The 121,896-nt window shown below is 41.5% G+C and overlaps 2 protein-coding genes and 1 long non-coding RNA gene across 3 annotated transcripts; 2 read left to right on the top strand and 1 right to left on the bottom strand.

Annotated features, from left to right (window-relative positions):
• Positions 1-395: 395 nt before the first annotated feature.
• On the top strand, positions 396-60,078 carry LOC139467660 (protein CLEC16A-like). The gene is made up of 23 exons (XM_071249179.1): positions 396-597; positions 4,729-4,857; positions 6,536-6,669; positions 7,495-7,562; positions 8,926-9,006; positions 10,570-10,675; positions 10,833-10,956; positions 11,071-11,260; positions 11,556-11,606; positions 13,260-13,370; positions 13,902-14,091; positions 16,108-16,267; positions 20,841-20,941; positions 21,439-21,491; positions 22,056-22,125; positions 23,254-23,408; positions 24,275-24,325; positions 27,024-27,152; positions 46,118-46,238; positions 49,273-49,315; positions 49,898-50,009; positions 51,084-51,363; positions 52,282-60,078. The coding sequence occupies exons 1-23, from the start codon at positions 521-523 to the stop codon at positions 53,394-53,396; spliced, it is 3,651 nt and encodes a 1,216-aa protein (XP_071105280.1). The 5' UTR covers positions 396-520; the 3' UTR covers positions 53,397-60,078.
• An 11,519-nt stretch (positions 60,079-71,597) lies between these two features.
• On the top strand, positions 71,598-74,141 carry LOC139468908 (uncharacterized). Its single transcript, XR_011653701.1, has 3 exons — positions 71,598-71,752; positions 72,109-72,344; positions 73,451-74,141. It is a non-coding gene; the product is annotated as an uncharacterized lncRNA (long non-coding RNA).
• A 19,817-nt stretch (positions 74,142-93,958) lies between these two features.
• LOC139467623 (suppressor of cytokine signaling 2-like) lies at positions 93,959-95,748 on the bottom strand. Its single transcript, XM_071249151.1, has one exon. It carries the CDS (start codon positions 95,566-95,568, stop codon positions 94,795-94,797), a length of 774 nt encoding a protein of 257 aa, XP_071105252.1. The 5' UTR covers positions 95,569-95,748; the 3' UTR covers positions 93,959-94,794.
• Positions 95,749-121,896: the final 26,148 nt, after the last annotated feature.

The following is a 121,896-nucleotide window of genomic DNA, read 5'->3' as shown; positions in this document are numbered from 1 at the left end:
GATTATTTTAGCTATACATCTGCATCAAGTCATGCAAAAGTGATAGAAAGAAAAAAAGACTCGACATGTCCAATAGTTTTATAACACTATCTTTACAATTAGCCATTTCAGCTTGCCCTAAAAGGACCATTGTGTATTATACACCGCGATAATTAATGCCCTCACATTGGATGATCTAACAATCGAATATGATAAATCCTAACAAGTTTTAGATAATATAGGTGGCTATTATTGTTATTATTATTTTATTTAACCTATTGTTATTAAACGTGTGCAACTATTTCCTCTACTACCTCCACCATGTAAGACTGTTTTACGGTTACGTATATTTATAACAGTAAATAAAAAAGTACGGTCCAAGGGGAGTAACTCTAATTACACAGAGGGCGCCTGTATCCAAGATGGCGACATCACTTGGAAAACAACGTCGTCACAGGATGTTGAACATTTATGATCGTCTACACAATTTTGAACTTGTTTGTTGTTGAATTACTTAAGTAATCGACCTCAATCACTCAGAATGTTTAACAAACCGAAGAGCTGGCTTACACAGGCCATTTGGAAACCGAAAAATCTTCATTCTTTAGATCATCTCAAGTGAGTGGCTTTGCTTTTCCTGTCACAGCAACTGAAGATTGTAAATATATATGTATATATAGTCAGATGACCTAGACATGTGTCCGTTGCTCACTCTTACTGTTATTCAGGCAAGATTGTTTTTTGCAGAGTTTGGATAGATACATATATTGATAATTGTTTTTTTAGTTATCTGTCTCATCTGCTTTTACAGTCATACAGATCTATCTGTTGTCAATTTACTCATTGGTCTTTTGTGTTTCATAGCCGTGACAGTGGGTTACCGATTTAAACCTAAGACTTAACGTTAGCATTTAACTTGAATAATACACTTTCTTGCTAGTTTGGGTGCATTCTATGATTATGGAATGACAATACATGGTTAGAACTTAACACTACACCGCTAGCCTGGGGCTAGTCAAATTCCTGCGGGCGAATACAAATTTCCAATTTTCCCCTTTATTTTAATATTACAAGGGCATGTTATCTTTTCCCGGGCTAGTAAAGCTTTTGAGTTCAGTTTTCACCGTTCAATCTCAGCAATAGTTCACTGTGGTAAACATGGTAAAGTATACTTGGTTGTCAGAGGATGAAGCATATGGCAGGGCACACCTTCAGCTAGACACCTGAGAACTATGACAAAGTCCCAACACATCAGAAATTATAATGCAAACATGCACTTATGTTGTTTGTCATGTTTTACCTCAAATGCAAAAAGCAAAGGGAAAGTCAAAATAGGGATGCTAGTGACACTGTAAGAGTGTAAGGGAGAACCATTGATAATGATTGGAAAAAACTATCTGCAGTCACTACAATCATGCCAACAGGGACGTTTTTTTGTGAAAGGTACAACTGGGACTGTTTTCATCAGTGATCTAACCTTCCCTATGTTGTATAAATTTACTTTTAATATCATGTTTACAATTTTCTGTGTACAGTAACTGTATCAGTCATTTCATTGTTATCCATCATAATGGCTTCCTGAAAGATGTGGAAATATGGTATTTTTTGTCGATAAGTACGATCCTAATTTGGTCCTTGTTTACAGAATGCTAATTAGAGAGTCTAGACATAACACTGACACCCATTGATCCATTAATTAGGTCATTGTGCATGTTGTTCAGGCTGTACTTACCACACGCTAACCAAGCTTATGTAGCTGTGTATTTAATACGTTGCTGGTCAGTGCTTCAGATTGGTTCACTTTCGAGTACATTGACTGATTGTCATCCAAAATGTCCTGAAAGAAAAAAGATAAAGATTTAGAATGATGTCCTGTCAAAAGTGGATAATCTTGTGACCTTGTCCTTTTGCCAGTCTCCATCTTATCATGCTTATGCCAATGGCAATAACAATAAGGATGCTGCATTTATTATCTCTTATCATGTTTAGCATGTTTAGAGTATTGATCCCAGTGTATGGTAATGTGACAACTACACCTACTAGTCCTTATAACATGTATAATGATAACTTATAGCAAAACTCTTAAAAATGGCAAATTTCTTGTCCTCCTTAGGATACCTCAACTTTTTGGTAGTTTGGCAAGAACTATAGGACTAGGGCCAATATCTAACGCTGCATCACCCCATCAAACCAGAAACTATCAAAGTTGTAGTTTTGAAGCAAATAAGTATACAACATGTACAAGTTACAGTGTTTCAGAGCAGTTCATTTTTATGGATCTTGACAGATTGTTATCCAAATGTCCTGAAGATTTCTTTCAAAGTGAGAATTTTCTTAATGATACAGAGGAATGTTCTTTTTTCAAAGTTAAAATTGATACAGAAGAATGTCCTGTCAAAAAGTGATAACGTTATGACAATGTCCTTATCATGCCGATGCCATGTGCCACGGGCAAAATCCCTGAAGTTCTCATATCCTACATCTTCTATACTGTGTATATGGAATTACAATCTATAAATGGGAACTTGGGGACTCAGGATCCGAGCACTTGACCTGCATGACCTGATACTTGAAACGGACATTGCTACATGAGGCCTGCGATAGAATGTCATGTAAGGACTTTGCCTTCATGGTGGTTGAATATCATGTCACACTGAATCATGTGGTCTAATGATACCCTAAGCTGTGAGAAGTGTGACCCAGATTATGGGGTTCACATGTCTGAAGTGTCTCCACATAGGGAGGCCTTGCTCCATAATCAATTATGTTTCAAACAAGTGCAAATTACTAACGCCATGCATTTTGCTTAACATGGTAGAATATTCCTATGGTTGGTTGGTTGGTTGGTTGGTTGGTTTTGTTGTTTTACACTGCACTCAGCAATATTCCAGCTATATGACGGCGGTCTGTAAATAATCGAGACCGGACAATCCAGTGATTAATATCATGAGCATCGATCCACGCAATTGGGATCGATGACATGCATCAACCATGTCAGCGAGCCTGACCAACCGATCCAGTTATTCGCCTTTTACGACAAGCATAGTCGCCTTTTACAGCAAGCATTGGTTGCTGAATACCTATTCTACCCCAGAATCTTCACGGGTAGAATATTCCTATGGAGTGGCATCTGGATATTTACCAGTATAACCATGATGACACAGTTTGATGTTAAGACTGAAAGTCAAAGATCCTTGACACAACCCTAATTTTTAAAATTTAAGTTTTAGTGATCCCTAATTTCAATTGCTGTAGCAGGGAGCCTCAGGGATCATGGGACCTTTTTTTATTTAAGTAATGGCTGCTGGTTCAGTCATGAGCCGTTGATTTCATACCCTGTTGTTATCTAGGGTTTTAAACTAAGTGCCTGTGGTGGCAAATTGGGAATATGCATTTTGTTCAGCCCAAAATTACATTCAGAGGTATTTCAATTGCTTGAGAAGCATTCCTTGGAAGTTTACAAATGACAAAGTAGACACAATTTATGCATAACATGTTCTTTGATATACTATATATATTGTGCCTACATTGTCAGAGGTATTTCAATAATGTCAAAATATGTCGCATAAGCATAGTTGTGACATATTATATATAAAAACAAATATATTGAGACCTAAATAGGAATATTTACTTTTTTTATCAACATTTTCTGCAGACTCGGGGCTAAATATCAGTCTCTGAAAATGCCTAGTTAACTCCTGGAATGTGGCCACATGGTGAGCCGGGTTAGAATAGGTCTTCAGTAACACATGCTTACCGTATGAGGCGACTATGCTTGTCGTAAGAGGCGATTGACAGGATCGAGTGGTAGAGGCTCGCTGAATCCCAATTGCGGAGATCAATGGTCATGATGTCAATCACTGGATTGCCTGGTCCAGACTTGATTTACAGACTACCATCATAAAGCTGGAATATTGCTGAGTGTGGTGTTGAACAACAAACAAACAAAACACAGCTGTGGACTTGGCCCTTGCTTTCTGAAGTTTTTTTAGGAATAAATTTAATACACTTCTATTAAGAAGTGTTGCCCTACAAAGCCATTTGATGTAACTGGTATGCAATTATATATATTGTAAACTGTGGCACATTCAACATCAACATCCAGAATCAGTCTATCTTGAATATTCTGCCCAGAGACTAAAGGTCAGTGGTTTGATTCCCAGGCCGCCTATTAAAACAAGACTGTCAGTTCAGGTCAGAGTCAATATACTTTGTCCAAGTGGGATATGCATGTCAAACTGTGGCATGGTATCTCAATGGCTTTAGTCCGTACTGTAACTATTACAAGCAGCCACACATGCATGACATGCATGCATGTCAATATACCATTGCAATAATCTTTGAACATGACAACTTTAAACCCCTTTTCATTTCACCTGTTTTGAATTTAGCAAGTACCACAATACATTGCTCTTTTAGCTTTTGGCGCATCTCTGAAACTATTGGCTCTGTGAAGTTGTATCCTGTGCATGGATGATGATCCCAGTGATGGTGGGATGTCATTGCTTCCCAACATACCCAATTTTGACATAGCTGAATAGCATAGTGTGTTACAGATCCTCATGGGTTCATTTGTCACTAAACTGGTTTAGTTTTGTATATTTTTCAGTGGTTTGTTTTCAGGCCATATTTGATAGTTTATCATGCTTGTTGAGAACAGTTTCATGTTACAATTATTGAGAATGAAATCAGACTTGCCCAGCTTGGAGATGTGTCTTGTGTAACATGCTGTGCCTTGTCTTCCCACAGGTTCCTGTACACAGTGCTGTGTAAGAACCAGGCGATCACCGACTACAATCGAGGGCTCCTTATCGAGACTCTTCGCTCCATATCCGAGATCCTCATCTGGGGGGACCAGAATGACAGCTGTGTCTTTGAGTAAGAAATCAATACTGCAATTACATAAGTTGAAACTCATTTCTTGCATGTTCCAAGCCCTACTGTGTCTCATCAACTTCTACTTGACTAAAGACACCTAGAGCCAGTGCAGACAATCTTCCTGAACCTACAGCTCTGCTGTGATAACTTCCTAGTGATCAGAAAAAATATAACTGTAATTGCTGAGTAATTGTTGTCAATGCAATATGCTGACTCAGCTTCTGCCATACAGAATGCATTGCTGATCTAGCACTTCTGTTTGTGCAGCATACCCAGTTTGGGCATTCAAAAAGATGTTCCAATTTTACAAATTACAGTTTTCAAAATTAACGTGATTAACTTACTAGATTTGCAAATGATCTTTTTACATTTTTTAACAAAATTCTGCCTGCAGAACTGAAATAGCTGAAACTGAAATAGTGGATAAAAGCCAAAGGTTTCACCAGTTTTATAATCGTGTCAATTTGAACAAAATTATTGGTCATGTTAGAATGGGTAGGGTCATAAAACATCATGGAAATGGTTTGTGGCAAATTTACAGCAGACATTTAACTGTTTGAAGTGAGTATGCCATGTGATTGAATTGTGTGTGTCATATGTGAAGTATGTCCTGTGTTTGTAGTGAGTATGTCCTGTTTTTGAGGGGAGTATGTCCTGTGTTCGAGGTATGTCATGCATTTGAAGTGAATATGTCCTGTGTTTGTAGTGAGTATGTCCTGTGTTCGAGGTATGTCAAGCATTTGAAGTGAATGTGTCTTGTGTTTGAAATGAGTATGTCATATGTTTGAAGTATGTCCTGTGTTTGAAGGAGTATGTCCTGTGTTTCGAAGTATGTCATGCATTTGAATTGAGCGTTTCATGTGTTCAAAGCATTTCATGTGTTTGAAGTATGTATGTCCTCTGTTTGAAGTGATTATGTTATATGTATGAAGTATGTTATATGTTTGAAGTATCTCCTGTGTTTGTAATATGTCCTGTGTTTGAAGTGAGTATGATATATGTTTGTAGTGAGTATGTCCTGTGTTTGAAGTATGTTATCTGTTTGAAGTGAGTATGTTCTGTGTTTGAAGTGAGTATGTCATATGTTTGAAGTGAGTATGTCATGTTTGAAGTGAGTATGTCCTTTGTTGGAAGTATGTCATGTTTGAAGTGAGTATATCCTTTGTTTGAAGTGAGTATGTCCTTTTTTTTGAAGTATGTTGTCTTTGAAGTGAGTATGTCCTGTGTTTGAAGTGAGTATGTCATATGTTTGAAGTGAGTATGTCATGTTTGAAGTGAGTATGTCCTTTGTTGGAAGTATGTCATGCTTGAAGTATGTCCTGTGTTTGAAGTGAGTATGTCCTTTGTTTGAAGTGAGTATGTCATGTGTTTGAAGTGAGTATATCCTTTGTTTGAAGTATGCCATGTTTGAAATTAGTATGTCATGTGTTTGAAGTGAGTATGTCATGTGTTTGAAGTGAGTATATCCTTTGTTTGAAGTGAGTATGTCCTTTTTTTTGAAGTCAGTATGTTGTGTTTGAAGTAAGTATGTCCTGTGTTTGAAGTGAGTATGTCCTGTGTTTGAAGTGAGTATGTCCTGTGTTTGAAGTGAATATGTCATATGTTTGAAGTCAGTATGTCATTTTGACCTTTTAGATTTGACCTCAAAAGTTCACTTCCTGGATACTTTGTGTTTCAGCTTCTTTCTGGAGAAGAACATGTTGTCCTTCTTCCTGCGCTACCTGCAGCAGAAGGGTGGCCGCTACATCTGTGTGCAGCTGCTGCAGACACTCAACATCCTGTTCGAGAACATCAGCAACGAGACATCTCTATGTGAGTGGGAACCCTGTGACACAGAGTGACAGTCACTGACACTCACTCATGCAGTGTGGGGGGGGGGGTGATAATGGCTGATGAGTACTGATAGTTTGTTTGTTTGTTTGTTGTTTAATGCCGTACTCAGCAATATTCAAGCTTCATGATGGCGGTCTGTAAAAAATCAAGTCTGGACCAGACAATCCAGTGATTGACATCATGAGCATCGATCCATGCAATTGGGATACCATGACATGCATCAACCAAGTCAGCGAACCTGACTACCAATCCCGTTAATTGCCTCTTACGACAAGCATAGTCACCTTTTACATTAAGAATGGGTTGCTGAAGACCTATTCTAGTTTTCTACCCCAGATCTTCACGGTTTGAGTATTGATGGAACTTTGATTGGTGACTATGTGGAATGGTTGGATTTAGCTGTGACCTGCCTCATTTTGCCTGACGCATCCTGCTACTATATCAGGCATTGGTGTGTCTTGTCAAGGCATCAGTGTTCCTCTGTGTTAATTCCTTGTATTGTTGTGAATCTTTAGTAATCAGTTGTTTTGTCAATTCATGTAAAACTATTTTGTAGACAAAATAATAATTTCAAAGCACAATGAGGTGACAGAATTTGAAAACTTTGCCTCTTATCCAAACGTCAAATCGATATCCAAAGATCACCAATGTGAAGCTGGTCTAACCTCAGCCTCTGTCATACATGACACACAGCAGGTCCTGCAACCAGGAGGATGTACACAGACATACATGTTGGCGTTTCACTGTAAATGTACTGCTACCTGTGTTGATGTGTGATGATTGTATGTCATCTCTCACTCCTAGATTACCTGTTGTCCAACAACCACATCAACTCCATCATCGTCCACAAGTTCGACTTCTCTGATGAAGAGGTAAGTGTTCACAAAATAACAAGAGATAATGCATTGTTCTCATTTGTTTCTGTTATCACCCAGAGACCCCTCTGTAGTCAGCCCAGGGAACGGAACGCTGGGAATTCGATCCCGGGTAGCGTCATAACTTGCTGACTCATGTTTATGTAAGAGAGATCAACTTTGTTGTCTGCCCCGAAGAGTAGAACGTCGGGGGTTCGATCCCGGTAGCGTCATACCAAAACACCTAAAAGATGGTACTTCTTGTTACCGTTACCCTGTTTGGGGTTCAGTATTGATGGGATAAAATAAGTACTTGGCAGCTTGGAGTCTGTATACTGTCTCTGAGTTGGGTATTCATGTTGAAGATAAAACGAATTGCAGTGGACTAGCACTGTAAACATGATAAATTCGGCATAAGCAGATACACACATATGCACATAACTAGGAAAGTGCGACCCGTGAAGATCCGGGATAGAATAGGTCTTCAGCAACCCATGCTTGCCATAAAAGGCGACTATGCTTGTCGTAAAAGACGACTAACGGAATCGGGTGGTCAGACTCGCCGACTTGGTTGATGCATGTCATTGATCCCAATTGCGCGGATCGATGCTCATTATAATAATGACTGGATTGTCTGGTCCAGATTCGATTATTTACAGACCGCCGTCATATAGCTGGAATATTGCTGAGTGCGGCGTAAAACAACAAACCAACCAACTAGGAAAGTGCAATAATCTGGAATGCAGTGTTAACCCAATTTCGCCTCACCTTACCTTAAATATATTTATTGTTTAACTTGGAGTATGTTAACCTAGCATGTGCAATGAACAGCAGGTGAAAATACAGTCATGAGAAGAGGATACTGTCTTTCCTCTCGAGAATGTTCGAGTGAGTGAGTGAGTTGTGTTTAACGCCTCTTTTAACAGTATTCCAGTTATATCACGGTGTGTCAGCTTAATCAGGAAAGCCCGAAGTGATGCAGGTCTCAGACGTTTACCACTTTGGTGAAACCCCAATGCATGGGTATGGTGCTGACAAACCTAGAAACATAATCGGGGCGAAGCGGGATTCGAACCCACAATCATAGGTTTCTGGCGTGCCCAAGGGACGCAACTCTGCACAGCTAATCGCAGCGCCTTAGACGACTGGGCCACCATTGCCCCCGAGAATGTCTGAGGTGTAATAGAACCACATTACACAATGCTTGTTACAGTTCACCATGGACCATTTAAACATTGAGTGTAGAGAAATGATACAGCATGTATACTGTGGTTTGATGCTGCCACTGTGTTACTGGTTTGCCTGCACCAGGCCCAGACTGACATTTAACAGACACTGGTGACTGTCTCCCACTGTTAAATGTTGTTCCTTGTTTGTGCAGGTGATGGCCTACTATATCTCCTTCCTCAAGACCCTGTCGCTCAAACTCAACAGGCACACTATCCACTTCTTCTACAACGAAGTAAGTTGAAGTTTTGTAATCAAATTTTGTTCATTTTGTCATTTTTAAAAGCAAACAGCGAAAACCATTCCATGTAGTGTTAAAACTTGTTATTAAGACTACCTAATTAAGCTCCCGGAACTGCAGATAAACTTTATCCTTTATTACGTCATGATGTTTGATTTAGGCATTATATATTTGTTATTTGTGCAAATAGTTGTCTCCTGATTTAATGCATTTATATTTTGTCTCATCTTTCAGTGGACTGCTTGGGTTTCATGTTATTTTGGGGGCAGTGAGGTGGCCTAGTGGTTCATGCATTCGCTCGTCATGATGAAGACCCGGGTTTGATTCCCCACTTGGGTACAATGTGTGAAACCCATCTCTGGTGTCCCCCGCCGTGACATTGCTGGAATATTGCTAAAAGCAGCATAAACCATAGTCACTCAGTTGGGTTGGTCTGTCTGTTTAAGATCAAGGGATGTTTTGAATGGGAGTGTACCTACCCAATGTGTAGAAGTAGTGTCAAGATGCCCAAGTAACATTACTTGAATGGTGTCTGTAATCTGTATAACATCCAGTTTCCCTTTTTGTCGCAGCATGTGGTGTAGCTGTGTGTTGAAGGTGCTCACATGTTCTCTGTTTTTCGTACAAGATGGTGTTGAAGGGGCTCACATGTTCCCTGTTTGTCGATGAAGCCCATTTCTGGTGTCCCCCGCTGTGATATTGCTGGAATATTGCAAAAAGCGGCGTAAAACCATACTCACTCACTCACCCTGTTTGTCGCAGCAGGTGGTGTAGCTGTGTGTTGAAGGTACTCACATGTTCTCTGTATGTCTCAGCAGGTGGTGCAGCTGTGTGTTGAGGGTACTCACATGTGCTCTGTTTGTAGCAGCAGGTGGTGCAGCTGTGTGTTGATGGTGCTCACATGTCCTCTGTTTGTAGCAGCAGGTGGTGTAGCTGTGTGTTGAAGGTACTCACATGTTCTCTGTATGTCGCAGCAGGTGGTGCAGCTGTGTGTTGAGGGTACTCACATGTTCTCTGTTTGTCGCAGCAGGTGGTGCAGCTGTGTGTTGAAGGTACTCACATGTTCTCTGTTTGTAGCAGCAGGTGGTGTAGCTGTGTGTTGAAGGTACTCACATGTTCTCTGTTTGTCGCAGCAGGTGGTGCAGCTGTGTGTTGAAGGTACTCACATGTTCTCTGTTTGTCGCAGCAGGTGGTGCAGCTGTGTGTTGAAGGTACTCACATGTTCTCTGTTTGTAGCAGCAGGTGGTGCAGCTGTGTGTTGAAGGTACTCACATGTTCTCTGTTTGTAGCAGCAGGTGGTGCAGCTGTGTGTTGAAGGTACTCACATGTTCTCTGTTTGTAGCAGCAGGTGGTGCAGCTGTGTGTTGAAGGTACTCACATGTTCTCTGTTTGTAGCAGCAGGTGGTGTAGCGGTGTGTTGAAGGTACTCGCATGTTCTCTGTATGTCGCAGCAGGTGGTGCAGCTGTGTGTTGAAGGTACTCACATGTTCTCTGTTTGTCGCAGCAGGTGGTGCAGCTGTGTGTTGAGGGTACTCACATGTTCCCTGTTTGTTCCAGCACACAAATGACTTTGCCTTGTACACAGAAGCAATAAAGTTCTTTAACCACTCGGAGACCATGGTCAGGATAGCAGTGCGAACCATCACGCTCAATGTCTTCAGAGGTAGGCAGGGTTAACACTACTACTCAAAAAACACTTACCAGTATCATCATTTTGTTGTGATGAGCATGTATTTTCAAATGTTCAAGTTCTTTCTTCATCAGTGGCCATGAGGCCAGTATATTTTAGAATTAAAGAGTCTTTGTTTAATCCTTTGTAGTTGATGATAAGGCCATGCTGCGATATATCCGAGATCGGACAGCTGCACCGTACTTCTCCAACTTAGTGTGGTTCATTGGTCAGCATATACTTGACCTTGACCTATGTGTGAGAAATGACTCGGAGTGAGTACACTATTTCATCTTATTTCTTTCTCGTGAAATAAATGTGTTGCTGACATTATCCAACTGGTGGTCTTAAACCTAAAACATTTAATAAACATGGTTGATGTTATGCAGTCACCGAAGTCGTGACCGCCTGTCTGATCTGGTGGCTGAACATCTGGACCACCTCCATTACCTCAACGACATCCTCTGCATCAACATCGATGCCCTGAACGAGGTCCTGACTGACCAGCTCCTCAACCGACTCCTCATCCCGCTCTATGTCTACTCCCTGACCAAGAGGAAGAAGTATGCAGATGTACAGGTGAGACAGGGGTAGAAACTAACTTATTTAGTCCACTAGTCCTTATAATGATAACATGTAGCAAAATGGCAAATGGCAAATTTCTACTAGTCCTTATGATACCTTAACTATTAGGCAGTTTGACAAGGACTATATTACGATTGCCAATTTCTAACGCTATGAGAGAGTCCAGCCTCCTCATCATAGGAACGTGTTTGTTAAAGAGTACAGAGAAATATCAAACGATTCTGCATACTGCATGTGATGGTACATGGATGTGACATTATTATTGATAATCATCCCCGTATTTTTTCAGACGGATAAGAAGCATGTGAGCTCGGTTGTCTCCCTTTTCCTACTGTCACAGGTGAGTTCCATGTTGCTGGAACAGTTGATCAAGCCTTTTATACTACATTATGTCAGCTTATGTCATCTTTAGTTAACATTGAAAACATTTGGAGGAATGCAGGTCATTTTCCAGAGTGCTGTCTCGGACATGTGAATAGGTCTCGCTGACCCGTGAAGATCCGGGGTAGGATAGGTATTCAGCAACCCATGCTTGCCTAAAAGGCGACTATGCTTGTCGTAAGGGGCGACTGACGGGATCGTTAGGTCAGGCCTGCTGACTTGGTTGATGCATGTCATCATATCCCAATTGCGTGGATCGATGCTCATGATATTAATCACTTCCTTGTCTGGTCCAGACTCGATTATTTACAGACCGCCGTCATATAGCTGAAATATTGCTGAGTGCGGCGTTAAACAACAAACCAACCAACCAACTAAATTAGTTGAACAAGTAACTTTTGAAATGGTTGAGAGATGCATATTTCAGTATGTGCTTACTTGGCAGTGTATGGTTTTTATGAAACATCCAGATTGTGTTCATTAGACAATGAAATGTAAAACATCACATTCCTCCTGGCTGACTGTGTGTATCGTGCTGGACAGGAGTCGGTTTGATGTTGATAGGTAGTTACGTAACACATAGATCAATGTGGAGATTTTGCAATCTAAAGTTGAAATAGTGTGAATGATCTTTTGTGCCAGATAATTACAAACCTCAATGCAAGCTGTCAATAAGGCTCTGGTGTGGCATGTGTAGCTGGTATGGCCTGACATATTTGGATTTCAATCCCCTGATAGACAGTGAAGACAGTGAAGATTAATCTGGAACCCCAACCTTTCACTAAATTACTGCTGGGAATACAAGTATGCTAAGTGAAATTTCTCTGTATCTAGGATTTGTAAATTACATCTTCCCGAGGCAAGAGCGTTAACTGACTTTAAAAGTCCAGTTTCCACCCTTGCCGAACTAGGCTGGAATTCCTGGGTTCGATCGTAGCGCCACCACTGGCTATTAGGAGTTATGTCCATTCTATTCCTCTCCCATATGGACCAATCAGATTCCACCTCTCGTATCACATGCATTTGCTTCGAACAAAATGGTGGCGCCCAGTCAAGACGATCTGATCGACCATCAAGATCTATTTTGTGATAAACGGTTCTTACGTCGCGTAGTACATCAAAGACGTGAGCACCTTGATTGAAAACATGAAAAGATTTGCAAAATATCTGTTGACGAGTTTGCAAGCGCATGCTTTTCAAAACCTACTATCGACCAAACTCTGCATGACAGTTTACAAACTGGATTTCGATTTCGGTTCGTGATTTTGATTGGACTATGTATAGACTTGTTAGTCCAGCCATAACTCCATAATCCCAGCCTAGTTCGGAAAGGGTGGAAACTGGATTTTCATAGTCAGTTAACTCCCTTGCCTCTGGAAGATGGTAAATTACTGCTGGGAATACAAGTATGCAAAGTGACATCTATGTATCTAGGATTTGTAAATCCTAGATCAAACAAAGAATTTACTTCAACTTGTTTTTGTGTTTATGGAGGTATAAATGTAAAGATGGGTATGCACACAAGACTCTATGTTCACAATGGAAGTTCCGGGAGTGTGTTGAGATGCTGTAAGAGGTGTCTGGTCTGAAGATGATGTTGTTGGTGTTCCAGGTGTTTCTCATCATCCAGTCGCCACCCCTGGTGCAGCAGCTGGCCGAGGTCATCTTCCAGGGGGACATCAGCCTCACTCGTACCGGCAGCCAGCACGACTCCCCTAAACTGGTACGTTACTGTGTTCGTGAACGCCAGAAGCATGGGAGGTAGCATAGCTCACAATATCAATCACTGGTTTGTCTGATCCATACTCGATTATTACAGGCTGCCATCACATGATTCAGCGATAGAAACTAACAGTTTTAGTCCACTAGTCCTGATAATGATTATGTGCAGCAAAACCCTTAAAAATGACTAAATTCAACTTGACCTTACGAGACCTGAACTATTTGGCAGTTTGGCAAGGATGATAGGACAAATGCCAATTTCTATTACTGATGATTGGAATGTTGGTGAGTGTGGCATAAACTAACAAACAAACAAACAAACAGGCAAACACCTGCTTGCTCATGTTGCTTATTTGACTATAAACAGAATCAAAAAGACTTCAGTCGATATTATGTACCAATATTAGAAAAAACTGGCATGGTAGATGGAATGTTTGTTTGTTTGCCAGTATACGGATTATTACCCAACACTATTATTTAGCATTACACAAGAGATAATAGATATTCAATGAAGAGGATTTCGGACTTTCAGAGGATCCGCGAGTTCCGAGCACCGGCAGAATCATTGGAGAAGACCTTGGAGAACAATCGCCCAAAGATCCGGTACGGCCAGGCAGCGGGTGATGAGAGCCATGGACCATCTACTACTGAAGGGAACTCCACCTTCTATCTACAGCGGGACGAGGCAGCTGTAGCTGATGGTGTGTCCACACCCTCCACAGGTAGAATAACATTAGCAGCATTGCTGGCCACGCCTTTTATTGAACACATGCATATGTATCTACCAATGTACCTATGTATCTATCAAGTAAGGGGACATAGAAATATGTATGTCACAAAGTCGTATTGCATCAAGCATGTATTGCATGCGTGTACATTGTAAATTTGTATTCTTATCCCATCTCACACTTTTCACATTTCTTCCTTCTTGTTTCGATCCCACGTGCAAACGTGTTTGAACAAAGTTTCCACCATCTAAAAAACAGTTCACCCGAACAAGTACCAGCATCACCATGGTTACCACCCAAACAAATGGGTGTCACACTATAACCCTGTGCATAGCGACCTTCACGTTGCAGTCATGTGATTGCCTCTGTGCCACATCATTCTCTTTATCACCACATGTGACGTGTACAGAGATTTGAGAGAATCTAGTTTTTTGTTTTTTTTGCGGGATTCCCTTCAACATCATCTAGATTACATACATGATCTGAGGGATAATGGACAAGGACAGTTCTGTTCTCCTGGTATGTCGGAAATGTTGCTGTATTCCATCCACCAGGAGCACCTCCATTTTCTTCGGTTTGCTCCCATGCTCCCGTTTGGAATTTCTTTGGCCCTGTGGCTCTTTACCCTCATTACCAAGCCCATCACAGAGTTCCTGCACATCCGAGGGACTGTGTTTGAGTCCTATATAGACGACTGCATTCAGGCAAATGAAGACCCAGACCGAAACGTCCTCCAGCACCATCTCGAGGTTAAGCAAAGCCTTCTTAATCAACTCGGGTAACTCATCAACATAGCCAAGTCCAAGACGACTCTCACTCAACGACTCCAGTTCATCGGGGCACTCTTCAATACCCTCCTCAGGAAGATGTTCTTTGTTCCGGACCGTTGGCTGAAGATATCACATCTCCTGACATGGCACTCAGACAGCCTGCTACGTCAACAGCTCCTCAGTCTTCTGACATCATCTCAAGCCCCACACTATGACGGTTCAAGTTCAACTTCGGCAACTTCAGTGCTTTGTCACACCACACATCCAGAACGACGATTGTCAGGTCCTGATCCAACTGCGCCAGGGGCTCTTTGCGGCTGTTCATCCCAACCCTACATATCTCTGTCGATGCATCGACCGTGGGTTTAGGGAGCACACTTAGATGATCTACAGGTGGCAGGGTGTTGGTCTGTCGGAGACAAATGACACCATATCAACAATCTTGAGTTCCTTTCAACAACCTTTGTGTGTAGCATCCATGGGATAAATGCGTAGTGTGTGATAGGATTAATTATAAGTGCTATATGCCCTCCCGACCATCCCCACTTCATAGACCCTCTTGCCTGTAAGCTCTGCAGAATAGAATGATGTGGCAGAGGCAATCACATGATCATATCGTGTAGGTCACTATGCAGGGATTATAGTATATGACCAATTTGTTTGGGTGGTATTTATGGTGATGCTGGGATGTGTTCAGGTGAATTGTTTTATTGAAGCTGGAAACTTTGTTCCCCACCGGATTGAAAGAAAAAGGAAGAAATGCTAAGTGTGAGTTAGGATAAGTATTATTTATGTACAATTTATTGTAAAATTTACAGGCAAAAACAATATGTCACAATTATCATTCCTTCATTACATACAATTAACATTTTGGGGGTAGACAAAAGTATGGAACAGGTGGGGTAAATAGTAAAATTTGTGGTGAAGTGAGTTTGTTATCAAGTCAGGTATGTCTTTCATGATCATGAAACCCTGTGGGGATTCCGGGTTGGAATTTCAGACGTATCACTGCAGAATTGGTCCCCAGCAACTTGGTTCATAGTATGTCCTCATACCCCAACCGCATGGATTTTTTCTCACAATTTTGATGACTGGATTGTCTAGTCCAGACATGAGTATTTACAAACAACTTTTAGGTAGTTGCAATCTTGCCGAGTGTGGTGTTAAACAATAATGAAACAAACATGATCATGAGTACTATATCAAGTATGACACTGTTGTTGACCATCTGTAATTGTAGAGGGAGCTCTGAGCCCGAGCAGTGAGATCTACTCTGGGGACACCGACATCTCTAGCCCAAACCAGAACTCCACTGACGAGGAGAAGCTTGTGCAGAGGATGGGGATAGTCTCAGGCAGCATTTCCGAGAGGCAGCAGGCAGCCTTCACACTCGAGAACAGGTGCTCTCTTCTGTCTGTAACATCACTGTAGTGTGTTCCTGTATTGTGTGTGTAGGACAGAATACATCCCCAGTGTCCCATCACTGTAGTATGTTCCTGTATTGTGTGTGTAGGACAGAATACGTCCCCAGTGTCCCATCACTGTAGTATGTTCCTGTTTTATGTGTGTATGAACAGAATAGGTTCCCAGTGTCCCATCACTGTAGTATGTTCTTGTTTTATGTGTGTATGAACAGAATAGGTTCCCAGTGTCCCATCACTGTAGTATGTTCTTGTTTTATGTGTGTATGAACAGAATAGGTTCCCAGTGTCCCATCACTGTAGTATGTTCTTGTTTTATGTGTGTATGAACAGAATACGTCCCCAGTGTCCCATCACTGTAGTATGTTCCTGTTTTATGTGTGTATGAACAGAATAGGTTCCCAGTGTCCCATCACTGTAGTATGTTCCTGTTTTATGTATGTATGAACAGAATAGGTTCCCAGTGTCCCATCACTGTAGTATGTTCCTGTTTTATGTGTGTATGAACAGAATAGGTTCCCAGTGTCCCATCACTGTAGTATGTTCTTGTTTTATGTGTGTATGAACAGAATAGGTTCCCAGTGTCCCACCACTGTAGTATGTTCCTGTTTTATGTATGTATGAACAGAATAGGTTCCCAGTGTTCTATCACTGTAGTATGTTCCTGTATTGTGTGTGAAAGAACAGAATAGGTTCCCAGTGTCCCATCACTGTAGTATGTTCCTGTATTGTGTGTGTAGGACAGAATACGTCCCCAGTGTCCCATCACTGTAGTATGTTCCTGTATTGTGTGTGTAGGACAGAATACGTCCCCAGTGTCCCATCACTGTAGTATGTTCTTGTTTTATGTGTGTATGAACAGAATAGGTTCCCAGTGTCCCATCACTGTAGTATGTTCCTGTTTTATGTGTGTATGAACAGAATAGGTTCCCAGTGTCCCATCACTGTAGTATGTTCCTGTTTTATGTATGTATGAACAGAATAGGTTCCCAGTGTCCCATCACTGTAGTATGTTCCTGTATTGTGTGTGTAGGACAGAATACGTCCCCAGTGTCCCATCACTGTAGTATGTTCTTGTTTTATGTGTGTATGAACAGAATAGGTTCCCAGTGTCCCATCACTGTAGTATGTTCCTTTTTTATGTGTGTATGAACAGAATAGGTTCCCAGTGTCCCATCACTGTAGTATGTTCCTGTTTTATGTGTGTATGAACAGAATAGGTTCCCAGTGTCCCATCACTGTAGTATGTTCCTGTTTTATGTATGTATGAACAGAATAGGTTCCCAGTGTCCCATCACTGTAGTATGTTCCTGTATTGTGTGTGTAGGACAGAATACGTCCCCAGTGTCCCATCACTGTAGTATGTGCCTGTATTGTGTGTGAAAGAACAGAATACGTCCCCAGTGTCCCATCACTGTAGTATGTTCCTGTATTGTGTGTGTAGGACAGAATACGTCCCCAGTGTCCCATCACTGTAGTATGTTCCTGTATTGTGTGTGTAGGACAGAATACGTCCCCAGTGTCCCATCACTGTAGTATGTTCCTGTTTTATGTGTGTATGAACAGAATAGGTTCCCAGTGTCCCATCACTGTAGTATGTTCCTGTTTTATGTGTGTATGAACAGAATAGGTTCCCAGTGTCCCATCACTGTAGTATGTTCCTGTTTTATGTGTGTATGAACAGAATAGGTTCCCAGTGTCCCATCACTAGATGATGTGCCTGTATTGTGTGTGAAAGAACAGAATACGTCCCCAGTGTCCCATCACTGTAGTATGTTCCTGTATTGTGTGTGTAGGACAGAATACGTCCCCAGTGTCCCATCACTGTAGTATGTTCTTGTTTTATGTGTGTATGAACAGAATAGGTTCCCAGTGTCCCATCACTGTAGTATGTTCCTGTATTGTGTGTGTAGGACAGAATACGTCCCCAGTGTCCCATCACTGTAGTATGTTCCTGTATTGTGTGTGTAGGACAGAATACGTCCCCAGTGTCCCATCACTGTAGTATGTTCCTGTTTTATGTGTGTATGAACAGAATAGGTTCCCAGTGTCCCATCACTAGATGATGTGCCTGTATTGTGTGTGTAGGACAGAATAGGTCCCCAGTGTCCCATCACTGTAGTATGTTCTTGTTTTATGTGTGTATGAACAGAATAGGTTCCCAGTGTCCCATCACTGTAGTATGTTCCTGTTTTATGTGTGTATGAACAGAATAGGTTCCCAGTGTCCCATCACTAGATGATGTGCCTGTATTGTGTGTGAAAGAACAGAATACGTCCCCAGTGTCCCATCACTGTAGTATGTTCCTGTATTGTGTGTGTAGGACAGAATAGGTTCCCAGTGTCCCATCACTGTAGTATGTTCTTGTTTTATGTGTGTATGAACAGAATAGGTTCCCAGTGTCCCATCACTGTAGTATGTTCCTGTTTTATGTGTGTATGAACAGAATAGGTTCCCAGTGTCCCATCACTAGATGATGTGCCTGTATTGTGTGTGAAAGAACAGAATACGTCCCCAGTGTCCCATCACTGTAGTATGTTCCTGTATTGTGTGTGTAGGACAGAATACGTCCCCAGTGTCCCATCACTGTAGTATGTTCCTGTTTTATGTGTGTATGAACAGAATAGGTTCCCAGTGTCCCATCACTAGATGATGTGCCTGTATTGTGTGTGTAGGACAGAATAGGTCCCCAGTGTCCCATCACTGTAGTATGTTCTTGTTTTATGTGTGTATGAACTGAATAGGTTCCCAGTGTCCCATCACTAGATGATGTGCCTGTTTTATGTGTGTATGAACAGAATAGGTTCCCAGTGTCCCATCACTAGATGATGTGCCTGTATTGTGTGTGTAGGACAGAATACGTCCCCAGTGTCCCATCACTATAGTGTGTTCCTGTTTTATGTGTGTATGAACAGAATAGGTTCCCAGTGTCCCATCACTGTAGTATGTTCTTGTTTTATGTGTGTATGAACAGAATACGTCCCCAGTGTCCCATCACTGTAGTATGTTCTTGTTTTATGTGTGTATGAACAGAATAGGTTCCCAGTGTCCCATCACTGTAGTATGTTCTTGTTTTATGTGTGTATGAACAGAATAGGTTCCCAGTGTCCCATCACTGTAGTATGTTCTTGTTTTATGTGTGTATGAACAGAATAGGTTCCCAGTGTCCCATCACTGTAGTATGTTCCTGTTTTATGTGTGTATGAACAGAATAGGTTCCCAGTGTCCCATCACTAGATGATGTGCCTGTATTGTGTGTGAAAGAACAGAATACGTCCCCAGTGTCCCATCACTGTAGTATGTTCTTGTTTTATGTGTGTATGAACAGAATAGGTTCCCAGTGTCCCATCACTGTAGTATGTTCCTGTTTTATGTGTGTATGAACAGAATAGGTTCCCAGTGTCCCATCACTGTAGTATGTTCCTGTTTTATGTGTGTATGAACAGAATAGGTTCCCAGTGTCCCATCACTGTAGTATGTTCCTGTTTTATGTGTGTATGAACAGAATAGGTTCCCAGTGTCCCATCACTGTAGTATGTTCCTGTTTTATGTGTGTATGAACAGAATAGGTTCCCAGTGTCCCATCACTGTAGTATGTTCTTGTTTTATGTGTGTATGAACAGAATAGGTTCCCAGTGTCCCACCACTGTAGTATGTTCTTGTTTTATGTGTGTATGAACAGAATAGGTCCCCAGTGTTCTATCACTGTAGTATGTTCCTGTATTGTGTGTGAAAGAACAGATTAGGTCCCCAGTGTCCCATCACTGTAGTATGTTGCCATTTCATGACCCTAGGAACAGAATAGGTTGTTGTGTTGTCATATTGTCACCTATTTAAAACAACAACAGACAATTTTAGGATTTTTATCAATTTTTGAATGGACTCTGTTCTGTTCTCATATAAAATTTGACTAATTTGAAATGCAGGCCACTTGTTTGCCTGGGTTAGTCTTGAATATTCAAATATCATCATGATGTAACTGGAAGTCTGGTATAATGGTGACTTGACTATGTTGACATAACACAACATACTTTCTGTTGTGCTTGTAGGACACATGAACTTCTGTCATAAGGGGCTGTTTCACTGGCAGTGTTCAATTGTGACAGTGAACATGATGGATTTGCTTATTACTCTTGAGTCTCTAGGCACACATTGTTAATGCTGTACCATGTGTGCAGGGGCAGTCGGGTAGCCTAGTGGTTAAAGCGTCCACTCGTCACGCCAAAGACCCGGGTTCGATTCCCAAGCATTGGTACAATGTCTGTGCTTGTGATTAGCTGGCATTGTGTATGCTATGTCTTGCCTTATCCATGTGATTTGAACAGTCAACCACTGGCTGTGATGACTTCATATAGTATTACGTAATACACTTTATGGGGCGATGGGGTAGCCTAGTGGTTAAAGCGTTCGCTTGTCATACCAAAGACCTGGGTTTGATTCCCGACATTGGTACAATGTGTGAAGCCCATTTCTGGGTTCCCCAGCAGTGATATTGCTGGAATAGTGCTTAAAGCGACATAAAACCATACTCACTCACTCACTCTTTGTGCAGGCCATACTTGGAGTCGGTGTTCAATGCCCTGGAGTGTACAGAGAATGACTACGCTGCCCTGTTTGCCCTGTGTCTGCTGTTTGCCATGGGCAAGAATGATGGTGAGTTCTGCAGGTTCTGTACCAGAGGCGTGGCGGTCGGGTGGTCTAGTGGTTAAAGCGTTCGCTCGTCACGCCGAAGACCCGGGTTCGATTCCCGACATGGGTACAATGTGTGAAGCCCATATCTGGTGTCCCCCACAGTGATATTGCTGGAATATTGCTAAAAGCGGCGTAAAACCATACTCTTTCACTCACTCACTGTACCAGAGGCTCGGATCCTGTAGCAGGACAGACACCTTGTTGAAAGATACACCCCTTTAGAGGATTAGAAGAGATACTAGTACTCTAGCCCTGAAACTACTGAAAATATAGTCTTGTTTTCTCTGTAATCTAGTTTTGTTACATGCATAAACTTCCACTCAAAATGAGCTGGAGACTTGAGGGAGTTAAATCATGTTTTCTATCTGTTGTAATGTTTTAACTACGTTAATCATGTAAAATCCTGTATGACGTGTGTTTTCCTGCATCTGTATGACAAGTATGTGTATGTGTTGAAGGTATCTCCCAACAGCTACTGGATAGTGTTCTGATGCCCACAGAGAGGTCTGAGGTGGGTACTCCACATGTTGTTGTATGTAAATGCTCTGTTACTTGTTTTTTACAACACAACAACTCAGTGTCAGTATTTCCAGACATATGTGTTGTACGAATGTTGAGAAATCATGATGAATGTTAGAACTACTTCAGGGTGATTCACAGACCCATGAAAATCTGGGGTAGAGTAGGTCTTCAGCAACCCATGCTTGCCGTAATAGGCGACTATGCTTGTCGTAAGAGGTGACTAACGTGATCGGGTGGTCAGGCTCACTGATGTGGTTGATGCATGTCATCGTATCCCAATTGCGTGGATCAATGCTCATGATGTCAATCAGTGGATTGTCTGGTCCAAACTCGATTATTTACAGACCGCCATCATATAGCTGGAATAGTGCAGCGTTAAACAACAAACAAACAAACACAATGCATCACCAGGACCTGTTCCACAAAGTGATCACAGCACTTAGACTGTCACAAGTCAATGGTCAATGTAAAGTATAGGTGTTACAATGTAGCAGGGCCTGGGCTTCCACCATGCTGCAGTATATAAAGTTATTGCATTGCGATGATGTTACAGGCAAAGGACCACTACAACATCGCCCTGGTGGAAAGGCTCATCAGGATCATCACGCTGGCCTGTCAAGCAAGTGAGTGCTTTCTGCACTAGAATCTCAGTTTATTTAATTGAAATAGATTATTGTGGGTGTTGGATTTAAGGATATAGGTTTTTTTGAAAAATTTACCATCTGCCATGAACAAAAAAAGATATGATTAATAGCTATATCAAACTCATGCTATGGTTTACGGGTTGACTGTGTATTTTTTTCGGTTCATTGAGGTATGAATCGAAAAAATGATATGCAAACTGTATGAATCCGCGTAGTGGATTCTTACAAAAGTTTGCACATCGGTTTATGTTCGGAAGAAGGCAGCTGTTAAAAATGACATGGTCAGGTACCACCAGATTCAAACATTAGTTCCATAAGAACAGGAAGACACAGTTGGAAAAATGCTAGTTAGAAATGAAACCCAAAGACATGAATTTGTGGAACCAAGGTGAGCGGGGGAAAAACCAGGCGAGCGAGCCTGCACATTTGCTGTTTCATTCCTCGTCAGCCTTCATCTCCAAGAGTTCTTTTGACAATGAATATGCATGAATTTTAATGTCCTGTGCATGACGATACATGTGAGCAGAAAGGGAATTGCCCCGACTGTGAAGGTGTGATTCCCCGACATTCAGTAGTAAGAAAAGTAGTCTGCCCTGGTGAGCGTGGCTCACTTTTTTACATTCATTGGGAAATGAATGCAATAACACGTGACCTATTCAGCTTTATCAGAATGCAGGAATTTCAATGAACACAACGAAAATTTAATTATAATGTATTGAATGGTTTGGATTTTAAGGGGAGGTAACTCTTGTGATCATAGTAGCCAATGGATCATTCATTTGCAAAGGTGTCATGTTAATAAAATGATGCAGATATGAAAGCAAATGCATCCGTTACGAAGTATAAACTATGTGCAGTATTCAGATTTACTTCTCAATAATCACAGACACATCTTATTACAATTATGATTGTGACCCCTGGTCTGTCGGCGCCCTTCCTCTACCAACCAAATGGCAAACATCTACTACCTGCATCACTTCAGGCCTTTCCCACAATAACCAGACATGCAGTGATGTAACTGAAATAGTGTTCAAAGAACCATTAAACCCAATTATTTCTGGTTTTCCTTCATTGTTCTTCATTGTTTCCTGAACTTGTATGTTGCAGGCAGCAAGGTTCGACTGGCCACACTGCAGCTGAGCATCAAGTTTCTGAGGCAACTGGTGATACAGGAGGGCAAGTCCTTCCTACAGGACCGCCACCTGGCCTGTATAGAGAACGCCAGGGAGTGCAGCACTCAGATGCTGAGGAACTTCTATAAGGTACTTACAGAATAACGTATACCCGTGAAGATCTGTGTTAGAATAGGTCTTCAGCAACCAATGCTTGCCGTAAAAAGCAACTATGCTTGTCGTAAGAGGCGACTAACGGGATCAGGTGGTCAGGCTCGCTGACTTTGTTGATGCAGCCTTAAACAACAAACAAACAAACACACAAAACAGAATAACATATGGGCTTTGAGTTGTGTATAGTTTGTTCTTTCTTTTCAGTTTTTGTTTGTTTTCACTTTATCTATTTTTTGGGAAGTTATTTATTATATTACCCATGGTCTCTTTCCTGAGGAAGTGTAGAAAAATGTTTCCTGATCTCAAGTTGCAATATCAGCTCACTAGTCTATTCTTGGAAGGACTTCACGTAAGATCATTTGTGACATCATGAACAATGGATGTCGTCAGCTTCTAATTTTTGTGACATTTCGTACATATGACATCACTTTGCCATGGGACTCCTCACAAACACTGAAAAAGTGGACCAATCGGAATGAACTTGCCAATCAGAATGAAGCAAATATTATGGGGCTTAGTGAAAATTACTGAATAATGTCAGCTGTATATCCTGATGGAATTATGAGACAGTGTTTTCTAGTCAGAAGAACTCGGAGAGTAACCACCTATTCTTGTTATTGCTACAACTACCGCATGTATTAAATGTTCTGTGTTTATGATAAAAACTAAGGATGATTCTCGCCTACTATTGTTATCAGGGTTATCTGCTGATTAAAATTAAGACTTGATCAGCAAGGACATGAAAATGTCTGAAAACTATTTTCTTACTGTGATTTCTTGGAATTTATTCCTGTATCTTAAAGACTACAGTTGTTTATTATTATTTTTTGTTATTGTTACAGAGTGAAGAAATTTTCTTGGACATGTTTGAAGATGAATACCGGGACATGATGGTAAATGTGAAACATTTTATGTGTTGTCAAAAGGACAATACATTGGATCAGTGTGTCTGACTATACATACACTATAGTATGATGGTAAATGTGAAACATTTTATGTGTTGTCAATAGGACAATACATTGGATCAGTGTTTCTGTCTATACATACACTATAGTATGATGGTAAATGTGAAACATTTTATGTGTTGTCAAAAGGACAATAAGTAAGGGTGAAATGATACACCGATGTTCCGATGCATCGCGATACTTGACCCACGATACGATATACGATACACGTGGCCCCATTTATCGATACGCCACGATACGGAACGCAAATCTCAAGTAAAGCGTTTCCTCGCTATTGTGCCTTTCAATAAACCGCTAACTTGGTTATAGCGCGCGGTAATGCATGGCTCCCCAAAACGTACTTACATTTTTAATAAGCTCAGGTTTTACACCGACATGTTTTTCCCTATCTCAAAAAACATTATCAGCTGATCCCCGCAAGCACATAACACCGGAAATACCTGTCAGCAAATCCAAACTGAAGTACGCAATTAAATACCATTACTATACTATCTTGTTATTAAAACGTGTTCATTATATATCTGGACTTGTGTTTGTAATATATTTTATTAATTTTATTCAAAATTTCATTTAATATTGTTTTCATTAAGTTATGTGAAATCGTGTGTGAAGAGATACTGCAACCACGGTCAGATTACCGCTTTTGACGTATTGAAACGAACTTTAGTTGCTAGAGAATGGATACATATATTAAAATTGCCATACTTTGACTCCTTAAAAGTGACTATGTGTGTGGCAATTTGGCGAATATATGTCAACATAACGTTTTCGCAATCGAAATACATGTAGCACGGGAAGTCCCTAGGGTGAGTGATCAAATTGTACCATACGTAAAAATATCCTGCAACAGCAATCACCAGTACCAAAATGCTACACTTGTGGTTCTTATAATTTGAAATATATATATACATATAGTAAAAGCTGCAACTAAGGTAACACGATATTGGAATATATTATTCCTGATAAAATTCTTTGAAGTTGTATCACCGGTGGAGTACATTAATTATTTTCTGGTGTTTGAACTTTGAATTGTTACTAAGGAAAGTTAGAGAAAGTTCCAACTTCAGTAGTCTTGTTATCATAAAATAATTTTGACTGTTCCAAAATCATGAAAGGTTCAATCTTGACATGCTTTAAGTCTTGTTTTATTTATCATTGCGTATCGAGATACGTATCGTATCGTGACCAGAATATCGAGATGCGTATCGTATCGTGACCTTCCTGTATCGTTGCAGCCCTAACAATAAGTGGGATCAGTGTTTCTGTCTATACATACACTATAGTATGATGGTAAATGTGAAACATTTTATGTGTTGTCAAAAGGACAATAAGTGGGATCAGTGTTTCTGTCTATACATACACTATAGTATGATGGTAAATGTGAAACATTTTATGTGTTGTCAATAGTACAATACGTTGGATCAGTGTTTCTGTCTATACATACACTATAGTATGTATGGTAAATGCGAACCATGTTATGTGTTGTCTATAGGACAATACGTTGGATCAGTGTTTCTGTCTATACATACACTACAGTATGATGGTAAATGCGAACCATGTTATGTGTTGTCAATAGGACAATATGTTGGATCAGTGTTTCTGTCTATACATACCACCATAGTTCATCTTATTTCAAGCTGCAAGCTCCTGCATAGATTCCGTGTCAGAATATAGGTCTGCGTAGTCTTGTTGTAAGAGGCGTCTAAATGTTTGAGGGTCAGACAGAGGGTCAGTGACAAGGTTGAATGCTTGTCATTGTTCCCCAAATGTGTGGTTGGTTGCTCATAATATCAATCACTGGTTACTCTGGCCCAGACTTGAAGCTTCCTATCACTACATGTTACCTGACAACCAACATCACATACAGATGCACATGCATATTGAAGACAATCATTGTTTCATCACATGTGAAAGATGTGAAAGATTATCACAACTCATCATAAAATCTAGCTAACTGATTGGTCAGTCGTCTGAAGAAACCCATACAACTCAGTTACCCAACTAGGATAGATATCATGATGTCAAAACTTTGAATGAGAACTCGCTTACTCATGTTACTTGCCAGGTTACTTGCCAGGTTACTTGCCAGGTTACTATTGATTCTTCAAACTTTGCAGGCCACATTTCCTAAACTATTTTGTGTCTGAAAAAAACCTCTTTGCACTTGTTGGTGCTTGCAGTGATGTGTTTGTTACATATCATATGTCATTAGACCGAGCACAGTATTTACAAGCTGAACATGTGCATACCACTCGCAACCCTCATTCAACTTGTAAGATGATGATCCGGGGTAGAATAGGTCTTCAGCAACCCATGCTTGCCATAAAATGCGACTATGCTTGTCGTAAGAGGCGACAAACAGGATCGGGTGGTCAGGCTTCGCTGACTTGGTTGATGCATGTCATCGTATCCCAATTGCATGGGTTGATGCTCATGATATCAATCACTGGATTGTCTGGTCCAGACTTGATTATTTACAGACCGCCGTCATATAGCTAGAATATTGCTGAGTGCAGCGTTAAACAACAAACAAACAATTGTAAGATGATGTATCTTGCTAATGATGCATGTGACATGTGGCATTGTTTCTTGACCCTAACTGTTGAACCATCTTCTTAACCTGTAGAACCGCCCCTTGAATGTGGAGTACCTGATGATGGACGCCTCCATTCTCCTGCCCCCTCTCGGCACGCCGCTCACTGGCATCGACTTTGACAAGAGGCTCCCGTGTGGGGAGGTGGAGAGGGCTAGAAGAGTAAGTAAACATTTTGGAACAACCAAAGTAACAATCAGGGAGATTGATCTTAGTGCTAAGGTGATCGTAACTCCCATACTTTAACATAAACTTACGACAGTCTTAGTGCTAGGTGATCGTAACTCCCATACCTTAACATAAACTTACAACAGTCTTAGTGCTAAGGTGATCGTAACTCCCATACTTTAACATAAACTTACGACAGTCTTAGTGCTAAGGTGATCGTAACTCCCATACCTTAACATAAACTTACAACAGTCTTAGTGCTAAGGTGATCGTAACTCCCATACTTTAACATAAACTTACGACAGTCTTAGTGCTAAGCTTGTTTTGTACAATGGCTACAGATGTTATAATTGTTTTATTTATGTCTGCGCTTTGTGAATAGCTGGCATAGTGTATTCTATGTTGGGTGTCTTGCCTTGTCCATATGATCTGAACAGTCAGCCACTGGCTGTGATGACTCTATAATACACATTATGGGGCGGTGGGGTAGCCTAGTGGTTAAAGCGTTCGCTTGTCATGCCGAAGGCCCTAGTTCGATTCCCCACATGGTTACAATGTGTGAAGCCCATTTCTGGTATTCCCCATCGTGATATTGCTGGAATATTGCTAAAAGCAGTGTAAATCTATACTCACCCACTTCACCACTCTACACATAACTGTAGTAAATGCATATGCATTGTGGCACCAATAGTTTCTATATTACATCAACAATAATCAATAATAACATCAAAATAGCCTCTCTATTACATCAACAATAGCCTCTATATTGCATCAGTTGTAATCTCTATATTGCATCATCAATAGTCTCTCTTTTACATCAGTTGTAATTTCCATATTACATCAACAATAGTCTCAATATTGCAACAACAATAATCTCTGTTACATCAACAATAGTCTCAATATGGCAACAATATTCTCAATATTGCAACAACAATAGTCTCTATGTTACATCAACAATAATCTCAATATTGCAACAACAATAGTCTCTATGTTACAGCAACAATAGTCTCTATGTTACATCAACAATAGTCTCAATATTGCAACAAACATACATCAACAATAGTCTCTATATTACAACAACAATAGCCTCTATGTTAGATCAACAATAGTCTGACGCAACCTGATTACCTTCTTGCCTTTATTCTGTTTGACTTTCCAGTAAAGTATGTAGTGCAGCCAGTTTATCTATTGTGCAGCAATCAGGTGTTAGGTGGACAAGGTGCAGGAGAAAAAAGGAGAGTACATCTCACTCTCTGCGTCATAGCTACCTTGCACACAGATGTATGAAAGATTAATGGAACATGGCAACTGTCTCCATCTGTATTATGCTGCCGACTTGCGTGACTGAGCGAGTGATACCGTATATCGCAGTTTATGAAGCAACCCTGCCTTACCACCTTGTAAAAGCCTTGAAAATTTCGTCAAATTTTGATTCCCTGTCTATAATCTGATAATGCGATCCGGAAAGAAGAACATCACCTGTGCATACGCAATCCCTACATTTTCAATAAAAAATGTGTTTGTCTTTGGCTGTTTTTTTTATATGATGCTTGGTCACGTATAAGGAACAGGTGATAGGGCCTAACAAACTTGGTCATTTCAAATTGAAATTTGAGGTAAAACATAACTGGATTTACCATTTAGTTGTAGCTCTTTGGTGCAGGTGATCTCAATTGCTGGATATTTTTAACATATGGAACACTTTGACTCATCAGTGTTGAGGCTCCCGCGCCCACGATCGTGAAAAGTTTATGTTGACATATAATAGCGAAACTACAACAAATATCGCTTTTAACAAGTCAAAATATGGCATTTATGATATATGTATCCTTTCTCTGTCCACTAAAATTCGTTTCAAGGCTTCTATAGCGGTAATCTGACCGTGATTGCTGCAAATAACAGTAAGCTGTGCGATCTACCGATCACTTCACACATCATTTCGCCAAAGTTAATGTAAACAATATTGAATGAAATTTTGAATGAACTTAATAAAATAGTTACAAACATAAGTCCAGATATACAGAGAACGCTTTTTATACATGATTAATTTGTGTACTTCACTATGGATTTTTTGACATGGTATTTCTGGTGTTACATGCTCACGGTAATGTCTTTGTTTTGGACAAATGTTGGAGGGAAAATACCCATCAGAACTCTTCTACCCTGTATATAGGGCGACCCCCTTGAAACCCCACTAATTCTAGGTATGAAAAACTTGCCTTATACTGAATGATATACGGTATGTGAGTTCTGTGCACATATATGTGGACGAAACGAACAGTAATTTACATGAGAAAACATTTGAAGATGTTTAACTGCCTGCCTTTGTTGCCAGACTTTAGGCTTTTGCAAATGATAATGCCCTGTAATAAATAGGGTTACAGGTAAACTGATGATATCAGCCTGCCTTTCTCATAAGCAGGTTTCAGCCAAGGATATATGCTTTTTAGAGGACACTAAAATCTCTGTACAAACAGCATTGATGGATTCATGTGCACCCAATGAAACATGAGTGTGATTCATGCTTATTTGTACCTCCCAACTTGATGCGAAATTTGATACACTTGTCAATGTTGACATGTATCCTTTGTTATGTCTTTTGTTCAGACATGTCCTACTTTCTTTACAATACCCACAGAGATAAGATTTGAGTACCTCTAATAAAAAACTGTTAGGGGCTATTATGGAGCCTTTGTGAAGATCCGGGTTAGAAATGATCCTCAGCAACCCATGCTTGTTGTAAGAGGTGACTAACGGGATCGGGAGGTCAGTCTGACTGCCTCGGATGCCTATGTCATCGTATTGCAATTGTGTAGGTCGATGTTCTTGATGTCAATCAAGGGATCATCTGGCCCAGACTTGGTTATTTACAGACCACTGTCATATAGCTGGAATTTTGCCTCGTACAATAACTACTATCTTATGGTCATTGAAAGTGATAGCATATTTTTAGTGTTGTACAGTGTGTGCTTGTCAAAAGCAGCAACAGTAATAATGATATGATTCTCTCATTTGCTTCATCTGAGAATTGTTTCTTTTCCTTCTTGTTTACCATTCCTGTAATAATAGTAATGATAATAGTAATATGAAGCGTTATGTCAGCAGGGGTTGTTGCATCTTTGTCGGTGGCTGATCTTGCTGCCGGTGGCTGATCAATGCATCACTGTTATCCCCAGGCTAATCTCACTGGTCAGGGAGCAGTGTCCCATGTATTGCTGCTATCCCAAGGCTAATCCCACTGGTCAGGGAGCAGTGTCCCATGTATTGCTGTTATCACAGGGCTAATCCCACTGGTCAGGGAGCAGTGTCCTATGTATTGCTGTTATCACAGAGCTAATCTCACTGGTCAGGGAGCAGTGTCCCATGTATTGCTGTTATCACAGAGCTAATCTCACTGGTCAGGGAGCAGTGTCCCATGTATTGCTGTTATCCCAAGGCTAATCCCACTGGTCAGGGAGCAGTGTCCCATGTATTGCTGTTATCACAGGGCTAATCCCACTGGTCAGGGAGCAGTGTCCCACGTATTGCTGTTATCACAGGGCTAATCTCACTGGTCAGGGAGCAGTGTCCCATGTATTGCTGTTATCACAGAGCTAATCTCACTGGTCAGGGAGCAGTGTCCCATGTATTTCTGTTATCACAGGGCTATTCCTACTGGTCAGGGAGCAGTGTCCCATGTATTGCTGTTATCACAGAGCTAATCTCACTGGTCAGGGAGCAGTGTCCCAGGTATTGCTGTTATCCCAAGGCTAATCCCACTGGTCAGGGAGCAGTGTCCCATGTATTGCTGTTATCACAGGGCTAATCTCACTGGTCAGGGAGCAGTGTCCCATGTATTGTTGTTATCACAGGGCTATTACTACTGGTCAGGGAGCAGTATCTCATGTATTGCTGTTATCACAGGGCTAATCTCACTGGTCAGGGAGCAGTGTCCCATGTATTGCTGTTATCACAGGGCTAATCTCACTGGTCAGGGAGCAGTGTCCCATGTATTGCTGTTATCACAGGGCTAATCTCACTGGTCAGGGAGCAGTGTCCCATGTCTTGCTGTTATCACAGGGCTAATCTCACTGGTCAGGGAGCAGTGTCCCATGTATTGCTGTTATCACAAGGCTAATCCCACTGATCAGGGAGCAGCGTCCCATGTATTGCTGTTATCACAGAGCTAATCTCACTGGTCAGGGAGCAGTGTCCCATGTATTGCTGTTATCCCAAGGCTAATCCCACTGGTCAGGGAGCATTGTCCCATGTATTGCTGTTATCACAGGGCTAATCTTACTGGTCAGGGAGCAGTGTCCCATGTATTGTTGTTATCACAGGGCTATTACTACTGGTCAGGGAGCAGTATCCCATGTATTGCTGATATCACAGGGCTAATCTCACTGTTCAGGGAGCAGTGTCCCATGTATTGCTGTTATCACAGCGCTAATCTCACTGGTCAAGGAGCAGTGTCCCAAGTATTGCTGTTATCACAGGGCTAATCTCACTGGTCAGGGAGCAGTGTCCCATGTATTGCTGTTATCACAGGGCTATTCCTACTGGTCAGGGAGCAGTGTCCCATGTATTGCTGTTATCACAGGGCTAATCTCACTGGTCAGGGAGCAGTGTCCCATGTATTGCTGTTATCACAAGGCTAATCCCACTGGTCAGGGAGCAATGTCCCATGTATTGCTGTTATCACAAGGCTAATCCCACTGGTCAGGGAGCAGTGTCCCATGTATTGCTGTTATCACAAGGCTAATCCCACTGGTCAGGGAGCAGTGTCCCATGTATTGCTGTTATCACAGGGCTAATCTCACTGGTCAAGGAGCAGTGTCCCATGTATTGTTGTTATCACAGGGCTAATCCCACTGGTCAGGGAGCAGTGTCCCAGGTATTGCTGTTATCCCAAGGCTAATCTCACTGGTCAGGGAGCAGTGTCCCATGTATTGCTGTTATCACAGGGCTAATCTCACTGGTCAAGGAGCAGTGTCCCATGTATTGTTGTTATCACAGGGCTAATCCCACTGGTCAGGGAGCAGTGTCCCATGTATTGCTGTTATCACAGGGCTATTCCTACTGTTCAGGGAGCAGTGTCCCATGTATTGCTGTTACAGGGTTAACACCACTTGTCACTTTTAAAGGTCACAGAATGGTCATGGAAAATACTCTTAATATGGAGATGGCCAATGAGGAGTTTGAGTTATATTATCAAATCTGTGTATGTGATAGTCTCAGCCAGTATATTCAATAGACTGCTATGACTCCGGTGTTTTCTTGATGATAGCATCATTTATTTAGTGTAGTCACTATTGGGTTACCCCTTGAAGATTCCGGGGTAGAATAGATCTTCAGCAACCCATGCTTGCCGAAAAAGGTGACTATGCTTGTTGTAAAAGGCAACTAACGGGATCGGGTGGTCAGGCTCTCTGACTTAGTTGATGCATTTCATCCAACCCAATTGTGTGGATCGATGCTCATGATGTCAATCACTGGATTGTCTGGTCCAGACTCGATTATTTACAGACCGCCGTCATATAGCTGGAATATTGCTGAGTGCGGCGTTAAACAAAAAACAACCAACCACTATTGGGTTGTTTTTTAGGGGTGAACTTGTTGGGTGAAAAAAGGATTTCAGTTTTAATTGTGTTACAATTGAGGCTAATAATGAATGCTAACAAGTGATAGACATTATTATCATGGGAATGTTTGTGTAGTTTGAAAAGTTTATTTATTTAACACCACACTTAGCAATATTCCAGCTATTATGATGGCACTCTGTATATAATAGACTCTGGACCAGACAATCCAGTGATTGACATCATGAGCCTCAATCTACACGATTGGGATACTATGACATTCATCAACCAAGTCAGCAAGCCTGACCACCCAATCCAGTTAGTCGTCTCTTACGACAAGCATAGTTGCCTTTGTCGGCAAGCATGGGTCGCTGAAGACCCATTCTAACCATGGGGACTTGAAATTCTGTTTGAATATCCCCTCAAATATACAGTAGAACTGAGTTATAGTATCAGGAGCTGGGTAGATCTTGATGTGTGGCAGCAAATCAATACAGAAAATAGCATGATGTGATCTGAAACAAAGAAGATACATGCAACTATGAGTGAGTGGGTGAGGGACATGGGGTATCAAGTTGATGGTAGAAAAGCATAACGTGGTACAGGTCTCGGTCTCAGACAGGCAGCAGAGTGATGAAACCCACAAGCCTTCTACCCCAGTGACTGCTGTTTCCTTCTTTATCCTCAAGAGCTGATGTGCATCCACATGCACCAGATCAAACCCAAATTGCTCTCCAACTTCGCCTGAAATTGTGATAAGGTAACGTATTCAGTGACCCATATGTTTATATGTTACAACAGTGCATACACAAATTTGATGATCATGTTGGCAGGACTAGAGCAGCACAGCAGGCGTTGTGTTCTTATTCTTTGAAGTTTTGTTTGTTGAACGGGAAGCTCTTGCATTGAACAATGTTGAAGATGATATGGCGTATCTGGTTGATGGTTTTCTGTATGCTGAGTCTTTTTTCATTTGGGTATCATTATTTCCAGCAAAAGTGCTGCATGGCTTTTGATGTCATCCCTAGATTGAGAGTGTTACAGCTGGTATCATAAACCAGTGACGAGCTTGTACACCTGCTCTACAAGTATCAAACACGACCAGCTTATAATTAGGAACTATTGGGATGGTTTGGTAGCCTGGTGGTTAAATGGGATTGCCCACAGTGGTACAATGTATAAATCCCATTGCTGATGACCCACGTCATGATATGACCACCTCTGTGGTCTAGTGGTAGAGCATCTGCCCAGAGAACAGAAGGTCAGGGGTTTGATTCCCAGCCATGTCATACCAAAAATGTTAAAAGATGGTACTTGTTGTTACCCTGCTTGCTCTCGGAATAAGGGCTAAAACAAGGATAGGTTGACGCGGAGTCAGTCTGAGTGGAGAATTCATGTTAAACTGAGGCATGGTATTTCAGTGGGCTAGCACTATGAATTTCGGTATTAGTCCTGACTGGTACAAGCAGTCACACATATACACGTGCATGCACATTGCTATATTAGTGCAATAATCTTGAACATAACATCGAACCCCATTTCCAGGGGTAGAAACTAACAATTTTAGTCAGCTAGTCCTTATAATGATAACATATAGCAAAACCCTATGTCCAAATTTCTACTAGTCCTTAGGATACCTTAACTATTGGGCAGTCTGGCAAGGACTATAGGACTAGTAACTTCTTTGATAGGCATTTAGAAGTTGTAAGTAAGGATAAGAATGGATGAACAACTTCTTTATTACAATTAAGAGTGACGTTTCGATGTAGGTTCTAACACTGTTATCAAGCAAGTGATTTACAGAGTGTTGTTCCCGTTGTTTATATTACTGGCATCCTTTGTTTATCATGTTTATGTCACTGACTTCACCGATGTTTTTCATCACTACCCTTGTGTGTACATAACAGGCTTCTCTACTCCAGTATAACAATATCTACTCTACTGTATAAACTTGCCTCCTACTTGTATATGTACTTGCCAACCACACTCTGTATATCACTTGCTTGATAACGGTCTTAGAATCTACACCGAAACGTCGCTCTGAATTGTAATGAAGAAGTTATTCATCCATAAATTCTTATCCTTACCTATATGTGCCAATTTCTAACGCTGCTTTTCACCTCACCTCACACCATGATATTGCTGGAATATTGGTAGAAGCACCATGAAACCCAACATAGGCACTATTGGGAAGTATATGACTTGTACCCAGTATTCATAGGACAAACGGGTTCACAGCTGTCGTAGACTACCAATGTGTATCAGAAATGTGTATTGAACACGGTTGCATCTAACACTAAGGTACCTGAGAAAAGGTTTGACTTATCCATGCATTCATCATGTCCAAAGCCTGATTCTCAAAGTCATTCACAACACCAAAAGAATTATAATTTACCGTAACTTCTGAACAATAAAGAACAAGAACTGATTGTCATTGTTATTACAGGGATAATAGAAAGAGAGCATCTGTGTGGGTGTCATCAACCTCCACTAGCATTCACCACCACTACAGGCCACTTACCGCTTCCTAGTGTGCAATCACTTGACCTTGATCTGCTACTATTAACCATGTTAACAGGCCAATGATGTTGATTGTGTTCGTACAGAAGTTTTAAATAAGCGGACAACGTACACACATAATTGACATTTAACACAGACGAGATAATTAGCCTGTCACACATTGTACTGTCTGTTTACGGCTCTACAGATTTAAGTGGAATTTGTATTTTGATAATGATAGTGATGTACTTTTTTAAAAATATTTTGTGCTTACGAGGGCGATTTTGTACTTGCAAATGTCACTTGTCATTTGGTGAATACACAATGCCATTTGCCATTTGCCATTTGGGACTGCAAAATAAGTTCAAGACAAACGAAAAATTAGAGACATTTGATAATCAGCGTCACATAATGACAGTTAGACAAAGCCAAATTTTGATATTAAAGTCTGGGAGTGATGGGTGTCTGACGTGACTATGTTGAGTTGTCTAGCATTTATGCCGAGGGAAGTTTACCTTTATGAATTCATATCCAGATAAATATGTTTTTCTTGCATTTTTTTTGTTCTATTCGGTGTTACTTCCAGTGATTTGAGGGACATTAGAAACTACTTGCAACAGACTGGACCAACCTTTCCCTGCTTCCAGGTCCACCTCAGATCCAGAAAGGACAAATGGCGCTGAACTATTTTCTGGACAACTGCCTTTCAGTCCACAGCCACTTAGCCTTCATATCTATGGTTCACTACCTGTCTCAGTTGTACCACTACTGTTGCCTGTAGGCTGTGGTATGGTCAAATATCATTTTATGTCATAGCTTCAATTCAACTATCTTGGGGCTGCCCTGCTCAGCAGAGACCGTGGTCTAGTGGATAGAGCAGCTGTCCAGAGAGTGGAAGGTCAGGGGTTTGATCCTCGGCTATGTCATACAAAAAGATTTTATTAGATGGTACTTGTTATTACCGTACCTGGTACTGAGCATTACCTGGTAGCTGCATATTACAACGGCTGCAGAGAAAACTAGATTAATTGCATGCTTAGATGACCGACTAATGAAATGACTAACAGGAAGTCAACGTTAGCCGATTAGAAAGAAGCTTTCTTAAGCTTTGCGGTCTCTGGTGTTAGTATCTTTATCTTTTGTGTAGTTGTCCGATTTTCGATCACGAACATTGATACTACCAAATTTTCTTTATCCGACATACTCATTAATCTGACATAATCATATGCAACCAACAATTTCGGATTAACGGGACTTGACTGTATAGAAGTGCAATAATTGTGTGTCATCATACTCCCTGTAGTAGATCTCTACTAGTGCCATGAAACCTATTCTGTCTGACTGTTCTCACAAATCCAATGTATTCTTTGGGAAAGCCTAGACAATTGAAGTGGGCATATCCCCCACAGCCCCCTCTACAGTGCATTGTAATAGTGTCAGTGCCTCTTGTTGTACCCATAGTGGCTTTTTCCTGCATGTCCCTGCAAGTCCGTACTGCAAAATAGTATTATGAAATGACTTCACATTTTCCTGAAAATATGTTGTTTCCTCTAAATCAAAATAAGAGATAAACACTCAGTTACAAAAACAATCTATGACAACCAACAAAAAATATTTAATTAAGTTAAGTGGGTCAACATTAAATTAAATTAAATATTTTTTTATGAAACAAACAGATGTTGCTAATTGCTTGTGTGTGCGGAAGGTCAAGGGCAGCCCAGTTTTCTTTGACCTTTTGGACACACCAGAAACCTATCATCTTTGGTTCAAGTCCCGGTTTGCCCTGATCATGTTTCCAGGTTTGTCAGCATCATACCCGTGATCCTCGGTTTCACCAAGTGGTAAACATCTCAATCTCATTAAAATCAGATCTAAGTTCTCGCTGCCACAAAACAACGATCTGAGGAATCCCATTACGGGTCATGTCAGAAGGATCTTTCACAAACTTTTACCGACGACTGAACAGACTAACAAGAAGTCGACATCAGCCAATTAGAAAGCAGCTTTCTCGAGCTTTACGGCACTCGTTTCAACCTGGCAACTTCCATTTCAGACTACGCTTGCAAAATATGTTGTCACAGTTCTCGATTAAAATAGTGAAAACTGAACAAACGAACATTTCGGAATATCTAATCTATGGTGTAGGGCAGTGCTTCCCACGTACTGTGCAACGCCTTCTCCGTTCAGATGTTTATCCTACGTAAGCGAGAGATAGGCGATAATTTTGACAGAATCAGTCGTACGGGCCGTAACTGTCGTTCCGAATACCCCATGTTATTGTTTTCGAGGTTGCATGATTAGAAAACCTATTCCGACTGTCACTTTCATTATCTTGTAAGCGACACTCTGATTCGTCGGATGAAAGGTCGTCGTGACGTGACCCGTAATGGGATGTCCTCAGATCTTTGTTTAGCGATAACGGGAACTAAGATCTGATTTTAATGAGATCGTAAACGTTTTAGACCAGCTTCATGAGATAACTGAATACTGTTCACCTCACTCACTCACTCACTCACTCACTCACTGCTGGTGTGAGGAAGTCAGGAGTGGCCACAGTGTCACCCCTGCAGGCGGGCATCAGTGTACCAGTGGTGGGAGTGCTGTGCCATACGTCACAAGACCCCGTGAAGATCCGGGTTAGAATAGGCCTTCAGCAACCCATGCTTGCTGCAAATGGTAACTATGCTTGTCGTACGAGGCGACCAAAGGAATCGGGTGGTCAGGCTCGCTGACTTGTTTGATGCATGTCAATGTATCCCAATTGCGTGGATTAATGCTCATATCAATCACTGGATTGTCTGGTCCAGGCTCGATTATGAATTACAAACAAACAAACAAACAGATATGCAACAAGAAACCAAGGAGTGGCAATATTCAGACCTAAACATCAGCTTGTAATTAATCAATTATGGCCCAAGCAAATTTTGTGATGTGAAAGTAGCCACCTGTCTACTTCCTGATAAATCAGGGATGCCAGTTGTAATATTAAGTTGCATTTGAGATCACAACGATAATCAAATAGGATGCTTACTTTTTAGTTCTAATGTGGTATTATTTGTTGTGATAATGATATGTACAAATCAGAATTATTAGAATATTAACATGATTAATGCATGAATAAACAAAATGATGTTATTTACCCTAAATAAGAAGTATACTGTCAAAAGTTTCCAGGTGTTGGATACAATGTCTGATAGTGTTACTGGTAGTGTTACAAATCATTGTCATAGTCATGATTTGGGGATTCTAAATATATCACCAGGGATTTTTATCTGGACCTGCTCAGAGGCTGATATGTGGCCCCAAGTCTGCAGCAAATGTTCCCCCAAATTCCCAAACTGAAACACAGTTTTCCCAATTCCTAAGATTTTATATAAAAAGTATATTAAAAAAATCTAATTTTGAAAAATATCAGGATATTTCCCATTTTGTCTGCCATAGGCACTTTGTTTTAAATCCTGAATCCTAGATAAATCCCTGACCTGTGAAGATCCGGGGTAGAATAGGTCTTCAGCAACTCATGCTTGTCGTAAAAGGCGGCTATGCTTGTCGTACGAGGTGACTGACGGGATTGGGTGGTCAGGCTTGCTGACTTTGTTGATGCATGTCATCGAATTCCAATTGGGTGGTTCAATGCTCATGATGTCAATCACTGGATTGTCTGGTCCAGACTTGATTATTTGCAGCCCACTGCAGCTGGATTATTGCTGAGTGCAGAGTTAACAAACAAACAAACAAATAAAAGATAAGACCCTGGTTACATACTCACTCACTCATCCATATAATAATTCTAAAATCTGCTGAAAATGATGCTGAAAGCCAAGTTGAGGCCATAAGACTAAAAAGCTTTCGTCACAGATGCCTGTAGCCGAATGTATAACAGGGTTAGAAACTAACAGTTTTCGTCCACTAGTCCTTATAATGATAACATATAGCAAAACCCTTAAAAAGGACCAATTTCTACTAGTCCTTATGATACCTTTACCATTGGGCACTTTGGCAAGGACTATAGGACCAGTGCCAATTTCTAACGCTGTAACATTATTCATAACACATGTTAAAATGTCCCCCTTCCACCTAATGGAGAGAATTTGATGTGAGTAATGATATAACATTGGCTGCAGATGTTTGTGGTGGGCGGCCTGCTACATGGTGATGGATGCAGCAAGTGACACACCAGTCCAGACTGTGTAATAGAGTAGACTGCCATTATATTGCAATAGTTGTCATACTTGGGTGTGAATGTTATGCTTCACCCAGTGACAATACCTGCCTTGAAAGCTCATCCTGTGCATTACAAATAGAGGTGACATTGGCTTAGAAATATTTTGCCTAGTCCGCGTATCGTGTGTCCTCTGTGTCAGGACCAACTGGAACTGATGCAGACGTGAGCCAGGTCCCCATGTCAGCCAGGGCACTAGAGGTCTCGGGGTGGTCGGGTTGCCTCGTGGTTAAAGCGTTCGCGCGTCACGCCGAAGACCCGGGTTCGAATCCCGACATGGGTACAATGTGTGAAGCCCATTTCTGGTGTCCCCCGCCGTGATATTGCTGGAATATTGCTAAAAGCGGTGTAAAACCATACTCACTCACTCACTCACTCACTCACTCACTCACTCACTCATTCGAGGTCTCACGCACAGACAGGTGGATGATTTCCTACTGTGACAATACACTACACAATATGCCCATTTATTGAGTCATATTTTAGTAATGCTCTATCGATTTATCTTTTTTGCAATAACATGACTACTTTGTAGGGTACGATTTCATTCTGTTTTAAAACCTGCACCAGGTGCAGCCAAGTAAATTAATCAGGTTGCACAACCAAAATACTAGCTGTACCAGTTTCTAATGAATTGAAACACTGTATTTTTTTCAGTTATTTTGAATATTAAATAAATGCAAAGAAAATATAAACTTGAGAATGTGCTCCAGTATTTTATTTTGGGAAAATCTGTAGATGGCTTTTCACATCATGATATCCAGTAAACAACCTCAAAAAGAAGTATCAAAGTGTCTGTGTGATGTGACTGTTCTAGTGGTAATTGTGAAGAATTAGTTCGCTGCATTCAGACCACCTGTGTATTTCACTAATTTCATAAACTTTTGTTTCCTGGATTCAAAAAGATTTGCAGCCAGTTCTAAAAGAATTCAGTTTTCCACTGTTATCAGATATAACTGCTGTGGTGGGAAATGTTGCCTGTACTGGGTGCATCCTTGCAATACAATTTACCTGCACTAGCAATGTTTTACCTGCACAGGTGCAGCTTGGATATAGATCAATCCCTGCTCTGGCTTACATTACCTTGTTGCAGAGCAAATGCTGACTGCTCAATACTTTAACAGCAAACCTACAGTCATGTGAGTGACACACAAACTGGGTGCCGTTGTTCAAAGCTATCTTAGTGCTAAGGTGATCGTAACTCCCATATCTTAACAAAGACTTACGACAGTCGTAGCGCTCAAGTTGTTTTGTACAACGGCACCCTGGTTGACAACATCGTCTTGTTAGCCACAAGGAACATGACAAATATCATTCAAAAATGACACAAATTGATCTCATGACATGGGTTGGGGTATGTGAGCATACCGTCTATAATCTGGACACCCCTTCTGTTTTGTACCTTTAAAGGCCGCCTCTGTGGTCTAGTGGTAGAGCGTCCGCCCGGAGAGCGGAAGGTCCGGGGTTCGATCCCCGGCCGCGTCATACCAAAAAAAAGATAAAAGATGGTACTTGTTGTTACCCTGTCTGGCACTCGGCATTAAGGGGCTAAAACAAGGACTGGTCGGCTCGGAGTCAGTATATTGTGTCTGAGTGGAGTATTCATGTTAAACTGCGGCATGGTATCTCAGTGGGCTAGCACTATAAATCGGCATCAGTTCGGACTAGTACAAGCAGCCACACAAACACTCACATGTACATGCACGTCGCTGTATAAGTGCAATAATCTTGGACGCGACGTTAAACCCAATTTCACCTCACCTCACCTTGTCCCTTTAAATATAAGTTGCCTTGACCTACTGGCTTGATTCCTTGCTTGTGGTAACTTTCACAAGCTGCGTCAGGTTGGGCAATACAATACACAATACGCCTACCCATGTGTCGATTTGTGTTTTATTTCTTTATTGATTTAGAGTGTTTTGCAATCCTTTTGTCGATAATGGAACCAAATGCTGATTGCTCAATGCTAGCAGAACAAACCTAGAGATGCAAATAACACACAAACTGGTCTTGTTCGCCGGGCCACATGGTACATGAAGAATTTCACTCCAAAATGGTACAAATTAGGTTTGCAACGGATACACTATGAGGCGAATGCGATTCATATCACGAATATAGAGTAACGAATACGAATATTTATTCACGAATACAATAACAAGTCAGCAGTTGGGGTATTATTTGTTATATTCAGTAAAACTACAGCAACACAAATTATTTGACATGGTTTGTTAATTGTTAATATATTATACATTTATATACTGTACTTATCCAGGTACTAGTATCTGCACAAATGCGTCAATGACCAGTGACCACATTAATGTCAAATTAAATGTTATAAGAGTGTTGTCTTTGAAGAAATCTATACATATAATATGTTCTTATTGATATTTTTAGATACAGGGTATGTAAATGAACCTGACTGCATATTCATGAATATTCAATTCTATTGGGACTGCCTCCGTGGTCTAGTGGTAGAGCGTCCGCCCCGAGAGCGGAAGGTTCGGGGTTCGATCCCTGGCCGCGTCATACCAAAAGACGTTAAAAGATGGTACTTGTTGTTACCCTGTCTGGCGCTCGGCATTAAGGGGCTAAAACAAGGACTGGTCGGCTCGGAGTCAGTATACTGTGTCTGAGTGGGGTATTCATGTTAAACTGCGGCATGGTATCTCAGTGTGCTAGCACTATAAATCGGCATCAGTCCGGACTAGTACAAGCAGCCACACATGAATATTCAATTCTATTGGTCATGAATAACGAATTCAATTCATGAATTGATACGGTTTGATTCACAGAATACGCGTCGTGAATCGTAACAGTCGTAAAAATTAAGTATCATGATACATATGGGTACGAGAGTTAGGCAAATCTATGATGTAGATTCTGGTCATCCTTACTGCTTTGTCCCTTTGTTGCCTAGCTTGACCTGCTGACATGGGTACAATGTGTGAAGCCCATTTCTGGTGTCCCCCGCCATGATATTGTTGGAATATTGCTAAAAGCGGCGTAAGGCCATACTCACTCACTCACTTGACCTACTGGCATCAGTCCATGCTGGTGGTGAACATATTCAACCCATGTCAGTTAGGGCATTTCCCTCTCACATTACACCAGTGTGGTGATAATTAAAAAACTGTTTCAGAGCAACGGTAAAGCTTATGAACTCACTTCCTTGCCAACTGTTTGTGGTGTCACTGCAGGGTTGCAGACTTGAATTTAATTTCCCCTGACCACAGGACTGACTACTTGAAAATCTTATCGGTCTTTGTCAAAAGTTGCCAGTACCAGATTCTATAGTTAAAAAATGATGATGCATCTCTTACTCTGTTGTCTATTACTGTGGACTTGGATTTGGGTTGTTTAGTTTTTGTATAAAATAGACGGTAGGACATCTTCCACTAGCCTATATCAAAACCTGGTTTTTTTCCTTGCCATTTCAGGCCTAAGTTTCTTTGCTCGATTGTGACACCACCGAGTGCGAAAACTTTGAATCTCTTTGAAAATATTTGTCTTAGCCTTATTTTTGGAATAATTTATCGCAAATTCTACTGGCGATGTCTGTGTCCATAGCAGGGACCACGTTTTCGGAACATGAATGTCGATTTTGCAAAACTGACTGGACTATTCATATGCGCAATAGTCCTCTTATATTGTAACACTGAAAAGTAGGCTAGAAATGATATAGGCTAGTGGACACGCTTGCCTCGGGCAGACAGGAGCAGGACTGGTCAGCTCAAAGTCAGTCTACTTAGTCTGATTGTGGAATCATCTGAAACTGCGACATGGTATCTCAGTAGACCTAAGTGCAGTAATCTTACAATGTTATATAATGTGGCAGAGGAATGTAAACTTAATTTAATACCTTTATGACTAGGGCTGGACCAACAAACGAAGTTGTGAGGAATTATTATAATTATTTATTAATAACATATTTCGGTCCATAGTTCTAGCTGAATTGAGTCCAAAGACTGATTTTATTAAGTCCTTGACCAAATATGAACCTTTCAGAGTGTGTTTGTTTTGTCTGTTGGCCAGACTTTCTATGTTTCTGGTTGAACAACCTATTGGTGAAGGAAAATTCATTTCAATTTCTGTTTTGTTTCTGAAGACGTTATTGGTCATGTTGGCATGTGTACAGTGCTAAGATGGCAGTTAAATTGGCCTCAAGTCCAACATAGGAATTCATTTTGGTGAATATGTGATTGCTTTTGATAGAAAGAAGTGGGTTTTTTCTATGCCAGTATATGAGGTCAGCTGTCATTTCATTTTATGTTGAACAAAGTAAACCATTTTGAAGGTAACAAAGACACACAAACTGTACTATCAAATATACTTTTCAAATTTATAACTGTTTAAGACTTTCAGAATGTTCAGCTATTTTATACGTACTCAATACTGATCAATGAAAACAACATAAAATACAATGACATGCTACACGGTCATGAACCCCTGTCCTTGTGAAAGTCTGGAAATTACACCTTTGGATTGTTTTTTTTAATGAAAAATGATTGAAGGACCAATGAAGGAGATGAAATGTGTGTGCAGAAACAGGCCTGTAGAGAACTAGGAAACACTTTCATTTCTCCTCAGAATGTTAATCATTGTCATTATGCAATGCAGTTGTATGACCTGAACTTGTAATGAGCACATAGTCTTCTCATTTGCATTGAAACAAATTTATAATTAAAATCGGAAGGGCTTTTATCATGTTTATAAATAGGTCATCAACTGCGAAATTACATAAAATATCCCCGCTGTAAGCACTGGACTGTATGCAGAGCGTCACCCTTTCACGTACAGCTGTTCTGGTAGACCCACTTTCTGTTTAGATTTCCCGGGAATACCAAGCGATCTCAGCGATCTCGGCCGGCTGTAATAATCTTGCCTGTGGTGGCCTGCTGCTTATTTCTGAGAAATCCCCCAGTAGGGACTGTCAATCTAGCTGTGGATATACCAGGCTCTCAGGTCACACATGCAAGCTGTCTGCACAAAAATTATTTCTATCATTGTCATTCAAAATGATATTTCGCTATGCTCACGTGTGTATGGATTTTTTTTTATGGAATTAATAGGAAAAAAAAGCAATTTAGAATGTTGTGCAGGAATAATTATTTCCATGAAAAGTTAGTTCATGGTGAAATGGAAATCTGAATATCGGACTGATGACGGGAAGATTACCGTATTTTCTTGAGTGTTGTGCACACTTTCCCCCCCAAAACACAGCTGTGTAGAAGGGGGTCTGCATTATACATGCCATAATGAGTTTGGATGTTTTTTTATCCCAACACAAAGACATAACCGTGAGCAATGTAATGTCATAAAAAGTGTTCATTGCATATCTGGACTTTTATAACTTATTTCATTAAGTTTATTTAAAATTCATTTTAATATTGTTTCAGTAAATTTCGGCGAAATCGTGTAGTTCAACTTTTAGTCATTGTGTTATGCAGAGACAGTCATTGTACTGATAACTGTATTGATGGTGCAAGCAATGTGAAGGAGCTGTGATAAGATGTAGATCTTTGATAGTGGTTGTTCACAGTGTTAATTATCGCTTTTCCAAGAAAAGTCAATAGATTTATGCAGTCCTTAAAGTGTTCTTCCATTATATCATTATATCCCGGAATAGGCATCTGAATCTTTTAGTTAGTTTGCACATAAGCCAATTTGTGGGCATTACAAGTACAGCTTTTGGTGTAGATAGTATCCCATAATGCCATTTCTACTTGATCATGCAAATGAAACCTGAAATATAGTTTAATCTTTTCCAAAAATCACCTGCAACTGCACATTTGTGTTAAGTGATTCTACTGGGATGTAGTCATATTTTTGTCAATATTTGAATGGGATTTTTTCTGTATTGTGACAAATGTTTATAAAAATCTTTTGGTTGTTTTTTTTATACCGGGTAAGAGTGAACCCACTGTAAACCTTGGAGTTGTTTGCGTGTGTATTATACACTGGACGCAGAGACAAGATGTCATACTATGTCTATCATAAGTCAGTGAGTTGAGGCATTGTGAAGGTGTTAGCACTACTGTAACTGAGTGGAATGAGGTCTGATGTTGTGAAGTGCATCCCCTGTTCTAAACAGGATTCATTGAAACAAGATAGCAGTGTTTATGTAGGAGCGTACACCAGACCAAGGTCTTGGAAGGCACATTCTGTAAAACTAGAGCAATATACAACAATCAGGTATAAATTTAAGAAATATGTCAGAAGAGGTCAGAAAACATTAATTTCAATTTCGTTCCATGCTTTGTTGTACTTAACGATTCTTCATATACATTACATCTTACCCTGTTCTATAAACTGTATAAACCTCTGTCATTTAATTTTACTTTCTTTGGCTGATCATGTGATATTCTGATGGGATGGGCTGTGATTTGTTTCAGAAAGTACTGAAAAAGAATAATCCTCATGTTTTACAAGATAATATGACTGTTTGTTTGAAATGTTGGATGTCCTGGAAAAAAATGTCTGCAACAATTGTGTGCCTTGATGCAACAGCCATACATTCTGTCTTTCTCGAACATCCTGTCCTTGAACCCCAGCACTCTCCTCTCTCTACCTTCCTATTATCATGATTATAGGGTTGCTACCTAATACCCGGTATGTAACAGAGTAAGTGCTGCTTTGTGAATTTTCTAACAACATCTAAAGGATATCCTTTTTTGTTGCAGGCCATCCGAGTTTTCTTTGTGGTGCGAGCTCTGTCCCTGATGCTGATGGACCAACCGGAGATGCAGCTGCCGCTTACCAATGAGGACCGCTGTGTTAAAGTCGGGGACAAGCTGGATCTCAGTGAGTGAGCCAATAGAGAAGGGGCTTGTGTAGGAAGTCCAGGTTCTCTCACAGTCAACTGGAAGCCATACTGAACCATTGTCTGATCATGAGGGACTACACTCTTGACAACTGATGAAGTTGAACTTGATAAAAATTTTTTTAAAAAATCAATAGACATGGGAAGGTAACCATAGTAACGGAATAGACTCATGATAGCACACAGCTTCTATACACATGATACATGCTGAACAAACACTTATACTTTTTCTTAAAAAATTATACTTTCTCTAAATAATACACACAGTGATCTTCAGTACCTTGGTATATCCATTATTTTTGCTTAAAATTAAAATAATTCTTGACATATAAAAAAAAATTAAGTTGAAAGATATTTTCAGCAATGCAGTCCTTAAAGGAAACGTCCTCACACACTTATCCATCCTTCTTTGATAGTCCGTATATAAGTCTACCATGTTAAACAATCTTGGTTTGTTTGTAAACATCTGCACAGATGAGTCAGCTGGATTGTTGTCCTTGATTCCAGTGATTCAGTGACCTCTGACCCTAGCCATATGTGTGTATGTATTGTCCTTATGTCAGCTAGTTTTCCAGGAATTGCAAAACTGAAAGTACAGTGTAATTGATTGGTTAGAAGTATTTGTACTGTCAACCGCAGGTGGTGTCACCAGTACTCTCAAGCTGGGAGGAGTACAGCTGTCTCAGCATTAAGGAACAGAATTTATGGATGTCAGCTTCTGTATTATGAGAACACAAAGTTTCAGAGTATATACTTGCTCACATCAGGTCATAATCCCTGATGTAGGAGTAAGTATATACTCCGAAATGATGTGTCCCTCATAATAAAGATGTTGACATCTGTAAATTCTCTGCCTTATGTGGGGGGCACGGGTGGCCCAGTCGTCTAAGGCGCCGCGATTCGCTGTGCAGAGTTGCGTCCCTTGGGCACGCCAGAAACGTATGATTGTGGGTTCGAATCCCGGTTCGCCCCGATTATGTTTCTAGGTTTGTCAGCACCATACCCGTGCTCGTGGGTTTCAACGAAGTGGTAAACGTCTAAGACCTGCATCACTTCGCGCTTTCCTCCCACATTAAGCTGACACGCCGCGATATAACTGGAATACTGTTAAAAGCAGCGTTAAACCCAACTCACTCACTCACTCTGCCTTATGTGTATGACTTCTAAATGCCTTTCAAAGACTTGTCCCAGTGGTGTGTGACAAACAAGGAAAGAAGTAGCCATCTGCATGATCTGTACTATCTATGTCATGTAGACAACACTGATAAATGTGTTGTGTGGTCCATCACAGCTATTCCTCGGAAAGCCATATAGATTAGTTATAAGGAAAACCATGTTGTAACTACTAATTGTCCTCATGTTGTAAGTTTTAACATTTGCATAACCAATTTACAGTATGTATAAACAGTTCCTGAATTATTCATTTTGGTCCTGTTTTAGGGTTGAAACTAGCCAAGGAGGCCTACAAGCCTGAATAGTGATAATATATAGGTAGCAGTCCCCTAGCACTGGTCTGGGCTAGTACAAATGTCTATCTCTGCTGTTTAGTGTTTGTTTGCTATATGAACAGGTTGACAATGGTGGTACAGGGATAATTCTAGTGTAGGGCCTTGTGCTTTTAGCCCCTAAATTTGATAAAAGGCCCACATTTTCAATACATTGGGCATGTTAACATTGTGCTATATAGGCAAGTGTGGGTGTACCTCTGGAATATTTGAAATTTTCATATAAAGGGCCCATGTCAGAAAATTCCTAGAGTGAACCCTGGTGGCAAAAGGTTTTAAAAGAAACTAGTGTTTTTGTCCCAGACCTGGCTGGTGTGTAGCTTATGTTCTGGGCCCCATTCCACAAAGCGATCTTAATGCTCAGACTGCCGTAAGTCTGTGTTAAAGTATGGGAGGTACGATCGTCTTAGCACTATGATCGCTTTGTGGAACGGGGTCCTGATCTGGTAAACACAGACACAGAAAATGACACTTCCCAACATGCACATTACCATCATGCCCATATATGGTATATTTCAGGGAACTGTTAGCTTCAGAAAGCATAGTCATTCCAGTAATGGCACACAAACAGGAAACGGTCCGTAGTAGTTAAACCAGAATAGATCTAAGTGGGACTATTATGTCCCATTGTTTGAACAGAATTGTATTCTGTGACTTATATATCTGTGTTTTAGCAAAAAGGAAGTGTTGCATTGTAATACCTATTGCGATTTAATGGGAGCTAAGTCTTTGACTGATTGACACTGATTGTGTATGTAGATCCATTTTCTAAGTACTGAAGTAAATATTAAGTTGTCAACTTCAGCATGGTCAGTCGCCATTGCCACCACCGCCATAAGTGAAAAATCATGTCTGCATTTCCACCATTATTGTCAATGGGAAACATCTTTTGTGAATGAATTTCTGTGTAGATTTTATGTTAAGCAATACAAATAATGACGAATGTTGTGAAAACAAATAGTGCAGTATGTATCGTTTGTAAGTGTATTGCAGTATGTATCGTTTGAAAAGTGTATTGCAGTATACCGGTAATACACTACAGTTCTAGGGACTGTCCCTAGTTTAGGGGTCGGTTGGGTAGCCTAGTGGTTAAAGCATTCACTCATCACGTTAAAGACCCGGGTTCGATTCCCGACATGGGTACAATGTGTGAAGCCCATTCCCATTTCTGGTGTCCCCCATCGTGATATTGCTGGAATATTGCTAAAAGTGGCGTAAAACCAAGCCCACTCACCTAGTTCATGCTTGGACATTAGCACTAGCCTGCTAGCTCTGACCAGTTTTATGAATATAAAGACATCCTGAGGGCTAGTAGAAATTTGGGGAGATTGCTATGTGTTATTACAATTCGGTCTAGTAGACATTCTACTTTTACTAGGTTAATTTCCATGCTTGCTTGTTTAAGTACTATACCTCAAGGATCCCAGGATCTACCTTAATTTCGAACGCTGTTAGTGAAACATTGATGTCCATTGTTACAGAAAAGGTGACCACTATGTTTTGTTTGCAGACAACAGTGACCTGATAGCTTGCACCGTCATGACCCGAGATAGGTAGGTAGCCAGTTCATAACTGACAGGTCTCTCATTCAGGAGGAGAATCCCAGCAAACTTGTGTGTTTCTTGGAAATTGATAAATGTCTTGTTCATGCCTTGAACATTATGATTATTGTGGGGACACATTTGATAGCACAAATATTATTGCATTCCCTGTTTTCCTACATGTGAGCCCGGTGTGACACCCGATCTGTATGGCTATGTTAGACCTCCTGGTCACTGAGGTATGAATAAAAAGTGTGAACTGTATGACTCACATCAGCAGTGCTATACAATCATTCCTACTTGTGTTTTGTCCTGTGCAAAGTTCACCTCGGAATGCAGTGCAGAACACCCAGTGTGACTGAGGACCTTGTTGTTTTTCAAGTTTTACCCAAACAATAAATTGTCATTTTATACTCGGCAGTATGTTAAAGTTTGTGGAAGTTTTGAATAACATTTTCATTGATCATACACTTACAATAGTGTTTTGAGATGTTTAACACTAAATAGAGGAAACTCCCTTTGCACCCTTTTGAATGGGGTTGAATACATCGTCAGTGTTATTGCATGACAACAGTGATATGTTGAATGTTTCAGTCGGAAACAAGAGCGTCGGTTCTTGGTGATTGACCCGCTACAGCTGATCCTGGTGGAACCTGACAACAAGCGTCTGGGCTGGGGCATTGTGAGATTTGTGGCATTCCTACAGGTGGGTCACGTGGTGTGCAACTGTGGGCTGCATCATGATAGGGACATTGTGAGATTTGTGGCATTCCTACAGGTGGGTCACGTGGTGTGCAACTGTAGGCTGCATCATGATAGGGACATTGTGAGATTTGTGGCGTTCCTGCAGGTGGGTCACGTGGTGTGCAACTGTAGGCTGCATCATGATAGGGGCATTGTTAGATTTGTGGCATTCCTACAGGTGGGTCACGTGGTGTGCAACTGTAGGCTGCATCATGATAGGGGCATTGTGAGATTTGTGGCATTCCTACAGGTGGGTCACGTGGTGTGCAACTGTAGGCTGCATCATGATAGGGACATTGTGAGATTTGTGGCATTCCTACAGGTGGGTCACGTGGTGTGCAACTGTAGGCTGCATCATGATAGGGACATTGTGAGATTTGTGGCATTCCTACAGGTGGGTCACGTGGTGTGCAACTGTAGGCTGCATCAGGATAGGGACATTGTGAGATTTGTGGCATTCCTAAAGGTGGCTCACATGGTGTGCAACTGTAGGCTGCATCAGGATAGGGACATTGTGAGATTTGTGGCATTCCTACAGGTTGGTCACGTGGTGTGCAACTGTAGGCTGCATCAGGATAGGGACATTGTGAGATTTGTGGCATTCCTACAGGTGGGTCACGTGGTGTGCAACTGTAGGCTGTATCATGATAGGGGCATTGTGAGATTTGTGGCATTCCTACAGGTGGGTCACGTGGTGTGCAACTGTAGGCTGCATCATGATAGGGGCATTGTGAGATTTGTGGCATTCCTGCAGATTGGTCACGTGGTGTGCAACTGTAGGCTGCATCATGAGGACATGGGGACGTGGTCTAAAAAATGTAAAAAATCATGTGCATTTGCTCTTCTTTATGTGGTGTTTTGGTATACACTGTTGATTTGGATGCTCAGTGGTGTAATTCTTGCATTTGCTTGTGTAGAAAAGAGAAAAATCAGAATTTTTTTCTTTTTCAAGGACTCTCCTAACCTGACATCAGAAATGTTCATCATTATAATGATTTATAAGAGTAAATACTAAATATTCCATGCTGTGTTCCAGGACATAGAGGTGACAGGTGACAAGGATGACAGTCGGTCACTCCATGTGGTGGTCCACAAACCATCGTCATCCATCCACGCCCGTTCTCTTCCCCTCCTGTCAGCCAGGTTCATCTTCGATGACCACATCCGATGCATGGCAGCAAAGCAGCGCCTCATCAAGGGTCGTCTCAAGGCAAGACAGCAGAAGATGCAGACCATTGAGCTCCTCCTCGACATCACTGGTCAAGCAGTCCGGTCCGCCTCCCCGGGCAGCTTCACCAGATCCGGACCTATTCCAGGTAATCATGGTTGTAGGTACACAAACACTTCCTGGATTCAGAGGTTGGTTGGTTTGTTGTTTAACACCGCACTCGGCTATATTCCAGCTATTTGACGGCAGTCTGTAAATAATCGAGTCTGGACCAGACAATCCAGTGATTGACAGCATGAGCATTGATCCACGCAATTGGAATGGATGACATGAATCAACCAAGTCAGCGAGCCTGACCACCCGATCCCATTAGTCGCCTTTTACGACAAGCATAGTCGCCTTTTATGGCAAGTATGGGTTGCTGAAGACCTATTCTACCCCGGAATCTTCATGGGTAGGATTCAGAGGTGCACACTTCACTTCATGCACCATGACCTCACCCTGACATAATCAGTTGGCAGGATGTGGCGGTGGACTTGGTTGCTGCGCTCACCATTTACAATCCAGTTCTGCCTTGCTACACCACATGTCTACACTCCCTGTCTATTGTTATTAAGTGTTGTAGGGGCGGTGGGGTAGCCTAGTGGTTAAAGTGTTCGCACATCATGCTGAAGGCCCGGGTTCAGTACAATGTATGAAGGCCATTTCTGGTCTACTCCGCTATGATTAGGTAAATATTGCTAAAAGCAGTGTAAAACCGAACTCGCTCACACACTATTTTGTCTTGTGATGGGTTTACTCGTTGTTGAGACAAGCATTGTTGAGCTGTCGCAAATAACAGGTTTACTTGGAATAAGACGTTTGAGATTTAGCCAGTGTATATATAACTGCCTGCCCACTAGCTAAATGTCAGAAACCCTCTTTATTGACATCTGAATAGGTGTTATGGATTTATTGTAATCACTACTTGGCTGTGTGGCAACACGTTGTGTGATTTAGCGCTTGAAGTATTGATGGCCAAACAAACCTTCTTATTTTTTTGACATTTCAAACAAATGTGTTGCAGGTCGAAGTCACCCAGGTAGAGCAGTCAAGGAGGGTGAACAAACCAAAGCCAAAGTCCTCTCAGGAGGCAGCCAGGGTGCTCGACCAAAACAGCGGCCATCAGCAGCTGGTGAGCAGAAGAAGATCCGCGGTGGCAAACAAAGCCCCCTGCCAAGTGTACCTGCCAAAAACCGAATGTCCAGTCGAGATGAGGTGGAAGAAGCAGAGGAGGCCACCTCGGCCACAGCCTTCCAGTCTCTCAACCAGGAGAGTGGGCGCAGACCCAGCACTGGTAAGACCACACAGAGATCCTTATCCGGGCCCAAAATCAACCCCCAGGTGCAGGAGATTCCCATGGAGGATCTGTCTGTGAAGAGCAAGCACAGGAGTGGATCCCTCGACAGCCGGGCCAAATCATTGCGCTTGGACCATAACAAACATGACCGACATAGAAGCCACAGCCACAGTCCCCGCAGGGCCAAAGAAGTATCTGTATCAGTGAAAAAGGAAAGTCGGAGACTTTCTGGCCCACAGACATTTAAAGCCAAAGTGAAACAGACAAGTTTAACTATTGTCACTGCTAGTCCTCACAGCAAGAGTAACCCCATTCCTGTATCTGCCTCTCCCTCCCGACCAAGGAGTGGATCATCATCAGATGACAGCCCTGAGGCATATGACCGTTCACGTAGTCACTCAGGACAGTCCCCAAAGTCTCTGAGGCCGGCAGAGGCACCAACTCTCTCCCTTCTTCCTCAGCAAGGAATGGCAGACATGGTGAGCATGGCAGCTGTGGATTCGCCAATACTTGTTCCACCCGCAGACCAACAAACTATCCACAACGTTGTAGAGATGAGCTCAAGCAGTGACAAAGACACTGTGAAGGCAGACTCAAATGATGAAGCTCTGCCTCAAGACACTCGGTCATGTGACTCCAACTTCTCATCAGACTCTAATGGAGACAGCAGCGTCAGTGTGAGTGACTCGGGTATCCAGAGTGAAGCCTCGACTACCATGGCACTGTCGAGGCCTAGGACTGCCTCAACATCAGAGCAGCTGGCTAAACTGGCTCAGATGGTGTCAGAACACTACAGCTACTCTGGAGAACAGACTGTAGAACCAGAAGATGAGTCTGGCTGACTGGACCATGTGCAGGTCGTACTGTACTGAAGCCTTTCTACTAGGGATGTACCCAAGCTCCTTCCCAGCGCGTGACACCTTCGTTACACTCTCTGTAACATCTCTGCCACCAGTGTGGGCACGGCCATTACAAGAATCTTGAAATTTGGCCTCTAACCCCAAATGTAGGAATGTTCATACTTTTGTTTATGTCTTTGGGAATGCCATCATAATGAATTTTGAAAAGGTTTATGACTGACCATGTTTTCCAGATGAATTTACTTTGTTGTTTGTATAATCAGATTGGTTCGAGATTGCAGACTAACTACTATATCAATAACATGGTAGTTTTAATGAAATAAAAATTCAAATTGACAAACAAACAAAGTAATTTAGCAGGGATAAGTGTATTCTGCGTCACAACAGTTGTCACGGTCATTCGGTTGCGAGTTCAACTCCAAGCATGGTTGGGGCCACCTATCAGTGGGGAGTTTTGACTGGTGGCAGCGATAGTATACAGAGCTCCGGGAACGGGCTATCGCTGCAAGGAGCTTGGGATGTATAAAAGCCTTCCTTCTTCTATGGTTGTACTTGAGCCTTTCTTTGTCTTTGGGGTGTTCTGAAGCCTTTTTTCTTCAAGAAAGTACCATTTTGAAGTGGGGGTGCACTATAGCCTTTCTCCTTCAAGAAAGTACCATTATGAAGTGGGGGTGCACTGTTCTAAAGAGGGGGGTATACTATAGTCTATATAGTATAGTCTATATAGTATACTATAGTCTTTCTAAATAGTCTTTCAAAATAGTATATTCAGGAATACAATTTGTCCGGTGACAGCATAAGGACTTACACACATTGAAGTGAAAAGGCTCAGCATCTTCACAAATTAGGGGCGTTTGGGTAGCCTAGTGGTTAAAGCGTTCACTCGTCACGCCGAAGACCCCGGTTCGATTCCCAACATGGGTACAATGTGTGAAGCCCATTTCTGGTGTCCCCGCCGTGATATTGCTAGAATATTGCTAAAAGCAGCGTAAAACCATACTCACTCACTCACTTCACAAATTAACTGAGGAAATCGTTTTAAGTGTCAAATTGTACAGTTGTTATTAGTTGTGTATTTCGGGACAACTGTGCTCCACGATACACCACATACCCCTGTTATGAGTTACATATTTCGGGACAACTGTGCTCCCCATAAAGCACATACTCCTGTTATGAGTTACGTATTTCGGGACAACTGTGCTCCCCATAAAGCACATACTCCTGTTATGAGTTACGTATTTCGGGACAACTGTGCACCCCATACAGCACATACCCCAGTTATGAGTTACATATTTCCTGGGCAACTGTGCACCCCATACAGCACATACCCCTGTTATGAGTTACATATTTCCTGGGCAACTGTGCACCCCATACAGCACATACTCCTGTTATGAGTTACATATTTCCTGGGCAACTGTGCACCCCATACAGCACATGCCCCTGTTATGAGTTACATATTTCCTGGGCAACTGTGCACCCCATAAAGCACATACCCCAGTTATGAGTTACATATTTCCTGGGCAACTGTGCAACCCATACAGCACATACCCCTATTATGAGTTACATATTTCCAGGGCAACTTTGACCCTGATACAGCACATACCCTGTTATGAGTTACGTATTTCCTGGGCAACTTTGACTCTGATACAGCACATACCCTGTGTTCTTCCCTGGGGAAGACGAAGAACAAACACTGCACGAGATAACCTGTTGGCTATATGATACCTGTGTACATATTGATTCATATTGCGTAAGTAAGTCACATGAATGGACACTTTTCCTGATGACTTGTCAACTCCCAGATTGTATTTCCCAAAAAATGCATCTCATGAATGCATGTCATGATTATAAGCAGTCAACGCCCATGAACGCCGAAGAACCTTTGAATTGGGTGAATAATGATTGATGTATCTTGCCTGTCAGTGAAGCTGGGAACTTGGTTCCTTATGGCTGATGCTTTGCTGTATCTGAGTTTTTTTGTCTAGACTTCATGTTTATAATTTGACAGGAGTTTCATCCCAGATCAATGTTATTGTATATATCATGCTATTATCTTATGTCACTGGGTTTGTCTGTTTTCCAAATATTCTGTTTGTATTGTTGTTTGTTAAAGATTTCTTGCAGAATTTACAAAATGCAGTTGACTTTAGGTGATTTGACATGTACCATTTGACATGTACCATTTGACATGTATGTTTTTTTCTGAGTAAAAGAAGAATAAATAGGCCTTTAGAAGAAGAAAAAGAATAAGTTTAGATAAGATGAATGGATTACTATTTAATGTAATTAGAGATTCTTGAGATATTTGAGAAAGAACATTGAACCAAAGCATTCACACCCAAAATAACTTTCAATGAGAAATAGTCTAGGCTACACATATGATGATCTAATCCTGAAGTAATGCATAGAGGGGATGTGGTGAAGCCTTATCAAGCTTGAAATGTAGAAAATTAAAAGCATCCAAGTGTGTCTGCGCCATGCTCCCCTTACACTGAATGTTAGGACACCATGTGGTGCAGCACACACGATACACAATAGTCAGTTTAACTAAAAATGTTAGTTTCATTTCTTTTAGTAGGCGGATTCAGAGGGGCTGTCCAGGGACTACGGACCACCATTTTGAAAAGCAAATGTATGTTGTAGGCAATAAAGTTGTCTGAGAGAGGATTTTTATATTTTGGACCACTCCCTGGATCAGCCCTTGCTTATTGTTCTCAATTACCTGTAGTCTTTAATGGCCAATTATATTTTTCGGACTGCTGGCTTTTATGTACAGTGTGGCTTCTACAGAAGTCGGTCTAATGTTTTGTGTCACATGTGCAGTGAGTTAAGATCATGGCGACTGATTTGAAGAAAGTTTACTGATTGGATATCATGGTGCATATACAGTCGATTCATTGTAACAATCAAAATACATGTATATGGATGGTCACCTGTTGTTAATTATGGATGTATCATGTGGTAGGAGCTCTTGTTGATTACTGTAAGGATACAAACTAGGATGATGGTGATGACTAGGTTGCAGTAGGATGTGAAATAGGGTCTTCATGGTAATCGTTCAGTTTAGAGAATGTTCTTTCTAAAAAAGTATATAATTAAGAATTAACTTAATTTTTTTAAAGGTAAAAACGGGTGTGAAGGCTGATTTTATATTTATAACTCCATGAATACAAAAACTTTGAGTTCAATTCTTATTAATATATATGTCAACAATAATAGCTTCACAATTGTTATTAAACTGTAGACAACAGTGCAAAATCAGTTTCATTGTTCAGTACATTAATGCAACACGAGCCCCACCCACTCTTTTATCAGTCAATCAGGAAACAGTAGTCCGTTGGTAGTGGCCTAATTTTCTTTTTCAGATTATGAAAACATAAATGCAAATAATATGCCTTGATTATCCAGTCAGATGCCCTGGAATCACATGCAATCTATTTATTTTTATTTGAATTTGAAATGGTTGAACGGAATGTATTATACAAAGCCAACCATGCATAATAAAAACTTCTATGAATATTGATCTAATCTTTTACAAATGGAATATCTATGTGTCACGGGATGCTGGAAATTAGGCCCCATACAAAATGTATTTCCCATAAAGGTTTATGATTTATATTTTGTTTAGGAAATAAGTTATCGAAAGCAAGATGTAGAATAGGTCTTCAGCAACCCATGCTTGCCGTAAGAGGCAACTAACGGGATCGGGTGGTCAGACTCGCTGACTTGGTTGATGCATGTCATCGTATCCTAATTGCGTGGATCGATGCTCATAATGTCAATCACTGGATTGTCTGGTCCAGACTCGATTATTTACAGACCACTGTCATATAGCTGGAATATTGCTGAGTGCAGCGTTAAACAACAATCAAACAAAATCTATGCCTTCTGACGGCTACTTTGTGTCACAATCTCCAATAACAGATTGTAATGTCTGGCTGTTCTCTCTCAACTACACAGAGGGTCATACTGAAGTAGGGTCACAGTAGTAGCAATGCCATCCATGATTGAAGGGTTAGCTCATCACACTGAACGCACAGTTCGATTCCACACATGGGTACAATGTGTGAAGCCCATTTCTGGTGTCCCCCGCCGTGATATTCCTGGAATGTTACTAAAAGCGGCAGAAAACCATACCCACTCACTCACTTTAATTTGAACAACAATCATAGATTCTATACATCTCATTCTTAAACTGAGAAGTGAAATAAAACTGTTAGTTAATAATGAATTCATGTTCTCCACACTGGCTTCAGTTGTTGTATGACTGGTTTTGTTGGTGTGTTAATATGTATGTAGCATCCTTGTACATGCTTCGTCTTGTAGCCTGCTATTCCAGAGATGCTTGATGTATTCTTAACATTAGCTAAAGTTTTGAATTGATGGCTAAATTGTGCTTTTACCATTGAAATATATTTCCTCTGATTGCCATATGCAATCTGATATTTATGCAATGTTTCTCTGTACTTTTAGAATTTGTGTACATGTCACAAAGTGTGCAGATCTCGCTGTCAGTTTTTTGTGTATAACAGACCAAAGCATACGTGAAACAAGTCAGATTGTCTTTTGAAGTTTGTATTTTAGATTGTAGCATATATTTTATAGACTGCTGTATAAAGGGTGTATCAGAACAAAGAAAGTTTTAAATTGAATTATTAGGACCTGTGATATTTTTAGATGTTAATGCTCTGTTTTTGTTGCAACAACAACATGTGTCTTAGACAGATTTTGCTAGCAAAGAATATTATGCATGTGTGTATGTAGTCTGTACATATTGTATATAGTACCTTAACTTATACGCCTACGTTTCTCATACATTTGTATATATGGCTAGACAAAACGATTTGTTGGTTCTCAGACAGTGGCTTTTGACAAATGAGCATGGAAGATTGTGAAAAGCTATTTTTTGTAGTGGAAAAGCCGTGGATAAAACAGAACAGGGTGAGTGTTTTGGGAGAAGAGTGGCTGAGAATCAAGAATTGTTATCAGCCTACTGTCTTCTAGGGGTGAAATGATACAGCAAGATGACGATACAATGCATATCACAATAAATAAGTCACGATACAATACGATACGTATCGTGACGTCAAGTCACATGGAAACTAGAAATATTTCAGGGCAGGTTCAAAAGGTAACACTAGCTGTAGGTCTACACACGTTCGTAGTGTCCATTTTTAGTTGTGAACTTGAAACACTAATTACAACTCTTTGGTGATATTTGTCTGACAAAATGCTGGTTGTCATTATGTGAGTTGTACGTAAATTCTTTTAGCAAATGTATCATCTTGTATCGATACAGAAAAAACATGTATTGTGTATCGTATCATCACACAAAAACTCACGATGCTCCGGTGCACCGATGTATTGTTTTACCCCTACTGTCTGCCATGGTCTGGTCTTTACATGTGTGGTGATATATACTGCCACTTTCTTCATATATACAACTCAAAAGAAGTTAAGGATCACCTGATGTTTTCATTTGACTATGGTTACTCTGTCATGGCCATGGTAGCATATAATTTATAGAGCATGTAATTGTCAAGATACTCTTCAAAGTGTATTCATATTTCTATACTGACATACTTTTCACATTTGACATTAAATTCCTTTAGAATGTGTAATGTATGATGTTAAGGAGAATGGTGTGGATAAGTTGACAGATGGGTGGTAGAGAACAAATAGGGTGACTTTTATGTGAGTTTCGAGTGTTACTGACTTCACATTCGTTTGTAATGTTATCCATGTTGAAATGGCCATACTCACAATGGTCACACCAACAAGGGGGCGGTCGTGTTCGCTCGTCACGCCGAAGACCCTGGTTCGATTCCCGACATGGGTACAATGTGAGAAGCCCATTTCTGGTGTCCCTTGCCGTGATATTGCTGGAATATTGCTTAAAGCTGCGTAAAACCATACTCACTCACTCGATCACTCACTCACACCACCATGCCTGTGTGACACAAGGTTTGGGGAGACGTCATTCCTCTGTTGCCCAGTAGTTCTGTCAGTGTGTCAGAACATCAGTGTTATCTGCCCTATCTGCCTTGTTCCAGCACAAACTGTAGATTGCCTTGTATCTTTCCTTTCCTCCTTTCCTTGCCAAGACTTTTAAAAATCAAACTGTACATTTCCTTGGCATCTCTCTATCCTGGTATTAGTGCTTGCTTGAGCCATTTTCACTAATGTTAAAGGTATCCTAAGGGCTGGTAGAATTTCGAATATTTTGGGGATGTTTCTATTTGTTATCACTATTTGGACTTGTAGACTATCTAGGTTAATTTCTTTCCCTGTTTACATATCTCTGCCTCAAGGACACACCCTACATTGAATCTATGTCCTGGTATGTCTCTTGTCCGAGCCTGCTTCAAACACTCCTTTTGATGGTGTTGCATCTTGATAGTCTCCTGCCTGCTTTAAAAACACTGTACAATGGCACTGCCTCAAAGTCATACTGCACAATGGCACTGTTTTGTTATCAAAGGCTCCAACCTGGTGTATTGTATAGTGAACCTTGGGCCATGCACATGTTGAAAGATGTATGTGATTGAGTATATATATATATATGTGCTGTTGGTACATGTATTCACAAAATGGCACTATGTTACATATGCCAGAAGTAGTACATATGCTTTGTAGGAACAAAACATGAAGTGAAAAGAATCAATTAAAGGATAATATTTTTCATGATTTTCGTTGTCATTTAAGTGCCTTCAAACATTAAGGACATTTATGAAGTTTGTTTGTTGTTTAATGCTGCACCCAGCGTTCCAACTGTAAGATGGCAGCCTGTAAATAATCAAGTCTAGCCTAATCGAGCCAGTGATTGATGTCCCATGCCCGGCTATGTTGACACAATTAACTAAGTGTCCTGAACCATTAAGTGGCCATTGAGTACAACTATCACTGTTTGCTGAAGCCCCAAGAGGGTTGGTTTGTTGGTTGGTTTATTGTTTAACACCGCACTTAGCAATATTCCCTCTATATGCAGTGGTCTGTAAATAATTGAGTCTGGACCAGACAATCCAGTGATTGATATCATGAGCATCAATCCACAAAATTGGGATCGATGACATGCATCAACCAAGTCAGCGAGTCTGACCACCGGATCCTGTTAGTCGCCTCTTACGACAAGCATAGTGGCCTTTTACTGCAAGCATGTGTTGCTGAAGACCTATTCAACCCCGGGTCATCACAGGTAGCCCAAGAGGGACACATGAAACAAAAGAAAGAACAAAACATAAATTTCATTAAACTGTTTTTTTTAATGACAGCTGAGACCAGTCCTGTGTGCATATTCTTCATTTGTAAAAAGCAGGAAGAGAGGAATGTGTGTTGATAAGCTAATGTGTGACATAGATAACAAGCATCGAGCACTAGACATTCCTGGAAAATGACTACGACAGAGCATCTGCCGCACAGGATGTCAAAATGCTAATAGTTATACCACATGTCTATGTGCATAAGGAGACATCATTATGTATCATCAGATGTGTGATCCAGTTTGGCCTTGTTATGGTTTCTCTGTATGTGGAACATGTTTGAGAACAAGGACAGTCCCTGGATACATATTATGTTAGCGATATCACACAACAATCTGAAGTATTGAAGAGCTTGTTAACTTAATGACTCCGTAATCTCAACCTTGGTGTGCAGATGATATGACTTGGTAATTAAGCTGTGTGGATGTGTTGTGATGTCTTAAACTGAAATTAAACCTTGACAGAATGAAGAGAATTTATGAATGTCAACTTCTTTATTATGAGGGACACAACAGTTTGGAGTAAATGAGTAAGCATATACTCCGAAATGTTGGGTTCCTCATAATAAAGAAGTAGAGATCCATAATCGATGTGTAATATTATGCCTTTTGATGACCTAAATGAAGCAGGCCATAATTTTCTTTGTGGATCTGGTAGCTATTAATGTTATGTTTTTGGAAGCGTTTCCCTCCGTGGATGCTCTCGAGACCATAGTGATGGATGCAGGTCAGCTTTCGCCAGCAAAAATGAAAATATTCCGGGTTCCGACTATATACTGAGCCGCTTGAAAACGCACCAACATGAATCCTCGAAAATATCATGATAGTTGGCAAAGAAAAACAAAAATTCCCCATGTTAGGACATAAGGACGCTCCAAAACTGTTGTCGCCAAAAGGCAAAAGAGAACAGTACTCAAAAACAACGGCAAAGCATGTATAAAGGGATGGCATTCAAAGGCTACCCGCATAATCGCTGTAGCCTTTGAATAGCACTGGGGATGCAATGCCGAGATTGACACTTGGAACAGGAACGTGAATGATGAACGAAGGGCCAGCGGAAGTGTGATGGTTTGACGCGATATAAGTTTTCGGCACATAACGCAGCTCCATGTATGCATAGGTCGTGTTAATGCAGTTTACCACAGGGACGGCGGAGCACACGCAGCACGTGCTTCTCTAGACTTCCTGGCACAGAATAACGCACCTGTTATACCATGGCCTTCAGTATCTCCCGACCTATCGCCCATGGAGCACTTGTGGGTCTACCTGGGACAGTGCATTGCACGTCAACCTCAAATCGCCAAAGTTAGAGAGCTCACACTTGTCTCGCAACGTAAGTGGTGTAGAAGCTCGCACTCGTCTTGCAACGTGAGTGGCGTAGAAGCTCGCTCTTGTCCTGCAACGTGAGTGGTGTAGAAGCTCGCACTTGTCCTGTAACGTAAGTGGCGTAGAAGCTCGCTCTTGTCCTGCAACGTGAGTGGTGTAGAAGCTCGCACTTGTCCTGCAACGTAAGTGGCGTAGGAGCTCGCACTTGTCCTGTAACGTAAGTGGTGTAGAAGCTCGCACTTGTCCTGCAACGTAAGTGGCGTAGAAGCTCGCACTTGTCCTGTAACGTCAGTGGCGTAGGAGCTCGCACTTGTCCTGCAACGTAAGTGGCGTAGAAGCTCGCTCTTGTCCTGCAACGTGAGTGGTGTAGAAGCTCGCACTTGTCCTGCAACGTAAGTGGCGTAGGAGCTCGCACTTGTCCTGTAACGTAAGTGGTGTAGAAGCTCGCACTTGTCCTGCAACGTAAGTGGCGTAGAAGCTCGCACTTGTCCTGTAACGTCAGTGGCGTAGGAGCTCGCACTTGTCCTGCAACGTAAGTGGCGTAGAAGCTCGCACTTGTCCTGTAACGTAAGTGGCGTAGGAGCTCGCACTTGTCCTGCAACGTAAGTGGCGTAGAAGCTCGCACTTGTCCTGTAACGTAAGTGGCGTAGAAGCTCGCACTTGTCCTGCAACGTAAGTGGCGTAGAAGCTCGCACTTGTCCTGTAACGTAAGTGGCGTAGAAGCTCGCACTTGTCTTGTAACGTAAGTGGCGCAGGAGCTCGCACTTGTCCCTCAACGTAAGTGGCGTAGGAGATCGCACTTGTCCTGCAACGGAAGTGGCGTAGGAGCTCGCACTTGTCCTGTAACGTAAGTGGCATAGAACCTCGCACTTGTCCTGCAACGTGAGTGGCGTAGGAGCTCGCACTTGTCCCTCAACGTAAGTGGCGTAGGAGCTCGCACTTGTCCTGCAACGTGAGTGGCGTAGAAGCTCGCACTTGTCCTGTAACGTAAGTGGCGTAGGAGCTCGCACTTGTCCCTCAACGTAAGTGGCGTAGGAGCTCGCACTTGTCCTGCAACGGAAGTGGCGTAGGAGCTCGCACTTGTTCTGTAACGGAAGTGGCGTAGGAGCTCGCACTTGTTCTGTAACATAAGTGGCGTAGGAGCTCGCACTTGCTCTGCAACGTAAGTGGCGTAGGACCACACAATGTTATCCAGACTGATACTGTCCAGGAGAAGGCGTTGTGTGGCATGCGTTGCAACCAGGGACGGTCATACCCGGTACTGACTTTGTCTTTGGACCCCTGATGTTTTAAATTAAAATTGTGTACTTTCCAATGACACTTGTCATTACTAATGTGGAACTAAGTTATCTGAGTGTGATTGTAGTACTCAGCCAACACCATATATAATTTGGTTGAGCGTCAATTTCACTTTTTTAACTTTGGTGCGTTTCAGTATATCTGTTTAGCAGGTCATTTGAGGTGGTGACCCGCATCTCTCATGGGAGAGTTGAGAACATTCTGAAGAATGAACTGGGCATGACAACGGTTCAAAGACTTCTGACACATTCAAAGTTCATCATATCTCGTGAGAATTTACGTCATTGTGAAACAGACCCAGCTGATATTCTTGAGCGATTTGTAACCATGGATGAGTTGTGGGTTTACACCTATCAGCCGAAGACTAAACAACAGTCAAAGCATCCGACGTCTCTTCCTCCGCAGATGGCAAAGTCTGTACCATCATCTGGCAAGGTGATGGTTTTGGATTTCTGGGGTTCCAATGTGAATCCTTCTGGTGGACTACCTCCTTAAAGGCCAGGGCCCCGTTCCACAAAGCGATCATAGCGCTACGATTGTCGTAAGACAGTGTTAAAGAATCATTCTGAATGGGAGTTACGATCGACTTAGCGCTAAGATCACTTTGTGGAACGGTGCCCTGACCGTTAATAGCCAATATTTTGTATAATCTGTTTTGGCAAATGCTTGAGAACATCCAAGCTAAACATTCGTGTGGTGTGTTGTTCTACCAGGACTATGCACCTGTGCACATGCAGCTTTGAACTCATTGGGAAATTTACGTATTCACCAGTATTTCCAAACTTGAAAGAACTGTCTGGCAGGCATTATGAAAATAGTTATGGCACGTGGTGGCTGTGGAGGACCTTTCACACCAACAGGAGAAAGCCTTTCTACACCTGTGGGATCCGGGTCGTCCGGCCTCGTTGGCAGATGTGTATGGACCTCCATCACTCTATCGTTGTAAGACTCAGAACATTCCAGTTATCCCTCGTATACAGATGTTTATGATAGACTGTTATCCAGTCATCCTCGTATACAGATGTTTATGATAGATTGTTATCCAGTCATCCTCGTATACAGATGTTTATGATAGATTGTTATCCAGTCATCCTCGTATACAGATGTTTATGATAGATTGTTATCCAGTCCTCCTTCGTATATAGATGTTAATGCTGGATTGTTATCCAGCCATCCTCGTATACAGATGTTTATGATAGATTGTTATCCAGTCCTCCCCCGTATACAGATGTTTATGATAGATTGTTATCCAGTCCTCCCTCGTGTATAGATGTTTATGATGGATTGTTATCCAGTCCTCCCTCGTGTATAGATGTCTATGGTGGGTTGTTATCCAGTCCTCCCTCATATATAGATGTGTATGGTGGATTGTTATCCAGTCCTCCCTCGTGTATAGATGTTTATGATGGATTGTTATCCAGTCCTCCCTCGTGTATAGATGTTTATGATGGATTGTTATCCAGTCCTCCCTCGTATATAGATGTTAATGATGGATTGTTATCCAGTCCTCCCTTGTATATATATGTTTATGATGGATTGTTATCCAGTCATCTCTCGTACATAGATGTTTATGATGGATTGTTATCCAGTCCTCCCTCGTATATATAGATGTTTATGATGGATTGTTATCCATTCCTCCCTCGTGTATAGATGTTTATGATGGATTGTTATCCAGTCATCCCTCGGATATAGATGTTTATGATGGATTGTTTCTATTGACACTTAAAATAAGTCTGTGATCTTGTCTAACTCCCGGAGAACGTCTATCGTTGTTGGCGAGGTATCGATGTTGTGTTTTTGTGATGCTGGTGGTGGGTCGACCAGAGTGATGGTCGTTTCTATTCCACGCTGAAATTCCTTCACACAACGTTTTATTTTGATATATAGTACAGGACAGCCTCTATTCAAACAGTATGCAGCCGTTCATCAATATTCTATACTGATTGACCATCTAGGATAAACAAAATATATAACTGCTCTATTCTCAGTTTTGTTCAATTCACTAATGAGGAAACCCGTGAAGATCCGGGGTTGAATAGGTCTTCAGCAACCCATGCTTGTCGTAAAAGGCGACTATGCCTGTCGTAAGAGGCGACTAACAGGATCGGGTGGTCAGGCTCGCTGACTTGGCTGATGCATGTCATCGATCCCAATTACGTGGACCGATGCTCATGATGTCAATCACTGGAATGCTCTGTTCCAGACTTGATTATTTACAGACCGCCGTCATACAGCTGAGTGCGGCGTTAACAACCAACCAACCAAATCACTACTAAGGAGTAGGGTACCGCAAAGACGAATCAATTATCAGCAGTCATAGGACTGAAGCACGCTAAATCAGTAGAGATGAATCAACACACACGGGTCACTACGAACATATGTCACGCGCAAGCATAACAACAACCTGGAAATGCCAGGCTCAACACTTTCCGATAACGCCTTGAAAGAAAACAAGTGCGACGCTTCTTGCATGATCAAAGTCAGCTCTTGCATGATCAAAGTCTGCTCTTGCATGATCAAAGTCTGCTCTTGCATGATCAAAGTCTGCTCTTGCATGATCAGAGTCTGCTTTTGCATGATCAAAGTCTGCTCTTGCATGATCAGAGTCTGCTCTTGCATGGTCAAAGTCTGCACTTGCATGATCAAAGTCTACTCTTGCATGATCAAAGTCTACTCTCGATCAAATGGGAGATGGGTTTGAATCCCAGATTATCCAGATTATCAGTCTTGGTTTGTCAGACGAGCTGAATGCCTTGGTTAAAAGAACCCTGGAAAGTTGATCTTTGGTTGATCTGCAGGGAGCTCAGAAACCAAATGCTGGGGACGCGATTTCATTGTTGTGTAACCAGGTTATTTCTGACCCAGTTTATGGCTGCAAGTACCGACATTACAGTGCCTTAGATCTCACGGATATACGGTGTGGTAATTTTGACACCGTGCTGCGTTAATGGATTGCTGTTTTTTGTTGTTGTAGTGGTCAACAAGCGGTGGTTTTGACAGGGCGATACTTGTAATACGTGGAAGCTGCCTGAGACTGAAGGGTTGAACATGATGTAACCGATACACATCATCACGCGAAAGTGCAATGAGTGAATGCACATGCCCTCAAATAGCTGTGTTTTGGGTCGGGCTCAAAGTTTGTTGTTTAACGCAGCACTCAGCAATATTCCAGCTATATGACGGCGGTCTGTAAATAATCGAATCTGGCCCAGACATTCCAGTGATTGACATCATGAGCATCGATCCACGTAATTGTGACACGATACATACATCAACCATGTCAGCGAGCCTGACCACCCGATCCCGTCAGTCGCCTCTTACGACAAGCATAGTCGCCATCTACGACAAGCGTGGGTTGCTGAAGACCTGTTCTACCCCGGATCTTCACGGGTTTTGTAGGATAGGTACGAGGGAGTGAACCCGTTTCGTGCGTCATCCTTATGTTGATACAATGTCGGAAGTCTCTTCTTGGTGACCCATGTCGAGAGAGCGCTCGGGTATTTTAAGAAGCATTTGAAACACTTGAAATAAATCCTATTGTCAATAATCTGGCGTGAAAAGTTAACGATCAATGCAGCAAATATACAGCAGCTGTTCCTTGGTTCGGCAACCTGTGAGTGAGTGAGTATGGTTTTACGCCGCTTTTAGCAATATTCCAGCAATATCACGGAAATGGGCTTCAAATATTGTACCCATGTCGTGAATCGAACCCGGGTCTTCGGCTACCCGACCGCCCCCGGAACAAGCAAACTAGAATCGAATAGTTCCACGAGCAATTGTCCTAGAAACAGAAGCAGCAGTTCTTCCAGTTACATTTCCAAAATTGTCTCCCCTTTATGTACAACACGTGGTAGACATTGTGTCCACCAAATATAGACTTATTGTCATTTTGATGCATATTTGAATTGCGGTGTTCTATTTGTATATTCTCCCCACTTCTCACCGTTACCTTCCTTTAAAGTCATCTAATTATCATGCAATGAAACCTGTGTATATTAGAGTCACTGGTTCCCGGTACAATGTGTGAAGCCCATTTCTGGTGTCCACCGCCGTGATATTCCTGGAATATTGCTAACCATAAAACCATACTAACTCACGGTTCAGCGTACACGCTTTATTTGTCGTCTATCTTGGTGTAGTAATACCTTAAAAAAGCTTGTTCCGAGTGTAGCAGGGCGTGGAGTCATCCTACAGATGACATCCTTACCTTGTCAGCTTGCTGACGGGGTTAACCTCTTTGGTCATGTGGACAAGGCGTCCGACCTCTGATCAGAAGGTCCGTGGTTCGAATCCCATCACGGGACTCGGAAATTTTATGCCCGCTACACGAGCAATACACACTTGCCAATAGGCTCCCGTAGTTCTAGTGGACAGTTCGCGTTGCCAATTTACATAGAATTCATTTATCAGTTCTGTTATGTGCGTGTATTAATTATTCGCAAATTGACTTTGATTTATCGTACTTGCTTTTATATGAAGAGTAGTACTTAAAGCAAATAGAGCCGCTACCCCGACAACGGGGTTGAAATAGGAAATGTGCGCGAGCTGCAGCTGTCAGGGGTCGTGCTGTTCGTCGAGACAACCAACAATGGAGGAACCATGCTTAGTGGCACGTGGTCCTACGGAAGCCTTTTAGGGCCAATTGTTTTGTTTTTCTTTTATTCTTGAAATTTCATGATACTGAGTTGAAATTTCAAGTTATATTCTTAAAATTTCAGCTTATTATCTTGAAATTTCAGCTTATTATCTTGAAATTTCAACTTAGCATCTTAAAATTTAAACATAACATCTTGAGATTTTAAGTTAGTCTTTTTTAAATTTCAAGAAGAAAAAAAATAAAGTAACAAATGACCCTAAAAGGCTTCCGTACGGCCCTGTGTACAGGTGACAAATCAGGCCAAGTTAAACAACTTTGGTCGCGGAAAGCAATTGGATGGGTGGTCGCGTTTTGCAGCTTAACTCCGGAGAGTTTCTAGGGCTCCGGTCAAGTCCACACAGAAGCACATGTAACATGGTGTTCGAAATAATGGAAACCGGGTCTGCGGCGTGACGAGCTGGCTTCAACCACTACCTTACCCCACTGCGGCTTTTTTACATATATCACGAAACAACAAATCTATATCGTTATATATCTCCACAACTTGTTTGTTGTTTAACGCCGCACTCGGCAATATTCCAGCAATATGACGGCGTCTGTAAATATTCGAATCTAGACAAGACAGTTCAGTGACTGACATCAAAAGCATCGATCCACGTAATTTGGACACGATTACATACACCAACCAAAGTCCGCGAGCCTGACCGCCCGATCCCGTTAGTCGCCTTTTACGGCAAACATAGTCACCTTTTACGGCAAACATAGTCACCATTTACGGCAAACATAGCCACCTTTTACGGCAAACATAGTCACCTTTTACGGCAAACATAGTCACCTTTTACGGCAAACATAGCCACCTTTTGCGGCAAGCATGAGTTGCTGAAGAGCTTGTCCTGTTATTCCCATAAACCAATCGATACCGTTAGTCGCCTGTTACATGTAACGTAGTGTCTCCTCACCTATCCTGCTGTGCTCAAAATATTCGAATCCAGGTCTTTGGCGTGACCAGCTGACTTTAACCACTAGCCTACTATGGCTGGGACGAGTCCTACTCAGTACCCACCCGACCCGGGTACCCGAGTTACCCGTCCCAGCCCTTTAGCCTACCCCACAGCTCCTATCACATGTATCGCGAAACAACGAAGCTAGTTAGGTACCTCCACAACTGTCGGTCCGCAGTCAACACCTCACATGTCACTGTCAAATTGTAAGTGGTAGTACATGTATTTGAACTTTAATTTTTGTCTTCATATGTTTCTATTGATATGACAGATTCCGGGACATACAATACTCTTGCCACAACAACGGCCTCATGTGCTACTGTTTCTTCACAGGTCGGCCTGGTGACATTTAGTCACACTTAGTCACACTAAATCCCAGAAATAAAGTTATCTAATTCAAAAATATATATCAGATTCTACAAAACAAACAAAATAAAATTCAAATGGAACCCAGAACAATCCTAAATTTCAAGCTAGAGCTGAGGCAATCTAGACTTGATTTGGGCTCCTTTAATTTATTTTATAGGGTCTGGGAGATAGACTAGGTGGCACTCTGTGCACCCGGTAGTTCTACCCCGGAGACGTTCCCGTTACTTCATCGTGTTGTCACGTGTGACCTCCGAGTCAGATGACAGCAGGCTCAGCTGGGCCATTCAACTACCGCTGTATCCGTCGCTGTTCAGGATGTGTTCCGCGTAACAAGCTACTTCCTGCAATGTGGAAGACACTATAATGGGCATAAATGCGACAATCCGTATCCTATAATCCTATGAAATCTCTTCTAAACGTTGAGTCTCTTGAACGATCCCGACTGTAAGTTTAGCATATTCATGTGTTTATGACTCACTATTAAACAGTGATAATACCAGGTATCCTGCCCCTACAAAGGCACCCATCACAAACAAATGCAAAAGCAAGTCAAATTCTAGTGTTCACCTTTGTCATGAATGTAGCCATCGTATGTATATTCCAAGCAATGTTTTTTGTCAAAACCTGGCTATTTTCACTTGTACCATATGTTTGTTTTCAGGTGAACAACTGACTTGCCTTTGCATGTGTTTGTGACAGGTGCCACAGTTAGGCAATGTACGTTTCGCATTTTTTTGCAAACACCTGGTATCATCACTATTAGATAATGATTCATAAACACATGCTTATTATAAAGTCGGAATTGTAGAGTAGACCGCTTTTCCTCTTCATGGCGTCACAGGCTTGTGTTATCCATAAGATCTTACTTTGTTACCGGTAAAGCAGGACACGCTTATGCTTACCCTTTTCGCGAACTCCTGGTGTCATCACGGATTTTCATTGTGCCATTCACATATTTTCACAGCTCTTTTGCCCTTTAAGCCAAATGGAATCTGTTTCGGCTGATAATCATGCTCAAGACTGGTTATTCTCTTGCACTGACGTTTCATATTTGCTATGGTTGGTTGGTTGGTTGGTTTCTTGTTTAACGCCGCACTCAGCAATATTACAGCTATATGACGGCGGTCTGTAAATAATCGAATCTGGAACAAACAATCCAGTGATTAACATCATGAGCATCGATCCACGCAATTGGGATACGATGACATGCATCAACCAAAGTCTGACCACCAGATCCCGTTTGTCGCCTCTTACGACAATCATAGTCGCCTGATATACTGTTAAGCTGTAACATAACAATTCATCCATACTACTAAACAGAAGTAAAACCGCTAGTCCATTTGGATCAATCTGATCCAAACCATTCCGCTGATGAGAGTCAAATAAAGCATACGAATCAAAATCCGTAATTGCAATGGAGACATCATTAAAAGATACCAAAAGTGACGGGGATATCATTATTGCTTGTTGAAATGATTCTGTGAAATTTGTTTTCCCTGCTTCTATATTTGTGACACCTGTGACGGGGCTATAAAAATCTGTTATGTAGACAATATCGCTTAGGGCAGTGGCTGCTGGGAGCTGATTATGACCTACATATCCCTCATAGCCTTCGGTGTTAACTATGTGACTGTAGAGAGCTGTGCCTTCATTCAACAGATTATCGAGGTCAGTGGAACACAGTACAGACGCAAATAGATTTGAGCCATGGGACACAAAATATATGAGTGACCAGAGCTTCGGCTGTACATTGAATTCCATTAAACGGTTGAAAAAGGCTACAGCCTTGATGCAAATTCGCCGACACTTCTCCGATTTGCTTTGACTTTGATCCCAAAGGTTTCACATGTGGCTTTGTGCGTTGCACTGATTAAAAAAAACTGGGTTAATTCAAAATACGGAATATAACTATTCTAGATATTTCAAGTGAACATGAGCATCCAAACAATCAAAAGTGTGGTATGTAGAATGTGGAATTCAGCCATATTACATTTAAATTGAGATGTCGTCGTTGTTCATGAATAAGCATATTCAGAACATATTTTATATTTTGCTGTTATTTACGATCTCCGGAGTACAGTTCTTCTTTTGTATACACCGTGAAAATCAGAAAATTAGTCCTTGAGGTAAAAAGGACATCGGATTACACATGAATGGTTTAAAAATGTCAGCTAATGACCAGAAACGGTCAGATGCATCAATTAACTACATAAAGACGATTTTGAAGTATCTCTTATTGCTGGAAAAGAATAGCATCAACATTCCACGCACATGATTTGTAGGTTTTGTTTCCGTAAATGCGTGGCTTGAAATTTCAAATAAACCAACATGTCGACATACATGCTACAAAATTAACGTTTCCCGTATACTTCCCCGCCTTCAGGGCGGGGAAGAATAAGGCAATAATAACCAGGTGTATGTCTACAGTGTACGTGCTGGTCAGGGCTTCAGCACTATCCCTTGAATCAACGGAACATTGGCCAACCAGGTGTTAAACATTCATTAATATTCGAGATTATACCCTGATCAGTAGTTTAAAGGTACACGGGGTTGTCAACAAGGGATGGACCGAGATAACTCAAGCTGATGAAGCTGAGGATATATAAGTGACCACGCAATGGACCTTGGAGAGTTTAGACTCGGTAGCACACGTGAGACAAAAACTAAAGTTGTGGACCCGTAGATGAATTTGTTGTTTAGCCAAACATCTCTTAGATCTTCCAACACTAATTGTGATACATTTGAGAGCAACTTTCTAAAAAAACAAGGCCTCATTGACTTGAAGCAATATGTTGCATTTGCTAGTTGCAGTTATGGTGATGATATTTACTCGATTTGTTACAGGCCCTCGTAATATAGTGGTTCGTCCTGTGAAGATCCGGGTTAGAATTTGTCGTCAGCTACCCACTCAGCTGTGCAGGCTGGGTAGCCAAACATTGGGTGGTAAACCAGTGACGCTTGATGTAAACCGTCGACACGTGAACATCCGGTTAGAACAGGTCTTCACAAACCCATGCTTGCTCATGATATCAATCACTGGATTGTCTGGTCCAGACTCGAGTTTGAACAAAGCCGGACAGGTGAGGAGACACGACGTTACACGCAAGAGGCGACTAACGGGATCGATTGGTTTATGGTTCAATAACAGGAATGTGTCTCTAGCAACCCATTCTTGCTGTAAAAGGCGACAATATGTGTCGTAAGAGGCGACTAACGAAATCGGGTGGTCAGGCTCGCTGACTTGGTTGATGTATGTAATCGTATTACGTAGATCGATGCTCATGATGTCAATCACTGGCTTGTCTGGTCAAGACTTGATTATTTACAGACCGCCGTCATATAGCTGGAATATTGCTGAGTGCGGCGTTAAACAACAAACAAACAAACAAAGATTTCACTGCTGCACATGTCTGTTTGTTTTGCAGGGTGGACGTTATATCGGTCTGAGTGTTACAAGGTATATAACTACAGGTGAATGCGGCGTAAAACAACAAACAAAGAAACAGACAAAACCATGATTTAGAGAAGATCTGTGAACGTTGACATCCAAAATAAGCATCACATTAGCGCGAATCTTTTGTTTAGTTGGGGTTTGGTAACCACTGGTGTCGCTAGAGAGGAATTATTCATCGTATGTCAAACAACTGACTGTGTTAAACAATACTGGCATTTATAACTTTGTGACACAACATGATATTTTACATTAGCACATGGATATAAAAACGTTTTTGTACAAGAAAAGTACAACAAAAAGCAATATAAAAATCGGCCCGCCCTGTTAAAACCGTTGTTTGCGTCATATTCACATTGGCTGAGTTTCGCAATCAACTGATTTCAAAACAGATGTCGAAATTGCGTTATCACAAGATTTATCAGAATACGCCGAGGGCAGCGGTCATAGCAGGATCTAAAATCAAACTACATATACATATGATTTCTTTTTGTGCAAAGACAAATTCTAACAACTATACATGCTCTGACGGCAGACTAAAATGTCAAAAAGATTAATACACTACCGTAGTGTTTATGCTCAGCAGTTATGTTTGGATTCAAGGTACTTTGAGAGGTGATGTCGAATATATTAACGTTTTGGGCCTTCAGGGGAAGGGTAATACTTATTAGGATTTTAAAATCGTGCCGATTGTGAGCTATAAATGTGACCATATGTCATCCTTAATTCTTCCAGGAATACGAAGGCCTTTCGTGGAAACGCCACTGGTTGCAGCTACTCCCAGAACTGCTTTGTCATCCAGAGGATCGAAAGCATACACTCTGCAAATGGATTACATATCGCCATCACCCGGCCTCCAGCTATATAATCGGGTGGTTTAGCTATACCATTAAATCATTAAAAGAATAGACTAGTTTGATATTCAGACGTTCTCGTTTAGTTTATTGTCCAAGTGTCTAATTTTAGGGATAAGCCATGTGCGTTTAATTTACCGTTATTTAACCTTGTCGAGGTTATTCACTCATTAGTGTTGAGTTAATTAACTCGGGTGTTTATTGGTCGGAGCCGACTCAATTGGCGGTGTAAGCATCATGTCATTATCTTGTCAAAGTGTTGTTTTAGCGACACTCGTTTCATTACTGTAATACAGCTGCTTAGCTAGGCCGCTTGTGTATTTGCCCTGATGTAATTAATCAGTCATCTTTGTCAGCGCAGATTGTGCTTATTTTGTCCCTTGTCATATGTTGGTATAATTATTTGTTGATAATAAACCTGTAAACATATGTAACACGTGTAACTGTGTCTCATAGGCCTTTATAGGCCGGATGGCGTTATTCTTTTTATATATATCTGACTGTATTTTACCAAATTGAAATATTATTGTATACAACGCCGGGTGACACGTAAATAAAACAATTTTCTTCTTCTTCCTCTTCATATTACCACGTTTTCATTATTACTTTATTCTTGTTAAATGACACCCCTGATCATTGGAGCAACGTTCCGTGACAACATACATCCTTGAAGAACATTGAAAACACTTTTTCATAGTCTACCTTGTACAGGCAATGTTAGGCGTTGCCGATCATAAATACCAACCACTGGATATATCGGATATCAAGCTTGATATACATCAGACAGTAGAAAAACAGTACAGATGTAATTCACACTTCGACTAACATGATGATGTAGCGATAGTACACTGAACCGTGACCCCCCTTGATCTAGAACCTTGATGCGACATAGAACTTCCTTGTGGTCAGCTCCATAAAGGTCTACAGTGATGAACGTGCAGGGAGGCTTCTGTCTGCCATAGCAGTGTGTGTGTGTGTGTGTGTGTGTGTGTGTGTGCTAGTCCTGACTAATGCCGATTTTTTTGTTTTCGCGCTGACCCACGGAGATATCAGTTTTAACACGAATACCCAGATCAGACACAGCATACTGACTCCGAGCCGACCAGTCCTTGTTTTTGCCACCTTATGCCGAATGCCGGCATTATCAGTTCCAGGTGATATTAGAAACAAAATTTGTCAGTTCTGATTGAGCAAAAGTATAGTTTTTTAAACAAGAGATTGTAGTCGTTTAGAAACAGATTTATTAGAGTAGATAGAGACATCTGCCTCTAAGCATTGCAAACACCATTGCTTGGTTTAAGCATGTCATTGATCCCAATTGCGTGGATCGATGCTCATGATATCAATCACTGGATTGTCTGGCCCAGACTCGATTATTTACAGACCGCCGTCATATAGCTGGTGTATTGCTGAGTGCGGCGTTAAACAACAAACCAACCAACCAAGCAAACACCATTCACAATCAGCTTTCATATGAAGGGCCCATCGCTGTAGCCCAGGATAACCGCGATGTTCGCGACAGGAAACAACATGCAAACACCGGGAAACAAATCAATCACATGTAACTGTATATTTCCATACAAAATATCAATTAAATATTATCATGGATACATTTTCCGACGAAACACATTTGTTTATGATTACTAAGTGACATACTCATATTAAAATTAAAAAAAAGAACATTTCCATTATATAATGTAATGGCATATGTTTAACTACCTCTAAATAAAATTTATATTTGACTATATTGACATATGTTTGACATATCTGACTACCTCGCCCCATCCGATATTTCAAACGTAATTTCCGCCCATAATGCATCAGGGGCTGGTCACGTGACCCCTTTTCGAAACCATACCATGTGTTATAGATACATAGAAATTTAGGGGGATTTTTTTAGTAGTATAGACAACTTATTGCGAAATTAAAGTTTGGATTTCCAGGGTGAGTACGTTGCGTAAGAATGAATGAATCACACTGTCACATGTCTCTATAACCACCAGTCACATTAAACGAAAAGTAAATTTGATCTGGAATTTGATCCGCGTGAAACAGATGTAGCAGACAGTCTCTAGGCCAACGTCGCGGCGTAATATGTTGCCGTCATTGAAGTCGCGTGACACATTTCCTTAAAATTAATGTCCGGATTCCCAGAAGACTTGCCTTTTACACAGTAACACGCATTGTATACTGAAACAGCTGTATATAAGGAAATAAACACTAGCTAGAGGCGTATGAGCATATCAGGTAATTGCGATACACATGTAGTTGACTTCAGACTGTCGCATAAATCGACGTCATTTCTTAAAACAAATACAAATACATAGCTTTGGCACGGAATCACCGTTATAGCCCAAATTTAATCAAATCAGTTCCTTCTTAGCGAAGGCAGTAGGGCATTAATATGAAATCATTGCAATCTATCCCCAATGAACCCCTTGAAGATCCGGGGTAGAACAGGTCTTCAGCAATCCCATCTTCCCGAGGCAAGAGAGTTAACATCGTCGTCGCCGTTTCGGGAGTTCTATGTGTTAGCCACCAGTGTTCAACTATCAGACGTCAGTCACCTGATGTCTGCTGTCAGAGGTCAGCTACCAGTGGTGAGCCATCATAAGTCAGCCATCAGAGGTCAGCCATTAGAAGTCAGCCATAGGTTGTCAGCTATCAGAGGTCAGCTATTAGATGTCAGGTATCAGATGTCAGCTTTCAGATGTCAGCTATCAGAGGTCAGCTGTCAGAGGTCAGTTGTCAGAGGTCAGTTGTCAGAGGTCAGCTATCAGATGTCAGCTATCAGAGGTCAGCTGTCAGAGGTCAGTTGTCAGAGGTCAGCTATCAGAGATCAGCTATCAGATGTCAGCTATCAGATGTCAGCGGTCAGAGGTCAGCTGTCAGAGGTCAGCAATCAGATGTCACCTATCAGGCCTGTCTTTGGCTGACTGATTGGGGACAAATTCAAACATTGTTTCACAAAGGGTTACCATCTTCCCGAGGCAAGTGAGTTAACTGACTTTAAAAGTCCAGTTTCCACCCTTGCCGAACTAGGCTGGTATTATGGAGTTACATTTTGGCTGGGCTAACGAGTCTATGCATAGTCCAATCAAAATCGCGCAATGAAATCGAAATCCGCTTCTAAACTGTCGTGCAGATTTCGGTCGATTGCAGGATTTGCAAAGCATGTTCACCGGCAACTAGTTGTCAACAGATATTTTCCAAACCTTTTCATGTTTTTAATCAATCTGCTTGCGTGATTTAATGCACTTCGCGATGTAAAATCCGTTTTAGCACAATATAGATCTTTATTATCGATCACATCGTTTTGACTGGGCGCCGCCAGTTTGTTTGAAACAAATGCAAGTGATGGAATCGGATTGATCCATAGGAGAGGGACCCGTGAAGATCCGGCGTAGGATAGGTCTTCAGCAACCCAAGGTGACTATGCTTGTCGTAAAAGGCGACTAACGGGATCGGGTGGTCAGGCTCGCTGACTTGGTTGATGCATGTCATCGATCCCAATTGCGTGGATCGATGCTCATGATATCAATCACTGGATTGTCTGGTCCAGACTCGATTATTTACAGACCGCCGTCATATAGCTGGAATATTGCTGAGTGCGGCGTTAAACAACAAACCAACCATATGAGAGGCTTTGAAGGGCCATAACTCATAATAACCACTGGTGGCGCTACGATCGAGCCCAGGAATTCAAGTCTAGTTCGGCAATCGTGGAAACTAGACTTTTATAGTAAGTTAACTCTCTTCCCTCGGGAAGATGCAGCAACCCATGTTTGCGACTATGCTTGTCGTAAGAGGCGACTAACGGGATCGGGTGGTCAGGCTCGCTGACTTGGTTGGTGCATGTCATCGTATCCAAATTGCGTGAATTGATGCTCATGACATAAATCTCTGGATTGTCTGGCCGGACATCATTATTTACAGACCGCCGTCATATAGCTGGAATATTGCTGAGTGCGGCGTTAAACAACAAACCAACCAACCAACTATCCCTGATGTATATCGTCTCAGAACTGTTAAATATGAATGTCGTTATTAGCATTGCATCCCGCTAAATGTGTACAGCTGGCAATACAGTTTATATCAAAAATCAACACCCGAGAATGTCGATCATCTGTCGAAACAGATTTCATAGAGCATAGAAGGTAAAATAGCAGTAAAAATGAGATGAATGGATAACTGAAAATCAGTTCGTAAAAAAGGTTAGCATGCCCTGCCCTACCGGTAACACCTGCCACTCACTCAAAAAGTAAGGGTGTGTTGCCTAATGCAACAGGCAGTACTCCTGCCATGGCACGGTGGCCTGTGACCAAACCATACAAGTCTTAGAAAATCCAGTGACACGACAGCGTATTTATTGATTTTGTTGAAACTACAAAGGATATGTCAATTTTGAATTACGCCTGTTATGTACAAGTATACACAGAGATTCTACTGCTTATTAATGACGAAAAGCGTTTAAGAAATCTGTTTAAGAAAATAAACCTTTTAATATACATATACCCAGATACGCCTTCTCCCGAGCACCGGGTTTGTTGAGCATGAAGTATGCGTGGGTGTGTTTCACAGCGAACAGTTTTGTGCGTCAGATTTAAAGGGGCTTATTTCGTATTTAGTAACAATGCTGAGCGGACAAAACAGAACAAATTTGTTTGGGCCACGACAGTGAAAACGTTTGACCTCGGAACCCATCCCTAAGCAATACATCTTCGTGTGGCACCGCCCCGGAGTACAATACTTCCAGGCCCACAGTACAATGCTGATTGGATATTAACATTTGTCACGTGATGTACATGATTAGAAAGTTACACATTCTTCATTATAAAGAATTTTCAGAAACAGCATGGAACATATAGGGATAGAATAGGTCTTCAGCAACCCATGCTTGCCGTAAGAGGCGACTATACTTGTCTTCAGAGGCGACTGACGGGATCGGGTGGTCAGGCTCGCTGACTTTGTTGACGCATGTCATTGTATCCTAATCGCGTGAATCAATGCTCATGATGTCAATCACTGGATTATCTGGTCCAGACTCGATTATTTACAGATCGCCGTCATATAGTTGTTTAATTCTGCTGGGTGCAGCGATAAACAACAAACAAACAAACATCACGTGGCACCACACAGTGCAAAACTTGTATTTTGATAACCGATCCTCAATTCAAATCTAACTTGACAGCTGACGTTAACCTTTTGAAGACCTATCATGTGAAACTACAAACGTCATCTGTCGCTTTAAATATACTACTTGTGGATTGATTTATGCTGGAGAGACACACCGCCCAGCATTGTTTGCCTTGACAAAACATGCATTAATGTTCGTACATTGTATCCTGCTCATATACGTCTCTCGTAGATTCACGAGGAATGACTTGTGTACTTCTCGTTATTTGTTATACGTAAAACTCTACACAGGCACAATGACCTCTACAAACATATACTTCGATCGCAAGGTGTGCGAGTGGACGACCATCGACATCATTCTTTTCATGACCCGCTGTCATTCCGCACGAACTGAATACAACTACTAATAATTCACGCTTTAATTAGTAATTTCCTGCACACGTATAGACTTTTACTGCCCTACATATGAAAATTAACTTTAATGAATTTTATCTTCTCCGTTTCTGATTGTAGAATTCTGATCTGTTGACAATATGGACTGGCAAAATAGATGCGAGTAGTCGACTGTGATTGGCTGGAGTTTTATCACACCGTTAGGGGATTCCCCTACGTAAGAATAATACCCAGGTACATTGTTAGTACAAAAAAGGTAGAGGGCGATCCTATCTTTTTTTGTGTGACCTCCTTAAGATTGAGTTTTGTGAGTCGATATACTGTTCATTGAAGCGTGCACCTCTTGTGGCATGTAGAATTCTGATCTGTTGACAATATGGACTGGCAAAATAGATGCGAGTGGTCGACTGTGATTGGCTGGGGTTTTATCACACCGTTAGGGGATTCCCCTACGTCAGATTAATACCCATGTTGTTTGGTTGGTACAAAAAGGTAGAGGACGATCCTATCTTTTTTGTGTGACCTCCTTAAGATTGAGTTTTGTGAGTCGATATACTGTTCATTGAAGTGTGCACCTCTTTGGCATGTAAGCGTCAGGCTCGTCTTAGCTCATGGTCGTGTTCGCGTTGTGCCAGTTATCTGCCAGTGGGCAGAGGTAAGAACAGAGATAAGAACTTTCTTATAATCTGACCCCAGTGTCATTGCCTATCAAATCTGTCAACACGAGCTGATAAAAGTTTAAAGATACCAGGCCTGTCGAGGAGGTTGTTTCGACGAGGGTTGATCAATCTCATTAAAATCAGATCTGGGGACATACGGGTAATTCAGACCGACCTTTCGCGAACTTTGACCGACCAATGGAATGGCTAACAAGAAGGCGACAATGGCCAATCAGAAGGTAGCTTAATCGAGCTTTACGACACGAGTTTGAAACTGTCGACTACGATTCGATTTTGACATGCATTTAATTAATGAATTAATGTGTGACATAAAACCCATAACTGTGGTTCGGAATACCCTGTGTGTTTTTTCCCGAGGTTACACGTGATGCTCTGATTGGTCAGATGGAAGGTCGTTCTGACATGACCCGCAAGATCTTTGTTTAGCCCGGTAGCGAGAACTAAGATATGATTTTAATGAGATTGAGTGTTGATATATTTGATATCAGAGAGACACAAGGGTTAGATTCTAATCATCCAAAATCATTCATCCAACTTTCTCAGTGCCTTTAGTGCAGAAGGTACAGGTAACCAGCTTCATCTGAAAAAATATTAGTGATGTCATGGTCTCCGATGGCGTCGCATCAGTTTGCAAAGCATTGTGATGCAATTTTATTGAAGCCTCTTAAAGACTGCGCTTGATCTCACCCAAGCGATATCTCAAGTGGAAGCTTAAATATAACCCTGTTATTGCATTAGTGAAACTACAACTAAAAAGAAATATATTTTATTAATTTGAAGTTTACGCGATATACGACTTTTCCATTAAATTGGTTCCACTGTTGGTAGGCGACGCAAGCTTAGCGCGATTTAGCAAAGTAGACAGGAGCCCTGTCTATGGTAACATGACCTCGAAACTGACGTTCGTTCACCACTATCCTACCCAGAGTTCCATGCGGCCAGCATAGTACCTCTGCCACAGCCCAGCGCCGCGTGACGATTCGTCACATATTACACAGTCCATTCAAGATATTGCATATGTTTTTAATATGTTTCATTTTGACAAGTTTACACATCTTGATAAACATATATCATAGAATGGTTAACTTTAATGGAGAAAAAATACCTTAAACGTTAAAAACTATTTCCATTTGCGTAGTTATCTTTTGTTTACATCGGTTGTACGGCTCCACGTGCTGTCATCGATTGCCAACGGGGAGCTAGCGATACGATCACTTTGAGGTATAAAGACATATTTTTATGCACCTCACTGTCGCAGTTGTAATAACATATCTATATAATTATGCAAAACAATATTAGGTTCTGTTCTGATTTCAGAATTAGTAAAAACAAACAAAGAAGTGAAAAGTCCGGTCACGTGATATGCAAATTAGCCTGTGGCAATGGTGTTATGCTGAGTCACCACCACGAGACTGGACCCTCGGAGATCCGGGGTAGAATAGATCTTCAGCAACCCATGCTTGCCGTAAAAGCCGTCTATGCTTGTCGTAAGAGGCGACTAACACGATCAGGTGGTCAGACTCGCTGACTTGGTTGATGCATGTCATCGATCCCAATTACGTGGATCGTTGCTCATGATATTAATCACTGAATGTCTGGTCCAGACTCGATTATTTACAGACCGCCGTCATAGAGCTGGAATATTGCTGAGTGTGGCGTTAAACATCAATCAAACAAACCACGAGACTGTATTCTTGAAATGACGTAACAAACGGACTACGTCCACATTTCTGGGGAAACCCCTGGGAATTCCCCAGCACTAATCAAAACAAAAGCGTTGTTTCTGATCATTTGGACCCTTTAATCTTGAACTTAGCGAGCATACACTGGGATAAGTCAGAGAATGCCCGTTGAAAAATATCCACGCTTCGACCCATGCTGGTGATAGTGAACAAAACGAAGAAATTTAATATACTTCCAAAGTTATTCAAATCATGAACTTGACCCGTGTCTAGACTGAAAAGTGACAGTCTACAGCAAACGTTAAATATATATTAGCATCTCTTTGACACATTTGTATAATCATCTTTCAATGATCTGCAAATTGATGAATGATGACTAACACTTGTAATCGCCACAGGTTCATGAACAACTTCGAAAATCTCTCCCGTCACGTTTTTCGTGTCCGCCATTTTGACGTCCTGTATGAAATGTAAATGTGTTACGACGCACTGTCACTGTGAATGACTTCCTGGCACTGTTCTTAAGGAACAATTTTTTTCGAGTGATGATATTATTTGGATTTATTTGTTATAACCGGGGGCACATGAGTCGGTGTTGTTTAAGACCCGTGAAGATTCCGTGGTAGAATAGGTCTTCAGCAACCCATGCTTGCCGTAAAAGGCGACTATGCTTGTCGTAAAAGGCGACTAACGGGATCGGGTGGTCAGGCTCGCTGACTTGGTTGATGCATGTCATCGTATCCTAATTGCGTGGATCGATGCTCATAATGTCAATCACTGGATTGTCAGGCCCAGACTCGATTCTTTACAGACCGCCGTCATATAGCTGGAATATTGCTGAGTGCGGTGTTAAACAACAAACCAATCAACCAACCGAGTCGTTTAAGGCGCCGCAATTGCAGAGTTGCGTCGTTTAGGCATGCCAGATATCTATGATTTGGAGTTCAAATCCTGGTTCACCCCGAATAGTTTTCATACCCGGGCTCGTGGGTTTTACCAAAGTGGTACATGTCTGAGACATGCATCACTTCGGGCCTGCCGTGATATAAGTGGAATAATGTTCAAAGCGGCTAACTCACTCACTCACTCACTATTTGTAATAACCAAACTACAAAAGAGATGTTCCCGTAGAGCATGTTGAGCTCATCGCTCATGTAACCACTCCTTTTGATGAACTATGTGTGAATTAAATGTTTTTTAATACACCCCAGAGCCTCGATGTATAAAATAGTGGCAATTAAAAAAATATAAGAATTTACTTTCACTTTGTGTGAGTTCATTGAGGGCCAAACAATGAAAGTGAAAGTCTTCTTAATGATTTGCAAATACACGATTGTTATATTTTTGTCCACTTTCAGAAAGATCGACATACCCCTGTTAATACGTTTTGTTTGTTTGTTTGTTTGTTTGCCGCACTCAGCAATATTACATCTATATTACGGCGGGCTGTGAATAATCAAGTCTGGACCAGACAATCTAGAGAGTCACATCATGTGCTTCGATCTACGCAATCGGGATACGATGACATGTATGAACCAAGTCAGCGAGCCTGACAACCAGATCCCGCCGCACTCAGCAATATTCCAGCTATATGACGGCGGTCTGTAAATAATCCAGTCTGGCCCTGACACTAACAATATCTGAATAATGCACCGTTATCATTGTATATCAAAGGTTGACAATTTGATATCACAAAAATCGACCGATAATATATGATAAGCGAAACACTTCCCAGAATACACACGCAAAGACAGTCTTTTCCTTGAAACACGTATCAACTGCTTCTTCCTTGTCTACCCGCACGACACGTTCAGTCTTGCGGGGAAACACCTATTTCTATAAATAGCAACGATGATTCACTTCACTGACAGCAAATCTCATAAACTTCGTCGAGACCGGATATGAATATGAATATCGTTTACATAACTATCCGAAAAAGACACGTGTTGCATGCTTAAGCGCATACTATGTGAAAACCATTCTGAAATTAATTTTGTCTTTGTTACTTTCAGATCTCGTTTCTAATAATATTGAATGTAAATGACTTAAACAATCTGAAGACTATGTATTGGAAACATGTGGATGTATTAATGATATTCATATGTATATCATGTAGACACACTGTATCATGTTGAGCATATCGACCATATATATACTGCACTAAAAAAGAATGTTTAAAATGACTTAACTGAACTATATATTTTTTCTGTGATAGTGAGTGAGTGAGTTGGTTTTAACGCCGCTTTTAACGTTATTACAGTTACATCGCGGCGTGTCAGCTTAATGTGAGAGGAAAGCCCAAAGTGATGCAGGTCTCAGACGTTTACTATACTTCGGTGAAACCCACAAGCACGGGTATGGTGCTGACAAACCTAGAAACATAATCGGGGCGAACCGGGATTCGAACCCACAATGTTAGGTTTCTGGCGTTCTAAAGGGACGCAACTCTGCACATTGAATGGCGGCGCCTTAGACGACGAGGCCACACGTGCACCTTTGTGTTGCTGAGCGAGATCGTTTTGGAGGAGCAGGATCTGTGGCTGGAGTGGCACACTGTCATCGTACAGCCCTTGTTCCCATTCGTGGATAACTGAATGCGATGCGCAAAAGGGACGAAATTCTTGCTCAGCATGTCGTCCCTTACCTCGACTCCAACATGACGTTTCAGCATGACAACGCCACAAGTCACCCTGACGCATCACACGAGACTCCCTGCCGGCTAACCACGTGGATGGCATGCCTAGGGCGGACAAAAGTCCGGACATGATTCCAATTAAACAATTGTGGGACTCTTTGGACAGACGTGTTAGACGACGTCAGAACCAGCCTTAGAACACCCCGAACCTTGAAACTGTCTTGCTTGCAGAATGGAATAACATTCCAGAACATGAAATCCAGACATTAGTGACGTCCTTGAGACGCCGATGCAGAGGTCTGACTGATGCAGACGGTGGCCAAATACGACTTTGATAATGTGACTTTCAGTTGTGATACCACTTCTAAAGTAACGTTAGCCACATCGTCCTACGGATGTTTCAGTGACTGATTTCTGTTGGTATCTACTCACAAGGCAGTGGATGTTGTGGAATATTTCACCCGAAGATCCGGGTTCGATTCCCGAAAAGGGTACAATGTGTGAAGCCCATTTCTGGTGTCCCCCGTCGTGATATTGCAGGAATATTGCTAAAAGCGGCGTAAAACCATACTCACTCACTCACTACATCATCAGTACAATAATATAAAATTTATATAAATTTGATTAAAATAACAAGTTCGATGTTCCTTTTTAGTTCAGTACATATATTTTTGTGTACTTATTTTGTGAATTTCCTTTCATATATGCTCCTGTACACCAGTGCATCTTACCACTTTGCATCTTACCGGGCTGTCAATCTGTCAGTTTTGCACCAACCGAATATGGTTGACATCACACATGGCCGACCGACCTGTGGCAAGTCGTGAAGCTAACGTCTCCGAGGAGATAGTATTGTGTATCGATTAAAATGAATTAAATTAAAATGTCTGGCAACTTCGATTTGGGCCTTGCGTCACGCTTGCAGCATACACACGGCGCGCAGACATTGATTTCCAGCCAGTCGTGGTATAAGCGTAATTCCTCATGAATATGTGTTGTAATATGCATCATTATCTTGTTATTATTATCTGTATATCATTCAGAACAACTAACACTGACACCAAACAACCTGTATGACTACCACAGCTGACACGCCTACCACAGCGAATAGATTAGTTTCTACGATTAACAATTTTCACGACTTACACTTTCTGTGAGTAATAGTTTCTACGACCATTAGTTTCTGTGAGTAATAGCTTATACGACGTTTAGTTTCTGTAATAGTTTCTACAACTCTTAGTTTCTGTGAGTAATATTTTCTACGACCGTTAGTTTCTGTGAGTTATAGTGTCTACGACTTTAGTTTCTGTGAGTAATTATAGCTTCTACGACTATTAGTGTCTGTGAGTAATAGTTTCTACGACCATTAGTTTCTGTGAGCAATAGTTTCTACGACTATTAGTTTCTGTGAGTTATAGTTTCTACGACCATTAGTTTCTGTGAGTAATAGTTTCAACGACCATTAGTTTCTGTGAGCAATAGTTTCTACTACCATTAGTTTCTGTGAGTAATAGCTTCCACGACTATTAGTTTCTGTGAGTAATAGTTTCTACGACCATTCCATTCTGTGAGCAATAGTGTCTACGACTATTAGTTTCTGTGAGTAATAGTTTCTACGACTATTAGTTTCTACTTAATAATTCCAAAGACTAATACTGACAGAGATACAAAAAGTACCACACCAACTTCTACTTATTCTACTTATAAACAGTTACTATTTCTACTACGGTCGCACTCGAGGGGATTCCAGGTTAGAATAGGTCCCGAGCAACACTTGCTGGTCGTAAGAGGCGACACAATGTATTGGATGGCCACTTTGGTACTCAAATTTTAGTTTTATAAAATCGAAATTCCTCCTTATCTCAATTATTTTCTCGATACTTCTAGTTTTTCTCTCGTTACTTCTAGTTTATTTAAAAAACTTGAAATATCTAGGTTTCTCTCTCGTTACTTTGATTATATTCTCGTTATGTCAAATATTTTCTCGAAATTTCGATTTTTCTTTCCGTTACCTCGATTCTTTTCTCCTAATTTCAAATTATTTGAAAACTCGAAATTTCGAATTTTTTCACTCGTTATTTCGATTACTTTCTCGTTCTTACAAAAACTCGAAATTTCGATTATTTTCGCGTTACTTCGACTATTTTTTCGTTATCTCAAGTTTATTTATAAAACTCGAAATTTCGAATGTTACTCGTTACTTCGATTATTTTCTTGTTATTAAAATTATTTTCACGTTACTTCTATTATTTTGCTACTATTTCTCCTTAAGACTCGAAATTTTGAGTTTTTGAAATAAAGATCGAAGTAACGGAAAAAAAATCGAAATTTCGAGAAAATAATTGAAATAACGAGAAAATGATCGACAAAACACTCGAAGTAACGAGTGAAAAATCAAAACAATGAGATTAAAAAAATCAAAGTAACGAGAAAAATATCAAAATTTCAAGAAAATAATTGAAATAATGAGAAATTTCGATTTAAAAATAGATACAATTATGCTACCAGAGTGGCACCATTAAGCTTTCGAACGATATAATGACCTTCCTGTCGATCAGCGTATATGCCCATTATGCATTATTGTAACTCCATGTCAGAATGGAGAGATCTGATTGGTTCACGTGAACTTGATATAACACTGTGTATTCCGCCTTGGAGAGGAATAATATTCTCATCGTGGCAATAAATATCTTATACCCCGTCACGAGCAACTCAGGCTGCACGTGGATTTCTGAGAGGCACGCTTTTTCCGAGCCAATGGAAATCACGGGACATAACACCAGCTGACATCAGCTCAATCGAACAGTTGTTTTCTATCAATATTAAATTTGATTGAATTATTTTGCAATGTCATATTAAAACATGTCGTAAAGATACATTAGTTGTAACAGGATCACGATGAGTTTGATGCGTCCCTTTTTAGATTTTAAAGCGATGTCAACCCCCGTACCGCTCGGTACACAGTCTCCACAAATACGTCCGTACAGCTGTAGCGGTTACAGGCCGGCAAAGCCACATTTCGAAAATAGATAGCCCAAATTGATGTGGCTCTCGCGGCAATGGTTATGGTTGCGTGATTGTATAATGTGGCTCTCGCGGTTATGCAGTCAAAACATGCTTTGTGATTCTAACAGGTTACCGTATATAACAAAACAAGTCTTGTTTTCTCATTTTCTATTCAACAAGGATAACATATTCATCAAAACTTTACATTGATGAATATGAATAGCATATGAATATCATAATGCAGATGAAGGAGGTCGCCCACGTGGTCAGCAAATTCCATCTCACTCAGGTGTGGGTTCAGGAGCTGGATCTTGAGGGACGCAATACGTGCATCGATTGCCTTGTACTTCTTTCTTCGTGAAGGTTCTGATCACTGGTGTGAGAGTCTCAGGACTGCAACCTCTTTGAGTGACTGCTCTCGCTGAAATAGCTTCACTACCTCGTAGATGTTCGGGGGGCACTTCTTGGCAAGTTTCTTTATCTTGTTGTGCAACCCTTCCAGGTGATTGTTGGTACGGTGGCCTTGGTTTTCGAAATGGTTCCAAATCTCTGGCATGAAGGCCCCCCCTTGAACCCAACAGGTTGTCACGTAGTCCATGAAGGCAGTCACTTTAGGGCCAGCAGGAGAGTCAGCAATGGCATCAAGCCACACATCATCCACTTTGTCACGAGGTACTAGAGGGAGGGCAGCAGCTCTTGTCACCAGCTTATTCACCTCCTCATCTTCCTTATAGTCCAACACCAGACCTTCTTTCTGCACCCTCCTCCAGATGCATTGGGTGAAGTGAAAGAAACACCCTCTAACTAATGTCCCAGGAAATACCTCAGTCACGGCATTGTGAGCTGCACGTTCAAAGTCCAACTGAATTGTAAGTGGGGCAAACTCTAGACCTCCTCTACTAGCAAAATCGCATAGGTACTGAAACATGTTGACATAACTTTTGTTCGATTGGACAACAAACAGTAAACTAATGGAAACATATGGCCAAACACCTCAGCATGTAAACAATAAATCTGATCAAACAACTTGGGACAGGCATAAGATGTACCATCACAAAATACAATGTCTGCAGTACACAAATGTTCAATGTTCTTGTCTGTTGTGAAGATGATGATGTCGTCACTAACACGGTGTAGGAACTGGTCGCCTCCCTCAGTCTGGGAGTACCGCGCTTAGTAATTTAAATGTGGGACACTCATATAAAGGTATCGGTAATCGGATTAATTGATTACCCGCTAGAATAGGCGAAATGCACTCAGCTGAAAATGTGGCTTTACCGGCAATAGCCATTTCTGAAATGTGGCTCTCCCGGCTAGACACCGCTGTAGCAGCGGGGAGACGGACCCAATATAAGTCTGACGTAATATTTATACATATTCAAACTTTTCCATGATCAATAAGGTTGTACTTGAGTGACAAGCGACACAAGACAACATACACCAGCACAGCGTTGCCCAGCTATGTAACAATAACTGTTTACATAGGCGGGCTTCTGATGTCGGGTCTTGATATTCCATCAACCTTTTGTATCCTCAAACTTGACGTCATGCAATTTAAATATTGAAATATCTCGTTACCGTACGTATACAAACACACCCCTGAATCGCGATGGACGTGCATTGGAGTGTCTGTACGTCATATCACAGGCTGATGTCATAATTATCATAATTACAATGGCTGAAGTCAATAATTTCGTCGAACGGACATGTCCTTGACAATTATCATGACCATATATGGTTTCAAGGTTCTTCGAAACAAACCTGTCAGCCAGGAACTGCATGTGACCTTGTACGCAGGGAATTGACTGGAGCGGTAAAGCGATGGTTATTTCACATGGACGAGAAGTTATAGCGACAAAAGTTAATGTCATGTTTCACATTTATAATTTCAATTTTAATGCTCTGAAACGTCCATTTTTAAAAGTTCAAAGTTGTGGTGTATGTCATTTAAGTCCAGTTTGAAAAGTTCAAATTTATAGAATATGGCATTTACCACGGGTATAAACCATCCAGGCGGTGTTTGTGTCATGCCTTAAGCACGCAATACGTCGAATACATTGCATCACGTTCAATACTGAATTGAGGATTTGAGAACTGTTTGTCACTGTGGGACAACGTGCAACGTGGACATTCACTCACTGACTGAGAACTGTTTGTCACCGTGCCCCGACAACGTGCAACGTGGACACTCACTCACTGACTGAGAACTGTTTGTCACCGTGTCCCGACAACGGGCAACGTGGACACTCACTCACTCACTGAGAACTGTTTGTCACTGTGTCCCGACAGCGAGCAACGTGGACACTCTCTCTCTCTCTCTCTCTCTCTCTCTCTCTCTCTCTCTCTCTCTCTCTTATGAAATCCTCGTATGCAGTAGTTCCACTCATAACAGGATATTGAGAGAAGGGTTCTCTTGACCAGCAACTTAATACATATCTTCCGTACTAATAATTAAATTCACTGTAATTGTTGTTCCTGTTAACCATGGCGATACGTTAGCAAACCAAAGTATTTTGTTTGGTGGTGGCTAAAAATGAAAAACAAAATTGTATTTATATTTCACGCGGGTATCATAGTAGTGGCTTGGATCTTAAGTTTCAGTGTGTCAGCGACTGTTTTCAGCCTAGTAACGTTTTGAAAACGTGTGTACAGTTTTGATCAAATCCAATCTTCACGTGTTACTTCCTTTTGCCCTGCCATTTATGTACCAGCTGGTATTGAAAAGAATCGTTTCAAGAATATGTGATTATTTTGATTATGTATGTTTGAAAGGTAAAAAATTGAAACAACTGCGCAATTATTTCAGAAATCACCAGTCACGTGGTCAAATTATGGTCGGTCACGTGGTGTTGTTTTTGAAGAGCTTAGGTTGATTTCTCCGAAATTGCTTTCATTGTATGTACCGACCTGGTTAACGTGATCTCCCTCGATTAGTTTCCCGGAAAAGGCAGTAATGGCGATGACATATACATAAGAAAGAATTCTGCTTGACATACACCGACCGTGTGCAGAAAATTGCACCACCGCATGTTTCTTTAAGTTAAAATTGTTTGCATAGTGTTCTGTGTACTGAACATCACTGGTTTTATAACTTAGAAGCTTATTTGGTATTGTTGGAAGATGACGGCTCCAGATATAGATGATCAAACACCGGGGTCTGGCTAGGGAACGTATGCAAATATAACATGTTATAAACACCAGGGCTAACATTGGACCACGTGGTCATTGGGCGGGCCTACGCCCTCTCTCATCACAGAATATCACATTTTTATCAATTAGTCACAACTTCGGATTACAGTTTTTAAAACATGTGCCAATAGAATTGGATATTGGAGTGAATGTGGTTTACCGCCGCTTCTTGCAGTATATATGCCACATGTCAGCTTAAGGATTGGGGAGGTCCCAGGTCGTCTACGTTTGTAATCACTACTTTGGCGAAACCTTCGAGACACGGTTATGTTGCCTACTACGATGGCGTATACATGTTCTATAACACGTTATAGATTATTATTGTTTTACTACACGGCCGTTGAAGGTAATACTGTTTAATAACATTGAACTGGTATTACACAGTGTTTAATACCAAAGCGCGTGCTTATGTACTGTGGGAACTATTTTCACTAACCAACATGAAAACTCTCAACATTCCTGGGCTTATTCAATGACATTGCGTATAGAGATCACTAGGAGGAGCTAAACATGATGGTTGAGCCCAGCAACCGTGTTGCTAGGCTGACGTTTTTTGGCATTGTGTTGCCAGTGCACCTTGCATCAAAATTTAACAAATTACGTCATAGGGTATTGTGACATGATTGTAAACTTTGTGGTGAATTCTTAAAGTCGGCGCTGTATGGTATGAAATTAATTCGTGTCAACTTTTAATGTATTTAAAGTATTATTCTGTTAAACCAAGGACGTTAAAAAAAGTTAAAAGCGACAAGTACTAAATAAAATACTAAAATCGCTCCTGTGTAATACAAATATCGCTCGTCAGATGCCAGAACTATTCACTCCCCATCTCATTACAGGGGAACTCGTTTGTTGTTTAACGCCTCACTCAGCAATATTCCAGCTACATGACGGCGGTCTGTAAATAATCGAGTCTGGACCAGACAATCCAGTGGTGAAATCATTAGCATCGATCTAGGCATTTGGGATACGATGACATGCATCAACCAAGTCAGCGAGCCTGACCACCCGATCCCGTTAGTCACCTCTGATGACAAGTATAGTCGCCTCTTGCGGCAAGCATGGGTTGCTGAAGACCTATTCTCTTCTCGGATCTTCACAGGTCTATTCGAGTGATGATCGATGTCAGGACACAAATTTTAAACGTCATTCCACAGGATTTATTTCAGGTGTACCTGTAATCGCGGATATAGCGTTATGGAGATAATCTGTAATTCTTCGTTGCTAGCAGGTTACTTAGCAACAAGGCACAAGGTTTTACGGATTATCTGTCCCGAGATGTTAATCTCTAGTCTTTGGTGAGGGGCTTGCAGCTCTTATACACAAGGAACAAAACATACTATATTTGAGATGCACTTTTACAATGTTGCGGGCAATTCTGAAAACGTCCTTGTTATTACGTTATGAAAACTGAATGACGTCAAATCACGTGAAATATACACAGTGTTAGCGTAACTGACGTTATTTATCCGCACAATAGCCTGACGTCACTGGCATAGATTGCGTTATAAAGTGACATGGTTCACCCACCCGTAATGCACGAAAACAAAAGTAGTACTATTCGAAAAGATTCAAATACGAAGTAGCCCAAAGTGTAGAACAGCCCCCCCCCCCCCCCCCAACCCCAACCCCATCCCACCCTGTCTAGCGGGGTCCCAAACAAAGCTAGCACGTACACCCGCAAACACAAAGTTGTTTCGTTGCGCCCTAGTAAGTGGTTTCTTTTTCTGAGCTGAGCATTTTCTTAGAAATGAAGCAGTCAAACTGAAAGTTACCTTAGCGCAATCGTTAAGGTGTTCTACGAAATATCCCTGACCTCAAACAGCTGTGCTGATACCACCTGATCTATTGTTAGGGAGATGTGGAGTGGGTAGTTTTTGTTACTATCTCTTCATATCAATGATTACATATTGTAACATGTCTGTTGCTGCCTGTAAGTTGTGAGCACGTTTTCACGTTATAACTTTATTAGCTTTGTTGGTGAACAAAACACAAGTGCAGGAGTTATGATATATTATAATCTCTTTCTCGTTGCCTCACAAGGACGTTTGATCAATATTTTCAGTAAGATTGACGTTTCACCCCAACAAACTGATCTGGACGCACTATCCCTCTCACTGGATAGCTATCCACCGAGATCCTTCACTTCCTTGTACATAGCACCAACGCCACGCGGTCTGATTGGTCATAAACAGCCCACTCAGCTCGAAGCGAAGAAGACAGGATACCTGTTGATGTTTACATCAAATACTTGTAATCCTGGTCAGTGGTGGATGTATATGTGTATGTATATTTACAGCCAGACGGCTTTTACACAGCTGTGATCAAACTTCAAATATTTAACAATATTAATTTAACTTTTCTGCAAATACACGTTTTCAATCTTACACGTGTCTTGTGATACATTTCATGATAGAAATTAAATCAAACGGAGTAGTTGTTATTTACAGGGATCACCTTATAATGTCCACGCACGATGCTCTCGTGAGCCGGATACATATACGCTTATCACGCTGGTGAAGGCGGACCCCTATATTTCTATGTAAATCCATAAGTACACCTGCACCCTTTTCCTGAATTAGGCTGAGACGAATAGCTTACCTCTATGAGCGAAAAGTTCTCAAGGGCTTAATATCCTGTTGTAGTTTACAAGAAATAGCCCATCCTGAACCCTTTTAGGTAACTTTCACGGGTGTTAGTTTATCTTGGCTCTAGTCTAAACTATAATAATGTAGTTAGCTTATATTATTCGCAATAACAATTACACCTATGTATGTACTACTTGTATGGCCGTCATAAAGCTGGAATATTGCCGAGTGCGGCGTTAAACAACAAACAAACAAACAAACAAAAACGTATTACTTGTACTTGATAAAACATAAACAAAGTTGGTTATTACCCTGCGTAATTGTTTAAAAAGAAATTGAGGTTGATGGTATTATTTTCTTTCTAATAAATATTCTTTTAGTATCAAAATGAGACGGTTGCCAATCAGTGTTCAGTGGTTATTCACAACACATATAATGTTTACAATGCGCACAGCAACATGACGTCATTGTTAAACTAAGATGTATATAGCCCACCTGATCAACACAGTGTTAATTTCTGTAATGTTACAATCCAATGTTGTTGAGTGTCTGGTTCCACTTCGGCTGATGCTAACCCGCTGTTATATATTATTTCTGACAAATCCCGATATCAATATCACACTTTGCTGTGGGGAAACACCAATGGCCATTGTGAGGACACAATCAGGTTAGCTCAACAGAGGTACTAGGATGTTGTATATAATTAGTCGTGACGCAAATACAACCTTCGTATTGCACCCAGAACGATACCATAAAAGGCAGGCCATACCCAACCTAGAGCGGATCGGTCGTCATGGGTATTTAAAGGGACTGTCATATTGATTTCTACACGTTCAAGTGTCCCTGATCCTGCCACTTGTAAATCCAGTGTTATCATATACGTAAGACCTTTATTTATAACTGTCTTGTGTGCGTTCCATCCAATACCATGCAAATATATTTTGTGTGTCTTCATGTAATCTGGGCCTATGGTTGTCGCTATGTACAATGAATAAACTAAAATCAACATGGTTGAAGTATGGGCGAACGCGAGTCTGCAAAGAACCACAGAGGAATTGAATAAATAAGATGAAGAGATGGTACGTTCTAGTTTTAATTTCAAGCAAACATCCATATATCCATACAGTCATACACATAAACATACCACATGGTAGAAGTAGCCATCACCGGCGACGACCAAAACAAACATTCCATTCTCGCGTCTCATTGCAACATTGACAATTAATTAAGACGTGTATATGTACAAATGTAGTTTAAGACAGTTAACAACGTAAACGAAACAATATAAATTAATGAATTGGCAAGTTTACAATGAGAACTGGTGAGTGGGAGTCTATATGAACAAGTGCACTGTCATGATAGATTGTCTGTTCATTTTGATTGAATTGACTACGTGAGGTTGATTACAAGATGTCCGTATTAAGGGGGTGATGAGGACAGACATGTATATTACCTCCGCAGCTCGTCATGGATTGCGTATCAGCGATAACACACGGTCTCTCTTTAGATGGGCGTTCAGCACATATGGCATTTGCAGACAACCTGTTACCACTTTGTGTATCCTCCATTGCGTTCACTGCCCTCATCCCTCTTCTTCATCAGGATTATCCGCATACATCCCATCTTGTTAGTAAATCACACAGTTTCTCTGTATACGGCACCCTAGTCGGTTCTCTGTGTACTGTACCCTCGTGGTTCTCCGTACCACGATACGCTGTTAGGTAATCGTTTCAATTCTTGGTTACGTTACCATGGCAACATAAGCGTTCCTGGAACTGAGTCTTTTCGAAGAATCCTTCCCAGCAGAGTTTGCTCCAAAGACTTCAGAAGACTCGCCTTTTGCCACAACGACACTTTTACAACAATTGTTAACGACATTTTCACAATACCTAAACGTTTGAGACCCCTCCCGTCTTTCATATAGTATATGGGTAGTCCTCCAGATATGTCATCATACTCTTAGGTAGAGGGAGTCTTCGAGTCGATCTTTCTGGGAAGTGTAGATCTGTTAGTGAGGAATTAACTTGTAGTCTACATAGATGCTGTAGCGTTGGGACTTGGTTGCGTTTGGGCTGTGTGAGATACACGGGCATGTCTCTGCACCCCGATTTCTCCAGCCATCGACAATCCTTGAACACCTTGGTCCTACTCAAAGCTATATGGAAATTTACAAGGCCAACCACACTTTCACACTTTGGTAATTTGTTCTTCAAATGGTCCTCACAGTCCAGTTGAAATAAACCACGTGAATACCGAATCCTTACACTGGTCGGTCCTCTCTCCGTTTTCACACTCAGAGCAAATAAATATTTCGGATCGGAGCTGTTCCTGATAATAAACGTGCCTCTCGGTTGATGCTTAAGGACCGCCTTTGCCTCCGCACTGGAACAATCCCCGTAGTACCAGCAGCTGTCATTTGCATCGCACAGACTTTTAAAAACGATGTCAAAGTCAAATTCAGATGTGACTTTCTGATAAACATAATCCTTAGTCTCTTTCGATACATCAGTCTCTCTCTCTTGTGGCTCTTTTGTTACACTCGCCAGAGTTCTGCCTGGCGATTTCTGTATATTATATAAGTGCACATCAACGCGAATGTCCCGTTGCGCTAAGTCCGTGAGACATAAGTCGGTGTCGTGAGCGTTACACATAGCCTTGTGGACAGCTGGGTCACAGCTTGAAGGGGGCATACCGATACACAATGTACAGCTTCAATACCCGTCTTGATTAACTGAACTGATGATAGCGCTGTCAGAGTGAAATTCATACTGACCAGTTCCATCGCTGTCAACGCTATATCAACACTACGGCTATGCAGTGTGACTACCTATTAACATTTCGAGGAAATCCTTCGCCGATTATTGGGAAATCCCGATTTCGCAGAAAGATCGCTACTGCGCATGACACACACCGCATTATGGCATGTAGTTTCATTCTAAACCCTCAAGATACCTGAATAGCTTCCTGAAAGAAAAAGTAAAATTTGTGATCGCTAAATCTTCCAAAAACAAGTTTCGACTTCTTAGAAATATGTCTAGTCCTGCCACGGATAAATAATATTGAATACCATGGATCCGCCTTTCACTCGTGAAACAAGTGCGGTGAGCTAAAAATAGCCACGGTACTCCCTCGCCTCTCGACGCAACGTCGCGGTGAGTATTGAAACAGTTTTATGTTGTTATGCATACGAATGTATATTTTGTTAATTATATTACTTATTCTCTTTCGAAATATTCTTGTATTATTTGTATGTCTGTTACGTGCTTATTATGCGATACCACGCCAGTCTTGACCTTCATATTATAGAGGAGTAAGGCCCTAGATCCTGCTGTGTATCGTTAAATGTGTTAGAGAAGCGAGCAGGCGTGAGCGTCATTGCAACACATGTATATTAAACATTTCAGCTATTGTATCCGTCTGGTTTTGAGGTGTGCCAAGTTATAAGTTCAGAATTGACAAATGAATTGATGCCCATCCCTGTCGATACGTGAATATTATCCTGAACATTCCGCCAACGTAATAAGTTTACTGTATTGACAAATCCAGTTTGCGATCGCGTTAAGGGCAGGCAACCTATTAGAAGTGGACACGTATTGCGTTGCACCTGTTGTATGAGATAAGATAAAGGCGTATATATGATATGGGACAAAGGGTGATTTCCAAGAAATAGGCAAGCGTACAGGTTAGTTACAGCCAGACAATTCTTGGCAACGATCGATAATTACAGTGCGTGAAAATAGCTCACAATACTTGGATGACGTGTCCAAATTTACTGAAAATGTAAATAACTATGTCTTTGTAGATGACTTCTTCTGCTACGTTGTGTCACATATTTTTGTTCGTGGAACTGATTGATTAGGTTTGTTTCCTGTTTTGTAATTCCCGTTTTTGTTCGTGTAGTTCATTGTGTATTCAATTTATAATTTCCCGATCCCGATCCCGTTAGTCGCCTCTTAAGAAAATCGAAATATGTACACTCGATTAATAGAAAACGGTCTACGTGCTCCTGATAATATTAAATAAGATCACGTGACAATGTCGATGTACCGATTTCTATGGTATCGTTACTGACATGCTTTAGAATAAGCGAATATCACTTGTTGAAATACACGTGTGTGTGCATGCAGCTATGTATCTATACCTTGATGTTGCTGATGCCGCAATGATTTGTGATTATGTTACTGTGCATGACGCAATAATTTGTGACTGCGTTACAATGCATGCGTGCCACAATAATTTGTGATTATGTTACTATGCATGCCACAATAATTTGTGATTATGTTACTATGCATGCCACAATATTTTGTGATTGTGTTACTTTCCATGCCACAATAATTTGTGATTGTGTTACTGTGCATGCCACAATAATTTGTGATTGTGTTACTATGCATGCCACAATAATTTGTGATTGTGTTACTATGCATGCCGCAATAACGTGTGATTGTGTTACTATGCATGCCGCAATAATTTGTGATTGTGTTACTAATCATCTATACTGCATTCGGGTAGAGCGTCTGCCCGGAGAGCGAAAGGTCAGGGGTTCGATCCCCGGCCGCGTCATGCTAAAAGACGTTCAAAGATGGTACTTCTTGTTCCTTGTCTGTGGCTCGGCATTATGGGGCTCAATCAAGAACAAAAAAAGTTTAAGCACTCGTCAACCATCTGCCTGTCGCAATACCTAAAAAACTCCATCTATTGTATGCCGTATATCTTTGAGGTAGTCATGTCTTGTTTTATGTCTATCATAAATTATAGTTGGATTAGATATAGCAAATACCAAGTGAAGAATCGTATTCCAGGGATGAAGTGCTAAAATGGTTATCTTTTTCCTTTCAACGAGAGAGTAAAAAAACAAAACTTGCTGCAACATGTTCCTATTAAAGGATGCCCATCCATCACACACATATCGTTTACCCAGGGCAGGTCGTGTCGACTACAGGGCAATGTGTGATTGTGTAGTGTCGAGTCGTGGAAAGCATGCAAATGGATACATATATACTTTGTACTGTCAAGGTCCTAATGGAGCCAAATGAAAACTTACATCCTTGTAAATTTGTAATGCAGCCTGCGCCGTTAAAGTTAAAAAAAGGTAAAAAGAGATTCTCACTAAACACACCTTTGTTTTCGGAAATTCAAGAACGGTACTACGTGTTATTGTATTACGCATGCTTATTTTTAGTTTTATCCGACAGAATGCAATTTAGTTCCTTGAAAGGGTTTTATCAGTAGATAACTGACAAGTTCCCTTTTGGGGAATCTCAAGGGACCTTTTGTTTTGGAAAGAGGAAATACGTACACTGTAAAAATGTGTTTAGGGTGTCAACACAGACCAGACATGTTAAGATCTAAACATGATTAGGCACGTGCTTTAATCCTAAACGGAATACACATTTAGTGTATTCTACGAGAGCTGGTCAAAACGTTCTAAGCCTAACAAACAAAACCAGCAATTGTGAAAGTGTTTTAATTTTATTTTTCAACATAATCTGCTTTTCAATACACTTCTCATATCGATAGTGAAGCTTTTCAATTCCTGTCAGGAAGAAGTTTCTGAAGCCCCCTCTCACGTTTAACAGAGCAAATAAACGTGCAATGAACTACTCAAACAATGAACTACATTGTCTAGTTCACTTTGTCATGGCCCATAGTTGAAAGTTAGTCAGGCTTAGAACTTTTTGACGCATTTAGGTCAAAACAAATGAAATGAGCTATCGTCTCACGCAATCAAGCTCAACATCAATAAGGAACAGTGGCCAGTCATTGCACGATGGGTATGCTGCGCCTTTATCACCAGTTCGTTACTCGCATAAGTGAGTGAGTATGCTTTTACGCCGCTTCCAGTAATAATAATTTCACGGAGGGCATGACAAAGAATGAGCTTCACAAAGTGTACCCATTTTGGGAATCGAATATGGGACGCTGTACATATTTTTATTCTAGCTATTTTACCGACAAGTCTGTCATAGCTTTCTTCTAACACCAAATTCCTATTAGAAAATATATATTAATCAATCACCATCGGTAAATTAATATTGCTATTCTTAAAGTAAATTCAGTGTAGTGAATGCACTAACTGACCGCCGCATACAAGATATTTTATGTTTCACATATGCGGCTAAACTCACGGTCACTCCAGCTGTGTCCCATTATGCAAGTCTGCCCAGACAGGCTGACACAAAGGGTCACGCCCTCTAAGAACCAGTGATTAGTGGGTTAACTTCACGTCACAGGGTCGGCACACATGGTCAGTCCGACTGTGAAATAAGGGCCAGTTAGGCAATATAACAACCTACTTGTGTCATGTCTAATTTAATTTTAATTTATTTTAAGAAGCGGTTGAGTAGCCTCGTGGTCAAAGCGTTCGCTCGTCATGGCGAGGACCCGGGTTCGATTAACCACATGTGTACAATGTGTGAAGGCCATTTCTGGTGTCCCCTGCCTTGATATTGCTGGACTATTGCTAAAATGACATTGAAAATGAATATCACTTTCTTTTTATATGTCCATTTTATTCAATATTAAGGACGAGGTATATACCTGAATATAACTATGTCAATCCCGTTTGGGTTAAACCACTCAAATTGCTTACTTTTACAATACGTGTCTTTGTACATTTTTCATGCAATGAGACTCAGGAAAGTATTATGTTATAGACTCTACTGCTCTGAATATACTAATTATTAATGTACTATAGTGAGTGAGTGTGGTTTTATACGCCGCATTTAGCAATAATCCAGCACTATACCGGCGGGGGACACCGGAATTGGGCTTCACGCATTGTACCCATGTCGGGAATCGAACCCGGGTCTTCGGCGTGACGAACGAACGCTTTAACCACTAGGCTACCAGACCGCCCCTTAATGTACTACACACCTATGGTCTTCTCAGTACGGAAAAAAAGAAATCCTGAAAAACGGTGTAAGACCTCGCTCACCAGTTTCTAAAGTACCCTAAAATCACCGTGACAAGAGTGTTTCGTTTGGGATAAATTACAAAAATTATCTGGTCATTTCCAAACATGCAAACACCAAGCGAACAGGATCACGATCGTATTGACCGACATATCATGCTTTGTGAAACATACTTCCGTAAACTGAAATTAATGGATATAGGTTTTTACACATTCCAAAAATAACTCAAAGCATGATATTTCTATTCATCGATCATGCGACATAATTTATAAGAAAACTATTTAAATATCAATTCTTCCTTTACATGACAGTTTATTATAACTCTTAATCAACATTTCCGGGTTTGTCTGGTATTAACTGTACCGGTAGTGTCTATACACGATTATTCGCTATATAGTCAGGTTTAGACATCCGGCGACCCGTCTCCCGAAAATGGAATTCACCAGCGAGTGACATTATGCTGCAATCGTTTGTTGAACACATTAGTCATTGCGCAGTGTTTTTATTTCGTTGTAGGGATTGGAAGAGGGATCGTGTTTCTTCGAATTCATCCAAGATCCGTATGGCAAATATTTCACAGCACATGCGATACTTCATGTCGCTCTCCGCGTATTGCTGTGAACTGAAGTATGTTCTACTGAGACCCGTGTCACGTCCCACTGAGACCTGTGTCATGTCCCACTGAGACCTGTGTCACGTCCCACTGAGACCTGTGTCACGTCCCACTGAGACCTGTGTCACGTCCCACTGAGACCCGTGTCATGTCCCACTGGGACCCGTGTCATGTCCCACTGAGACCCGTGTCACGTCCCACTGAGACCCGTGTCACGTCCCACTGAGACCCGTGTCATGTCCCACTGAGACCCGTGTCACGTCCCACTGAGACCCGTGTCACGTCCCACTGAGACCTGTGTCACGTCCCACTGAGACCTGTGTCACGTCCCACTGAGACCCGTGTCACGTCCCACTGAGACCCGTGTCACGTCCCACTGAGACCCGTGTCACGTCCCACTGAGACCCGTGTCACGTCCCACTGAGAACCGTGTCACGTCCCACTGAGACCTGTGACACGTCCCACTGAGACCTGTGACACGTCCCACTGAGAACTAGAGAACGTCATACGGATAGCTAGAGTATCTCCTGTGATGGGTTTTCGGAAACATTCGTAGTTTTCTATCCTATCACATGAACAACTTAAAACACGCCATTCACTTTTACGACACAACTTTGTCTTAAAAACAAGCCATTATCAGAGTATATACAATGACTGTGTGATGCTACGGTCCCCGTTATAACGCGAGTAATTGCGATAACCATGGTTGTCCGGAAACGTATGACGTCCGAAAACCGACGATACGTCTTACGTACGTGTTACCGAGAAATAGAGAATGGTCTTGCTTACAATTAGCATACGTCCAACTGAAAGCCCGACTGAGGACGAGTCCTATTTCTAAAAATATGAATCTATGAACTTATATAATGCTTTCGAAAACGGAGAGTAAATGTTCGTGGATGTTTTCTCGAAAATGTTATTTGATATATTTAAAAAATAATGCTGTGCTCCTTTCCTGTTTTACAGATGGATTTCCACGTATCTCGCTCTGACCACACAGGCATTTGAGGGCTGAACAGCTAAGAGAACATGGGGGAATGTCACGTCCATCTGCTGGCGTCGGTCATTGGTGGGTCGATTATAACCTAGTGAGAAAGGTGCACAATGTGTGCATTAATACTTCACGTTGGTGTCGGTTTTATTCAACATTGCCCACTGGGACTAGAATGGCCCGGGTTACGTTTCACTGTGCAGAGTTGCGTCCCATAGTATTGCAAGGATCTGCTGATCTTTTGGTTTACTTGTTCCTGCTCCTGATTATGTGCCCGTGAGTTTTACTAAAATGGTAACGATCTACAACTCGTGTCTCTACCTGCTTTCCATAATGACCTAACTACCATACTGACTGTTGAAAGTGGTACCCACTCACTCCTCTCACACGATGATTCGTACAATCTTTAACTCATACTATTTAACTCGTACACTTTAAACTCATATGCTTTAACTCTTGTTATCTCAAGCTCAAACTGGTACGTTCTGCAATCTAAGTTGGTTGTTAGGCGGGCATGAAAGACATTGAAACTATACTATCAAAGTGCGAGGGGGCATCCTCCCGATCTGATTGTAAAAGTCCAGTTTCCACCCTTGCCGAACTGGGAGGGAATTTCTGGGCTCGATCGTAGCGCCGCCAGTGGCGATTACGAGTTATGTCCCTTCTATGTCCCTCCTACTGACCAATCAGATTCCACCTCCAATATCACTTGCATTTGCTTCAAACAAAATGGCGGCGCCCAGTCAAGACGATCTGATAGATATTCAAAACCTATATTGAAATAAAACGGGTTTTCCTCCACGAACTACACCAAATCAGGTAGCAACTTGACTAAAAACATGAATAGATTTTTAAAATATCTGTTCACGAGTTCGCGGTACACATACTTTGCAATCCTACAATGGAGCGAAATCAAACCGGATGTCGATTTCGTTGCACGATTTTGATTGGAATATGTCAGTTTGAAATACCAAAATGGCTTCCAGATACAGGAACTAATACTGCGTCAATGTTAGTACGAATCCAATTATTGACTCCTAAGCGATAATTTTGTTTTGGCCACTTTGAACAGTATTTCATGTATTTGTTTGGGGACTCCAGAAATGGGCGTCACACATTGTGCCACGTTGGGAATCGAACCTGGGCTTTCGGCGTACTCCTCCGGCCCCTCGACTCTTGGTGATTTTGAAGTATAGATCCCCACATGTATGTCGTGGTAGATACGCCTGTCATCGCGTGGAGACACTGGCTGGCACGTATATGTTCGAGTCCAAAAGCTTCCCTGCTTGGGATCAAGCGTCTGGCAGCACCATTGTGCTCTGTTATTCCACCAACGTGTACGTCTAAGACCTACGTTATCAGCGACGTTCCACCCTCATCAAGCTGACACACGAGGTAGTGTGTAAGTGAGAAAGTTGGGTTTAACGCCGCTTTGAAAAGTATTCCAGCTATATCACGGCGTGTCAGCTTCGTGTAGAAGGAAAGCCTGACGTGATGCAGGTCTTAGACGTATATAACTTTGGATGGTGAACCGCACGAGCACGGGTATTGTGCTGACAGACCTAGAAACATAATCAGGGCGATTAGGGATTCGAACCACGATCAAAGCTCTCTGGCGTGCCCGAGGGACGCAACTCTGCACAGTGAATTGCGGCGCCTTAGACGACAGGGTACCCAATTACAGCGTCAATGTTATTCTCTGTCGAGTACCCTATAAAGCGTCCATGTTAACACCTCTCGGGTACCCTATTACAGCTTCAAATTAAACCCCTGTCGGATACTCAATTACAGCATTAATGTTATCCCTGTCGGGTACTCTTTAGGCGTCAATGTTATCCCCTCTCGGGTACCATATTACATGGTCAAAGTTCATCCCTGTTGTTACCCTCTTACAACGTCAAAGTTAACTCCTGTCGGGTACCGTATTACAACGTCAAAGTTAACTCCTGTCGGGTACCCTTTAACAACGTCAGTGTTATCCCCTGTCGGGTTTTCTATTACATTGTCAATGTTCACACCTGTCGGATACCCTATTACATCGTCAATGTTTACACCTGTCAGGTACCTCATTACAACGTCAAAGGTAACCGCTGTCGGGTATCCTTTAGCGGCGTCAGTGTCATCCCCTGTCGGGTACCTAATTTCATCGTCAATGTTATCCCTGACGGGTTCCCTTTTTTAGCGTCAGTGTTAACCCCTGTCGGGTACCCTGTTACAGTGTCAATGTTAACTCCTCGGAAATCGCAATTAAATACTTTCACGAGTACTCTGTTTGTCTCGGATAAACATCGCATTCCGTCATGTTCTCACGTGTCTCGGCGACAGTGAGTTAGAACGTCACTATCAGCCACTATATTACCGCCATGCTGTCAGCACCACTCGAACGTTTCCGTCGAAAACAAAGCTATGACGGGAGAAGCCGGAATTGTCCAATGGGTTCGACGTTATTGTGGTTCACAGGGGATTGCAAAGTACATTGCGATAGCGGAACTTACCCGTTGATAGCGTCAGAGCCATCGCTAGAATATTGTGGCAGTATGTGCCAAGTTACTGGCTAGCGTCTGGGCAATCCCTTGAATAGTTACGAAACTGCACACAGCCGCTGTGGGAAACTAACTGAAGCGTTGTTTATTTGTGACATAAGGAAAACTAGTTTCATTTTCTACCATGAAGTCGGAAACAAATTGGTTGATCAGTCAGAAGTATCAAATCACAATAACCACCTCTGATTAAAACAGACGCCTTGACGACCGCGAAAGAAATATATTCCTTTCTCTGTCTTCGGTAGGAATTTTGATTTTGGCATGTACAGTTATAGGTGACAACATCCAGATTTGCTGTTACTATAATATTCCAAGGATGTGTGGCAATACATTTCATGGAAATAAACATACTGTTTTCAATGCAGATACACATGCTGTATTTACAAGGCAGAGGTAGGTTACCTGCCGATGTAACTGAACTAAACATTTGAAACCAAACGTTCCAAATTCAGTTTAGCGCAGTTAAATCTACAGGTAACAGAGCGCTACTTTGAAAATGCAACAGGTGTTTCTCCCATTTTTCCTTCGCTAATACTCCGCAATAAATGACCGTTTCAAATAATTATGTAGAATAGTGCATACAATAATAATTGCCGTTATCTAGGTTAACATCGACTCCACAATTTATGTAAGGTTATTGAAAGTATGGTACAAACATTTGTATTTTGACATTTTTGTTTGTTTGTTGTTTCACGCCGCACTCCCCAATATTCCAACTATATGATGGTGGTCTGTATATAATCGAGTCTGGACCAGACAATCCACTGATTGACACCATGAGCATCGATTCACGCAATTGGGATCCATGACATGCATCAACCAAGTCAGCCATCCTGACCACCCGATCCCGATCGACGTCTCTACCACAAGTATATTGACAGTGAAAAGGTTGCACTGGTATATCAAAGCGTGATTAAGATACTGCTTCTGCTATGGAGGAGGCCCCTTGATCATATGGGTGCTCAGATGGTTGCTCATATGATCATATGGGTGCCAGACTCGATTATTTACAGACCGCCGTCATATATCTGGAATATTGCAAACAAACAAACAAATTATTCTAAATATGTATATTTCCGGAAAACACTGTTTTATTGCTGAACCTAATAAGACATTTAGTTCTAATTTAGAGTTCAACTTTACAGACACATGTCTAGGTCTCGTTATTAAATATGGCTGCTGGTAAAATAATTAATTATTATATTTTTCTTTCAATAAACTTTATGTCCTGATGCATACGTGTCTGTCGCCCGTCGGACACTTTTGTATTTCCTTGGGAACGGGTGGCCCTGTCGTCCAAGACGCCGCGATTCGCTGTGCATTCCTTTGGACACGCCAGAAACCTATGATTGTGGGTTCGAATCCCGGTTCGCCCCAATAATGTTTCTAGGTTTGTTAGCACCATACCCGTGCTCGTGGGTTTCACCGAAGTGGTAAACGTCGGAGACCTGCATCACTTCGAGCTTTCCTCCCACATTAAGCTGACACGCCGTGATATAACTGGAATACTGTTAAAAGCGGGGGTTAAACCTAACTCTCTCACTCACTTTTGTATTTCCGACATCGGTTCTGACGCGAGACCTCCACTACACAGATAATCATGCAATGGCGTGTCTTTCTTTTAATTACAGAATTAGATTTTCAACGTGGCACATACCTCCTAACGAGGTGTACAGCATTTCCATACAACGTTCGGGGTTATTAAGCTTAGCAAGGATGAACGTTATAAAATGCCAGTCAGATTTGAACATACTGCAAATTTCTTTTTTTCATTTCTGTCCATTTCCAATGCATGGCGTATGTTGACTTTTTAGTACTGAAAGGCGTATATTGTGGCCAATATTATCTACTGTTGTTCGTTTGTTTGTTTGGTCATCATTGTAACTACTGGAGACCCCCTACTGTATTCAATACATTTACAGCTGTATTGTAGTTGAGTGTAACAAGGAAGTGACAGAAATAAAATATATGAATTATTCATTTTGAGATTGTTTTTTTAGTCCTGAGGTCAGTGACCCTTCCGTCAGATTGCCTTCTAACAATGACGTTTATGACCCAGTGCCAAAGGCTCTACAACTAGCACATGAGGTTTTCTTCCAGGAACCGAACTGCTTTCCAGGTAGCCTTACCCATTGTATTACTCGCATATTATCTGACCATTGTTTCACGACAAAGCTCTCCAACTGTTTTGTAGCACTGGTCGAGTTAAGCTTCACGATCCAAGTCAAGGTCGGTGTTGTACGACTCCCAACACTTTCTGAGGATTAAATTCCACTCTTTGAATGTGAAAGTATATTTGAGTACCTTATATAATAAATAACCTGCTAAAACATGGTAAACTGGATTACTGGTGTTGCCTGATATGAAGGTAGCCGAATTGATTCAAAACCTTGTGACCAGGTATGGAAAATTGTTATCTCTATGAGCGATCAGACCAGAACTCATGAAACGCCAGTCTGTGATGAAGGCGGGAGCGTGTGACCCTAATTTCATGTTAGGGGAGGCAACTGCTCTGCCGCGTTACACCTAGTTCTCGGAATCCCAATAAAAAATACAACGGTGAACTGAACAAATAAGGTAACGGGTGGTCGGGGGCTTCTGAGAACACGAAGGTGAAAGTTGAGCCAAAATGTCATATGACAGTCTATCATTGGCTACAGTATTTCACGTCATTCGTGTCATTCTGGCCATTCTGACGACACACGGACATTCTTGACAGTTTAGCGTTTGGCTGCTGACGACACATGGGCATTCCTGTCAGTTCAGCGTTTTGCTTGTGGCGACACATGAACATTCTTGACAGTTCAGCGTTGTGCTACTGACGACACGAACATTCTTGACAGTTCAGCGTTTGGCTGCTGACGACACATGGGCATTCTTGACAGTTTAGCGTTGTGTAACTGATGACACACGGACATTCTTGACAGTTTAGCGTTTGGCTGCTGATGACACATGGACATTCTTGACAGTTCATCGTTTGGTTGCTGACGACACATGGGTATTCCTGACAGTTCAGCGTTGTGCTTGTGACGACACACGAACATTCTTGACAGTTTAGCGTTTGGCTGCTGACGACACATGGACATTCTTGACAGTTTAGCGTTGTGCTACTGACGACACGAACATTCTTGACAGTTCAGCGTTTGGCTGCTGACGACACATGGGCATTCTTGACAGTTTAGCGTTGTGTAACTGATGACACACGGACATTCTTGACAGTTTAGCGTTTGGCTGCTGATGACACATGGACATTCTTGACAGTTCATCGTTTGGTTGCTGACGACACATGGGTATTCCTGACAGTTCAGCGTTGTGCTTGTGACGACACACGAACATTCTTGACAGTTTAGCGTTTGGCTGCTGACGACACATGGACATTCTTGACAGTTTAGCGTTGTGCCACTGACGACACACGGACATTCTTGACAGTTTAGCGTCGTGCCACTGACGACACACGGACATTCTTGACAGTTTAGCGTTCGGCTGGTGACGACACATGTGCATTCTTGACAGTTAAGCGTTGTGTTACTGACGACACATGAACATTCTTGACAGTTTAGCGTTGTGCCACTGACGACACACGGACATTCTTGACAGTTTAGCGTTGTGTTACTGATGACACACGGACATTCTTGACAGTTTAGCGTTCGGCTGGTGACGACACATGTGCATTCTTGACAGTTTAGCGTTGTGTTACTGACGACACATGAACATTCTTGACAGTTTAGCGTTGTGCCACTGACGACACACGGACATTCCTGACAGTTTAGCGTTGTGCTTGTGACGACACATGGACATTCCTGACAGTTCAGCCTTTGGCTGCTGACGACACATGGACATTTCTGACAGTTCAGCATTGTTCTACTGACACATGGGCACATCATGACCACACACCCTATTCACATAATTCACGTCTATAAAGAACTACACAATCAAATGACTTCCCATAGAAACAATCACATATTTGCATAACCATTTCCTACGACAGACCTCTTAGTATTTCTTATGCCATGCGTTCTGGGAAGACATCTTACTTTGAGTTTCAAAGTTGTCAATGGATGCGTTCGCCCAATTTCGACCAAGCCAGTTTTAGTGTGAGACGTGTGATTGATTGTTGTTTTATGCCGACGGTATGTGAGTCTGGTTGACGTGGAGTGTGTTTGATGGACGGTAGGTGAGTTAACGTGAAGTGTGTTTGATGGACGGTATGTGAGTCTGGTTGACGTGAAGTGTGTTTGATGGACGGCAGGTGAGTCTAGTTGACGTGGAGTGTGTTTGATGGACAGTAGGTGAGTTAACGTGAAGTGTGTTTGATGGACGGTATGTGAGTCTGGTTGACTTGAAGTGTGTTTGGTGGACAGCAAATGAGTCTAGTTGACGTGGAGTGTGTTTGATGGACGGTAGGTGAGTTAACGTGAAATGTGTTTGATGGACGGTAGGTGAGTCAAGTTGACTGTATGTGAGACTGGTTGACTGTATGTGAGTCTTTGTGACTGTATGTGAGTCTTTGTGACTGTATGTGAATCTGTGGGACGGTATGTGAGTCTAGTTGAAGGTATGTGAGTCTTGCTGACGGTATGTGAGTCTGGAGGACGGTATGTATCTAGTTGACGGTATGTGAGTCTGGGGGCGTTATGTGAGTCTGAGGGACTGTATGTGAGTCTTGAGAACTGTATGTGAGTCTGGAGGACTATGTGAGTCTGGTTGACGGTAGGTGAGTCTAGCTGACGTGAAGTGGGATTCTTGGACGGTATATGAGTCTAATTGACGTGAATTGTGTTTGATGGACGGTAGGTGAGTCAAGTTGACGTGAAGTGTGTTTGGTGGACGGCAAGTGAGTCTATTTGACGTAAAGTGTGTTTGATGGAAGGCAGGTGAGTCCAGGTGCCGTGAAATGTGTTTAATGGACGGTAGGTGAGTTGACGTGAAGTGTGTTTGGTGGACGGCAAGTGAGTCTAGTTGACGCGAAGTGTGTTTGATGGAAGGCAGGTGAGTCCAGGTGCCGTGAAGTGTGTTTGATGGACGGTATGCGAGTCTAGTTGACGTGAAGTGTGTTTGATGGACGGTAGTTGAGTCTGGTTGACGTAAAGTGTGTTTGGTTGACGGTAGGTGAGTCTAGTTGACGTGAAGTGTGTTTTGTTGACGGTAGGTGAGTCTAGTTGACGTAAAGTGTGTTTGATGGACGGTATGTGAGTCAAGTTGACGTGAAGTGTGTTTGATGGACGGTAGGTGAGTCCAGCTGACGTGAAGTGGGATTCTTGGACGGTATATGAGTCTAATTGACGTGAATTGTGTTTGATGGACGGTAGGTGAGTCTAGTTGACGTGAAGTGTGTTTGGTGGACGGCAAGTGAGTCTATTTGACGTAAAGTGTGTTTGATGGAAGGCAGGTGAGTCCAGGTGCCGTGAAATGTGTTTAATGGACGGTAGGTGAGTTGACGTGAAGTGTGTTTGGTGGACGGCAAGTGAGTCTAGTTGACGCGAAGTGTGTTTGATGGACGGCAGGTGAGTCTAGTTGACGTGAAGTGTGTTTGGTGGACGGCAAGTGAGTCTAGTTGACGCGAAGTGTGTTTGATGGAAGGCAGGTGAGTCCAGGTGCCGTGAAGTGTGTTTGATGGACGGTATGTGAGTCTAGTTGACGTGAAGTGTGTTTGATGGACGGTAGTTGAGTCTGGTTGACGTAAAGTGTGTTTGGTTGACGGTAGGTGAGTCTAGTTGACGTGAAGTGTGTTTTGTTGACGGTAGGTGAGTCTAGTTGACGTGAAGTGTGTTTGATGGACGGTATGTGAGTCTAGTTGACGTGAAGTGTGTTTGATGGACGGTAGGTGAGTTACCGTGAAGTGTGTTTGATGGACGGCAGGTGAGTCTAGTTGACGTGAAGTGTGTTTGATGGAAGGCAGGTGAGTGTAGTTGACGTGAAGTGTGTTTGATGGACGGCAGGTGAGTTACCGTGAAGTGTGTTTGATGGACGGCAGGTGAGTCTAGTTGACGTGAAGTGTGTTTGATGGACGGCAGGTGAGTCTAGTTGACGTGAAGTGTGTTTGATGGACGGCAGGTGAGTCTAGTTGACGTGAAGTGTGTTTGATGGAGGTTAGGTGAGTCTTCGTGACGTTAGATGAGTCTAGTTAACTACACATATGTGCTATAATGAGACAATGTTTTGGATTGTGAACAATTAGAACAACACAAATATCAACGAATGCAAAAATAACAGATCATCAGCCGATGAATGTGGCATCCTAAACAATCGTTTTGCCCTTTACACCGAATGGAATCTGTTTCGGCGGATAATCTAGGCTTGTTATTCTCTTGCATTTACACCGAATTTTATTTTGAAAACACAGATATTCTACACTGTTGTGTGTCACTATGTCTTTATAAAAGACGTCAACATCGAAAGTTGATAATTTATGAAAACATGTATTATGGCATTATAAGAAGGTTTATGAGGCTCAACGTCATAATAATTGGTTTGTTTGCTTGTTGTTTAACGCCGCACTCAGCAATATTCCAGCTATATGACGGCGGTCTGTAAATAATCGAGTCTGGACCAGACAATCCGGTGATTAATATCATGAGCATCAATCCACGCAATTGGGATCGATGACATGCATCAACCAAGTCAGCGAGCCAGACCACCCGATCCCGTTAGTCGCCTTTTACGACAAGCATAGTCACATTTTACGGCAAGCATGGGTTGCTGAAGACTTATTCTACCCCGGCGTCTTCACGGGCCTCAACGTCATAATCATATATTATATTGTATTCAGAAGGGTAACAAGTTTGCAAATATCATATGTTGCCTTCATTAGTGCGGATTAAGAAACGTTGAAATATTGTAAAATGTTTCAGATGTGTCAGTTTGTTCTAAATCTCAACAGCACCTTGAACATAACATGTATTACATCTTGGCAAGCTACATTAACGCGGCACTGCTGTCTTACAATGAACGTGCCAGTATGATTAGATACTTTACGACACACCTTATTAATCTGACACCATATGTAAAGGATCTGCAGAAACGCTTCCCGTCAGAAAATTAAAAAAAATAAAAATAAAAAAAAACAACTATTGATATTTAACGAGAAAGCAATGCTGCCATTTCCACCCATTTTTTTGTAATCTTCTTAGTATGTACAACAAATAATCAGTTTTGCTTGTCTTATATGAAGATGAAAATGACACAAAAGCATCCCAATTTTCCTCCCAGGTTCGTTGACCTATTGTGAGGATACATTTCAACTCCAACCATGAAACTCAACACTCCAAGTCAGTGCTTTGTCATGTATGCCATTGGAGACAACAGGATAACTACGACACACATTGTTGTGACGTGCATGTATACCTACGATTGTGTGGTGTAGTTGCAACAGTGTCACTGGTTTTTACGTACTGAACAAAATTTATTATACTAGTATGTCATAAGTTCGTAATTAACCTGTTCCCGGAGCAGACCGCCTCCGTGGTGTAGTGGTAGAGCGTTCGCCCGGAGAGTGGAAGGTCCGGTGTTCGATCATACCAAAAGACGTTTAAAGGTGGTACTTATTGTTACCCTGTCTGGCGCTCGGCATTAAAGGGCTTAAACAAGGTCGCCTCGGTGTCAGTATACTGTGTCCAAGTTAAAACTGCGGCATGGTATCTAAGTGGGCTAGCACTATAAATCAGCATCAGTCCGGACTAGTACAAGCACACACACACACACACACACACACACACACACACACATACACACGTGTATGCACGTCACTACATAAGTGTAATCTTCTTAACTACCTAGCTTCAAGGAAGAAACTTTAACGCATTCTAGGCTTTGATTCTTTCCCAAAAGAGATCCTGCATTTTCTAAGAGGGGTTTAAGTTTAATCATATATTCTATCACGTGGTCACGAATGGATCTTTTGAACACATTTTGACACAACTGCATGGAACTTAGGAAATCACGGGTTGTCACGATATCATTAGACAAAATGTTGAGAGCGAGTGTCACAAAGTGTTGATGGCGGCTGGTCCGACCGATCTAATCTAGGTCACCAGCACTTCCTGCACTCTGCAGGTGAACGAACGCGGGACAGGCTGGTATGCTCCTAATGATGCATGACCTGAAAGGCCTTTGCGCATTCTGCCTTTGCTTAAAAAAGGTATCTTATTGGAAACCCTATGACTTCCATCGGGTGACAGTACTTTAAATATGAGACATTTGTCGACAAACGTGTGACGTCACTGATTTTCAGTAATTCATGCATATGCTTGCTATCACTGTTTTCGCTTTACGCCCTATGACATTTGTTTTGGGGCATGCATTTATATTGCTGATTACGTTTCTGACATAAGAAACGAGGAGGTCCATGAACAACAACAAAAAATGATAATAATAAAAAAAATAATAATGATGATGCTGCTGCTGCTGCTGCTGATGATGATGATATGAAATGTAGATTATGCAATGAATTTAATGAGACTGTCCAACACATTGTCAGTGTATGGCCAGCTTTGGCACAAACACAGTATCTTAAGCGATGATGGAGTGGCTCGATCATTTTATTACCGCCTTCGCCAGGCTTGTGGTTTTGACACAGAGGTCCATCCATGGTACGATCCAGAATATGTAGAGGGGGTCATGGGAAATGATAACTATACAATTCTTTGGATCAGGCACGTATACAGCCTCAGACCTATCCAGGGCAATAATCCTGATCTTGTCCTTTTCCATAGATCCTATGAAATCATACATATCGTTCAATCCGCTTCCCATTTGACATTGTGATTGCCAAGATTCAGGAAAAAAACCATGGCAAATATACGGATCTCGCTTTCGAAATGTTATGGTTGCATCTCAAGTACCAAGTTGTGCGACTCCCTATTGTTCTCGGTGCCTTAGGTTTGGCACCTCCCAATCTGTTGACTGGCAATGGGAGAGTACCCGGTTTTGCTGCCAGGAATACAGCCCTTCTGACAATTTGGATAATGCAGAAGACTGCAGTGTTGGGGAGTTTTCACATTCTCCGAAAGTTCTTGATGAATTCGACTGGGCAGCGCTTCCCGGGAGAAGACCCATTCACTGTCTGGGGTGGGTGTAGAGGGGGCAAGGGCTCTGTTGACGATGAGCCTAACCAGCCTGACTGTGCCAGGAGCACCTAAATCCTCTTTGCTGCATTTGTTTTTTTTATCTGTAAATAATAATAATAATAATAATAATAATAATAATAATAATAATAATAATAATAATAGATAGCACTGTACCAACGGACTGCCAGTGAAACATGATTATACATGATTATACATGATTATACATGATTATATCATCCCTTTATTACATGTCATTATTAATATGACTATTCAGAAGCCATGAGCTGTGAACAGAGTTATCTGTGAAACGATTCAGTCAGTAATATTCCTGAATGTTGATGTCCGTGATTGTGGGCATGGGGTTCTAGGAAACTGGGGGGGGGGGGTGTGATTGTGGGCACGGGGTTCTAGGGAACTGGGTGTGTGTGATGGTGGGCACGGGGTTCCAGGGAACTGGGGGGGGTGGGGGGGTGGGGTTAGTGATGGTGGGCACGGGGTTCTAGGGAACTGGGGGGTGTGATGGTGGGCACGGGGTTCTAGGGAACTGGGGATGTGTGATGGTGGGCACGGGGTTCTAGGGAACTGGGTGTGTGTGATGGTGGGCACGGGGTTCTAGGGAATTGGGAGGGGGGGGGGGGGGGTGATTGTGGGCACATATGGTTCTAGTGAACTGGGTGGTGGGGGTGGGGTGGGGGGAAGGTGTGTGTGATTGTGGGCACGGGGTTCTAGGGAACTGGGAGGAGGTTTTTTAGCTTTATCTACTTGTGCATTCAATGTCTTTCCTTTGTGAGTGCAGACAACTGCATGCGACGCCACGAGGTCTCAGTTCACGAAGAAGACACAGTCCTTTCTCGAGAAGGACGTCGCCTGTTTCAGATGAACCAATAAAGAACGTTCTCTGCAGGTGTACTTAATGACAACCGTAGTCTCAAACACAACGTGGCGGCTCTATGGTGGTCTCCAAAACCTAGTATACCATCAGGGCAAAGTACACCCAGAGCCGTAGGAGTGAATATAGGATAAGGGTCTAAACTGGAACTTGAAACAGAAAATCTAAAATAATAGTTAAGGTTTATTTTTATGAGTCGAGCGTTCTATATTTCATGGATAAGAAAACTATCATTACAACTAGAAAACATCAAACAAATAAGTAACTGTTAATGTTTAATAAACTAACTGATCACATGCACAGTATATGGTGTCAGGCCACTGCAAACACCTTATAAAGAGGGCCTTTTCCGAGAAAAAATACTTCTACTGTCGAACTAATAAACATCCTCCACTTCAAACAATTCCAGCATTTATTGCGACCTCACTATAAGACCAACCAACCCAAGCAACTTGCTAAGCTGTCTGTGGTGTAAATCGCGAGTAAATAATGACCCCCATGTCACTGTTGCCAGGCAGCAAATCACACACAGCCACAGATACCTTACCCGCCCTTTCCTCTGCGTTATGGCATCCACTCTCCAAGAGCACTGCTTGTTCCCAGAGAAACTCTCTCGTGAAATCTGACCGACATCGACATGTATTTGTTCACAGAAGGTTCGCTGCAGAGTTCGCACTGATTGTTTCACTTGTAGGACCCAAAGTTACACGTTACATTTGATGTCTGGACAGGTTCACATGCATGAGTTTTAGCGTTCCTTGTGTACTTGTGATATATATATATCTCAACCAGATGCAAAGCAATAAACAATCAATTGTACAATCATTTGGCAAGTTAAGATTTCGTCATTTTTTTAAAGTGAAGCCATTATTTGGGTTCATTTCTATTATAGATATATAAAAACAACTGGAAAAGAGAATCTTAAAATATTCTCCCGATCTGTTGGATCATTATTAACTATGTTCAGTTGAATAGAGCATCTAAGCTGAAACGGCGTATATAATCTGATCTAATTCTGAACATTCAAGCTTATCGTCTGATCCTAAAAAACATTTCAACAGGGTCTGATACTGAACAGAACAACCTGAAATTAACATTTTACCATGTTGTGATAGTCATAAATGATTACCATCTAGTCATAAATGATGGCTCCTAGTCAGATAACCATTTAGTCATAAAGTGATGGACCCCAGTCAGATTAGCATCTAGTCATAAAGTGATGGACCCCAGTCAGATTAGCATCTAGTTATAAAGTGATGGACCCCAGTCAGATTAGCTTCTAGTCATAAAGTGATGGACCCAGTCAGATTAGCATCTAGTTATAAAGTGATGGACCCCAGTCAGATTAGCTTCTAGTCATAAAGTGATGGACCCAGTCAGATTAGCATCTAGTCATAAAGTGATGGACCCCAGTCAGATTAGCATCTAGTCATAAAGTGATGGACCCCAGTCAGATTAACGTCTAGTTATAAAGTAAGGCATCCAAGTTAGATTAGCATCTAGTCATAAAGTGATGGATCCAAGTCGGATTAGCATCTAGTTATAAAGTGATGGATCCAGTTGAGATTAGCATCTAGTTATAAAGTGATAGATCCAAGTGAGATTAGCATCTAGTTATAAAGTGAAGGATCCCAGTCATATTAGCATCTAATTATTAAGTGATGACGCCCAGTCAGATTAGCATCTAGTCACAGTGATGGATCCAAGTGAGATTAACATCCAGTCAATGACAAATCAGATTAGCATCTTGTCGCAAGGTAATGGATCCCATGTAATCTAGCCAGAACGCCAGCCATATTGCAGCGTAAATGTCGCAAGGGCGGTTTCCGAATATCGTCGTAGGTGAACCAAAGGCTCGGGCAAATCAATGCTCGGCGGTGTGAGCACCGACACACGACGTCCATAAACTGTTACATACATCCGCCCCAAACTGCCATCCATTCCAGGTTCTATCAACATTCATCAGTCATTGAGAATACTCGATCCCCTATTCCGTCGCCTCTTGCATGTATCACTGGGGATCTGTGCTGTGCTGAAACCTCTACAGGGGTAGACAGGCATGTGTTACTGGGGATCTGTGCTGTGCTGAAATCTCCACAGGAGTAGACAAGCATGTGTCACTGGGGATCTTTGCTGTGCTGAAATCTCCACAGGGGTAGACAAGCATGCATTACTGGGGATCTATGCTGTGCTGAAATCTCCACATGTGACAGTTTCATAACTTTATGATACTGTCAGGCGTTTGAATTATAGTATACGACAGTGTAGATGAGGAACATAACGTGCCAGGTTCTAGGAAAATGCTGTCAGTAAATACTTGCTTAATGTATGATATTGTTCTAAATAAAAATCCTTGTTGAAAAATACGAGACAAACCATCAGTTGTAAATAGTCGGTGATTTTGAATGTTGTCAAAGGCCAAAATCGTATCCACCCACTCCTAAATAAAGTAGACGGGCTTCTGGAGAGAAACTAATACATGGCACGTGACCTCTCGTCGGGAATATGTAATGAATAGATTTTGCCAGACACATGAACTGTTATTTTCGCCCCAACATAATAAGTCTGGCGGATTACAGGGAGACATACAAATATGATGTATACAAATGATGGATGAAATATATCTAGCCACAGCGTATGACAGGGTCTCTTTAAAATATCGGTCAAGGCTTATTATGGGAAGACATACAAATACACGCACACGCACGCACACACACACACACACACACACACACACACACACACACACACACACACACACACACACACTTTCTCATCCTTGGTTAATAAAACTGGGTCAAATAGTTTTCCTTACAGGAAAAAAAGATGATTTCTGGGTTTAAACAAACAACAAAAGGCATTCGCCAAAATAGAATTGTATATTATTAATGTTCGTTCAACTACTTATAAAGATAAGTGCGTTTGTTGTTGATACTGCAAAACTACTTGTTCTGACACTGTGTATGGTGTTGATGTTTGCATGAAATGTGTCTAAAAACAGATTTAATTTGTGTATTCGTGTCAATAAACAGGAAAAGACATGTGCGTTCTATGCATTAATTTTGAAAAAGACATGATCTATTCATTTGGAATGATCAATTATGAATTTTATTCATCATGTAAGCCGCCAATACCGCAGCTGTGTGAAGAGAAGTCAAAACGTCCCCAGCTACGCTGGGTGTACAGACGACTGACCTACTTTCAAGCCAGTTCTCCGGGATTTGAACCATATTCCTCGAGAAAACAACATAATTAGCCTTAGCCGACGTGCCGATAAAACCCCCGCCGTTTAAGTAGATCATGTTGTCACTTCAGCGAGTGTGTACATTCACAACTGAATGAACTGAAATGGACATTTAGTGTGTGGACAGATTTTGCAAAAACATACAATTACCTTTGCATTTTTTACAAAAGAAAGAAAGAAAGAAGAAGAGGCGATAGGCGTACCCGACGGTGTGGCCGCACAGTAGTAGTAGTAGTAGTAGTAGTAGTAGAAGTAGTAGTAGTAGTAGTAGTAGTAGTAGTAGTAGTAGTAGTAGTAGTAAAGTCTTTCAGAGGCGTTTAGAAGTGATACACATAAGGAAGAGAATTTATGGATGTCAACTTCGTTATTATGAGGAACAACATTTCTGAGTAGCTGACCCAAAGTGTTGGCTTCCATTGTTTATTGCTAATCACCTATCATGGCTTCCCTTGTTAAGCTTCCACCTTTTGTTATCTTATTACCTTTGTTGTTCCTACATGTACATATATAAGCTCCCTGCCTCATAGCATTCATTCACCTGATGAAGGAGTAAACATATACCCCGAAACGTTGTTCCTCATACTAAAGAAGTGGACATCCAAACATCTCTCCCTTATGATAGTAGTAGAGTGAGTGAGTGAGTTGGGTTTAACGCCGCTTTTAACAGTATTCCAGTTATATCACCGCGTGTCAGCTTAATGTGGGAGGAAAGCCCGAATTGATGCAGGTCTCAGACGTTTACCACTTCGGTGAAACCCACGAGCACGGGTATGGTGCTGACAAACCTGGAAACATAATCGGGGTGAACCGGGTTTCGAACCCACAATCATAGGTTTCTGGCGTGTCCAAGGGACGCAACTCTGCAGAGCGAATCGAGGCGCCTTAGACGACTGGGCCACCCTTGCCCCCAAATAGTAGTAGAAGTGGTAAAAGTAGTAGCAGTAGGAGAAGTAGTAGGAATAGTAGTAATAGTAATAGCAGTAGCAAGACAAGACAAGACAAGACAAGACAAGACAAGAGCAGAGCAGAGCAGAGCAGAGCAGAGCAGAGCAGAGCAGAGCAGTCCAGACCAGACCAGACCAGATATTTATTGCATTCCATCGAGAAACAGTGGCAAAATTCTCCAAACTACATATATACTCTACAAAACAGCAGCAGCAGCAACCACAGAGCCTCTGACACTTGGCACAAGGACTGCAGGCAGATTGGGTGAACATTCCCAAGATTGCTTTCATGGGACGACGATGCCAGACAGTTTTGGACTCTCAAGATATTGAGAACAGATGACCTTCACCTTTGAAATTAAAAGGTTCCATGTGAGCCATGTGGAACCACAACAATTAACATTGAGTGTTAAACACAGTACCAACATACCTTTAAGTAGAAAATCAATTTGAAACGTGTTTGAAATGAGACTTTTGCAGTGGTCGGAATCGTACATTGTACTGTGCTTTTAGCAACGTTGTCTTGTGATTCTGGAAAGGGGCATGTCGTTTTTATCAACGGTAATTGCGTTATTTGTATTCAGTGTGTAGTGGACGTAATAAAAAAATAATTATAAAGTTAAAAGTGTTAAGTAAGGTGTAAACAATTAGTTTGGGAATTGAAAACATGTGACAAAATTAAATGTTGTTTGACCGTCTGAAATTAATTTTACTAGTCTGCCAAAGTGTCAGAGCAAAGTGTCCCTTTAATGCTACGAATGAATTCATGTACTGATCAACATATCGATGACACTATTCCAATGCTATGTCCAAATGTATATTATCAAATCAGTATTTAGATGTTTAAGTATTTGTTGTAATGAATTCTGTAGTAACTACAGTTAAACCGAGTGTAATGAATTAATGTCACGACATAGTCTAAAGATCAATATAATAAAAAGACCTTAAAACTTTGATTGTCATCTACAAAGTAGTTTGCAAGGAACAGTTAGTTTCTTTTGATGGACATTAAATATTGTAAAATACCATGCGTCCTTGTAATGATAAAATAATTATAGTCGTAATTTAATTGTCTCCATTGTGCAACGTTGTTATTCCGACAAAATATTCATTATGTAACCAATAGAAATTAATGTTTAAGCTCTCGCTCAGAAATGTTCGGGAAAGAAATCTTGGCGGTCGATTTTACATATAGATCTAGACGTCATGTAATAATACTGACATCATAAACTCCCGAGGAGCGAGAGTTTTCTCAGGGAGAGACCTATTTAACCTGACCCAGTTACCCTGACATTATACCAGGGCTGCAGCACTGAGCTCAAAACTCAAACAGTCACCATGTTATAGGTCACGGTGTCATTTCACATCTACACGACAATGATCATTTATTTAAAAAAAGAAACGATTTGAGGATTGTTTTATTTTGTATGAGAACCAATTATACTATGGTTGGATAAGATGCATGACTATTGTTTAACACAGTTCTATTGGTTGTAACATTTATAGACGGTCAGAAAGCCCACAAGGAACCCGTGGTGTGGGAGACGGTTACACAACGGAACTGGTATAGCAATGGTATAGTATTACATAATTTGGTGTTTGTCAAGGAGGGTTTAAAAGGCCGTATGTCATTGCAGCGTAAGTATCAAGGGGAAAGGTATAGAGACAATAAGTTGCCCACACATCTTGACGTCATGTTCGAATTTGTAAGATACTCCTAAGCGACAGGTGAATGTTGTCGAGACACACCCAGCCGGGAACCTATAGTTTTATCTGTTCATGGCGGGTGGTTGGTTGTTTGGTATGCTGTTCAACGCAGTATTCCACATATGACGGCGGCCTGCAAATAATCAAATATGGACCAGCCAAACCAATGGTTAATAGCATGAGCAAGGTAGCAGGGTCCGATGACACGCATTGGTCTGACCATCTGTTCCATTCGTTGTTGTTGTTGTTGTCGTTGTTGTTGTTGTTGTTGTTGTTTGTTGTTATACGCCGCACTCAGCAATATTCCAGCCATATGACGGCCGTCTGTAAATAATCGAGCCTGGACCACCAAATCCAGTGATTGACATCATAAGCATCGATCCACGCAATTGGGATACGATGACATGCATCAACCAAGTCAGCGACCCTGACCACCCGATCCCGTTAGTCGCATCTTACGACAAGCGTAGTCGCCTTTTACGGCAAGTTGGTTGGTTGGTTTGTTGTTTTACGCCGCACTCACCAATATTCAAGCTCTATGACGGCGGTCTGTAAATAATCGAGTCTAGACCAAACAATCCAGTGATTGACATCATAAGCATCGATCCACGCAATTGGGATACGATGACATGCATCAACCAAGTCAGCGACCCTGACCACCCGATCCCGTTAGTCGCATCTTACGACAATCGTAGTCGCCTTTTACGGCAAGTTGGTTGATTGGTTTGTTGTTTTACGCCGCACTCACCAATATTCAAGCTCTATGACGGCGGTCTGTAAATAATCGAGTCTGGACCAGACAATACAGTGATTAATATCATGAGCATCGATCCACGCAATTGGGATACGATGCCATGCATCAACCTAGTCAGCGACCCTGACCACCCGATCCCGTTAGTCGCATCTTACGACAAGCGTAGTCGCCTTTTACGGCAAGTTGGTTGATTGGTTTGTTGTTTTACGCCGCACTCACCAATATTCAAACTCTATGACGGCGGTCTGTAAATAATCGAGTCTGGACCAGACAATCCAGTGATTAATATCATGAGCATCGATCCACGCAATTGGGATACGATGCCATGCATCAACCAAGTCAGCGACCCTGACCACCCGATCCCGTTAGTCGCATCTTACGACAAGCGTAGTCGCCTTTTACGGCAAGTTGGTTGATTGGTTTGTTGTTTTACGCCGCACTCACCAATATTCAAGCTCTATGACGGCGGTCTGTAAATAATCGAGTCTGGACCAGACAATACAGTGATTAATATCATGAGCATCGATCCACGCAATTGGGATACGATGCCATGCATCAACCAGTCAGCGGGCCTGACCACCCGATCCCATTAGTCTTTACGGCAAGTATGGGTTGCTGAAGATCTATTCTACCCCGGATCTTTACGGGTCCCGATCCATTCACAGCTACATGACGGCGGTCTGTAAATATTCGAGTCTGGACCAGACAATCCAGTGATTGACATCATGAGCGTGCATCAACCAAGTCAGCGAGCCTCTTACTGAATCCCAACGTACCTTAGTTCATCAAGCAGTGACAGGGTACCCGACAGAATGAGTTAGTACTGTGTATTTGAATTTTCTAACAGGCACCTTGGATTGTATACTCCCCGGGAATCTGAGAGTGTGCAAGCAGGGTTTAATCTGTATCCCGACCTTGTTTGTCAAGTGCTTATTGCTTGCTTCTGCGTGACGAAAATAGCTGTAGAAAAGTACTTTTATCACATAAAAGGAACTCACATTTACGGCCTCCTTTCATGTTAGTTCATGCGGCACAGTGTCGTATAAAAAGTTAACCGGCTTTCCCGAGAAACCATGCACTGGGAAAAACCTCCGTATGTTGAACTATTCACGGGTTATAAATAGCTACTGGTCGATACGTGTTGTATCATAGCAGCGAGTAGAACCATCAAGCGAGATGACGTAACCTGTTTATATTTGTGCAAACAACCGTGCTTAGACTTACATTTAGTCTCTGAAATCTTATATTACAGAGAGACCTGTGACGTTCCGGGGTAGAATAGGTCTTCAGCAACCCAGCAATCATACGTTTCTGGCGTGCCCAAGGGACGCAACTCTGCACAGCCGAACTGACTTTA

This window comes from Haliotis cracherodii, unplaced genomic scaffold (genome assembly GCF_022045235.1).
Source record: "Haliotis cracherodii isolate W230 unplaced genomic scaffold, xgHalCrac1.p SCAF_2, whole genome shotgun sequence".
Classification (NCBI taxonomy): Eukaryota; Metazoa; Mollusca; class Gastropoda; order Lepetellida; family Haliotidae; genus Haliotis; species Haliotis cracherodii.
This window is presented reverse-complemented; position numbering and strand designations above follow the sequence as displayed.

Coding starts and splice junctions, on each gene's coding strand:
- LOC139467660 (XM_071249179.1), top strand. CDS start 521: ATGTTTAACAAACCGAAGAGCTGGCTTACACAGGCCATTTGGAAACCG. Junction 7,563..8,925: donor TCGACTTCTCTGATGAAGAG/GTAAGTGTTCAC, acceptor TTGTTTGTGCAG/GTGATGGCCTACTATATCTC. Junction 49,316..49,897: donor ACCGTCATGACCCGAGATAG/GTAGGTAGCCAG, acceptor TGAATGTTTCAG/TCGGAAACAAGAGCGTCGGT.
- LOC139467623 (XM_071249151.1), bottom strand. CDS start 95,568: ATGCCCCCTTCAAGCTGTGACCCAGCTGTCCACAAGGCTATGTGTAAC.